The sequence below is a fragment of the Ursus americanus genome, chromosome 16 (genome assembly GCF_024610735.1).
Source record: "Ursus americanus isolate L20-20 chromosome 16, mUrsAme1.1.p, whole genome shotgun sequence".
NCBI lineage: Eukaryota > Metazoa > Chordata > Mammalia > Carnivora > Ursidae > Ursus > Ursus americanus.
The window spans coordinates 49,685,290-49,807,185 of record NC_142142.1 but is presented as its reverse complement, the minus strand read 5'-3'; the positions used below and the strand labels follow the sequence as shown (position 1 = coordinate 49,807,185).

General features: G+C 52.6%; 5 protein-coding genes across 28 annotated transcripts; 3 read left to right on the top strand and 2 right to left on the bottom strand.

Annotated features, from left to right (window-relative positions):
* The first annotated feature begins 3,660 nt into the window (after positions 1 to 3,660).
* ARCN1 (archain 1 coat protein complex I subunit delta) lies at positions 3,661 to 30,498 on the top strand. The gene is made up of 10 exons (XM_045797913.2): positions 3,661 to 3,812; positions 13,527 to 13,790; positions 14,597 to 14,776; positions 14,905 to 15,110; positions 16,170 to 16,334; positions 19,923 to 20,088; positions 23,015 to 23,162; positions 23,495 to 23,603; positions 26,209 to 26,413; positions 28,702 to 30,498. Exons 1-10 carry the CDS (start codon positions 3,810 to 3,812, stop codon positions 28,789 to 28,791), a joined length of 1,536 nt encoding a protein of 511 aa, XP_045653869.1. The 5' UTR covers positions 3,661 to 3,809; the 3' UTR covers positions 28,792 to 30,498.
* A 3,432-nt stretch (positions 30,499 to 33,930) lies between these two features.
* Positions 33,931 to 78,360, top strand: PHLDB1 (pleckstrin homology like domain family B member 1). 23 transcript variants are annotated; one of them, XM_087868382.1, is made up of 28 exons: positions 33,931 to 34,139; positions 34,980 to 35,075; positions 39,085 to 39,227; positions 40,495 to 40,575; positions 41,243 to 41,366; positions 42,324 to 42,494; positions 49,628 to 49,753; positions 51,306 to 52,654; positions 54,957 to 55,238; positions 55,649 to 55,789; positions 55,904 to 56,041; positions 58,641 to 58,769; positions 59,132 to 59,287; positions 62,609 to 62,719; positions 62,848 to 62,937; positions 63,531 to 63,674; positions 65,291 to 65,464; positions 65,881 to 66,021; positions 67,381 to 67,521; positions 67,676 to 67,778; positions 68,229 to 68,273; positions 68,864 to 69,158; positions 69,238 to 69,328; positions 70,611 to 70,757; positions 72,351 to 72,467; positions 72,727 to 72,829; positions 76,103 to 76,188; positions 77,061 to 78,360. In XM_087868382.1, exons 4-28 carry the CDS (start codon positions 40,516 to 40,518, stop codon positions 77,199 to 77,201), a joined length of 4,605 nt encoding a protein of 1,534 aa, XP_087724508.1. In that variant the 5' UTR covers positions 33,931 to 34,139; positions 34,980 to 35,075; positions 39,085 to 39,227; positions 40,495 to 40,515; the 3' UTR covers positions 77,202 to 78,360. The 23 variants fall into 23 exon arrangements, with proteins under 23 accessions (XP_087724508.1, XP_087724507.1, XP_087724505.1 ...); XM_087868381.1 differs by lacking the exon at positions 39,085 to 39,227 and adding an exon at positions 34,551 to 34,617; XM_087868379.1 differs by lacking the exon at positions 39,085 to 39,227 and adding an exon at positions 34,548 to 34,617.
* A 186-nt stretch (positions 78,361 to 78,546) lies between these two features.
* Positions 78,547 to 93,125, bottom strand: LOC123792631 (trehalase). 2 transcript variants are annotated; one of them, XM_087868396.1, is made up of 15 exons: positions 92,956 to 93,125; positions 83,451 to 83,551; positions 83,174 to 83,318; positions 83,001 to 83,088; positions 82,172 to 82,272; positions 81,938 to 82,022; positions 81,699 to 81,772; positions 81,469 to 81,591; positions 81,209 to 81,258; positions 80,917 to 81,111; positions 80,137 to 80,354; positions 79,754 to 79,865; positions 79,291 to 79,403; positions 78,992 to 79,045; positions 78,547 to 78,744 (listed from the first exon to the last, which is right to left on the bottom strand). In XM_087868396.1, the coding sequence occupies exons 1-15, from the start codon at positions 93,036 to 93,038 to the stop codon at positions 78,592 to 78,594; spliced, it is 1,695 nt and encodes a 564-aa protein (XP_087724522.1). In that variant the 5' UTR covers positions 93,039 to 93,125; the 3' UTR covers positions 78,547 to 78,591. The 2 variants fall into 2 exon arrangements, with proteins under 2 accessions (XP_087724522.1, XP_045653889.2); XM_045797933.2 differs by having other exon boundaries at positions 81,699 to 81,815; positions 81,930 to 82,022; positions 92,956 to 93,124.
* A 6,596-nt stretch (positions 93,126 to 99,721) lies between these two features.
* Positions 99,722 to 102,084, bottom strand: LOC123792374 (trehalase-like). The gene is made up of 6 exons (XM_087868028.1): positions 102,072 to 102,084; positions 101,272 to 101,399; positions 100,891 to 101,002; positions 100,441 to 100,537; positions 100,142 to 100,195; positions 99,722 to 99,895 (listed from the first exon to the last, which is right to left on the bottom strand). The coding sequence occupies exons 1-6, from the start codon at positions 102,082 to 102,084 to the stop codon at positions 99,862 to 99,864; spliced, it is 438 nt and encodes a 145-aa protein (XP_087724154.1). The 3' UTR covers positions 99,722 to 99,861.
* Positions 102,085 to 102,133: 49 nt separating this feature from the next.
* Positions 102,134 to 104,355, top strand: LOC123792375 (trehalase-like). The gene is made up of 6 exons (XM_045797530.2): positions 102,134 to 102,160; positions 102,742 to 103,013; positions 103,163 to 103,255; positions 103,370 to 103,486; positions 103,594 to 103,717; positions 103,910 to 104,355. Exons 1-6 carry the CDS (start codon positions 102,134 to 102,136, stop codon positions 104,072 to 104,074), a joined length of 798 nt encoding a protein of 265 aa, XP_045653486.2. The 3' UTR covers positions 104,075 to 104,355.
* The last annotated feature ends 17,541 nt before the right edge of the window (positions 104,356 to 121,896 follow it).

Sequence of the window (121,896 nt, the reverse complement as noted above, 5' to 3'; positions counted from 1 at the left end):
GAAGACAACAAGCTCCGTGGGATCCACATCATATGCAACCATTACCAGCTGAGACTTCTTGTTTTCCACCAAGGTGGTGACAGTGTTAACCCCAGCTCAAAGGACAGCAGCCTTTTAGTGGGGACATTCCCTTTGCTGACAGCTTTCTTCTCAGCCCCGGCTAACAATCTCTGCTTCTTCCCTTGTTTTGTCTCTGGTCCGCATTTGTGGGCCAGTGTAAGCAGTTGAGTAGCTGCAGGTCTAAGGCCTGGGTGAACTGGTTAATTGCAGGAGGCGCTTGTAGACATGTATAGAGAATAGCCCTCTGCCGTGGCAGCCAGATGTAGCGAGGCCATCTGACAAGGCGGGTGAGGTCCTTTTGGACTGGATGTCCTGTCTGATGCCAAAATTCTTGGGCCTTTTCTCAAACAGGGGATTGACCACCTTCTTGGCCTCCTGCTTCTTCACAACAGTAGGGGCCGGGGCCACCTTGTTCCCCTTCACCTCCTTTTCTTTTGTCATCTGGAATGGCTGCAGGAGAGAGAGTTTTGTGGGGAATAAATGAGATAATCTGTGTGAAGAATTTAGAGTAATGCCTGGCTCATTGTAAGTGTTCAGTAAGCATTAAGGAATATACAAGAGATAAAAAGAGTGTCATCATGAGAAAAGCTAGCTTTGAATCCTGGCTCTACCATTTATAGGCTCTTTCAGTTTGGAGAAGTGTTTAACTTCTTTGATCCTCTGTGTCCTTATCTGGATTGTTGTAAAGGATTAGAGATAACGTGTAAAGTACCTGACACAAAATAAACACTCAATAAAAGAATGCTATTTATCCATTTCGGCCCTGGATGAGTGCTGTAGAGTTGAGCCAGTGATATGGGATAAAATTATATAGGATGTAGGGAAGAAATGCTTAATCAGGTCTACTCAAAGTCTGACTTTTGGCATGGGAGAACTGCCAACAGAATCAGAAGACTGGATTTGAGGGGTGCCTGGGTGGCTCAGTCATTAAGTGTCTGCCTTTGGCTCAGGGCGTGATCCCAGAGTCCTGGGATCGAGCCCCGCATCAGGCTGTCTGCTCCGCTATGAGCCTGCTTCTTCCTCTCCCATTCCCCCTGCTTGTGTTCCCTCTCTCGCTGGCTCTCTCTCTCTCTGTCAAATAAATAAATAAAATCTTTAAAAAAAAAAAGGCTGGATTTGAGTTTTATTTCCATTATACACTGGCTTAGAACTTTGTGTGAATTTCTGGTTTTTTTTAAAGATTTTATTTATTTGAGAGAGAGAGAGAGAGTGAGGGAGAGAGAGAGAGCCTGAGCAGGACAGAGGGAAAGGGAGAAGCAGCCTCCCCACTGAGCAGGGAGTACATTTCTTAAACTTGTCATCATTTTCTTCATCTATAAAATAGGCATAAGCCCTGCTTCCTGCACACTTTTTTTAAGTAGGTTCCAGGGCCACCTGGATGGCTTAGTTGGTTAAGCATCTGCCTTTGGCTTAGGTCATGATCCCAGGGTCCTGAGATTGAGCGCCATGAGGTTCCTGCTCAGCGGGGAGTCTGCTTCTCCCTTTCCCTCTGCCGCTCCCCCTGCTTGTGCTCTCTCACTCTCTCTCTGTCAAATAAATAAAATCATAAAAAAAAAAAAATAAAGTAGTCTCCACACCCAGTGTGGAGGCCAACAGGGACCTTGAACTCAGGGCCCTGAGATCAAGACTCGAGCTGAAATCGAGTCAGACACTTAACCGACTGAGCCACCTGGGGGCCCCTCCTGCACACTTTTTAAAAGGATATAATTTTGGAGCACCTAGCTGGCTCAGTCAGTAGAGCATATGACTCTTGATTTCGGGATTGTGAGTTCAAGCCCCACGTTTATTTAAAAATAAAATCTTAAAAAAAAAAGATACAGACCATAAAAATGTACCCTTTTAAAGTGTACAATCTGTGGTTTTTGGTATAGTCACAAAGTTGTGCAACCACCACCTCTAATTCCAGAACATTTTCATCACTTCAAAAAACAAACCTCACTCCCCATTCCTTCCCTCTCCCAGTCCCTTGCAGCCCTACTTCCTGTCTCTATGGATTTGCCTACTCTGGACATTTCATATAAATGAAATGAACAGGTTCAGAGCAAGTATTCCCATATAAGATACAGTCTTTCATGACTGGCTTCCTTCACTTAATATTTTCAAGGATCATCCATGTTGTATCACGTATCAGTATCTTTTCATGACTGATATTCCGCTGTACAGCTATACCACGTTTTGTCTTCCATTGATCTATTGATGAACATTTGCATTGTTTTCACTTTTTGGCTATTATGAATAATGTTTCTAGGAACATCATTTTAAACATTTTGCATGAACATATGTTTTTTAAAGTTTATTTATTTATAAGTCATCTCTACACAAAACATGGGCTCAAACTCGCCACCCGGAGATCAAGAGTCACATACTTTTCTGACTGAGTCAGCCAGGCGCCCCTGTATGAACATATGTTTTTAATTCTCTTGGATATATACCAAGGAGCGAAATTGATAGGTCATATGGAAACAATGTTTAATTTTTGAGAAACTGCCCAACTGTTTTTCCAAAGCATCTGCAGTACTTTACATTTCCACCAGCGCTGTGAGAGGGTTTTAATTTCCCTGAATTCTCACCAACACTTATTATTATAGCCATCCTATTGGGTGTAATGTGGTATCTCATTGTGGTTTTGATTTGCAATTCCCAAAGAACTAAGGATGTTGAGCATCTTTCTATATGCTTTTTGGTTATTTGTATACTTGCTTTGAAGACACGTCTACTTTGCCCATTTATTCATTTATTTATTTAATATGTATATATGTGTGTATGTATGTAATGTCCACACCCACATGGGGCTTGTACTCATGACCATGAGATCAAGAGTCACATGCACCACAGACTCAGCCAGCCAGGCACTCCTATTTTACCCATTTTCAAATTAAAAAAAAAATTTTTTTTAAGATGTTACTTATTTATTTGAGACAGAGAATGTGCAGGGGAAGGGCAGAGGGAGAGAGACAAGCAGATACCCTGCTCAGTGGGGACCCCACACTGGGCTCTCATTATGGCCTGAGCCGGAGTCAGACGCTTAACCCCTTAACTGACTGAGCCACCTAGTCACCCTAAAATTACCTTATCTTTTTATTGTTGAGTTCTTTTTTTTTTTTTTAGGATTTTATTTATTTATTCAACAGAGATAGAGACAGCCAGCCAGTGAGAGAGGGAACACAAGCAGGGGGAGTGGGAGAGGAAGAAGCAGGCTCATAGCAGAGGAGCCTGATGTGGGGCTCGATCCCATAACGCCGGGATCACGCCCTTAGCCGAAGGCAGACGCTTAACCGCTGTGCCACCCAGGCGCCCCTTTATTGTTGAGTTCTAAGAGTTCTTTATATATTCTGGATACTAGTCCTTATGCACATCAGTTAGTTTGTATATTAAATGATATAGTGGCTATGAGAGCTTTATAAACTGTAAGAGGTGTCGCTAATTAAACGAAGGTGCTGACAATCAGTGAAAGGACAGAAACAGTAGGTTCCACGGCTATAGAGCGAACCCCCATGCCTCCTTGGCGAAAACCTGTCCGGCAGCCGGGTACCAGCACATTCCCCACCCCACGGCGCCCCGCCTTCCGCCCTTTGACCCGCGCCATTTCCGGTTGGAGACGTGGCTCGAGGCCGCCATCTTGGCAAGAGGCAAAGCGGTAGCGGCTCCTGACAGGGGGGCAGCAGGTCCAGAGCGGCCGGTGCTCCCCTTCCCCTGACCCCAGTCCCAGTGGAGCGGGAAGCGCGGGTGAACCCCCCACCGTCCTCACCATGGTAAGATTCGAGCTGGGCCGAATGCCCAGGGTCCGGCTTCGGTCGGCCGTTCTGCCTGCGGACGGCCTGCTGCTGGGGTCGAGGAGTCCCGCCCCGAGGGCCCGGAGCCGGGCGCTTCCCTCGGGGCTCCGCAGCAGTGTGGCCTTCCCCGCCCTGTGCCCGGCCTCCCGGGAGATCCGAGGGACCTGCCGGCAGTCCCTCTCCCGTTGCGCCCACACCCCATCCCCCCACCCAGCTGGGCACCCACCTCTTCTGGGCCCGGGGTGTTTGCTGTTCGAGAACCTCGTAGTGGTGTGGCTTGGACCCTCGCGCTGCAGACGTCGCACCTCGGCGCTAGTGCCCGGCGGGTTTCATGGGCGCCGGTTCGGCCGGTTGGGCTTCTGTTGGGGGGCTCCCTTTCATAGGGAATCAGCTCTCCTCTCATCCCCGGTGTTTGGTAGCCCGTGATACTCGAAATCCAAATCCATTGGTGTTCAGGGCTTCTTTTGTTTGTTCGGAAGGGGGAAATAGAGGAAAGTTCGAAAGGAGGCATAGAACAGGAAGGAGTAACTTCTAACACTAATTTGTAGGACCCAAGTGTCCCTGAAACCTTCCACGACTTCTACAGAATTTAGGTGTGTCCATTTGTCAGTGTTAGTATATGCGGTGTACGGAGCATTGGGAAAAGGTGAGCGAGTAATAGAGAACACAGGCTTTGTGTTTTCAAGGAACTTACTGTTTGGGTGAAGTCAGATGTGTTGGTGGCATATCGTAATCAGAAGTCTCACAAGAGGAGGAGTAAGAAGGGGTTATATCCGGGGACCTGTTACTTGCCTTCAGATGCGTTATCTTTGTGTTTTCATCTGTGGTAGAGATGGAGAAAATTAATCTGTATAAGGATGGGACAGACTAAACAACAGTGCTGATTCCACTAAATCTTGCTTTATCACTACAGTTTGGATATTTATGAACGAGGAGAAATTCTTTGGTTCCAAATGAGCTAGTAATTTATTTTTAGTGTACTTTCTGCCTTTCCGTTTTTTGAAGTTTTTTTTTTAATTCTGTAGTTAATAGATTACTAGTTGGTTTAAAGCATCTTCCTGCACACTTGAGATGACAGTATAATTTGGTGCCAATCATACTAAGTTCTGACAACCTTTTTCGATAAGAACTTGGATGGTGGGGGGGGGTGGGGGGGTTCATGCTTGGTCTTTAAACCACTGAAAGCTTTTGTTTTCCGCTTCAGGCAAATAAATTGCATCCAGACTGTTTGCTCACAAAACTTTACTTTGGTCATAAACTTTCCAAAAACTTCTTTGTTCATTTCCACTAGGAGGCTCAGTATTTGGATAGTGATTTTTTAACTCCTTTTCCGTTTACATCCTGGTTGTATTTGTAGTGCATTTTGGAGTGTATTATGATTTTAATAGCAAAATTAAAGCCTTGTATTATATAAACCAAATATAGGGAATTACAAAAATCTTGTTTGTTGAAAGTTCTTGGAACTTAATGTTTTCAATTCTTTGATAACCGAGAGATGGTAAAGCCCTAGGCATTGAGTGATAAGCGTAAAGTATGTTTTGCTTGTCATTTGGACATGTATGCATATTTATATATACAGTTGTGTCATGTATAAATATGTATGTTTTTTAAATTATATGGGACTTGGCATGATCCAGATACCCAGATTGGTGTACTCTGGAGAAAAATTCAGTACATTCTGATCTGTTTAGTCTGTTTTATTCCTTTACAAAGAGATCCCTGGACAGTAGAATTGTCCAAATAGGGGACATTTTGTAAGATTTCTTGGATCTAAAAGTTGTATGAAAACTTCTGAAAGTTGGGGTGCCTGCCTAGCTCAGTTGGTAGAGCATGTGACTCTTGATCTCGGGGTAGTGAATTTAAGCCCCACATTGGGCGTGGAGCCTACCTAAAACAATATAATAAAAAAAATAATAAAATAAAACTTCTGAATGTTGATTTTTCCTGAACATTTTATTATAAACTTCTCAAACATCTAAAAAAGTTGGAACAACTTCACAGTGAATACCCATATGAACAGTAGCTAAATTCTGTTAACATTTCACTATAGTGTTTTATCACTCATTTAATCGGCCAGCCAGCCTTCTCTTCAGCTTTTTTTTAATGCATTTCAGAGTAAATTGCACATATCAGTACATAAATGCTATTTATTTTTTTGTAGGTATATCATTTTCCTTTATTTCAAAATTTTAAAGTTGGCACACAATGTTAACATTAGTATCAGGTAGGGGGCACCTAGGTGGTGCAGTCAGTTAAGTGTCCAACCCTTGGTTTCTGCTTGGGTCGTGATTTCGGTGTCCTGAGATTGAGCCCTGAGTCAGGCTCTGTGCTCAGTGTGGAGTCCGCTTGGGACTCTCTCCCTCTCCCTCTGCTCCTCCCCACCATGTGCACGTGCTCTTTCTCTCAAATAAATAAATCTTTTTTTTTTTTAAAGATTTAATTTATTTATTCGACAGAGATAGAGACAGCCAGCGAGAGAGGGAACACAAGCAGGGGGAGTGGGAGAGGAAGAAGCAGGCTTATAGCGGAGGAGCCTGATGTGGGGCTCGATCCCATAACGCCGGGATCACGCCCTGAGCCGAAGGCAGACGCCCAACCTCTGTGCCACCCAGGCGCCCCTCAAATAAATAAATCTTAAAAAAAACAAAACAAAAACATTAGTTTCAGGTGTAATAAATGTTGATTTTTGAAAAATAAATTTCCTTTGGCTTTAGCTACTGAAGTTAGCACAAAATGTCCTATATTAGGAAGTCCTAGTAGAGGAAGTAAATGAACAAATGCAAAAACAAATGGCTTAAAATGAAGGACAAAAAAGGGCATCTTTAGATTTGACCTTTTTCTGGTTTTCTGCAAATTAATGACTTTTTTCTTTTTCTAATTTCTTTCTTTCTTTATTTTTAATTTTTAAAGGTTTTATTTTTAAGCAATCTCTACACACAGTGTGGGGCTCGAACCCACAACCCTGAGATCAAGAGTCACACATTCCACCAACTGAGCCAGCCAGGTTTCCCCATGTTCTTAGTTTCTTAACATTTGTTAGGTATTATAATCGGTTCTCTGTCTTAATAAATTTAAATGTGTGTGTGTTTTAAGATTTATTTATTTGAGGGGGGGGAGGGGAGGGGCAGAGGTAGAGAAAGAATCTGAAGTAGGCACCATGCCCAGCACAGAGCTGGACATGAGGCTGGATCTCACAACCCTGAGATCACGACCTGAGCCGAAATCAAGAGTCAGACACTTAACCGACTGAGCCACCCAGGTGCCCCAATAAATTTCAACTTGAATAAACAATATGAAGTCTCATGGTAGCAACAATCTATAAGATCTTTGCTTACCTACAGAATGCTGTTCTTATTCACTCAGTATAGCAATGAATAAACTAGAGCGGACACATTCAATATAAATGATGATATTCAGTTCCAGAAGTCATTAGTTATTAGAAAGCTAGGTTTGGGTTTGTGTGGATGAGCTATACATACAGAGAGAGAAAACTGAAATCCTGCACAGTAATGTCAGTCCCCAGCTAGGGGGTTATTATTGCTTTTATTTTCTTTTGTATATAATGCAGCAGCTGCACAGCTTTTGTTTTCTTTATGTATCTTTTTGATTGTTGTTTGAGAGAACAGCAAAGAATGAAAATGATTTTCTTGAGTTTTCATTGACTTGCCATCTATTTGTTCTCCGAATAGAAAGTTTACTGCAGAAACCAAGAACAAGGTCCTTTTATTTTTATTCTCTACAAGAAGCTTGTGATGAGCTTAAAACTCTCACTAACTTTCCAAGTTTTAGGTTTTGTATGTGATCTAGATTTTATTGTAATCTTCCCTCTGATTCTCATGCAAACAGGAAAGACAAAATGGTCCTCTATGACAGTTGTAGAAACTACCCTTAATATGATCATGAATCATGTATATATGAATATACGTATATATGACAATGTATATCTTCATTACAGTAAATTACAAAGGAGAAAGTACTGCCTAGATCTGGAAGTGAGAAACATGAAAGCATTTTAGAGGTTCGAGGAAATCTTTGGCTTTTTTTCTTTAGAGAATTATGCATGTTTATACTGAATTACTACCTGTTATTCTTGGACCTCTGTCACTAGTGGGGATGAAGGGATGGTACAGCAGCTTATCTCACACACATACCGTGTGCACACGTGATTTGTTTTGATAAGTAAGGTACTTGCCTTTTAGCAGCTCAGTGTTAATGTAAGATACTGTTCTGAAGTAGTTGCTACTGGAGCAGTGGGTGTAAAGTGGAGGTACTGTACATTTTTAGTTGCTGTAAAGTTTTCAAATGCTTAACTTGTAGAATCATAAAGATGCAAAGGCACTTTAGATTTCATATAAACTAACCTCTATTTTGGGGAAGCAGTTAAGTGACTTATGCAATACATAATTAGTGACAGAGACAGAACAGAAACCTAATTCTTTAGGTTTCTTTACTCAAAGAACTTTCTGACTCATGTAGTTAAATCTGGGTAGAAGAGAGTTGTTATTTAATCCATACATATGATGGAATATTCAAACCGTTATAAATGTTATTAAAAGAAGAGTTGTTTGACAAAGCTCAACTTAACGGGGATTTTTTTTTTTTTTTTTTTAACAATCCTGGAGAGATTGTCTAACTTTTGGGCCCTCAGTATCTATGTCTATAAAAACAATCAAGGGCTCTTGAAGGGTCCTGTTAGGTCTAAATGTTCTTTTCCAAAAATGTAAAGAATAAGTAAATAAAACAACTTGTAGAGAATCATACATATTCATTCTTCCCCAAAGAAAATCAAATTACAGTTGGAAAAATTAACTTACCTTTTAGTGTATACTGTATTTTAATAATTGTTAAACATTGGTAAACACTGATGTGAAAGGAAGCTTTATTATTTCAAGGCATTTAAGAAAATGAATATTAATGTAGAATAGGTTAAATTTATCTTGTTTAGAGGTGACCATATGTTCCAGAGGTGACATGAAGAACATAGTGGATAGAAACCTGTGTGAACTTAATGGACCCTCTGATTGTGATGTCTTGGGTATTCCAGAGGTGACATGAATAACATAGTGAATAGAAACCTGTGTGAGCTTAATGGACCCTCTGATTGTGGTGTCTTGGGTATTTCGAGGTTTAGAGCCATACTGAATGTGGGGCACTGTGGTCCTATTTTGGGAGCCTTATTTTGCTTGTACCTGAATGACTCAAACAGAGTCTCAGAGTTTTCCTGCTTGGGTCCTTCTATTTTACCCCACTGTTTCTTCGTCTTTACATACTCAAATCCCCCAGTTGATCAAAGCATAATTTTTTTTTATAGGAGGGGCAGAGGGAGAGGGAGAAGCAGACTTCCCACTGAGCAGGGAGCCCAGCACAGGGCTCGATCCCAGGACCCTGAGATCATTACCTGAGCCAAAGACAGACACTCAACCGACTGAGCTACCCATGCGCCCCAGTCTTGTGACCAAGAGTCATAAGCTTTACCGAATGAGCCAGCCAGGTGCCCCTGCCCTCCTTTTTATTTTTAATTGAGATATAATTCACATACCATAAAATTTAGCCTTTTAAATTATATGATTCAGTAGATGTTTTAGTATATTCACAAAGTTTTATGACCATCACCACTATCTAAGCTTAGAACATTTTCATAACCCCCAAAGAGATACCCCATACTCAAGCAGGCACGCCTCATTTCCCCTTTTTGCAGCCTCTGGCAACCACTAATGTACTTTCTTTTCTGGGTTTGCCTATTTTGGATATTTCATATAAATGGAATCATGTGAGATGTGGCCTTTTGTGTCTCGTTTCTTTCACTTAGCACAATATTTTCAAAGTTCATCCATGTTCTTCATTTATTTTTATGACTGAATAATATTCCATTGTATGGGTAGACCACATTTTGTTTACCCATTCATCAGTCAGTGGACTTTGGGTTTTTACTTTTTAGCTTATTTTCATTATGGTGAATAATGCTGCTATGAACAAGTTTTTATGCAGTACAGCTGTTTTCTGAGGGATAATTTTGGGGCAGAAATCTTACTTATTTGGACATATGTGGCATGTAAGCCTTCATTGACCAGTACAGAGACTTACCTGCTTGGCATGAGTAAGCTGAAACAGTGGTGACATTTTTATTTAAAAAAATTTTTTTGCCAGAAATATGTAGATGGTTGAAACATGAATCTCCTATGATAAAAATTAATGTGAAATTGAATTTCTTGAGTACATTTCGTTTTAGCCTTCTTTTTTTTGTTTTTTTTTTTTTTTAAGATTTTATTTATTTATTTGACAGAGAGCCAGCCAGCAAGAGAGGGAACACAAGCAGGGGGAGTGGGAGAGGAGGAAGCAGGCTCCCAACAGAGGAGCCTGATGTGGGGCTCGATCCCAGGACTCCGGGATCACGCCCTGAGCCGAAGGCAGACGCTTAACGACTGTGCCACCCAGGCTCCCCGTGGTTTTAGCCTTCTGAACAAATAACTCAGCGTGGTAATAATTTTAGGTCAATTTCATCTCCTTAGTGATTAAAATATTACCATTATTTATGTATCAGAAATTACCCTTCCCTTATTTGAAGAAACTTGATTTCATATTATTAATTTAAAGACAGGGAATTGCCACATTGTATGCTTTAAATATCTTAACAATTATATATGTCATTTATGTCTTAATAAAACCAAATTAAAAAATAAAAATCTATAGCCAAGATAAAAATAAGTTAAAGACATGGAATGGAGGATTTCTTTTGAGAGATATGTGTTATAACCATTTCGTATTTTTTTTCTTTTTCTGGTATCCTTTACCATCCTCAGTATATCCTCTTGCCTCATACGTAGGTGATGACAAAAACCTCCCAAGTAGTCAGTGATGGCAGAAGTACATTTCTTGAGTACAAAACTATTTATTTTAAATATATATAAATATCTGGGGGAAAGTGACTGGTTTTGGACCTTCAAACTAGCTTATTTGCTATCCTTAAAGTAATCAACTGGTAATTTTTATACTCTGTACCTCTCTAAATGCCTAAAATATTTTCTGCTCTTTTTAAAAGTAACTAATTTACAAAACAAGATTCTCCCTAAGAGTATTTATGATTTAGGACATTTTTTAAAAAGATTTTATTTATTGGGGCACCTGGGTGGCTCAGCCATTAAGCGTCTGCCTTCGGCTCAGGTCATGATCTCAGGGTCCTGGGATCGAGACCCACATTGGGCTCCCTGCTTGGCGGGAAGCCTGCTTCTCCCTCTCCCACTCCCCTTGCTTGTGTTCCCTCTCTTGCTGTCTCTCGCTGTCTCTCTCTGTCAAATAAATAAATAAAATCCTTAAAGATTTTATTTATTTATTTGACAGAGAGAGCACAGGCAGGGGGGAGTGGCGGGGAGAGGGAGAAGCAGACTCCCTGCTGGGCAGGTCTCCATCCCGGGACTGTGGGATCATGACCTGAGCCAAAGGCAGATGCTTAACCAACGGAGTCACCCAGGCGACCCTGATTTAAGACATTTTTTAAAAACTTTTCCCTGCTTTTAATTTTTTTCTCCCTGCTTTTAGTTTTATTTGCATTTATTTTATGCAGAATTTAGTCCCAGGCCATAAGTCTTTGTTTCTTCAGTTTCTTCTGGGATATCTTTTTCTTCTGTGAAACCTCCTCTTCTGGTTTAGGAACAGTCTCCTCTTTTTCAGTACGGATCCTCTCAGTGGGGCAGAGAGAGCTCATGTCTGGGTAAATCTGACCACGAGCTCTGTACGTTCTTGTTGCATCTTGAGGGCTTCATTCACCTGGATGTGCTCAGTGACCAGAGAATCTACGTCTAAACCCCTAAGTTCAGCATTACTCTCTGCATTTTTAAGCATTTGCAGTAAAAATTCAGCAGTCCTTTGGGTCACCGAACTTGTGTCCAGCCCCACTTCTTGGCTTGGGCACACCTACCACCTCCACCATTATAGTGGCAGGATGGCACATATTGCTTCTGTGAAGTGACATCCTTCAGATACGTGGTGGCTTTCACATATACATACCCTTGATGGCCTGGAAGGTTTCACGTGTGTTCTTAAAGTGAACATGAAGATTTGAACCTCTTAATTTGCATGATTTTGTAGGGTTGTATGGGTCAAGTGAATAGTGAACCATTTTCAGAGATCACCTCAGGCTGCTTATGGGAACAGCTAAAAACTTTTTAATTCTGTGCAGCATAAAAGTAACTTTAAGCTGGGATAATTAAATTTCAGTGTAGAGTTGATAGTAGTAAAAATAAAAATCCATTTGAGAGGGAAATTATCTGTACAAGATACAGATCACTTTTCCAATATAAATTGTTTTTACCTAGCTGCTTGGAAATAAACATGATGGTAATTATCTCCCAAATACCTAATTACCAATTCTTGATGGATAAGGACATTGTGTTCTATAATTATTATAGAACTCTTCTGATGTACTTAGACTGTAAGAATATTTGAATTGACTAACTTGTTTTTTCTTCAAGTTGTTCACTTGTAGAGGACAGGTTTCTATAAAGCTGAGAAGCCTGACCCGTGGGATGTTGGTAATTCAGAGGTTGTATTGAAGCTTTGAGGCTTCCAAAATATTACTAGTATTTGTGAATTCTTGGGATCCTGCGCTTCAGAGACAATGAACACTGTACTTAATTTTCTTACTCCCCTGCTAATAGCATTTGAGGCCTCTTGTTCTTCCTTTGGTCCTTGGTTGTTTTTTTTTGTTTTGTTTTGTTTTTTTTAAGATTTTATTTATTTGACAGAGAGACACCACGAGAGAGGGAACACAAGCAGGGGGAGTGGGGGAGGAGAAGCAGGCCTCCCGCTGAGCGGGGAGCCCAATGCAGGGGCTCGATCCCAGGACCCCAGGATCATGACCTGAAGTGAAGGCAGATGCTTAACGACTGAGCCACCCAGGCGCCCCTTAAGATTTTATTTCTTTACTTAAGAGAGAGAGTGCACAAGCAGGGGGAGCAACAGAGGGAGAGACAGGTTCCCTGTCAAACAGGGAGCCCAAATCAGGGCTAGGGGATCATGACCTGAGCCAAGGGCAGATGCTTAACTGACTGAGCCACCCCGGCACCCCTGGTGCTTGGTTTTGTTTAAAGAATGCCAGACTAGGAAAAAAGGGCTGTTGCTCTTGATCATTGACGGGTGTCAAAACCTGTGTGAAACATTGAGTCATTTAGTTTTTCATTTTACAGATTGTTTACTTATGTAGAGGTGTGGGATGGGGTTATTAGTCAAAGAACAAAAGATAAAAGAAAGGAAAGATCAGGGGCTTCTTCTATATAAACCTTTAATCTGCCGGGTCAGACCTCTCTTTTCTCTGTGGAGATTTCTGTTCTTAGAAAAAGTTTGACCTATTCTTTATGGGTCTGCCAAAGCAGAAAGCAACCCATTTCTGAGTCATAGGAAATCTTCTAACAAATGTATTTGTAGACTTGGCAAAAGTTTTTTTTTTCCTTAACTAAGCTATTCTTAAGGTAGGTTATTGAAAAATAGGACTGATAGGTCCATTTTGCTCCACTGTAGCTGTATTTTATGAATTATGTACTAGAATTAAAAGAGCAATGAAGTAGAGTTTGAAAGTCAGCATTCTAATAGTCACGTCACTGAGTAACTGAGTGTGTCATTCTGTGGAAGATCTGCGGATGCTAAGAAAACAGATGTGAAGAGGTAATTAGTACTTACTTATGTGTATGTTCCTGGCAGGTGCTGTTGGCAGCAGCAGTCTGCACGAAAGCAGGAAAGGCTATTGTTTCCCGACAATTTGTGGAGATGACCCGCACTCGAATTGAGGGCTTGTTAGCAGCTTTTCCAAAGCTCATGAACACTGGAAAACAACATACGTTTGTTGAAACAGAGAGTGTAAGATATGTCTACCAGCCTATGGAGAAGCTGTACATGGTGCTGATCACTACCAAAAACAGTAACATCTTAGAAGATCTGGAGACCCTGAGGCTTTTCTCAAGAGTGGTAAGAGTCCTTTTGTAATAGTGGGTCATAGTTGTCTGCTTTAAATTTTCACTGTGAAACTATTTTTTCCCCAAAGCAGCCGATGCTTGTCAGTTTGCGTGCTGCATGCCCCCCAACCCAGCAGTTCATTGTTAACAGCCCCTTATTCATTCAGCAGACACTGTGTGTCCTCCTAGACTATAAGTATCCCACAAGAGAATGTGCAAACTGACCTTCTGTTTCCTAGTTCTTCAGTGGTTGCTTCAGTCTGTTTTTGTGGTTCTGACACTTGTTTGTCCATATTTTTAGATAATATTCGTTAGATAAGGCTTACTGATATAGACACCACACACACACACACACACACACACACACACACACACACACACACACAGACTTTATGCCAAAGTCTTACTTAAAAAAAAGAGTAGAGGGGCTACAAAGGGATTCAGGTTTTGTTGAAAAAAAATTTTTTTTTAAGATTTTATTTATTTAGTTGACAGAGATAGAGACAGCCAGCGAGAGAGGGAACACAAGCAGGAGGAGTGGGAGAGGAAGAAGCAGGCTCATAGCAAAGGAGCCTGATGTGGGGCTCGATCCCATAACGCTGGGATCACGGCCTGAGCCGAAGGCAGACGCTTAACAACTGCACCACCCACGCGCCCCTGTTGAAATTATTTTATTTTATTTTATTTTATATTTATTTTATTTATTTTATTTTATTTTATTTTATATTTTGAAATGTGTGTATTTTAAAGCATAAGACTTGGGAAACATAAATGCTGATAAATTTTAAATCTTTCTTTTCCATTGCTGCCCACGATTAGATCCCTGAGTATTGCCGAGCCTTAGAGGAGAATGAGATATCAGAGCACTGTTTTGATTTAATTTTTGCTTTTGATGAAATTGTTGCCCTGGGATACCGGGAGAATGTGAACCTGGCACAAATCAGAACCTTCACGGAAATGGATTCTCATGAGGAAAAGGTGTTCAGAGCAGTTAGAGAGGTAAATAAATAGGGTCGTCTTCGGGACTTCTTGTTTGTTTGTCTTTCTTTTAGGCTTTACTGTTTTCCCGTTCTCATTTGCTAGTATAGACTGTACTCAGCCACATCCACGGATGTCTCTTTTTGTAGACTCAAGAACGTGAAGCCAAGGCTGAGATGCGGCGTAAAGCAAAGGAATTACAACAGGCCCGAAGAGATGCAGAGAGACAGGGCAAAAAAGCCCCAGGATTTGGAGGATTTGGAAGCTCTGCAGTATCTGGAGGCGGCACAGCTGCCATGATCACAGAGACCATCATCGAAACCGATAAACCAAAAGTGGCACCTGCACCAGCCAGGTATGACTCAGTGTATCACCACCAACCCTAGAATGGCAGATGAAGGCTGAATGTGTATATTTTGGAGTGATATCTGATTTCTGGGCAAGTTGAAAATAATGAGTGACTTGATGAAGTAAGAGGTAATATTAAATTTGGCTACATAATAATAAAGGAGAAATCCGAATGTGGTGGGGGATTCTTTGTGTAAAAGAGGTTTCTTTTACAAATTATACCATGAGAGTTGCCTTATTTTGGGAGAAGAGGGGATATTTAACTGTTTATGAAGCATGGATTTTTTAATCTTGGTGTGAATGGATTTCTGGGAGAATCTGTGAACTACCTGAAAGTATATGCAAGAGTTTGTTTATGCACGGGTATATTTATCAGGATGCAAAGTACAAAGTTTTTATCTGATCATGCATGGATATGTAAATGTACCTTTGGTCTTTAGGTCCTTGAAGCTTATGTATTGTTTTAAAATTTTATTTATTTATTAGAAGGAGAGAGAGAGGGGCGCCTGGGTGGTGCAGTCGTTAAGTGTCTGCCTTCGGCTCAGGGCGTGATCCCAGGGTTCTGGGATCGAGCCCCACATTAGGCTCCTCCGCTAGGAGCCTGCTTCTTCCTCTCCCACTCCCCCTGCTTGTGCTCCCTCTCTCGCTGGCTGTCTCTGTCAAATAAATAAATAAAATCTTTAAAAAAAAGAGAGAGAGAGAGAGGAAGAGAGAGAACAAGCAGGGGGAGGCGGAGAGGGAGAAGCAGACTTCCCCCTGAGCAGGGAGCCCAATGCGGGACTCGATCCCAGGCCCCTGGGATCATGATCTGAGCTGAAGGCAGATGCTTAACTGACTGAGCCACCCAGGCACCTGAAACTTACATATTAATAGTGACTCAGCTGCCAGTTTCCACGGGAAATAGTCTAGTGCTCCACTGAACCCTAGGATGCTTGGGTTTTTCCCTTGAGATCTTCACATTCTTCTTAAAGAACAGTTTCAGGGAAAGCTTGGATGCTATGGGGTTATTAATGTTTTTCAGTCGTGATGTTTTTCTTATTTTGTTATTTCTTATTCTTCCACTTAGGCCTTCAGGCCCCAGCAAGGCTTTGAAACTTGGAGCCAAAGGGAAGGAAGTAGATAATTTTGTGGACAAATTGAAATCTGAAGGTGAAACTATCATGTCCTCAAATATGGGCAAACGTACTTCTGAAGCAACCAAAGTGCATGCTCCACCCATTAATATGGAAAGGTAAGCAGTAACTTTTTCAGTAAGAACAGATCACGTAATGTGTAAAAATGTTACAAATCACATAATGTGTAAAAATGTTTATTTCAATGCATTACAGTTTTTTTGTGTATCTTTTAATTTTTCCAGATTTAAAAGAGTTACAGTATATCCTAGATTTTAACATGGGGTCTTTTTATTTCCCTGTTACCCATGATTGGGGCTCTCAACTATTTATTTTCTGTGGAGTTTAGAACTTACCTTTTATTAACTCTGCTAGGTTTATGTTTTTGTTTTTAGAGCGTGTATGCGTGGAGGGGTGCTAAGGGAGAGGGATTTTTTTTTCCCCCAAGATTTTATGAGCGAGAGAGTGCATGCGCACAAGCATGGGGAAGGGCAGAGGGAGAAGGAGAGATTTTCAAGCAGATTCCCAGCTTAGTGCAGAGTCCCACATGGGGTCACTTGGGGCTCTGTCTCATGACCCTGAGATCATGCCCTGAGCTGAAATCAAGAGTCAGATACTTAGCCATTTGAGCCACCCAGGCAGTGTGCTGGCTAGATTTAAAAGTAACTTGTCTTGGGGCACCTGGCTGGCTCAGTTGGTGGAGCAGCGACTCTTGATCTCGGGGTTGTGAGTTCGAGCCCCATGTGGGATGTAGAGAGTACTTAAATAAAACTTTATTTAAATAAAAATTTGAAATAAAAAAATAATAAAACTTAAAAAAAATGAAAGTAACTTGTCTTTATGCCTAGTGTGTGCCTGTTCTCTTAAACTGAACTTGAATTAGAGGGTTAGAGCTGTGGTGGCCCCTGTGCTGTATTTTGGCAAGTCTTCTTTTAATTAAACTTTAGGGGGACCCAATCTTTAATACAAAATTTATAACATAAATATCTATAACAGCAAATTAACATAATATCTTTTGCCTTTTCATTACTCGAACCCAGTATAGATTTTTTTTTTAAGATTTTATTTATTTGTCAGAGAGAGAGAGAGAAAGCACAAGCAGGAGGAGCGGCAGACAGAGGGAGAAGCAGGATCCCTGCTGAACAAGGAGCCCAATGTGAGCCTCGATCCCAGGACCCTGGGATTATGACCTGAGTCGAAGGCAGGTGCTTAACTGACTGAGCCACCCAGGCGTCCCGAGTATATAGAATATTTTAATTTGTCTCTTATCTCAGAACTGGTTTGTAATATTTTTAGTTACCAAGTTCACATATTCATGACTCAGATTTCTTGTCTTGCAGCCCAGACTTCCACTGTTTTTGATAGTTTTGGGGTCAAGTGAAAGATGAGTCTGAGAGGATACTTTTATCAGGTGTGCATAGCAGTATTTTGTATGTGCTGTTCTGTATGAGATGAGCAGGGTTACATTGAGATAAATCTCTGAAATCACTGAAGCCCCTGTGCTATTCCTAGTGGTTGCTTTCAGTGAGACAGAGTCTTAGCACTATTTTAAAAAGATGTTGGAAACCATTATGTATTAGGGAGGGCTTGAGACTCTTTTCTAAATGATGAAATACTTCTTGAGCATGGAGCAAACGTGTGAAAGTAAATGGGACCCTGTGTGGGCATGACCAGGAGAGGGGACAGAGGCAGAGGGGGAGAATCCTAAGCAGACATTCCCTGCTCAGTGTGGAGCCCAGTGTGGGGCTCGATCTCACGACCTTGAGATCATGACCTGAGCCAAAGCCAAGAGTTGGAGGCTCAATGGACTGAACCACTCAGGTGCCCCAACCGTGCGTTGTTTTAAGATACACTCCTTTCTGGTCTTGTGTATCATGCCTTTGTTTCTGGGTAGACTTACATGTTGGAACAAAGTAGGATGCCAGAATATTCTTTTAGTGTCTGCAGTTCACCCATTTAAAAATAGTTTTAGTAAAAAAATATGGATAGATTGTACTTAGTAATTGCCCAGAGCAGTAGCACTTTTTATTTTACTTATTTTTTTATTAGGTTATACATTCATGTAGTTCAAAATTTTAAAGGTTCAAAAAGTATTACAGGGGCCCCTGGGTGGCTGAGTCCGTTAAGTGTCCAACTCTTGATTTTGGCTCAGGTTGTGATCTCAGGGTCGTGAGATTGAGTGCCGTGTCAGGCTTGTGCTCAGTTGTGGAGTCTGCTTGTCCCTCTCCCTCTGCTCCTCACCTGTCCCTACTTAAATAAATAAATTAATTTAATTAAATCTAAGGGGAAAAAAGTATTAAAATAAGAAGTCTTTCTACCACTCAGCCAGGCAAGTTTCTCTTTTTGGAGGCAACTAGTATTAACTAGTTTTTTGGTGTGTATTCTTCTGAGAAGTATAGTCCATATGTAGGTGAATAAAAACATACATGTCTAATTTTTCATTTTTTAATACATAAGTGGTAGCATGCTAGACACATTTTCCAATTACTTTTTTCACTCTTATTTTGGAGATGAGAACATCCCTATTTGAAGCTATAAAGACATGACATCTAAATGTAATACTTTATCCTAGACTGGATCTTGTACTACTTTATTTTTTTCTGTTTTAAAGATTTTATTCATTTATTTATTTCATAGAGACACTGAATGTGCGTGAGTTGGGGGAGGAGCAGAGGGAGAGAGAGAATCCCAAGCAGACTCTGCACTGAGCACGGAGCCCAACCCAGGGCTCGATTCCAGGACCCAGATCATGGATCTGAAGTTCAGATCATGACCTGAACTGAAATCAAGAGTCTGAGCCGCCCAGGCACCCTGGGATCTTGTACCACTTTAAAGGACATTACTAGGTCAACTGACAGAATTGGCATATGGATGGTAGAGTAGAGAAAGTATCGGTGTCAGTTTGCAAAGTTAATAACAGTACTGTGGTTATGTTATGTAAGAGAATATCCCTGTTCTCATAAGACATACTCTGAAGTGTTTAGGGGTAAAGGGCCATGATGTGTATAATCTGCCTCTAAGTGGATCAGGAAAAAAAAAATCAAATAATAGTTGTAGGGAGTATGCAAATGATGGATAAAATGTTAACAGTGTTTTAAAAAGGTATAAATGTATTCCTGGTATAATTTTAATTTTTTTATTTTTGAAATTATTTTCTTTTTTTTTTTTTTTTTTTTAAAGATTTTATTTATTTATTTGACAGAGAGAGACAGCCAGCGAGAGAGGGAACACAAGCAGGGGGAGTGGGAGAGGAAGAAGCAGGCTCATAGCGGAGGAGCCTGATGTGGGGCTCGATCCCAGAACGCCGGGATCACGCCCTGAGCCGAAGGCAGACGCTTAACCGCTGTGCCACCCAGGCGCCCCTGAAATTATTTTCAAATGAAAAGCATTTTCAGTTTTACCTCTTGTTTCACAACTGCTTAGTATTAATTTTTGTGGATATACTTTTATGTTTTTAAGCAGTTCCCTACTGATGGACATGTAAGTTATTTCCAAACTGCTGTTGTAAACAGTTCTTCAGTGAATAATTACTATACTGTTTGCACAGGTGGGAACTTGTCTGTAGGATAAAAGGGTATAATGCTTTATCTGTACATACAGCAACAGCACCTTAAAATAAGTCGTTGATGGCTAATCACCATTAAACCCTGGAGAAAGGAATTCTGGTTTCTACCTTTATGAACAAATTGATTACTTTTTCTCTACAGTGTGCACATGAAGATTGAGGAAAAGATCACACTGACTTGTGGACGGGATGGAGGATTGCAGAATATGGAATTACATGGCATGATCATGCTTAGGATCTCAGATGATAAATTTGGCCGAATTCGTCTTCATGTGGAAAATGAAGATAAGAAAGGGGTGCAGCTACAGGTGTGTAAAGGCTTCGGATAAGGGAGTATTAGGACTTCGGTTTGTTTGGGGCTCCTGGGTGGCTCAGGCTGTTAAGTGTTTACCTTCAGCTCAGGTCATGATCTCAGAGTCCTGGGATCGAGCCCAGTGTCAGGTTTCCTGCTCAGCAGGGAGTCTGCCTCCCCTTCTCCCTCTGCCCCTCCCACCTGCTTGTGGTCTCTCTTGCTGTCTCTCTCTCTCTCAAATAAATAAATAAAATCTTTAAAAAAACGACTTCGGTTTGTCTGCCTAGCATAGTCTTTCTCAGCTGAAGTTTCTCACGTGAAACACAGAACATAGAAAGTTAAAACTAGTGCCATTCTAGATGCCTAGGAAAGAAGTTAATTTATTACATACAGTGGATACCTTGAGGCAGTAGATCTCTTACCAGGTGGGTTGAGAGCAACTGACAGCAGTTGTATTATAATAGACTTTTTTTTTTTTTTTTTAAGATTTTATTTATTTATTCAACAGAGACAGCCAGCGAGAGAGGGAACACAAGCAGGGGGAGTGGGAGAGGAAGAAGCAGGTTCATAGCGGAGGAGCCTGATGTGGGACTCGATCCCAGAAGGCCGGGATCACGCCCTGAGCCGAAGGCAGACGCTTAACCGCTGTGCCACCCAGGCGCCCCATAATAGACTTTTAATAGTGGAATTGAATGAAAGGTCATTTTGAAATCGAATTATGACTTCATACTCATTAACAAAGATAGAGATAGATGCTTACTTGTTTCTGTTATGCAAAGAGTGATTCAGGATATCGCTTAAAATACAGTTTTTTCAAAATGGCAAAGATTTTTTTAAAGATTTATTTATTTTGGGGCACCTGGGTGGCTCAATCGGTTGGGCATCTGCCTTCGTCTCGGCTCATGATCCCAGGGTCCTGGGATTGAGTCCCATGTTGGGCTCCCTGCTCAGTGAGGAGCCTGCTTCTCCCTCTCCCCCTGCTTGTGCGCGCGCTCTCTGTCAAATAAATAAAATCTTAAAAAAAAAAAAAACTTTAAAAAGATTTATTTATTTACTGAGTGAGAGAGAGAGCAGGAGTGTGCGTGAGAGTGGGGGTGGGGGGCAGAGGAAGAGGGAGAGAAACAGACTCCCCACTGAGTGCAGAGCCAGCCATGGGTCTCAAGCTTGGGAACCTGAGATCATGCCCTGAGCTGACGTCAGAAACTTAATCAACTGAGCCACCCAGGTGCCCCTGAAGGGCAATATCTGGTGGTATTTTTGAAAAGTTAGTAACACTAAATCTGTATGTTACCCCTACCTGGATATGTATGAAACTTCTTTGTATTATTATAATTGTTTTCTCACATTTTATTTAAATGGTTGATCTTGTATTTCTTGTCACAAGAACAAAGCATTTTCAGGGAAGAATGTGGTTTTTTTGGTCCGTTTTTGCCCCATAATCAGCACAGAGTTGTCTTTTGGAAGTAGTGCTTACAGTTTGTTTTGTTTTTTAAAATATTTTATTTATTTATTTGACAGACAGCCAGTGAGGGAGAGAGAGAGGAGGGAGCCCAATGCGGGGCTCGATCCCAGGACCCCGGGATCACACCCTGAGCCACCCAGGCACCCCAGTGCTTACACTTTTGAGACAACAGCTTTGCTGGCTCTTAAGTATATGTAGGCTACTGTTCAGGAGTTCTTTCTTTTCTCTTTTCTCTCTCTCTCTCTTTTTTTAAAGATTTTATTTATGTGAGAGAACGAGTGGGGTGAGGGGCAGAGGAAGAGTGGGACCCCATCACTGGGCTTGATTCTGGGACTCCAGGATCATAACCTGAGCCGAAGGCAGATGCTTAACCGACTGAGCCACCCAGGCGCTCCCTCCCTTTTCTCTCTTAATATTACTTCTTTTTAAAGATTAGTCCATCTTAGTTGGCCTGAGTTTGAACAACTTTAGTGTTCTGGGCAAAATTGCAACTTAACTTTCCACAAAGCTCTTCCCTCTCCTGCCTTCTGACTGTAAGGCCAGGACTGCTACATGACCCAGGCGTCTGATCAGTAGTCTTCTACTTGGCTTGCTTGGCCCTACCATGATGTTTCCTGTGAAGTATTTTTAGAAAGAACTTGGTTAAAGGTCTTCAGCTTTTTCAGTTAAAAAATTATTAACTTATTCAATTACAAACAAAATGCCTTAGAATTGAAGTTACTTTTTTCGATTACTATTTTTTAAAAAGCTTTATATATTTATTTAGTTTATTTTTTAAAAGATTTTATTTATTTGAGATAGTGAGAGAGAGCACGAGTTAGGGGGCAGTGGGAGAGGGAGAAGCAGGCTCCCCACTAATGTGGGGCTTGATCCCAGGACCCTGGGATCATGACCTGAGCCAAAGGCAAACGCTTAACCAACTGAGCCACCCAGATGCCCCAAAAGATTTATTTATTTATTTTAGAGAGATCTCACGTGCACAAGTGTGGGGCGGGCGAGGGACAGAGGGAGACAGAGAATCTCAAGCAGACTCCCTGTCGAACACAGAGCCCCATGTGGGGCCTGATCCCATGACCCCAAGATGATGACCAGAGCTGAAATCAAGAGTCAGCCACTCAACAAACTGAACCACTCTGGTGCCCCCATTTCCTATTTTTAAAATGTCTTAAGTCTTTTTAAAAGTCTTTAAAGAAGGGACATCATTCTTCAAATCAAAAGGAATTGGCATTCTTTTAGGTACTCTATTTCATTTTTATTTTTTTAAGGATTTTATTTTTATGTAATCTCCACCCAACATGGACCTTGAACTCAGAGCCCCGAGATCAACAGTTGCCTGCTCCACCGCCAGCAGAGCCAGCCAGGCACCCCATGGTACTCTATCTCAGATGTTTAGAATATGGACCATGTAAGACCAAAGGGAATTTATTTCCTATCTTACCATGCCTGAACCTCAGAAGTTTTCTTTTGCTTTTCATTTCAGACCCATCCAAATGTGGATAAAAAACTTTTCACGGCAGAATCTCTCATTGGCCTGAAGAATCCAGAGAAGTCATTTCCAGTGAACAGTGACGTAGGGGTGCTAAAGTGGAGACTCCAAACCACAGAAGAGTCTTTTATTCCACTGACAAGTAAGTGCTTCTGGCCAGTCCCGCTAAGCTAGTGTGCACTGAGAACTAGAACCAGCCCTGCCTTGTACGTGCTTGTCTTCAGTGCCAGAGCAAAATTCTTTTTGACAAAATGACTTTCTTTCAAAATGGGCTCGGTGCTGCGTTTTGTGTATTTTAATCACGAGCTTTCATTTTTTTAATAGCTTTAATTTTGAAACAGTTAGTTAGAATAGTTTAATTATATTAGGATGTTTAAGGCCTGCGGCTAGCTGTCAGCTTTGATTTGCGGTCTAAACTTTTCTCTACTCGTTTTCTAATATTTAAGAGTATTCCCGCTTTGCTTTGCTTCTCAGTTAATTGCTGGCCCTCAGAGAGTGGACATGGCTGTGATGTGAACATAGAATACGAGCTACAAGAGGAGAATTTAGAACTGAGTGATGTGATTATCACCATCCCGCTCCCGTAAGTGGTGTCCCCCACGTCGTCATTTTTTTTTTTACTGGGCTTATAGCAGTAGTCTTTTGGAACTTGTTTTGGAGGCAGCACTTAGGTGGCCATCCATTCTAAGATACTCTGCTTCTTAAAAAGGCCAGTTGTAAACGAAACCAGTTATAAAAGTCCACAATACTGTATGCACGTACGACATTGGGGAAACGTAATACTCTTGGAACAGAAATCAGGAGATGGAGAAGAAGGCAGTTGACTGCAACGGGGCACCAGAGAACTTTCGAGGACAGTGGAAATGTTCTGTGACTTGACTGGTGGTGTTTACAAGATTACATACGTTTGTCAAAGGGTGGTGAGCTGTACACGCTAAAAGGAATGGATTTTACTGTTTTTAAAACCAACTCAAAGCCTGTTGTAGTTCTAGAGCTGTGTTTCCAGATGTTGGGCCTGTGTGTGTTCTTGTAGTAATGAAGACTTCCAGAAGGAGGAGCCACTTCTCAGTCAAAAAAAAAAAGGTCTTGGTTTTGTTTTGCAACTCAGAAATTTAATCTGTCAGACTGAATTTTTTCTTTCACTTGGCTCTCTAAACTTTCAGCTAAAGATGAGAGTATGTTTTCAAGGGAACTAGTGATTCTTGCCGGAGCACGTTTACATTAGTTTTCATAAATTTTCTAACAGTTTTATTGAGTATAACTGACATACAGTAAACTACACATATTTAAGTAGTACAGTTTGATACATCTTGACACGTATATACCTGTGAAACTGTCACCGCAATTAAGATAATGAAAATGTCCAACACCCCCAGAAGATTAGTTCCAGTAAGGTACTTATTTAGTTCGTTCGTTCCAGTAAGTTTTTAATGTGTGCTTAAATGGTCTATTTTCTGGGATCATCTGGAAATACTCTTTCCCTTAACTTTATTTCACTAGCACTTCCAGTGAGTGTGCCCTATTATTATTATCACCAATGAATCCAGCTCCTCTCCTCTACCTCTCAGTACCTGCCCCCCATGATTAAGTATAGGGTGTAATTATGAACACCCAATAAGTGTATTCTTAGTGTATCTTTACTGTCATATCACTCAGTTAATTGTAGTTTTGTTTCCTTTGTGATAATTCAGATGTTTACATGGCCAGGTCTGGTTTTTTGTCTTTCCCATTTTTCCATTTTAAAAAAGAAGCTTTATTATCAATCTCTGCTTTATTGGAGTAACTGTCTTATTCTTCACAGCTTAGTTATTCTTTCAGAACAATAGACGGCTGCCTTGAACCATTGTAGGAACCTGGGTGTTGGTGACAGGTGTGGGTATTATTTTGTCAAGATTTATTTTACTAGGCTATTTTTAGGATGCCACAATTTTTAGGCCTCTCCATCTACCCTATAATTGTGGTTATGTTGGTTTCCTGTGTCTTAGTTCACTTTTGCAAGAGTCTCCAGAAGAGACCCTTCCTTACACAACATTTTACCCTATTGTCTAGAACTGATCAAATTTGAGAGATCAGAATTGGAAGAAGAGCAGAGAGAAGAAACATATATACAACTGGGACCATAGAATTGATAGGGAAGAGCTGATCATGTTTATCACCATTAAATTCTTTTCTTTGTCTGCCTTATTTACTCTGCCCCTAATGCAAGCATTGAATGGCACTGGTGAATGAAAAGATGGTAAATTTGCAGTGCATAGGAGTGGGTGACTCCGCCTATCAGCCATGTGTGGGGGTGCAAAGTTCATCCTAACTCTAGCCCTGGTTCTCTGGCAGATTAAGGACAGCTATGTGTCTCTTTCTCCCATCATGTTCACATTCTGGGCAGGGGTGATTGTGTTTTCACTTATCATAAAAGTCCACTTACTGGGACACTGGGTGGCTTAGTCGATGAAGCATCTGCCTCTGGCTCAGGTCACAATCCCCAGGGTCCTGGGATTGAGCTCTGAGTTGGGCTCCCTGATCAGCGGGGAGCCTGCTTCTGAACCCTCTCCTCCCAGCTCCTCTCTCTCGCTATCTCTGTCTCTCTCTCAGATAAATAAATAAAATCTTTAAAAAGAAGTCCACTTACTGGATTGTAAATCAGACCCACCAGCATCAGGTACAGGTTTTGAAACATTCTAAAATCTTCTGAAGACATCTTCTCAAAGGCCCAAATTCATCTCCATTCTAAATAACCACATAATGGTGTATAAGGTTTTGCACCACTACAGTCAACCTGTTTCCCCCCATTGTCACCTATAAAGAGAGCTGCAGTTTGTTCAAATTCCTTCTTGACACGGCAACAAACCCTTGGTGCAGAATTTTTGGAAATATATCCTACTTCACATATTTGTCAGTCTCAGTCCCCTGCTAGGTCCAGATCTAATCCGTAAGCTGGAGCAGCCCATGGATATCTCTGCCAGTTACCTGTGGTTGCATGTAATCTGTATCTATAAAGGCAGTGAGTGAGACCCTTGGCCAAGGTGCTAGGACTTTGATCCTTGAAGTTACTAGAAAGGCTCATTTTTTTTCTAGGACCATAAAAAAGTGGGCAGAATTTGAGGAGCATAATCAAATTTGGGACTGGTTTTCCTTGGCAGAGTTCTTCCAGCTCTGGACTGCTAAGGTGACATAGGTGTTTGTCATGACAGATCTGGCGTGGGTGCACCGGTGATTGGGGAGATCGATGGCGAGTATCGACATGACAGCCGACGAAATACCTTGGAGTGGTGCCTGCCAGTGATTGATGCCAAAAATAAGAGTGGCAGCCTCGAGTTCAGCATTGCTGGGCAGCCCAACGACTTCTTCCCTGTTCAAGTCTCCTTCGTCTCCAAAAGAAACTACTGTAACATACAGGTATCCCCTTTTAATCGAGAGCACATATGGAGAAAGTGGTAGGATGGATGCCAGATAAACAGCATGGCATCAAAAGTCAGAAAAGCTGGGAGGCTTGGCTGGCTCAGTCCATAGAGCATGTGACTCTTGGTCTTTGGGGTCATGTGTTCAAGTCCTGTGTTGGGCCTAGAGCTTACTTTGAAAAGAAAAAATCAGAAAAGCTGGTATTCCCTGTGGATTCCGTTATTAACTCTAAGCATATGATCTTGGTCAAATTCCTCTCCTCTCTAACTCAGTTTTCCTCTATAGATCAGACAAGGTAAAGAAATTGAATATGAATACATATAAAAGTACGTATGAATTGTGCAAGATTTATATCTTTTAGTTGCCTAATTTTTTAAAATAATCTCATACATTTTAAAAGCCATTTACCAAAACAGCCAACCCATGGTTTTATAATGCCTTTTATTTTTTAATGTTTGAAGTTTTTTAGTTTTTTTGTGTGTGTATGTTTGTTTTGTAATGCATTTTATATGTCACTTGGTTTGAACCCAAGGATGGAAAGTTTTGTTTTTATTTTTATTTATTTATTTTTATATTTTAAAGATTTATTTATTTATTTGAGAGAGAGGAAAAGGGAGAGAAAGAGCACGAGTGGGGGTGAGGGGCAAAGGGAGAGGGAGAAGAAGACTTCCCACTGAGCAGGGAGCCTGATCTGGGCCTCGATCCCAGGACCCTGACATCACGACCTGAGCTGAAGGCAGAAGCTCAACCACCTGAGCCACCAGGCGCCCCAGGAGAGTTTTTTATTTGGAAAGCAAGACTTCCCTGCAGAAGTGATTCTAATACAAACGGATACAATATTTGGATTATTCAGGGCGCCTGGGTGGCTTAGTTGGTTAAGTACTGACTCTCGATTTCAGCTCATGTCATGGTGTCGGTCCTGGGATTGAGCCCCAAGTCAGGCTCCATGATCAGCATGAAGTCTGCTTGTCCCTCTCCCTCTGCTCCTCCCCCCGCTCGTGTGCACGCATAGTCTCTCTCAGATAAATAAGTAAATAAATAAATAAATAAAATCTTCTTAAAAACCCCACAATATTTGGATTATGTTACAGCTTCCCTTCATTAATACAGGTCATCACGAGCCAGTTCTTTTACAGACCTTGTCCTTTAGATAAAATAATAGATATTTGTGAACTATTTCTTTAGATCATTATTTTTAACTCATTGTTCCTCTTGTTTTTGAAGTTGCATTATAAGGACCCAGTTTATATTGTCGTTTTCCCCTTTGGCTTGTTGATTTGCTTGTTATTGTGGCACTATCTTATCTTCCCAGATGGTCTCTATCTCTCCTATAAGTGCTGGGGAGGTTACAGTTTCCTCCCTCTGTAGGATAATTCCAAAAAGCACTCTCTCTCCACTCTCAGTTATTGGCATTAAGCCCAACAATATTGGAGTACAGGCTTGAAACCAAGACATGAGATAGAAATGGGTACATGTTCCTGTTCGGGACAATTCGAAGAGTAGGACTGTCTGAAAACCTCATTAGAAAATATAACCAGTGGTGGGATGCCTGGGTGGCTCAGTCGGTTGGGCGTCTGCCTTCTGCTTGGGTCATGATCTCAGGGTCCTGGGATCGAGTCCCGCATCGGGCTCCTTGCTCAGCGGGGAGTCTGCTTCTCCCTCTGCCTGCCGCTCCCCCTGCTTGTGCCCCGCCCCACAAATACATAAATAAAATCTTTTTAAAAAAAGAAAAAGAAAAAATATAACCAGTGGTTCAAGCATTGTATTGATGCCATTAGAGGCACTAGTGTTATAGGTAATTCATTAAACTAGACATTTATAATTAAAAAGATCAGATCTCATAGAAGGCCCCAGCCATATCTAGAGAATAAATGGGGTAGAGCAGCTTAATGAGACTTGGAGAGCAAATCAGGCAAATGAAGTTGAAGAGTTAGAATATTGCATTTTGGGTCGATATTAATTGATCAGCCTAATAAAATGTCTGTGAACTTCATAGTTTTTATGGGACAGGATCTGGGTAGTGGCCACTCATTCTAGATCTTTTACTTGATACCACTGTACGTCTCATGCCAACAGTTGTCTTTTCTATCTAGAAAGCAAGTTAATCGTGTTGGTGGGGAAGAGCGATGCTGTAAGCCACAGTTGTGAATTGAACTTTTTTAGTGTTTTTTTGAGTTATTTTTAATACTGCTTTAAGGTAATTTGATCTGTTCTGTCCTGAGAATTTAGTCAGCACCTTGGAGACTCACTCTCTGCTTTACCTCACTCTTTGTTTGTTTCCCTAGGTTACCAAAGTGACCCAGGTAGATGGAAACAGTCCCGTACGGTTTTCCACAGAGACCACTTTCCTAGTGGATAAGTATGAAATCCTGTAATACCAAGAAGAGGGAACCAGAAAGGAAATTTTTCAAATTAATAAAGAAGAAGCCAACAGTGGCTGAAGAGTTTTTTCCAAATCTACAAGCCATTGGAGACCCATTTTTTCTGGTACAATGCACGATTCTCTGCGCGCAAGGACCCTCAACTCACCCTCAGTGTTCAAGTGTCACAGAGACATTATTTGGCAAAGAAAGACACAAACACAAAGGGAAAGGCTGCTGATTTCTTTGGCAGATTTTACTGGCCAGCAGGAAAGCACGCTCTCCAGAGAATGCCCCCCAGTTAAACAGCTTCTCTGCCTTTGCCTCATTGTTGCTTCTTTGTTTTAATCCCTAAATATGGTTACATTTCATACTTCGTTTTTTAAGTTTTCTGTGCAAATTTTCTTTTTTTCTTTTCTCTTTTTCTCTGCAAATTTCAATCATTTGTACTCCTTTCCTTTACCTTTAGTTTTTCTCTTTCTGTACCTTCAGTCAAGTGCCGGGATCTTCCGTATACAGGCGTTGTATCTGTTCGGCACTCCTGGGACCTGGTTGATGTTATCCATCCTCGATCTTTGGACTGTACAGATGAACTGCTTAAGGGGTATGAGGTCTAGAAGTTAACAGATAAGGATGTACTTTGTCCTTTTCCTGTGTCCCCTCATCCCTCCATTCCTTTGCATGTTGTTTTCCTTCAGTTGTGCCCTCCTGGTTTCAAACAGTACTGTGAATCCCACTTGTGCCAGTAGTAAGACCACTGAGAAGCAGCTTTCAGATGGCACAGCCCCCACTTGCAAGATGCCTGAGAGGCGAATGGTTATGTCCAGCGAGGGCTTTCACATCCACAGGTAATCCTGTCTGCTGCTGGTGCTACCCAGGCTTCTCGTTCCCTGCACTTTGGGTACTTCAGCTAAAGCATAAGAGCTCATGGTCGTTGTGGTCCATTCACATGTCCTTGAATTCACCACCTCCTTCTTCCTGGCTCTTCTCTGTGTTCTCAGTCCTTTCCTGTCTTTCCTGTCTCTGAAGTCCTTCCTTTTTGTCCCTTAAGCCCTTTTTGTCGAGTGTCCTCATGCCCCCTCTCATCCACTACTTGTGCAATGGAGGAGGCTACATCAGCCAGCCCAGCGTTGGCTTTCTAACTCAGTGTTGCACTTGGTAGGGTTGTGGGGCTGCTGCTGCTAGGCCGCAGCCGCGGGGAGGTGGGGGGGGAGAGGCAGATGTCGACGTGACCTGCTGCACTTCCAGCTGGCTCAAGAGGACCACTCCCCCTTGGGACAACATCAGGCCTCCCCTGCAAAGAGTGTACTGTCCTTGAGGCAAAGCAGTCACACACAGATGGCCATGGATGGAATTGTTTGCCAAAGAAATTTCTGGCCTTTCCCTTTCCCTTAACTGCATCAGGGAAGAATCCTTATCTCTGGCTTGGGTTCCACATGAGGTTTTTTTTGAGGAAGGGGACTGGGACAAGAAATCTGTCATGTAGTTAAGTAGGCAAGAAATCTTATTAATCCAGTTTTGTTTGAAAGTTGCTTGTCCATATGATTTTTTTAAAGTTGTTTAGGTTCACAACTTTTTTTTTTTTTTTCTGAAATTACTTTTGGGGTAATATTTAAAATGAGAGACGTTTTGTAACCCTGTAAAATACATAGGGAATATAACATTCCAGTGTACACAAAGAAGGAAAATTCTTTAATCAAATAAAGAGTATTATAAAATGAATGTTTATATTAGACTCTTGACTCTCATACTTTGGTGTCTCCTTGCTGATTCGAGATAATGTAACAGGATCTAAGTTTAAAAATTAATGATATGTTTTTTTTAAGAGAAAACAATCTCTATCCGAGAGTACTGTTGCCTTCCCCCACATTACAGGTGCCGTGCCTCCGTGTGTATTCTCTGTCAGTGTGCGCGCGCGTGCACGCACACACACACGTGTACTCCGGTCGGTGGAGCTTTTGAATCTGATGCTACTTAAGGATTTTTGGTCTTAATTTTGTCAGAGGCAGTTGGAGAGTCAGAAACATGGGGCTGTATCTGTAAAGAATAACAGCGATTGGTGGTATCTCAGAGCATTCCCTTCCCCATTAGAGCAACGGTGGGCGGTAAGAAGTAAGTGATGACGGGGTGAAGGATGGGTGCGTGGGGAGTTCTGATAATTCCCTCAGAAAAGGTTTCCTCCCTAGTTTCTTTTTTCTTTTTCTTTTTTTTTTTTTTTTAAGATTTTATTTATTTATTTGACAGAGAGACAGCTAGTGAGAGAGGGAACACAAGCAGGGGGAGTGGGAGAGGAAGAAGCAGGCTCATAGCGGAGGAGCCTGATGCGGTGCTCGATCCCATAACGCCGGGATCACGCCCTGAGCCGAAGGCAGACGCTTAACCGCTGTGCCACCCAGGCGCCCCCTTAGTTCCTTTTTATTTAACTTAAACAGCTATTGGCTGTCGTCAAATTGTTTGGAAGACAAACGACTCTCTGTATTGAATAATGAGTGAGAATGATAAAGTTTTTATCTTCATGGCGAAAGCTAAGAAGATAACCCCTGTTGGGGTTTTTTTTTCTCCTTAAGAGAAACACAGCGTCTGGTCGGGGCGCTGGAGTGTGGCCTGGCGCTCAGACCGTCACCTAGTCCCGCGGAGCGCACAGCGCCAGGCCCCGCCCCCGCCTGCCGCCGGCCGCCGCCTCAGGTGGGCTTTTTGTTGGCCTCATGAGGGAGACTAACAAAATAATTAGATCTGACTGAGCATTCTGTTTAATGTAGGAGGTTTGTGGTTCCTGCCTTGAATTAATTAATTCCACACAGAGGAGGTAGGGAACACACCTCGTGGTCAGGAATTCCTTTCTAAAAAGATCTGTAATTCATCCACTCACAGTAGTTTCAAACCCCCAGATCTATCAACCCATGCATCTCTGACTCAGGAAGCTTTGCCCTCCAATTAATGTGAAGCTGTTCACGCCGAGTCGTGTCTGAGAGATTTCCAGGCTCAATACAGAGTAGCTTTTTTAAAAAGTTCACATCTGGTCGGGCTCATTGGAGGAAGACAGAAAAACAAAAAGCCCCCATCCTCAAGAAGATGAAAGTCTAACTAGAAGCAATGGCTGTACCTACTTATAAAGCCTTTTCCTCTAAGGTAGACAAGTGTGAACTACAGCTGGTGATATGCAGTGAGGGTGAGAAATAGGTAGGGGTCCTGCTTGTAGGCTGCAGAGGAATCTCTCAAAGCAAAAACTGACTTAACCCCCTTTACTATACATGTCTCATTGCAACCGTTCTCTCCCTCCATTCCCTCTTCTTGCCCCCTTTGGTAAATCTATTTGCAGCTATAGAGCTTTGAAACCCCTAGAGGCCCCACAAGTAATTGGGTGCTGTACATTGCTCTTACCCAAGGTTAGAAAGCCTCCCCACAAGTGTCAGTCTCCCATCTTACCCTCGGCAGTTGGGGGTTTACGGGAGCCAGACCTTTAGGAAGGCTATACCTTTCCAAATTAAGCTGTTGCCCACTCTCGAACACAAGAGATCAAGCGACCAAGCAGTTTGCAGAAGCAGGGGTCACTTCCCACTCCCCCACCCCTTACAGACAGGTTTTTTTGCTTTGCTGTTCATAGGACAGGGGCTAAATGGTTATTGAGGGCTTAGTCCAATTCTGGAAAGCTCCCATAAGCGTACCCTGTGTGATCAGGTTGACAACCAAACGGGCCAGTTGAAAAAGAGGCGTTACAATTTCAAGGCAATGAGGGAGGTGGAAATAGGTTTTGTTTCCCATTCTTTTGCCCAAATCAGTGCTTGTTCTTTTCAGCTCATAGGAAGGTCCTGAGCCTACACGGATGTAGACGAGACCAATCTTCCCCCACTTCCCAAACTGCCCACTCAGCTTCGGTGTCTCTTAGCTTCGGGTCTAAGCGTGGATTGTGCAATTTCTAGGACAAGCTGAGGAGAGCCCTCCTGCTGAAGAAAGGTTTGAACTTCTTCCCAAGTTGGATGCAGGGAGGAGTTACTTGGCGTCATTGCTGTCACCACACCTACACTAATGATGCCTGAGCTCAGGATCCACAGAGGGCCAGAAGGGATAGCTTTAGAAGATGTGACTCTCTGGGGTTCGCTTGCTGTGGTAAGCAGTAATCACCCCCTTCTGGGGCTGGAGGGAGCACAGTTGGAGAGGAGGGACAGGGGTGGGAAGAGGACCTAGGCAAAGGCAGGAGGGATGTGGAAATAGACTCCTGACATTCATAGCCAAGTGCAGAGGGCCTTCAAAAAGCCACTCTTCCTTCCACACCCAGCCTTTGCCCTCTCCCCCCTGCTTCCACTTCGGAAAGTCTGAAGCATGCTTGGAAAGCTGTTTTCTGCTTTCTTCTCTCTTCCTCCCCCTTTCCTGAGCTCCCAGCTGCTCGACCTCTTGCGTAATTGTGAGAGAGCACTGAGTTTTTTGATGGGCTCCAGATGTGCAGCGGGTGGGGGTGGAGGGTGGGGGTGGTAGGTCTGTAGTCCCCCGAGTGCTTTAACTGTGGGAACATAGGAACAGCAGGAGTGAGGACACATTGCACAGAGCCTTTATCATGGGGTCAGCTGGTCCCTGGGTGGGAGGACGGAGAGAAGTTGGGTGCTGTTTCAATCCCCTGCCTCAGCATCAGCTGCCTTGTGGCAGGCTCGATTATTCCCTGAAATTCCTCCTGACCAGGACGGTAAAGAAGATCTGGGAGTCGTGAAACAGTTATGTGAAAAGACTCTGAGGTACCCCAATCAGAGCCCCTTCCCTCAAATGCTAGGTCTTGGCACGGAGGATACCATGGCTTGGGTTTTGTTTCTTTTTCTTTTACCAGAATAGTCTGAAAATTACTGTTGTGATCTGCCTCATGAAAGGTGGCCAGAGTCAAAATACTTTCATGAGCCTCAAACAGTATGAAGAGAGGAAGAATAAGAGGCTTCCTCCCCATCCCCCAAATCCTGAGGCTTCCTGGTACCCCCATGCCTGGCTGGAGCCTTGCTTGTTTGACCTCTCTTAGCCACAGCTGGTAACTGCAAAGTGTCTTTCCCCTCCCCCCTCTTGTCCACTGCCTGGCTCCAGTCAGCCCCAGCCTCCAGCCGTGGGGGGCCCCCCTGCTAATGCTGGCCCTGTCAATGAGTGACCAAAGATTGCTACAGTTCAGCCTCCTGCTGTTCCAGGGTTAGGGAAAGAGAGCACAAACTAAAGCCACTGACTCAGAACAAGATATGTTCATCCCAAAGAAGGCAAATCGGTTTCTCTCTGCCCCAGCTGGAAGCCCTCAGGGATCCCTCTAGGACAGGTTAAAGAGGTCCAGCCTGGCTGAGGTCAGCTCCCTAGGGCCTCCCCTGTCAGTCTCCTGGGGCAAGAGCTGGCTTTGCAAGGTAAGGATCCACTGTCCGCGTTGGATTTCGGGGTGGGGTTGAGATGAAGAAAGACTTTACCCAGGCTCAGTTTCTAGACTCCTCTTAGGTTTTTAGTCCCTCCTTTTCTTCATTAACCCCCTACTCCTACAGAGATCCAAACTGCTCTAGGATGGTGTGCTCAATTGTCTTGTCTGTAGCTCGCAGGTGGTGGGAGGGCAGAGCTACCTGGATGGGGGCGAGATGATTCAGTTCAGGTTTCTGTGCTTTACACTTTGCCTGGCACTTTATGCCCCTTCTACCTCTCCTTAGAAAAGTCTGTGAAGCCTGATATGCAGGGTTATCAACCCTGTTTACAGCTCTTCATGGTAGGGCTTGGAATTGGCTGAGGAGGAGGAGGGGTGATGGGGTAAACCTGGGTCCCTTCAGCAGATATTTTCTGGAGGGCTCTGTGACCAAGAGATTTCACTGGGAGCCACGGAGGACTCAGGCACCTCAGGTTTTAAAAGAGCGGGCGGGGGGAGAGAGTGAGAAATTATCAAAAACACCCTTTCAGAAGAGCCTTAAGGCCTAGGGGTGGAGGGTGGTCTAGGGGAGTCCGGAGGGGAGGGGAGGAGGGGAGGGGGGTGTGCGTGTGTTGATGGTAGCGGAGAGCCCAGCTGCAGAGAGGAACAAAGCGGGCGCTGTGCAGTCGGGGTGGGGGTGGGGGTGGGGGGGAGGTGCTGCTATGGGAAAGGGTGGGTGGGGGGACCTTGGGCTCCAGCTTCACAAGGGCGTCTTCTCTGGCTGGCCTGGCAGGACAGGACGGGGGACGGGGGCGGGGACTGGGGGGCGGGACCTTCTCGCTCTCCTCCCACTCAGCGGGCTCCCAGGGAAAAGCAACAGTGTCCTCCAGAGCCTGAGGCCGCGGCGGCCGAGCGGGGCGAAGGAACCGGTGACCCACTCTCTCCGCGCGAGGTAAGGACGCTCTCTCCCACTAGGTCCGTGGGTCTTGCTGGCTGCGCGGCTGGGACTGGATAAGGGGAAGTCCCAGGGCCTGGCGGGAGCCCTCAGATCAGCTCTGGGCTGGGGGGCCCAGAAGAAACCGTGGGGGAGGTGGGGGCGCCCCAGGTGAGTGCAGTGGGGTGGGGGGCGGCCGAAAGGGGCTTTATGGGGGACCAGCTCCGCTGCTTTTCTGCCAGCTGCTTGCTGTTGCCCTCCCGAGCCTCTGTCCGCGCAGCCGCCAGAGGGGGCCCTCGCGCTCCTCCCCGGGAGGGACGCCGGTCCTTGCCCCATCCAGACTCTCCCGCGGGCCCCCAGACGGACTGCCGGGCGGACACTTGCGGGGGCTCGGCCGCCCGCGCCGCACTCCTCCCACTCTCCGGCCGAACGCAGGACTGAGAGCCCTGCCCTGGGCGAGGGGGCTTCCCCGCGCCATCTCCGCTCCTGTCCCCGGCCGGGCCGCCTGGATGGACGAGGAGTGTGTGCGGAGTCCAGCCCGGAGGCAGTGGGAATCCGGGAGGGACTCTGGGGTGTGTTCAGGAGATGGGAGGCGCGTCAGGGGCCTCCCGAGCCCTCCTCCGAGGCCCCGCGTGTTTAGGGGTCCGGGAGGCCGGATGGGGCACCCTTAGAGGAGTGAGTCCCAGGCTCTTGCCACGCCCGCCGGGTCTGGATTCGTATCCCTAACGGAGTTCCCCGAGGCGGGGGCTGAGCCAGCCATCCGGGTTCCTCCGGGATGGGGAAGTGCGGGCGGGCGGGGGCGGTGGGGCCTGGGAGGGGCCGCTGGGCGCGGGGTTGCCGAGGCGCCCGCGGACGCTTCCGCCGGGGCTGGGGCGAGCGGGGGCCTGGCCGGGTGACCGCGCGGCCCGGCGGGGGACCCAGGGAGCGAGGGCGGGGCTGCATTCTGGGCCCGTTAGCTCAGCCGTCCCGGAGGCTCCCGGGCTGACTCATCGGACCGCTCGCACACAAACACAAGCTCCCCACCACGTCAGGCATCCCACGCAGCAGACACGCACCGCGCCCCAGGCCGCGTCACCCACGCGCCCGCCCGGCGCGGTGCAGCCCGAGTCTCGGCAGCCGTCGCACGTGGGGCAGCCTTCCGCACGCCTGGACCCGCGGTCCGCACGCGCTGCGCTCGCTGCACTCCTGGACCCGCCGTTCACCCGCGCGGCCCGCCGCGCTCACGCGGTTCCCGCCCGCACAGCCCGCCGCTGACACCCGCAGCCCTGCGCTCACACTCGCATCTCCCGTGCACCCTCGGCCCCCCTTCCCGCAGCGGCCCCGCGGGGAGCGGGCGGTGTCGCTGCGGCCGCCCCTTTCCCGGGCTGCGCAAACAAGCGGCTCCTTCTCCCTGCCCGGCCAAAGAAAGGCCGCTTGTCCGGCGTCCGCGGCGGGCGGGGCGGCCCAACACTGCGGCCTTGTCCCACCTGGGGGCCCCGGGCAGCATAGGCCCAGGGCCAGCGAGGAGCCGCGCCCTGGCGGCAGTCCCACCCCGCCCGCAACCTCGGAGAGGGGCGCTTTCCAGCTCCCCCACAGCTCCCCCATGAGAACCAGAGCCCCACTCTGCACTCCCGCCTCTCGCCGGCTCTGCCCCTCGAGCCTCCGCCGCCTGCCTGCGGTCCTGTCCTAACTTCTGGGCCGCGGCCTGCCCTCAGTCTCCCCTTTTCTTCCTTTGCCCTGGCTCCCCGCCCCTCGGTTTCCCCCCTCCATTTCCCTCTGAGCCTTCTAGGGCTGCCCCTGGCTGTCGTCCCCTTTACTCGACGACCTCTCTGTCCTCAGTCTCCCCAACTCCTTGTCCCCAGGCCCTCCACCTCGCTGTCCCTCCGTCTCCTCCCAGCTCTGCGTCCCCGGGACTGTTTCCCCGTCTTCTTCCCCCTCCTGTCCATCTCCCCAGCTCTCATTTTCCCTCATCCCTCCGTCTCCGTCTTTCATCCCACCCCGGCATCCCTGCGTCTCCCCTTCCCCACCCGGCCCCGCCGCTGACCCCTCATTCCCCCCCTTCTCAAGTTCTCTCCGCCCTGGCCTTTCCACACCCCTCCCCGGCCCCCGCCCTCCGGGCTCCCAGCCTCAGTTTCCTTCCCGTCCCGACTCCTTCCCCTGCCGGCGGCCCTTCCTTGAGGGCGGATGTGCGTCGAGAAAGCGAAGGCGGCGGCGGGCGGAGAGGGTCTCAGCTCGGCCCCGCAGGCCTCGGCCGGCGGCCATGCGACGCCCTGGGCGAGGCCTCGGCTGGCCCCCCCGGCCACAGGTGAGGGCTGGAGCGGCCCGCGGGACCCCGGGGAGCGCCGGAGCAGGGCGCGGCGGAGGGCCGGGCTGGCGCTGGGGGGACTCGCCTGGGACCTTTGGCCGGGGGCCCGGTTTGGAGCCTGGACTTCCTCCAGTGCCTGTTGGTTGCAGCCCTTGTCGGCCCTCCCCGGGCCTCCCTTCACCCTAATTCGGTGCCAAGACCCCCAAGCGGTGACTCTGGACACCCACTCGGCGTAGAGGGCTGGGGACGGGCTGATCCCGCGTGGCCTGGATGCCCGCGCGTCCCCGCTGGGCGAGGGGGCCGGAGGGGCCTGGCCTGAGCGGGGTCACCCGCGGGAGCCGCAGCCTCGCCCACCACGGGGTCCCCTCCCGGCTCCCAGGCCTCTGCCGCGCTGCGCCCCAGGAGGTGCGCGAGGGCTACGGAGAGCGGAGGCTGAGCGCGGTGCGCCCTCGCCTCCCTCCTTCCCGGGAGCCGGCCCCGCACCGCAGGGGCCTTTTTTTGGCAGCGGGACCGGGCGGGGCGCTGGGAGTGGGTAATTACTGCCTGGGGTAGTGGGTAGCCGTGTCCACGGAAGCGGGTTGGCGGGGGAGGGCGCCCCGGCGCAGCGCCGCTTGGCCACCCGGGCCCGGGGAGGGGTCCGAGGAGCGCGCGCCCCCAGGCGGCCGCGGGGCAGCCCCTTAGTCGAAGCGCCGCCTGAGGGCCGCGGGGACGCGTCGGTCTCGTGTGGCTTCCACTTCCCCCGGGTTAGGTTTCTGAGCTGGGGCCACAGCCTCGAACCTGCTGATTGCTACCTCTTCTCTTTCTTCTCTTCTCGGTCTCTCCCCACACCTCCCTCCTCATCTCCCCTGTCCTTTCACGTTCTCCTCTCCTCACTCTTGCTCCCCATCAGCCTTTTTCCTTTACAATCTTTACCTGCACTTGAAGTTCTTCGGTGTAAATAAACGAACGCGCCCAAAATCGGCCTAACGGGGATGGTGACGAATTTGACGGATAAAGGTGAAGCGACTGAATCGTTCTCATCTTGACGCGCATACTAACCACTGGCAGGTTTATGGTGCTTTGCGCGTCACAGAGTGTCATTTACTGTGATACCTGACTCTCCAGTCTTTTTTAAAAAACCGTTTTGTCGGGGCACCTGGGTGGCTCAGTGGGTGAGCTGTCTGCCTTCCGCTGGGGTTGTGATCCGGAGTTGGGCTCCCTGCTTGGGGGGGGGGGGTCTGCTTCTCCCTCTGCCCCCCCCACCCCACTCATGCTCTCTTTCGCTTGCATGCTTTCTCTCAAGTAAATAAATACAATCTTTAAAAAAAAAGTTTTATTGAGAATAACATATATATCATAAAATTCACTTAATTGAAGTACGTGTTCACTGATTTTAGAGTATATTTACAGAGCCGTGCCACCGCCACCACAGTTTCGTTTTAGAACAATTCCATCACCCCCAAAAGAAACCTTGTGCCCATTTATAGTCACTCTCCATCCTACCCTTAGCCACGGGCAAGCACTAATCCAGACAATCTTTTGTGAAAAAGTCATTATTCCACTTTTATAGGGAATGACTTGACACTCAGAGAATTTGAGTAACTTGTCCAAGATCTCACAGCTAATAAATAATAAAGTCAGGGTGAGAATTTAAGGCCCTTGCCTCCCAGTCTAAAGCTCTTTCCACTAAACGATGATGCCTTTCCTTCACCGTTATTGTTTTATTTTCTTACTCCCTCTTTCGTGTAAACTCCCCATTCCCAGCCCGCTGTCTCACCTCTCTTCCCTCGGAGAAGGCTGCGGGATTTCCCTGAGTGGAAGGAAACAGTATTGCCGGCTCTGACCCTGGAAATTCTTCCTCATGGCCAGATCTCCTGGGGAGGTGCCAGGCCAGCTTGGAGCTTGGTGTAGGTTAACGGCCTGTCCCTTCCCTCTTCCCAGGCAGAGTTGGGGTGGGCCGCAGGCCCTATTCCGGTTTCTCTTCCGCCAGCTTGGGTGGACACAGTGACGGACGTGATGCCGTCCAGGTCCGGAAGGGTGGAAGCTGGGAGAGTAAAATTAGTAACTCTCTATGGCTGAGGCCCTTGGGCCCCACTGCCAGGGTTAGACACTCCTTGGAATGCTGGCTTCTGCCCCCACTTCCTCTCCAAGTCACCCAGCCCTGTGGCCCTGTTCGAGGGCAGGAAGAGAAAGCAGAGGGAAACCCTGCCTTCCCAGGTCTCCCTCCTACCTTGAGCCACACTTTCTTGGCTGTCCCCAGCCCCATGTCAGCAGCAAATGGGAAGCTTCTCACCTTAGCAAGATGGTCAAGGGATGGGCATGCAGGCACATGTTAGTTCCCAAAGGTCCCTCGCATTTCTCAGGTACCAAAACTGTGAGCCAGGGAGAACGGGATGGGTGGGAAGAGTTCAAGTTCTGGCTCTGGGATCTACTTTACCCTTAGTTCTGAAGCCCTAAGCTTCCTACAATACCAGATCAGATAAAGAACCCTAGAAAGCTGTATTCCTGTTATTAGTCACCACTGAGGGATTTTTCCCGATTGTCCGGGGGTGAGACTGCTTTCTGGGGAAGAGAGGGTGTAGGAGTTGAGACATATAGAAAGCAGGAATGGTTGAGTTTTTCCCGTGGTGTCTCCTTTAAGCAGACACCCTGTTGAGACCCCGGGGAAAAGAGACAAAGGGAGAGGTGGAGAGGGGAAGGGTGCAGGAGGGCGCTTCTCCTCAGCCCTGCCACCCACCTGGGGGGGGGGTGTCTCTGGCTACCAGTGTCCCTGAGGGAGTTCCTCAGACCCCCGGCTTCCCTCACGGAGGCAGATTTTCCCCACACTACATCTGGCTCCAGGTGTCTGGGGGTCCTCTGCCTCCGAAGCCTGGCTCCTGGGTGTTGGAGGCAAGAAAGCCTAGAAGTGCAGGCTGGGCCTCTAGGGGTCCTTGGGCTTATGGTGGCAGGGGTCAGGGCGGGTGTGCGTGGTGTCTGTGTGTGGCCGTAGACAAGGCACTGCCTTCCCCCCCAGAAGCTCCTGAGCTGCCTCCACTTTCTCTTCTGCATGAGCCTGCTGGGAATGAGGGTGACTGGTACCGCCCCCCCACCCTGAGAGCCTGGCCACAGAGCCTACTCCTTTCCCTTTCTTCCCCTGGCCTCCCCACCAACACCTGCCTTCTGCTGTGCCCCCAGGCCCTCTGGAACCCCAGGACCATGGACGCTCTCAATAGGAACCAGGTCGGCGCGGGATGCAAGACCCAAGCAATGGTAAAGGTGAGTGGGGTCAAGGCCAAGGGGCAAGAGGGCTGTCGGAGAGGGTGGGTTTGGCTCCTCTCCCCACCCGTGGCCCCAGCCCTGGGATGAGAGCAGCAGCTCCTGTCTGCCCTTCCCCAGGTCCCAAGCCTATTAACAGCTAAGTCTTTATCTGAATCAGGTTAATTGGTTCACCCAGAATATACCCTTTGGAAGTCAGGAAGCGGTTTACAGATTGACCCTGGGCTGTGTCCCTCTCCTCGATCTGGGATCCTGTCCTCCATTGTGATTTAGTTTCACGGAGGCAAGCCATGGCCAAGGGGATGGCCACGGACAAGTCTGCAGGGACAAGTCTGCACCGGCCCTCCTCTGCAGCACCCCCTTCTGTCCCCAGCGCCCGCCTGCTCCCCTCGCTTTCTCCTTGTTTCTGTCTTCATAGACAAAGGGGCAGTTAAGCCAAGACTTGAGATAAATCCAGGGGGACGAGTTAGTGCCCTAGATTCAGATCTCATTACAATTTAGTGTAATACTGCTCCGTGCAAGGTTTTGTGCTGAGCCTTTCGACACCCTCAGAGCCCTTTGGAGAGGGCAAGCGCTGGAGAGGGTGCCGGTGTGACTGGGACGCGAGTGCTCAGGTTCTGGCCTGGAGGCTCTCACCATGCTCATCCCCCACCCCCACTACCTGCAGAAAGGGCCCTTGGACCTGATCGAGACAGGCAAAGGGCTGAAGGTGCAGACGGACAAACCGCATCTGGTGAGCCTGGGCAGTGGGCGGCTCAGCACGGCCATCACCCTTCTGCCTCTGGAGGAAGGTAGGTCCTGGGGGGCCCCCTGCCATCCCTCCGTCCTTACAGACATTCCTGCCCCGGATTCCAGGCACATGGTGGGGACCTTCTGCCCTTTGTCCGCCACGTTCGCCTCCCCCAGATGTGGGGCCGTGCCACCCCACTCCACCAGCTTGCTTGCCTTGTCTCGGCCTCCCTGGACTGCCTGGCCCTCTTCGGTAGATAATCTAGCTCCGTGATTGGGATTAAAGATCAGTTTAGAAACAAGGAGGAGAGCACGGAAACAGGAGAGCCCACTGCTCTTAGCAACCAGTGTGGCCAAGAAGAAAGGGGCCCCACTACCGGGCGATGCCTAGCATGGGAGCAGGGACCTGTGGAGCTTGGAGGGACGGAGGGACGGGAGTAGGGGAGGCCTCCCAAGATAAGGCCCTGGCACGGCCCCCCTCCTGCTCGCTTTTGCCTGGCCTCGCTTCTCCCCTGGCTGCACTTGTTGCCCTGGCGATTCCACATTCCCCACATTCTCCAAATACCAGTCCCGGGGGCTCTGCCAGGGGGAGCTGTGCGAGCTGCAGCACGGAGGGGAGCGAGGGAGGGCAAGGGTTGCAGGTGCAGAAGGTGGGGGGAGAGAAGAAGGAGAGATGGCAGATTTGGAGGAACAGAGTGGGGAGCGGGATGGAGGAAGAGGACTTGGGGACAAGGAGCTGGAGGTACTAAAGGAAGGTCTGCAGAAAAGAAGTGCCCCTTCTCTGCCTGAGCAGCCTGGACCCTCTGTGCCCTCTGGGTCTCCCCATCTGTGAGCCAGAGTTTTCTCTGCCTGCCCCGAGCTTCTACCACGGACTATCTCCACCAGGCTCGGGGACCCAAAAGGGGCGGCCAGTGGTAGGCAGCGATCCTTCGTGAAGGAGGAGGTGGACTTCCATTTCCTTTGCCGTCCTCCCTGCCCTGCCGCCTCAGCCTCTGACTCAGTTTGCCTTCTGTCTTCAGGGAAGACAGTGATTGGCTCGGCGGCCAGGGACATCTCACTGCAGGGTCCGGGCCTGGCTCCAGAGCACTGCTACATCGAGAACGTGCGGGGCACCCTCACTCTCTACCCTTGTGGCAACGTCTGCAGTATCGATGGGCTCCCTGTCCGGCAACCCACCCGGCTCACTCAGGGTAAGGTTTGCCACCCCTCAGCCAGAGGCGTGGGTCTCTGTTTAAAAGCCTAGGCTAGGGGCGGGGGAAGCCTGCTGCCGCGGTTGCCATGGTAACCGCCTGCCGGCCACAGAGCCGGTGGGGTGCTAAGCTGCCTCTGGATGTGCCTCAGGAACATCCCAGACTCCTTTAGCATCCAGATGTGTCTTCAACCTGCTTCTCTGGTCACCTCCCCGGTGGGGGCGGGGGGGGGAGGTTCTGATGACCGCATTCAAAGGGCAGGGGGAACGGTGGGGTGGCCATTAGTGATGGCTAAGGGGCGGCGGCGGAAGCAACAGTGAGGACAACTGTAGCTGGCGTGTTGTTTCAGGGTGCCAAGAGGGAGTCGCTGTGAAAAGACGCAGGGGTGGGGAGGGAGGCCGGTACCCCCTGATGGGGCCGGAGCAGAGGGGAGATCTGAGGACATGCTCCCTCCTGTTAAAATACCGTCCACAGTAGCTTTGGGGTCATGAATATGGTTACCATCCTGTTCCCCAAAGCAACAGGCCCTTCTGTTGTGTCAGGTGGCTCTGAAAACCGGGCCCCTAGTTCCTATGGTGACCGGGCAGTTCAGTGGTCGGCCCGGGCGGCACTTTGACAGACCAGGTGCGTCTGCCCTGGGCATCCATTTATACAATGAATCGTCACATCAAGGGAGTGAGGAAAGCAGACTTGGGGTGGGGGGTAGGGATGGCATGACGCAAGGATGGGAGCTGTAGGCCAAGCCTGGCTCTGAGCAGGAGGACTGATGTCCTGCCATTGTTTTCTGGAGACCCTTGCCTCTTAAAGGCTGGAAACTCCTTGGCAGTGGAAATCCCAGTCATTCCTGTTTCCCTCTGTCCTTCTGTTCACATCCCTTAGGCTCTCCTTAGATGCTATGCCCTTCCCAGCTGACCCAGGAGACCCAACCTTGCCCTACTCCTTTCTTCCTGCCCTTGGGAGTGTGAGGGGGACACCTGGCTTCAGGGACACAGGTCCGCCAGCGGCAGAAGCAGGCAGGCCCTGGCCTCTTCTGGGGCTTCGAGTTCTCTGACTCCAGATGAGAGGCGGAACCCCCATAAACTGGGGCTTTGGCTGTGATGCCGTCTGGTTCCTGACAGCCCTGTTCAACCTCCAAGAGATCATCTTCCCCAAGATTTGGGTGTGTGGAGGCTCGCTAGTAGAGTAGCAAGGAGAGGGAGGGGCAGAGTTCAAAGAAGGCTAGAGAAGGAGCCCAGCCCTGCCTCGCCAGCCCCAGATCCCTCGTGTTGTGTGCTGTGAGCAGGGTGGAGGGACGGGTGCTCTCTATGGCCGCCTTGCTCATCTTCCCAGAGCATCACTAGCTCCCTGAGAAGAGGGCGGGCCTGGGTCAAGATGGGAATTCTTAGGCATTTCCTGTGGCCCCAGTGACCCCTAACTCTTCCCCAGCCAAGGGCCCACCCTGCCAAATATGTACCTCCCACTCTCTTCTGACCCTAAACCCCCTTCCCTTTGGCTCCCTCCCACTCCCATAGCCTCCTTGTCTGGGCTTGCCTGTCTCAGGAGCTTGGCAGCCTGGGGAGGGGTAGGCAGAGGCACAAAGGAACGGGTGTTCTTCTCCCTAGCACTCCCCCTCCCCTGGGCTCCCGGGAGCTGAGGCTTTCCTTGTCTCATCTCTGGAGCACAGCACCAAGCCCAGCCCTGCCTGGCCCCACTCCGGACATTCTTGGGAGTGCGTTTCCCTGGAAACTGGGTGGCTCGGGGGTGCATGTGCTATCTCTGTGTGTCTGTGTAACTGGAGTGTGTTTATATCTCTCCGGATGTGTTTGTGACTCTGGGCTTGTGTATCGCTGTTTGTGTCTTTCCTCGTGTTTATGGACCAGCGTGTTCACGTGGGGGATGGGGGTGCACGGAGGACTGACGGTGCCAGATTGTCCATGTGCGCAGTCCCGGGTGGATCTGAGAACTCGCCACGTGCCTATCTGTGGGCACAGGTACAAGAGAATCGTGTTCCCTGTCTTGTTCCCCTGACCCAGCCTTAGAGGAGGACCTCCTCTTTGAAAACAGAGGGCTACCCTACAGAGAACAAGGAGCCCGTTCTGGCTGGGCCGGGCCGTCCATAGATGCAACACGCTGGGCACTGCGCCCAGCCAGAGGCAACTTGGACAGGCGCATGTCATGAGGAGTAGAGATGGCAGTGACAGGCTCTTCCAGGAGGACCGTGCCTGGGCCGGGGGTGGGGGTGGGGGGCAGGCAGAAAGCAGATGCCAGCCTTTAGCTTTTGCTAAAGCTGTGGACACGGCAGCGTGCCATGAGGGAGCCGAGGGCGAGCCCGATTCCACCTCCATAGCCCGGTGTCCTGGCACATCTCACGCTGCCCTCTTCTCTACGGAGCAAGAGGTGGAGCTGGGAATGTGACCAAGGAAGTAAGAAGGAATCTCAGTCCAGCCGAGGCTGCCCCACCCTGGGACCACAGCACCAGACCACATGAAAGCTCTGGGAGGGGACGGACCAGGGGAGGACCCAGAAAGCCACACAGCTCAGGGCCCAGGCTGTCTAGACAGTAGGTCCCCATCCACTCCCAGCATTTGCTGCCAGCCCAGTCTCCACGTCTCCTTCACTCTCTGAGCCCCTCATTGGTTGGTAGGGGCTTGTGTGAAGGCCAGAAGAGGGGGGCTCCCTGGAATGTGGCCGGGAAGCTGGGATTCCTGGGTAATCCAGCTGTCTCCCTCTGGGATCCAGGACACTGAGCCTCTTCCTTGCCCGCCCAATTATCAGTTGTTCCTTCTGTAAAATGGGAGTGAAGCTTCCAACTGTCCTCTGGTATAAGATAAAGATCAAAAGAAGGAGAGAAAAAGCAAAGGCTCCTAGCTGCTCCCTTCTTTGTGCCTGCCTCCTGCCCTATTTCTCACTGGCGGGCATCCTCCGTGTCTGTCTGGGTCTGTCCAGCTGGCTGTCACAGTTTCCAGACCGATGAATCATTCTTCCTGAGGAGATTTTTTTTTTTTAAGCTTCCCCCTAGTTTGCATTTAACCCTAAATGGTTCTTCCATTTTCCTTCAGAAGGGGAGTGAGGTACAAGTGTGCGTGTGAGAGCGTGTGTGGAGTATGGCAGTGTGGGTAGGTGTTTAGCAAGGGTGGAGAAATCCTTTCTTTCTCTAAGGAGGTTGGCTTTTGATTTCAGAGTCTCTCCAGGGACTGAGTGGAAGGATGTCTGTGCCTGAATGAGTGTGTAACTAAGAGGGGTATTATGTGGGTGAGAATAAGCATGTGTGAGAGACAGGGTGTGTTCAGCCAGGGTGTTCGTGTGACTCAGTGTGCACGGCCAAGGTGGTGGCTGTGTGACTGGGGAAGTGTTGGTGTGTACCAGAGAGCGTGTGTGGGGCCTGTGAGCTCTGAGCAGATAGAATGCGTCTGAGAGAACACAGTGTGTCCCTTAAGGTTCTGGTGTCCAGAGGGTAGGTCTCTTCTGGAACAAGAGGAACTGTCTGGGGCCTGGGCTGGGTGGTAGGTACTCGCCTGGCCCAGAAGCCCAGCTGGCCCCTGGGGGCTCCAGAGACGGGTAGCACTGTGTGTTGCAGATGGGAAGGTGCCTCAGTGGGGTGGGAGAGGTCTGCACGAGGCCAGTGAGGCACAACTGGCCCTGGTGGTTGGGAGGAGGTGGGGTTGGCTTCCGGAGCCCCAGGGGAGTGGGCCGGCTTGGAAGGGGCGGTGCCTTGGTCCAGCCTGGGTGGTGGGGGAGCTGAGCTGAGCGGCTGGAGGTGTGGGGGAGCAGGGTGGTGTTTAGGATGGAGACCCGAGCTGGGCTCAGTGCTCCTCACATTACACAGAGTACCACCTAGACCTGAACTCCCAGCCCAGGAGTGACCTTGTCACAGTGGCACAGGGAGGGCTGGAACTGGACCTAGTGACCCAGCTAGAGCCCTGGGAGCCATGGAATGTCAGAGCTTAACCTTTGCTGTCAACGGGGACAACCTCCTCATTCTGTAGATAAGGGATCTGAGGCCAGAGGGTGTGACTGGCCCAAGGTGACCAGCCAGCCGGTTAGGGGCTGGCCCCTTCCCGGGCCTCGTGGGAGGCCAGCCACAGAGGGCTCTCAGTGAGACCCTGCTTCTCCTCTCTCCTGCCTCCCGACGCCTCACCCTCTGGCCTCTACTTACCTCTTACCTTTCCTTCCATCGCCTCCCCCGCACCTTTCCTCCGGGTCTCGCTTCTCCTCCTGCGCCCCCGACTCGGAGTCCCCGGTCCGCCCGCATCCTCCCGCCCCGCCCTCTCCATCCCGCTCCCCTCTCCTCTCCTCCATCACTTCCTCTTCCCCTCCTCCTCTCCTTTGTCCCTCCCTCCCTGGCTCCCTTCCCCCCGCCGGTGGCCGGCCCGCCCCTCCCCGGGCCCTGGCGGCTGCTGGCTGCCTGGCGGCTAGCTGCTCCGAGCCCGGAGCCCGCGGCGCGGGAGGTCGGCCCGCCCCCTCGCCGGCCCGGGGCGGGCGGGGAGCCTGCGGGGCCCGAGCGAGCGGGGGCCGGCGCTGCGGAGGTCCGGGCTCGGCGGTGAGTCCCCCGCCCGGCCGGCCGCCGCTCCCGGGCAGCGGGCGCCGAGGGGCTGGGGCGGGGGGCTGGGAGGGGCGTCTGGGGGGTGCGGTGGGGAGTGGGGGCTCGACCGCGGGGGGTAGGGGGGGAGCTGGGGGCTGTGAGACTCGGTGGTGTGCGTGCCCTGAACACGTGTGAGTGGGAGGTCGGGGCGCGGGGCCACTCCTCGGCCGGCCAGACCTCATCTTCCCCCCGCGCTCGGAAGTCCCCTACGTGGACCCGCCTCCGGAAGGGGTTGAGGGGTGCTGATGAGGAGGGGGGAAGCCCGTGCTGGGTTGGAGAGGGGTCTCTGATGGAAGGGCGGGGGCCCTTCCTCGCATCTTGCCCTCACCGCGGCCTCCCTTTGGCCAGTCCATTCTGTTTGTGTGGCCCCTGAGCAGGGACTGTCCGGCGGCGAGCGTGGGAGCAGGTACGCCTCTGTGTGTTTCTAGGAGCGGGTGTGTGTGTGTGAGCTTGCAGGAGAGTGTGTTTGTGTGCGGTGTTTCCCCTCTGTGTCTCTCAGAGATAGGATCCGCCCTCTCCTTTGCCCTGTTTTTCCCCTCCAGATGTGCTTCTCCACCCACCTGCTCGCACACAGCTGGGCCCTGGGCCCCTTTGGGGATGGGGGGCACGGACCACAACTTTGCCTGGACGAGAAGAGGTTTTGGATTTTCTGAGTGGGCTGACCTATGGAGGTGTGGGGCAGGACTGGACCGAGAGGAGGTTTCCTCCCAGAAATAGGGTAGCCAGGCCCTTGGGGGAGTAGGGACCGGAGTTGGGGCAATGCCTGGGGCCCCTGAGTGCAAATAGAAAGTTAATTTGGGCAGGACTGAGCTGCTCCGAGTCCTGTTGCCCTCCTGCCCGCTCTATTAATACAGACCCAGCTCTGCTGCCCGGCATCACCTATTTATAGCCCAGAGGCAGCAAGGCCACACCCCCCTGTGGAGGAGGCTGAGGGGCAGAAGAGGGGGCGGGGAGCTCTCAGCTCTAGAAGCCAGGGCTGAGGGTCCTTGGGTGGGCCTGGCACGATGGGCTGGAATCCACTCAGACTCCCCACCTCCGACCCAGACTGGGCTGTGTGATCAGGCTCCCCCCGACCCCCATCAATCTAGAATTGAGTGGGTCTGTCTAGACCCTGCGAACTCATCATTAATTAGCTTGTTAAAGGGCTGGAAGGAGGGGGAGGGGCCAGCAGGGCTCTTTCTGAAACAGCTGTGGTTGTAATTAGGTGGAAGTGTGGTTGGCTATTATTTATTCCGGTTATGATTACTCTGGGATCAGCTCCTCTGATTGGCGGCTTGGCGGGGAAGGCTCACCGCTCTCCTAACCACCCATCAGTCTTTAGAATTGTTGGTGCCCATCCACTGGGGAGGGCCTCTGGGTGTGGCTTTGTCCACCCTGGTTATCTGCTATGGGCTGCTCGGTTCGTTAGCCCCTTCCCCGCCAGCCACGGCGACGCCTAAGGTCCCAGCAACGGGCTCCTGAGCTGCTCAGTGGGGGGCCTGCCACGGTATCCACATGGCCTGGATGCCCCTTGCCCTTGTGGCTTGCCTGAGCTGAACTGTCTCAGCGTCCAGGAATGTAGACTTCCCTGCCAGTCTGAGCTTAGACTGGCATGAAGCTTAGGGGTGCCAAGTGGTACCAGATTGGGTCAATGGGCTGGGGGCAGGGTCGTGGACAAATTGGGAGGGTGGTTCTAGGGCGCACCAGTGCTCCGGCGTCTGAGGCGTGTAGTGTGGCCAGGCGGGGCAGTGCTGTGAGCCGGGCTCAGGCGCACGTGGGCACTCCTGCGGCTCTGCACACTCCTGGTGCCCCTGGCTACATTTCTGGCTCCCACATACCCTGCCCTCTCCATGTAGTCATGCTTACTGGGCAGGACTGGGCTTGCGCCTACTGCCTGGGAATGTGCTTGGCTGAGTAGGGCCCATTGGCCCTAGGCTTGGCTGGATTCCAGAGAAGACCAAGGAGCAGGAGGATGTCAGGCCAGAGGGTGCTTTGTCAGAAAAGGGTGATGGCTCTCCCTAGCCCACACAATGATAAGGAGGATGATAAGGAGCCGGAGCCAGGAAGCAAAATCTGATTCCTCCGGGGGCATCTAACTGATTCCTGGTTTTCCCCTGTCCCCTCTCTCAGAGCTTTTTTTGATCCTGGAAATTGCTGCCTCTCAAACTGACTTTTCCACCCAGGGGGCAGATAGATGGATCATTGGTACGGGTTGAAGGGACATGGGTGTCCGTGTTCTCTGAAGAACCTCCCTTCACAGGAAGCCCTCACATACGTCGTCTTATTCCCTCTGCAAGGTCCGTGGTATTGTCCTCATTTCTCTCCTGAGAGAACTGAGCTCAGAGGGGAAGTGATCGCACCTGGAGATCTCACTACTAGTAACAAGAGTCGGGACGGGGAGTCGGGTCTTGGGACTCACAAACCAGTGCTCTTTCCACGCTGCCCTGTCTCAAGCGCAGGCAGCGTCAGGCGGGGTCCGCGTAGACACTGAGTGCGGGGTGGGGGGTGCAGGGCTCTTTGGAGCCCGCTAGCGCTTTGGGGTGAGGGCTGCCTCAGTGGCACCTGCCCTTCTCAGCGTTCGCTTTCTCCGTAGGCTGTATGTTGTGCCTGGGCCAGTCCACCTTCCTCCGCTTTAACCACCCCGCCGAAGCCAAGTGGATGAAGAGCATGATCCCGGCAGGAGGCCGGGCCCCAGGGCCCCCCTACAGTCCTGGCTCAGGTAGATGCCCAGCTGGGGCCGGGGGTTGGGTTGGTGGTCCTCCTGGACAGTCCTCCTCCCTGCCCATCCCAGCCATGCTTGCCATGTCAGGGCAGGACAATACCCATGATCTGGGCTTGCTGCCACCTGCCATTGGGCCACTGGTGGAGAATGCCAGGCAGTCTGGCTCCTGGGAGAGTTCCAAGAAGTGCTGCTTGGCTGGAATTGGGGAATCATGTGCCCAAGGGACAGAGAGGGCTCTGCCAGCCCCACTGCCCTGGAAGATGCCACCCCAGTGTCTGGGACCCTAACCACTAGGTGCCTCTTGTGTCACCTCCAGCAAACCTTACCCTTGATGGTGGCCTAAGGGGGCAGAAGGAAGCCTTAGGTTGAACCCCTGCAGGCGCTGGTGAGTCCCACCTGCTGGTGATTAGGTCCTCGGGCCCTGCCCCTCCCCCCAGACCATGCCCGCCGATTCCGCAGCGGAACAGCTGCAGTTTGTGTGTGAATTGTTGAACCCCAGAGGAGAGTTGGTGATTGTTGTAGGGAACCAGCACAGCCCCCCTCAACCCAGCTGCCTAGGGGGTGGGGAAGGTGGAGACCGCAAGGCTGCCAGGGAGCCCACCACCCGAGACTCTGCACGGCATTCGGAGGGCTGTGGGATGACAGGTGTCAGTGTGGTACTGGGACAGGTGGATGTGGATGTCAGGTGAGCCTCTCAGGAGCCTGGGTGCCCAACCCACTCCCTGGCTGGCTTCACCCTGCTCTCACCCTCGCCTCATCATGCCATTCCCAAAGCTGTCCAGGGCAGTGGTTCCAGGGACTTCTGGTTGGTTGGCGAAGCCCTGGGGTAGGGCAAGGGCAGGCTCTTGCTGGCGTGGCTTAATGGGCTAATAATTGGAGGCACTGAGCTGCACTGAGTTGCCGGCCAGCCTGGCTTCCGGGGGCAACCCGACAGCGCCCGGCCCTCCCTGCCTCCGGCCGCACGGAGTGGCGCGGGCATGCCTCTTGGCCAGCGCTAGAGGTTTGGTTTGTGCTTTTTCCCGGGTTTCCGTGGCTGTGCTGGGAGGCCCTCATGTCCTATTAGACTGGACCCCCCCACCCCAAACTTCTGGCCAGCTCCACAGCATGCCCCCGGCCCCTTTACAGAATGTCCATCTGTCCTTCCTGAAGGAGAGGGATAGGAGGTTGGGGAAACCAAGGCAGGGAGGAACCTCGTCTTGGGGTGAGCCCACAACCACTAGGCCTAGAAGTGCCTGGCATCGTTAGCAACCCTGCCCTAAGTCCGAAAACGTCAGAGCCAGCAGAGTAGCACCCGTCCCCTTCCTTTATAGAAAGGGGAACCGAGGGCAAGTGATTTAAGGTTGCCCAGCGGGTCAGTGGCAGAGCTGGCACTGGAACCCAGATCACCTGGCTGCTTCAGAGCCTTCTCCTAGCCTCTGCTAGCCTCAGCTAGTCCTAGCGTCTGCTAGCCTCTGCTAGGAGAAGGTCGGAGAGTGCCCTCATTCTTGTGCATATCCAGCTCCCCAGAGTTGAAGACCAGGGCCTGAGGCATCTTTGCATTTCCCACCAGCAGAGTCAGAAAGCCTGGTGAATGGGAACCACACCCCGCAGCCTGCAACGCGGGGACCCCCCGCCTGCGCCAGCCACAGTTCCCTTGTGAGCTCTATTGAGAAGGACCTGCAGGAAATCATGGATTCACTGGTGCTAGAGGAGCCTGGTGCTGCCAGCAAGAAGCCTGCCGCGACTTCCCCGCTGTCGCCCATGGCTAATGGTGGGCGCTACTTGCTGTCCCCCCCGACCAGCCCTGGTGCCATGTCTGTGGGCTCCAGCTATGAGAACACCTCTCCAGCCTTCTCGCCGCTCTCCTCACCAGCCAGCAGTGGAAGCTGTGCCAGCCACTCACCCGGCGGGCAGGAGCCAGCGCCTTCCATGCCCCCGCTGGTGCCTGCCCGCTCCTCTAGCTACCATCTGGCCCTGCAGCCCCCACAGTCCCGACCGAGCGGTGCCCGCGCCTCTGAGAGCCCCCGCTTGGGCAGGAAAGGGGGTCATGAGAGGCCTCCCAGTCCTGGCCTCCGAGGTCTGCTGACAGACAGCCCTGCAGCCACTGTCTTGGCGGAGGCCCGCAGAGCCACTGAGAGCCCCCGGCTGGGTGGACAGCTGCCCGTGGTGGCTATCAGCCTGAGCGAGTACCCAGCTTCCGGGGCCCGGAGCCAACCCACCAACATTCCTGGCAGCCCCAAGTTCCAGCCGCCAGTCCCTGCTCCCCGAAACAAGATCAGCACGCTCCAGGACCGGCCCCCCAGCCCTTTCCGTGAGCTGCCGGGCACCGAGCGCGTGTTGACAACCAGCCCCTCACGCCAGCTGGTGGGCCGAACATTTTCAGATGGGTCAGCCACCCGCACCCTGCAGCGTCCCGAGAGTCCCCGCCTGGGCCGGCGGGGCCCGGACAGTATGCGGGAGCTCCCTCCACTGAGCCCGTCTCTGTCCCGGCGGGCGCTCTCCCCCATGCCCACCAGGACTGCGCCAGACCCCAAGCTCGCCAGAGAAGTGGCAGAGAGCCCCCGGCCCCGGCGCTGGGCCGCCCACGGGGCCTCAGCAGAGGACTTCTCACTGACCCTGGGGGCTCGGGGCCGGAGGACACGGAGCCCCTCACCCACGCTTGGGGAGTCCCTGGCGCCCCGCAAGGGCAGCTTCAGTGGCAGGCTGAGCCCGGCCTACAGTCTGGGCTCTCTGACTGGGGCTTCGCCGCGCCAGAGCCCCCGCGCCCAGAGGAAGCTGTCCAGTGGGGACTTGCGGGTGCCCATCACTCGGGAGCGGAAAAATAGCATCACGGAGATCAGTGACAATGAGGACGACCTCCTGGAGTACCACCGGCGGCAGCGCCAAGAACGGCTCTGGGAGCAGGAGATGGAAAGGCTGGTGAGCGCAGGCCGGGAGGGCGTGGGCAGGCCAGCTGGCCGAGTGGGACGGGCCCTCGGAAGGGCCTGGGCGTCTCAAGCTTTTCTGCTTCCAGGAGGCACCTTAGTGACCTGTGTCTCACGGGTCTGGTGCCCTGAGGAACTTTGCTTGAAATCTCTAAGGTTTTATTTTAAGTTCATGTTAATTTTGCTTTTCTTCTATAACATGGCATTTGTTTTAATGTATAGATTAAATTTTGTGTTATTTACCTGAATATAACATAGCTCTAGGGAAACACACCACGTTTCCGGTGAGGCCTCGCACCTCTCTGTTTGGGAAGCGGGTCTGAATGCTGAGGAGGCTGAGGCCCAGAGAGGGGAATGGGCGTGTCCAAGGTCACACAGCAAGTTCTGGCAGAGCTGGAATTGGAATCCAAGTCTCCTGTCTTTCCAAGTCTTGTTTTTTAGAAAAGCCTCTTGTTCTTTAGAAAAGTTGCTTCCTTCTTTCTTCTTTTTGGTCTTTTGTGCATGGGCGGGAGCTGGGAAGGTGGGTGGCAGGGAACCCGACCCTGGGCCGGATCGTCTGATGGGGATTGGGTGCAGCAGCGTGTGCATGCGTGCATGTGGCTGCATTTGGGAGCCGGGTGTGGCTCTGGGCAGCTGTCCTGGAGATGGCATCTGAGCTGGGTGGGGGCCAGGATTCCCCAGATAACGCAGGGAGCTCGTGGGGCTCCGGCTGGCGTGCGGACCCTCGAGCACACGGACAGGAGAATGGATTGTGAGCAGCGCGGGGTTGCTGGGGCGCCCAGGGACTGTGGGATTGGTTCAAGGAGGAGAACCAGAAATGAGGACGTTTGTCTGGAGAGCTTTTGAGAAGAGGTTGGGACAGCTTTGGGTGAGGTGAGGGTGCGGGCCAGTGTGTTTGTGTCCTGTAGGGGGAGAGATAAGGCAGGATCCTCGGTGTTTTCTGTCGCTGCATTCTCTCTTCACTGTTGCTGCCTTGGCCTCCAGGAGCATGCTCGGACCACCCTGGGGGCTCACCCTGGAAAGGGAGCAGTGAGGCGGGCTCAGGCAGAGTGGTGGCCCAGCCTCCCCACCCCCAGGCACGAGCACGCACCTCCCCGCCAGCCCTGACCTGCCCCACCTGCCACTTTAAATCTTGGAGGCTGCCCGCCCTGCCCCTCCCACCTCCAGCAGGCTGCTTATCTGGGTCCTGGGGCAGGGGCGGGGGCACTGGCCCAGCCTCCTGGGTGCTGAGGCTCGGTTCCTGGTTTTGTTTTTGACGTGGAACTGGGCAGGCAGCAGGAGGGAAGCTGGGTACGTGTCTGTGCAGTGAGAGACACCCGAGGTCGAGGTCCCCTGCAGAGCCGTGGGTGCCTGGGGAGGGGGCGGTGCTTCAAGGCTGGGGTGCTGTGGATGAGAGGGGGGCCACGATTGCACCATCCCTCCTTCACCTCATGGGCCCCTGAGCGGTATCTGGCTGGGGCTATTTGTGGGGAGGGGGTGGATGAAGTGGCAGTCACTGGGAGCGCTCACAGCGGGGCCTGGGGGTGCAAGGGCCGGCAGCAGCTCACCTGCCAGGAAAGACGCGGGGCGGGCGGGGGTGGCTGCCTGAGAGCGCCCGGAGCTGGGGCGGGCCTCGAGGAGGACCGTGTCCCAGGTCCGTCTGGCCTGGTGTACAGACACAGGCCAAGTGCAGCTTTGCGGGAACCTGGGATCCCTAGCTGCCTGTGGGTCTGCTTTCCAGCCCCGTCTAGGTCAGGGCCCACCTGTCTGCACGCTAGGCTGTGTTTATCTGTGCGAGTGTGTGCCCGCGTGCATCCGTGCATGCCAGGGCCGGTGTCTGTGTGCACCTGCCTGTTAATGTAAGCGCAGAGCACGGGTTGTGTCCTTGTGGGTCAGGGCTGGTGGGGGGGGGGTCTGTGTACCCTTATGTGTAGATCGCTGTGGGTCCGGGTCCGCATGAGCACCCGAGTGTTACCTGTGTCTCATCGTGGTCTTTAGCCTGCTCACCAGTTTGTGTCGCTGGGTGTCCACAAGGAAGCCCCTGGGGACAGAAGGAGAGGGAAAGGAAACAGGAAGATGGGAGGGGCCAGCCATGTGGGCAGGTGGCACAGTGGCCTGGTTCCTCCCGCCTACTCCTGGGACACCCTCCTTCCCTTTGCTTCCTCAGGCCTTGGGTTTGGGGCTCTCCTGACTTCCTTCTGAACCCCTAGTACCTAGTGTCCTAGTTCTCTCATCCTGATAGTGTGCCGTGCCTGGCTCCAGCCCCGCTAGGGCCCGGCCTCCCTCCCTCTCATGCCCTGCTCTGTGCCCGTCCCCAGGAACGCCAGCGCCTGGAGACCATCCTGAACTTGTGTGCTGAGTACAGCCGGGCCGACGGGGGGCCCGAGGCCGGGGAGCTGCCCAGCATTGGGGAAGCCACCGCAGCGTTGGCCCTGGCAGGCCGGAGGCCCTCACGGGGCCTTTCAGGCACCGCTGGGGCCTCTGGGCGGAGCACTGAGGAGCCTGGAGGTGCCCCCCAACGCCTGTGGGAGTGTATGGAACGCTCGGACGAGGAGAATCTCAAGGAGGAGTGCAGCAGCACGGAGAGCACGCAGCAGGAGGTGAGGCGGAGGGGTGTCTGGTGAGAGGGGCTGGGTCTGACCCCAGGGGGGCGGGTGCAGAGGAGGCCGTGGTGGAGGTCAAGGTGGGGGGGGGGGGAGTCAGCGAAGGGGCAGGTTTGGGAAGGGCCTGGGGCTGAGAGGTGTGGAAGTGAGGAGGTGTTGATGAGTGTCCAGGGCTATAGATCCGCTTTCTGACCGGCCTTCCCTCGGGCCTCCTCCCAGCCTGGCGCTGGGGTGACCTCCATCGCCTTTCGCTGAGCTGATCTCGCTTCCCTTGTGGGAAGGGCAGTTGGCCTCTTCTCTCAGTGTAGCCCCCCCCTTCTGAGCGCTCTGAGGAAGGGGCTCCCTTCTCCGAGTCTGGGCGTGGAGGGCTCCAGGCTGCCCCGGCTGACTGTGTCTCTGCCCTGCAGCATGAGGACACACCTGGCGCCAAGCTGCAGGGGGAGGTGCTGGCCCTGGAAGAGGAGCGCGCTCAGGTGCTGGGGCGCGTGGAGCAGCTCAAGGTCCGCGTGAAGGAGCTGGAGCAGCAGCTGCAGGAGTCGGCCCGAGAGGTGAGCTGGCAGGGCCCCGGCGGTGCTCTTCGCCCCGCGGAGGGAAGGCCCCCAGAGCGGCCTGCGTCCACCTGCCTTGACCGGCTCTGACGTGGACCTGGGTGTCGCCCGCAGGCTGAAATGGAGCGGGCGTTGCTGCAGGGGGAGAGGGAGGCAGAGCGGGCGCTGCTGCAGAAGGAGCAGAAGGCGGTGGACCAGCTGCAGGAGAAGTTGGTGGCCTTGGAGACCGGCATCCAGAAGGAGAGGGACAAGGTAACGCACAGCTGGCCTGGCCCAGGGCTGGCTACCGGTGGCCTGGGAAAGGGGCAGTGCCGCCTCTAGGCCTCTGACCCCTTCCTTCATCAGCCATCCTGCAGACCTGGTGGTCTCTGTGTCCCCCAGGGGCAGGAGGCCTTGTCTTCTGTGGAAGGTACCAGCGTGAAGGGCACTGTCAGGGGCCGGGCTGGAGTCTGGGATCTCCTCTGGGTCTCTGTGCTGCCTCTGGGTGCCTGCTGTTCCCGGTCATTCATGGCCCTTGTAGGCAGTGCCAAAGACGCTTCTTGGGCAGTGAGCACAGCCTGAGGGATTGGTGCTAGGAAGTGGTTCATGACTGGGGCCCTCCATCGAGAGAACGGTTCCCTCCCGGCATGCCTCAGGTGCTCAGGACGTGACCTCTGGGAGATGGCCCTCACCGTCTCTGCTTCCCCTGAGCCTTCAGGATCTGCAGCCTCCCCTCCCAGGTGGTCCCAGCTCCCACCCCCGCCCCTTTCAGATCCCGTGCCAGCCTGCAGGGGTCGCTCCGTCCCGCAGGGGCCGTGCCAGCCAGGCCCGAGATGCCCAACAGCGTGCCAAAAGCTCTGGAGTGTGGAGAGGGGCCACCTCTTTCTGGACTTGACAGTATTTTTTCCAAGAATTAATTTTCCTTCTGAGTTTTTTGAGAGCGTCTTCCTCCTGTCCCAATTTTGAGAGTATGGACATCCCCCCCCTTTTTTTTTTCTTTTGGAGCTTTGGCTCTGGCCCCCAAAACCACACTCCCGAATTCTGTGCCAAATTAACTCCATGCTTACCAACCAGGCCTGCACTAACGCCCCCTCTAATCACTGTCCTGGGCTCTCCGCATGCCCCTAACTGCCAGTGCCACCCAGGCAGGGCTGAGCCACGCCTGCTTTTTTACTAACTCCCGGGGCACTTCCATGCCCTTGACCTCTCCCCGTCTCATTCTGCCTCCTTCCTTTCTTGGTGTGGGACTCCAGGGTTTTGATCAGGAAAGACCGGACAGGGGGCACAGCTCAACTTTACTCAGTGTTGCAGTGGCAGGTCAAGGTTGGGGTAAATGCCTAGCTGAGGGGCTTCTCGGCCTGAAGAGTGTCCCGCATTTGGAAAAGCCCTGGGCTCTGCCTCCATAGGCTGTTGGCCGTTTCCTACACAGCAGGGAGAAGCTGCTATCCTCCAGCCATCCGCCTCCCTTCCCTCTCTTCCTGCTAGAGCGGGGGGTCTGGAGGTGCAGCTGGGCTGGCGTATGGCCTGTGGGGGGCTCGGACAGTATCTCTCTGCCACACGGTGGCTGCCCTTCCTAGCTTCCCCCCTGGGGTTTCCCAAATTCAGATACCCCAGCCAGAGGGTGGGAATGAGTAGGCCTCTGCCCTTCTCCCACCCCTGAGCCATCTGGAATAGGGTGCTGTAAGGGCTGAGTCCAAGGAGGGGGAAGTGCTTGGACCCCAGGAACCGGCCTGATTGGGTCCTCCTCTCCCTAGATGGGGAAGGGGGGAGGGTGGGTTGGGGAGGGCGGGCAGGATTCAGCACAGGGACTGACTTCAAGTAAGCTCAGCATTTCAGAGGGAATTGCCTGACTTCATTTCTCACTGACCTGGCATCGCCTGGAGGCCAGGATTTTGCCTTTTCTCTGGGCCCAGTTATTTGAGGTGGCGGTGGGCGGCAGGGGGGAGGTGGTGGCCGTGGGGAAGGTTCACTCGGCTTTCTTCCCCAGCCCATGGCCCCACTCTGGTTTTGGAATCAGTAATCATAGTTTCTCCTCTGCTGTCCTTCGGAGGGGTGACTCACCAGCTCCTCCCCTCGTCCCCCTTCCCGCCCTCAGGGGTGTCATCTCGCCCCAGACGGCGCTATCCACCTCCTCTCTGTACCCACTCCTGGGGCTCCTGTTGCCATGGCAACGGCCGAACTAATTGCAACCCTCATCCTGCTGGAGTTCAGCCTGCAGCACCAGCCCCCCCACCTCCACCCTGGGCAGGAGGGAGGGAGGCCCAGGGAGTGGGGCTGGGGTCCCCTCCGCTGCACTGCCCGAGCTTTAACATCTCCAGCCTTGAGTCACGCCCAGCCCTTGGACTTAACCCTCGCCAGCTCTACCCTCTGCCCCAGGGTGAAATTTTGGTCTCCAGGCAACGGAAGGGGGGGGAGAAGCCGGATCCAGAAGCACCATGTTGGGGATGGGGAAACAGCTTTGGCCTTGACTGTTGGGAGAGAAAACAGAGGGCTTTTCTTAGGACCTCCCCAAACAGTTTCTAGTCCTGGGGACTCCAAGAGACCAAAATTTCTGCCTGAGACCTGCCCCTCTGGCTGTCTCACACTGCCCCCTGCACTTGCGAGTGTCCTGTCTTACACGGCAGCTCCTAGCCTCTCCCGCTCTTCACCTCTTCCACGTGCCTTCCCTCTGTCTCTTCCTCTCTTCTCTCCCGCTTATCTGCTTCTGTGCTTCCTCGGCTTCTTCCCCCCACTCCCCTCCCGCTCCCTGGCTCTCTCTCTCCTGCCCTGGCCGCGCCCCCCCACGGCCGCCGCTGCCCGCGGGCCCGGAGTTGAGGAGTGTGTGTTCTGTTTCTCCCCTGTGCCCGCCCTCCCCCCCCCTCCCGCCGACCAGGAGAGGGCGGAGCTGGCCGCGGGACGGAGGCACCTGGAGGCCCGCCAGGCGCTCTACGCCGAGCTCCAGACGCAGCTCGATAACTGCCCCGAGTCAGTGCGGGAACAGTTACAGGAGCAGCTGAGAAGGGTCAGTTTCACCAGCCCCCCTTCCCTGGCCCCCGAGGGCCACCCACCCAGAAGAGAGGAGAGCGGTGGGACGGGACCACCTGGGCCCTGCAGTACCTGCCGGACACCAGGGTCGGTGCTATGACTTGGAGGGGACTGGGAAGGATGGGGGGAGCGATTTTCTGCTACTTTCTGCTATTCCAGGCGCTGATGCCCCGTGCAATGGGTAAAGCCAAGCAGAGGAAAGGGGGTTGGGTGGGGGCAGGTCCCTTCCCCGATTTCCCTGGGGCCGGCCCTCAGAACGCCCACCTCTGTGGCCTGGCCTTCCAGGCCCGGAGTGGTATCCCGAGCACCACCCGACCCTCTCTGTCACTGTCGTTCAAGGAGGCCGAGGCCCTGGAGACGGAGACAAAGCTGTTTGAGGACTTGGAGTTCCAGCAGCTGGAGAGGGAGAGCCGCGTGGAGGAGGAGCGGGAGCTGGCGGGCCAGGGGCTGCTCCGGAGCCAGGCCGAGCTGCTCCGAAGCATCACCAAGAGGAAGGTGTGGCCCCCTCCTCCCCGCCTCCCACGGGGGCTCAGGGCCAGGTGGGGGTCGGAGGCCACTGAATTGGATCCTAGCTGGGTTTAGATCCCAGCTGATGACCCCATAAAAGCTAACTTGACCTTTCTGAGCCTCAGTTTCCCTCTCTGTGAAACAAGAACAGGTGTCGAGCGAATGCAGCAGGACGGTGTGTGTGAGGACAGCATGGGCTCTGAGGGTGGTCAGCGCTGGGCAGACAGCAGCGGCCGCTAGCGAGCGCGGGCTCCCAGTGGAGAGTGGACGGGGCTCCCGTCCAGATTGGCCCTGGCCAGGCAGAGAAAGGGGAAGATGGGGGAGGAGGCGCTGGGGAGGCTTGCTGCTGCCCTTGTAGAGCTCTCTGTCTGGTGGGCGTGCCAGGAAACATATAGGGCCCTGAGATGTGGATATTTGAGCCAGGCACAGGTCCTAGAAAGGGCATCCCCTAGGTTCCAGCTGGGGTCAGCCTTAGCTCAGCTGAGCCCGAACACAAGGTCATTGTGTATGGTGTCCTCACTGGTTCTGGGGCTCCAAGGGCTGTGATCCTCTGCTCCTGATCTCAGCCAGACCAGGACAGGGTGATGGGGCAGGCGTGTGTGTGTGTGTGTGTGTGTGTGTGTGTATAGTACATTTGGGAGGAGGCTTGTGTTAAGGCGGGGAGGAGAATGGGGAGGATGGGCAGCAGCTCCCATGCCTGTCACCAAGGCTGGCGTGCCGTCTGCCTGGCTGGAATGAGCGGGTGGGAGATGAGGGCAGTGAGATCAGGGGAGGGGTGTCAGAAAGTGGTGGCTGGGGTCTCGAGGGCTAGCCTGAGTCTAGTGGGATGTGGGGAGCTGCTGGACCTCCCCCTGTGTCTGGATCCCTTGCCTCTCTCCCTGAGTTTCTCTGCCTTACAAATACATCCGCTTCCCGACGCGAGACAGGTGGAAGAAAGGGAGCAAGCTAGCATTTCCCAAGCACGTGGGTATGGGTGTGTGCCGGGAGGCTTTCTTGGGTTATCTTACGCCAGCCTTACAATGGTCTCACAGGCCAGTGCTCTTATCCTCATTTTATAGACAAGGAAACGGGGCTCAGAGAAACTACGTATCTGCCCCACATCTCTCAGCTTCAGAGTCAGCCCTGGACCCCAGGCCTCCCTGGCCCCAAAGTATCTGGTCCTTATACTGTACTGCCCTGGGGCCAGAGGCTGGCACTTCTCCAGCCTCTTCCTCTTCCCTTTGGAGAGAATGCATCGGGGAGCCCTAGATCGGCTAATCCCATCCCTTTGAGGTCCGGGTGGGTGTAAGCGCCAGGGAGTTTGGGAGAGGTCAGCAGGATCGGACTCCTGTTCTCTCTTCCCCAACCCCACCCTGGCTCCTAGGAACCGAGCTCAGCTACTGGGACCCTGGGGGGTCACATTCTTCCCCTTGCCTTCTCCTGAGTCTTGCTCAGCCTCCCTTCCTCCCTCAGCTCCCAGTGTCCCACCCATCCCAGGCTCCATCTGCCCCAGTACTGGCTTTGGCGTCCCAACAGATTTGGTTCTAATCCCAGCTCTAGCATTTAACTCTGAATATGTCAGTGTTTTTTTTTTGTTTTGTTTTGTTTTTTTAAGATTTTGAGAGCGCCTGTGCGTGCACAAGTGGGGGGAGGGGCAGAGGGAGAGGGAGAAGCAGGCTCCACACTAAGCAGGGAGCCCCACACGGGGCTCGATCCCAGGACCCTGAGATCATGACCTGAGCCGAAGTCAGATGCTTAACCCACTGAGCCACACAGGTGCCCCTATGTCAACGTTCTTATCTGTAAAATGGGCATAAAGGCACCTGCCTCAAAAGAGGTTTAATTGAGGTAACCAGGGGCGCCTGGGTGGCTCAGTCGTTAAGTGTCTGCCTTTGGCTCAGGTCATGGTCTCAGGGTCCTGGGATCAAGGCCTCATTGGGCTCCCTGCTCAGCAGGAAGCCTGCTTCTCCCTCTCCCACTCCCCCTGCTTGTGCTCTCTCTTTCACTGTGTGTCTCTGTCAAATAAATAGAATCTTTAAAAAAATAATAAAATTAAAATCAATGCATTTAAACAAAAAAAATAATGAGGTAACAAATGCAAAGCGTTTAGCAGAGTTCTTGGGTTCTAACAGGTTCTCAATAACCAGCAGATCTTGCTGTGGGGATTACCCTTTGGGCTGACCCCAGATTTAGGACAGCTCCCTTCTTCCCTCCCTCCTTGCTCATGTCTTACTCTTAATGGTGGTGGTTTAAGGCCCCTTCTTTCAGGAAGCCCTCCTGGCATTAACCCAGCCCATTTTTCCCCCCATCTCCCGTTCTTCTCTCTCACGTTATTCTCTTTTCATTTCCTTTTAGCACATGGTTGTTGAGCCAGGCATTGTGCTAATAAGCCCTACTGGGCATATGGAGACAGAAAAGACACTGACCCTGCCCTTGGATCGGACAGCCTGGGCAGGGTGGTGATGGAGAAACGTGTTCACAAGTACCAGTAGTATGAGACAGAGGGCGCTCCAGAGTCATCTGAGCACAGAGGAAGGAGCAGGGAGATTGAGTGGTGATTGAGGAAGGTGTTGGGAGAGAAGGTGGTGCTTGGTCTGGTCTTGGAGAAGTGAGCTCTCGCTGGTGGAAACGGGGCGCTCTCCCGGGCTAAGGGGAGCAATGTCAGGCCTGAGAGCATGCAGCTGCACAGCTTACTGTACCCCGTGGCCAGGCTGGGGGGTTCGGGGGCGGGGGAGGGAGGGGGGCTGCAGAGTGTAGGCCCAGTTCCAGGAGCCCTCGAATGGTGGCTTGGGAGTCCCCGCTGTCACCTGTGAGTGGTGAGGCATCACTCGGAGATTTTGAGGAGAGGAGTGATCTAACCTTACTGGTGGATTTTTTTAAAAATTATGTAATACGTATATGTTTTTAGAAGTTTGAAAATTCAGATAAGCAAACACAAAGCTCCAAGGCCATTTTGAGAAGGCATCTGTGGCAGCGTGGGGCGCAGCAGACAGTTGCGAGAGTGGGAGCAGGAGGCTGGGGCAGAGGTCCGGGCCGGGAGGTGGCGGGCCTGGACTTGGGGGTGGCAGTGGGGGTGGGGTAGGTGGCGAACTCTTCAGCACGGCCGGGGTTCTGGACTCGCTGAAGGCGGGGCGGGGGCGTCTGATGGCACGGGCGTCGCTGGGTGAGGGAGGGCTGGGGGGACGAGCCGACCGTAGTTGCCTGTTTGCCGGGCGTGAGTCGAAGCCGAGCAGAAGGGCTGGTTGAGTCCTTCCACCCAAGCCAAGAGTCTCACCGTGGGCTCAGCCCTGTTGTCTCCCAGGCCTGACCGACCACCCCCTTCTCCTCCAGGAGCGCCTGGCAGTGCTGGACAGCCAGGCGGGGCAGATCCGGGCGCAGGCCGTGCAGGAGTCCGAGCGCCTGGCGCGGGACAAGAACGCGTCCCTGCAGCTGCTGCAGAAGGTAGGTCGGCCGGGCGGGCTGGGGGTCCGGCTCGGGGCAGGCCGGTGGCAGACGGGTGCAGAGGGGCCGGCCGGGCCAGCGCTCTGGTCTCCCCCGCCCCGTGGTGACCCTGCCGCTGGGGCTTGCAGGAGAAGGAGAGACTGGCCGCGCTGGAGGGGAGGCACCGCGCGCTCACAGGAGGCAGACCCTTCCCGAAGACCACATCCACCCTCAAAGAGGTAACGTGCTGGGCTCAGCCCTAGCTTCAGCTGCAGTGGGTCTCAGGAGGCTGTAGAGCCCCATGGGGCACCTCGCCCCGGTAGCTGAGGTTGACTCTGGGGACATTGGCCCCGAACTGGAGAGGTTTGTGTGGCAGTGGCCCTGACGTCTGGGGTTTGATCCTCTGTGGCTACCAGCTGCTGCTCTCCAGATACCTTCCTGGCTCGGAGGAGCTTGCCGATGTTGCCATTTGGGGTGATTGAATACATCTGGGGGATTCAGGTGGCACGAGTGGGGAGGGTGGGCAGCTCAGAGGTTCGGTAAGGGCCAGGGCTGGGCAGACGTCCCTCGAAGGGGGCAGTACAGGAATCTAGGGGTCCTGAGCTTGGAGCTCCTCGGGCTTCAGTCTAGAGCTGGGCTCTTGTCTGAGAAGTGGGCATGGACGTCCCTTAAGCCGTTCTTTCTCGAGTCCTGGCAGGGGTGTAAGGTCCAACCAGGGTGCACCCCGGTTCCTGAGCTCTTTCCCTGCCTCGCTGCACAAGCAACTGAGGCCCGGGGTGGGGTGGCGGGCTGCGTGAGGGGTGGGGCCCCTCACCGTGTACCCTCTCTGTAGGCTGAGCTGCTCATCTCCGAGTCCTCAGAGATGGGGCTGGGGTCTGCGACTCTGGTCCCTTTCCCAGGGTCTTCTGAGCCTGGGGCCTCTTCTGTCCCCCTAACCCCACCTGCTTCCACTCAGCTCTGCCCCAAAGCACAAGAGGTAATCACAGCTAACGGCCTGCTCTGCTGTGCCCACTGCCTGTCTGCCTGCTTGCCGAGCTCCTGCCGACAGCTTCTCCCCCGGGCCCAGTTGAAGGGCGTGTGCCCATGACCCTTTGGCCAGAGTTTGTGAGGGTCTGAGTGAGTGTGCCATCCCGCTGTTCTGGAGAGGGCCGGCGCAGCCCATGAAAACCAGAGCACCGATTTGCATATTAATTTGCACGTATGCTGCATGCCATTCATCAGTTCTCACAACCCACTGGATCCTCCAGCTCATTTTCCTTCTCCCTGACCCCCGGAGGACAGCGGCGCTCTGGAGCTAGGCCAGGCTGGGGCTCCCTCTGGGTAGGGCAGGCTGGGCTCCTGTGCCCTCGGCGTGCATTTCGGATGCCTGCCGTGCCCGCAACACCTGGATAAGCTCGGGGGCCTAAGGGTGTGCTCAGGGACTAGCCGGGCCCTGTCCTCCCCCCACAAAGCTAGTGTGCCAGTATCTCTCTAAGTACTAACCCATGGGCACTGGGCCTGTTTTTTTACTTGGGCTTTGAGCTGTTCCCTGCTAAGCTCGCTGTCTCTGAGCCCGTCTAGCCAGCCACCACCACCCCCCCCCCCCACCGCCGGAGTGTCTCCATCCCACCCCTTCCAGCTTCTGTCCCAGCAGATGGGGTATGAGGAGACACTCGGGGACGGTGGCTGGTGCTCCGTGCTGTGTGCGCCCCACTGGGGATGCCCAAGGTGTCAGAGACAGAAGGGTTCTCTGGGAGCTCGGTCCCGATCCTCAGTGGGCTCTCGGAAGGCCTTTCCTCGGCTTCTCCTGTCCCCAGTCCAGAGCAAACCCAGGGGTGGGCCTTCAGGGTCTACCTGGGGCAGGGCCTGGGTGCTAAACCAGCTTCAAAAGGTAGAGGTCAAGAAGAGTCTTCGGACTATTCTGCCTGCCCTTTTCTGGTTCCCCCTCCTCCCCCCACCCCCCCCCACAGCTGTCTCCGGCCACAGGAGGCAGCCGAGCTCCCCACCCCTGCCCTGGATCTTGTATTGAATGGAGTGACGGCCCTTGTATTGAATGGAGTGACCCCCAGTTGGGTACCTGGTTGTACCCTGTTAACCTCTTCTCTGCCCATCCCTCCCCCTCCCACCGGGCGCCCTAGGAGTATGTGAGCCTGGCTGAGGTTCTCCAGCTGTGCTTCCGCTCGGACCCCCATGCTTCTGCCACCTCCCCCAGCGTGCTCGCCCAGCCCCTGCCTGACAGTGAGGTACCAGCCACGGAGGGAGCCCACCTGTGCCTCCTGGCGGACGGCCAGATGGTGCCCTAGGCCTGGGTGGGGCTGGGGGGAGCAACAGGTCTGTCTTCGCCAGAAAGGGAGAAGGGCAGCTGGCCTAAGGGGGGTTGGGAGTGGTTCCCTCTCTTCCCCGGGACCTCGGGAGCTTCAGCTCCTGAGGGCTCAAGGAAGGGCAGGCCTTCTGCCTGGGGTGAGGGCGCCCCACTGCAAGGACTCGCCTTCCCGGGCTGCTGCTCTGTGCTCCCTGTGATTACCCTTCCCTTGCCCATGGGCAGGGCCGTCTCTTGCGTAGCAGTTCCATTAACCTCTTGTATTCCCTCCCGCATCCTGGCCTTCCCCCAAGTACGTGACGCTTGAGCAGCTAAAGGCGATGTGGGGCACCTCGCCCATGCCCACAGCCCCTGCGCCAGGCCTGCCCTTCTGGGCCTCTGCCTCCCGGGACCTGGTTCCCACCACCTGCCTTCCTCCCGCGCTGCCCTCTTCCTCCTCCTTCGCTTCTCTCACGCCTTCACCCAAGGTTGGTGGTCTGTGTGTTCCTGCAGCCCCCAGCGTGCTGCTGGTGTGGCTGTGTGTGTGTGTGTGTGTGTGTGTGTGTTCTGCCCCGGCTTCCCAGCTTCGGAGCTCCAGGCCAGCCCCCGGGGAGTGCTCAGTGCCTGTGGGCGCTGGCCGGCTAGCATCGCGGTTGGCATAGCACGAGTCTCTGGTCTGGGAGTTGTGTCCTGACTGTTCCTCTTTGCCCTTGGTGTGTTCACAGCGACTGTTCTCTCACTGTTTTTCTCCTCCTCTTCATGCTGTCCTTTCTCCCTTCCTCCCTTCCCTTCTCCCTCGCCTTCCTGTTTCCCGATCGTGGCCTTCCTTTGCTCTTCCTCCAACCTTCCCCTTCCTTCCCCTCCTCGCCTGTTCTCCGCGCCCCATCCCCACGTCCCACTCCAGATGGAGGAGCTGCTGCTCCCTGCCGTAGACTTAGAGCAGTGGTACCAGGAGCTGATGGCCGGGCTGGGGACCGGCCCCGCTGCAGCCTCCCCGCGCTCCTCTCCCCCGCCTCTGCCCGCCAAAGCTTCCCGGCAGCTGCAGGTAACCCCCTCTTGCCCTGCCCATCCCTCCCCCGAGCCCTGCTTCTCTGTGCTCTGGGTACCTCCTGCTGGTCCAGCAGCCCCATGGTGGCACCTTAGATGGGGGGCGGGGGGCAGTCGAGTCAGGGCAGCAAGGGGCCCCTGGGCCCTTTGGGCAGCAGGAGGGCCAGCCTCGGGGTCCAGGGATGGCATACAGGCTTGCCGGTCCAGCTGAAGCGCCCTCAGGAGCAGCGGTCAGGTTGGGGTGGGTTGGGTGCCTCGTGCTACGGCAGACTGCGGCTCTGCTCTGTGCCCGGCAGCCCTCAGGCCCGGACTCTCTCACTCGGTCTGGGGGGCCTGACGCCCTCTTGGGCGTCTTGCAGCTGGAACTCGTGGGGCTGGCACTTTGCTCTCCGGGTCTCCCCGGGGGTGACACTCGGGGGCAGGACTGGTGGGACAGAGACTTTGAAGTAACAGCCCTGAGGACGTGCAAGGTACAGGCCTGCCCGTAGCCAGCTGCTGACCGTGGCGTGGGGAAGGGGGTCAGGGCGCACTCCACTGACCTGCGGTTGTGCCCAGGACCCCAGTGCTCAAGATCACCTCCTGGGGTGCAGGCCCCACGCCTCTACGTTTGCGGTCTCCTCTCGGATTCCGTGTTCCCTTTGGGAGGAGTCCGATTCTTCTAGCACGTGAGGCAGCTCTACTTCGTGTCCAGCTGCTTAGAGATTCGTACGTGTTTTGAGTCATGTGATCAGCAGTTCACTCTCTGCCTTTGCAGAGCAAACACTGGGGCCCAGAGAAGATAAGTCATCTCCCCAAAGCCCCACGACTAGGAAGAAGTAGAGCCTATGCCAGGAGTCGGGGTTCTTGACTCCAGACCCCGTATTCAGCAAACGTGAGGCCTGGGAGGGAGGTGACAGTTCCTTCTTCTAGTCCCGCTCCCTCCTTCTGCAGATAAGGAAGCGGGGGCCCAGAGCTGGGAGGTCCACGGCCCCGAGGTCGCACAGCCTGTTAGTGGCCAAGGCGGGACCAGAAGGAAGCCCGGCTTCCCTCCCCTTGGTCTCCCACACCGCTCTGCCCGACCGATGTGAACGCTGCCTCGCATGGGCTGATTTACAGGTCTTTTTCTGAGACCTTTTCTGGGATCTGGGACCAGGGATTGGCCCAGAGGGGAGCTGCCTGGAAAAGAGGCTTGGTGGCTGCCAGGAACACACGTCCATTGGGCTGGTGGCCCAGGAAGTTCAAAGCTGTTGTCCGCTAGAAACGACCAGGGAGGCCTGGTACCAGGGCAGGACCTGGATCACAGGCAGCCTAGGTGACATGGGGGTTGTGGCCAGCGGGGGAGCCGGACCTCTCACCAGGCAGCATCTCTTCCCTCCAGGTTTACCGCTCCAAGATGGATGGTGAGGCTACCAGCCCCCTGCCCCGGACCCGCAGTGGCCCTCTCCCCTCTTCCTCTGGTTCTTCTTCCTCTTCCTCCCAGCTCAGCGTGGCTACCCTGGGCCGGAGCCCCTCCCCAAAGGTCTGAGGACAGGGAGTGGCCTGTGTGTGTGGCATGGCGGGGGTAGGGACGCGGAGGCTGTGCCGCTGGAGAGAGGTCAAAGCTGCCCAGGAAAGCCTTGGGAGGGGGGTCTTCTGAGCCCTGGGTCCCAGTGTTCCATTCTCCCCCTCCCCAGAGCGCTCTACTCACCCAGAACGGGACAGGCAGCCTTCCTCGCAACCTGGCGGCCATGCTGCAGGACATCGAGACCAAGCGCCAGCTGGCCCTGCAGCAGAAGGGTGAGTGGCTGCAGGACCAGCCCCCCTGCTCTCCCTGGGGGGCCCTGGATATCTGCCCCCCCCCCACGCCACCCCTTTCGCAGGGTGTCTTTGCTTTAATGGAGTTCTAGGCAAGCACAGAAAGCGTTCAGATTCAATATCTGAAGAAGAGCTTGCTGGAAATTTATCAAGAGACTAAGGGTTGGGGCCCATGCAGTCCTTCCCAGAGAGCCCAGCAAAGAAGGGAGTGCTTGTTGGCCTGAGCCGGGATGGCCATTGCCCTGTCTGGAGGCAGGGGGATGCACTTGATGGCCTCTGGAGGTGGTTCCCTGAGACAGCGGCTCTGGGGCCCAGGAGTCCTTGTTGCCTGTGTGCATTTTGGTTGTTTTGAAGCCCATGTCTGTGCCTCTCCCGCGTCTCATCCCCTCTGTGTCTCTCTACCCTACCCTCTGCCCGGGGCCCCCACACCAGGCGAGTCGCTTCCTGCCGAGCCCCCCCCAGCCGACAACCCAGCAGGTAGAGCGTTGGTCACTGGGGCATTGCTTTGGTCAGGCAGCCCCGCCTGGGCCTCTGCATGACTATCCTGCGCAGGTCCTCGCGCCCCCCCCACCCCCGCTGGCTCCCCGGCTGAGCTGGGATGGCCTGTACGGCTGGCTCCTGCCCCAGCTGTGCTCTGCCTCGTCTCTCCGTCTTCCCTGCTGGTGTTGCTCTTGCTTCTGTGTCACTGCTGGGGCTGCATGGACACCTGCTTGCGGACCTCGCCGCCCCTTCCCCTCCCCAGCAGGCGGGGTGGTGCGTGCGCCCTGCCCTGCCCTTCAGGCTACGGTTGTGAGCCAGAGGCACCGCCGGGCAGGGTCAGTGCCCCGTGGGGCGCAGGATGCTGAGGGAGCGCTGAAGCCAGACGACGTGGCGGTGGCCAGGCCTGCAGGCGCCCGCAGCGCTGGCAGGGCGGCTGGACCTGGGGCTGGCGGGGGGTGGCTTTAGGGGAGCTGGTGGGGGGCTGAGGGGTGGGCCCTGTGCTGACCTCTCCCTGCTCTCCTCTTGCCTCTGTGATGCTGCCCGTGTCCCCCAGAGGCCCCGCCGTGACTGCTCGGTCCCTCCCGCAGGACAGCAGGTGATCGAGGAGCAACGGCGGCGCCTGGCTGAGCTGAAGCAGAAGGCTGCGGCCGAGGCGCAGTGCCAGTGGGATGCCCTGCACGGGGCGGCCCCCTTCCCGCCGGGCCCCTCCGGCTTCCCCCCGCTCGTGCACCACTCCATCCTGCACCACCTGCCGGTCGGCCGGGAGCGCGGGGAGGATGGCGAGCACGCCTACGACACACTGAGCCTGGAGAGCTCGGACAGCATGGAGACCAGCATCTCCACGGGCGGCACCTCGGCCTGCTCGCCGGACAACATGTCCAGGTACGCGCCCCGGGGGCCGGCCCTGCCTCTGCCCGCTGCCCGCCGGGCCCTTGATGCGCCCACTCTCCCCCTCCCCCAGCGCCAGCGGCCTGGACGTGGGCAAGATCGAGGAGATGGAGAAGCTGCTGAAAGAAGCGCACGCGGAGAAGAGCCGGCTCATGGAGTCCCGGGTGAGGCGGCCGCCCCCGCCCCGGGAGCCTCGACAGCTTCCCTTGAGGAAAAGAGCGTTCTGCGGTCTGCCTTCCTCGAGGGGAGGGGGCCTGGCCACGTGGCAGGTGTCACGGCAGTAACCGCCATCCAGCAAGAATCCCCCGAAGGGCGAAGGGCGGCTTCCGGCCTTGTGTGTTTGCCTCTGCGGGTGTTCTGGCCCCGGGGAGCTCTGATTCTGGTCGCCCCCAGTGGCAGTTCCTTCCCCGGGGATGGGGCGGAAAGGCGGGAACGGGGGGCTCAAGGGGGTAGGGCTAGAAGAGCAGGCAGGTGTCCAGGCCAGAGCAGGGGTGTTGGCGGAGGGTCCGCAGGGAGCGCTGGGGGTGGAGGGAGGCACGCGGGCCTGCAGGTGGGACCGGGGGCGTCCCGGGCACAGCCTGGGGAGGTGGAAGGGGGTCCGGTTGCACCCTCCGGGCGCGCTGCGTCTCTGGAGGGGAGAGTGGGAGCTGAGGAGGCAGCCGCTAGGCCAGCCAGAGAAGAAGGCCCCCTAGTCGTCATCGAAGGAGGGCGCATTGACCAGCAGCTCTTGGCGAAGGGACAGAAAGGAGACTCTGCTCAGTTTTGAGCTGGGAAGAAGCGGCAAACAGTTGTTACTGTTGATGAGGACATAAAACGTCACTGACGTGCCTTGTGTTTGATGATTTGTTTTAATGGCTTTAAACTCTTTAAAGGATGGCTTTTGTAAGTTCATGTTTTTCCCCGTAAAATCGGAAGTTCAGCCACGCGTGTTTGGTATTCGGTTTCCAAGGGCCTTAGTGATGAGGGAAGGACTGCTGAACATTCAGTGCAGGGGAGGTCACTTCGGTGATGCGTGTGGTAGGAATTCACGGAAAAGTGTTAAGAACCCTGTTTATTTATTCGGTGCTTCCGTGCTGCTGCCGTCCGTGCGGGGCGTTTCTGTACATGACCTCGTTTAATTTTCACTATCATCCCTGAAGGCCGGTGCTCTCAGCCCCATTTTACAGAGGAGACGGTGGGGTGGGGTGGGGTGTGTGTGAATGATTTTGTCAGGCTCACAGTCCTGGCGGCAGAGCCCGGATCCGACGCCGGGATGGCTTCACTTCAGAGCATGTGCCCGTCCCCGCAAGGTGCTTGCAGAGGGTGGGTTTTGGGGCTGAAGCTCGTGCCAGACCGCCCCCCCCGAGGTGGGTGCCTCCTGCAGCTCCGCCCCAGCCTGAGGAGGGGCGGCAGGGGAAGGGGCGGAAGAGGGCAGCGGCGGGCGCTGACCCCTGGCTTTGGGGGCAGGAGCGGGAGATGGAGCTCCGGCGGCAGGCCCTGGAGGAAGAGCGGAGGCGGCGCGAGCAGGTGGAACGGAGGCTGCAGAGCGAGAGCGCCAGGAGGCAGCAGCTGGTGGAGAAGGAGGTCAAGATGCGAGAGAAACAGTTTTCCCAGGTAAGTGGGCTCTGGGGTGTGCTGGGCAGTTGGCTTGTGGGGAGGGCTATGGAGGGCTAGGGGTACCCCAGGGTAGCCCTGTGGGGCTGTAGAGCCTCTTCTCCAGAAAAGACTGCTATTGGCTCAGGACAAGCAGGATTCTGTTTGGGACTCGTTCAACCCCCAGGAACAGAGAGCTGGGTGTATGTGCGTGCGTGTGTTTCGTGGCTGTCCTGGCCCTCACTGCACCAGGCGTGGCAGCTCTAGGCCCCCCTCCAGCAGATGGTGTCACGCTGACGTTTGGTTTACATCTCCAAGAGAGAACTGTACTCGTGCTGGGATGGGAACCCTGAGCGTTTTCTTTACGCAGAAGATTTGAGCAGAACGGTTGAAGGTGGAAGGAGAAGCTAGGTTGTATAGGGCGCTCTATCCATGTCTCCGGTCTCAGATCCTGGCCCCCCGCCGTGAGAGCCTGTGGGACTCCGGCTAGTCCTTCCTCCTGAGTCTTAGAGCAACCCCCCCCCCCCCAAGCTGGGGGTCCTGTGGGATCTTCCCCAGCAGTGACCACAGCTCCCTGACGTCCTGGGAGGTAACAACATGAATTTTAAGGGGTAGGCCACCTGGATTGGGTTTGGGGATTAAGAAATAACCAGGGGGCGCCGGGGTGGCTCCATCAGTTGAGTGTCTCTCGATTTCAGCTCAGGTCATGATCTCGGGGTCATGAGATCGAGCCCCACGTCGGGCTCCTCACTGAGTGTGGAGCCTGCTTGGGATTCTCCCTCTGCCCCTGCACGCTTACTCTCTCGTTCTCTTTCTAAAAAATACGAAGAAAAACATAATCAGAAACTCATGAGTTTTACCTCTGAGCTTGGGACCTCTGTCAGGCGTCCAGTCCCCCTTTCCTGCCTCAGTCAGTGGCCACTTTGCGTCTGGCCCCCCGTAGCCCCCTGCCCTGGAGCTCAGGCATTGCTGCTGTGACTCCGCTGTCTGCTGTGGGAGTGGGTGCAGCCAGCCCATCTGGGCACCTCCTGGAAGCTGCGCGTTTTGTTTTTCTCTAAATAATTTATGATGTTTCCTTTTCTGGCTATTCTAATGTAGAGGTTGCAGGAGAAACATTGCAGTTGACTGAGAGTTCTAGTTGGTATCAGAATTTTTGAGATGGGACAGACCTTAGTGATTATCTTGTTTTACATAGGAGGAAACGGAGGCCCAGAGGGCACGTGATCCAAAAGATCCCATGAGAAGTCAGAGGCCGGATTGCTTAGTGGGCTTTGCTCCCCAGAGCGTGCTTACCTGTGGCCTCTTGCTTTATTCCGTTCAGCCCAGGAGGGAGACGAGGGGCAGGGACAAGACAGGGATGGCTGTGTCTTGGTCCTAGGTGGGGAAATGGAGGCATGGAGCCACTCAGCCCTTTGCCCAGGCCGGGGTTGCATCGATGCAGGCCTGCTAGGTCTCTGCTTTTGCCACAAGCGCTGTGGAACCAGAGCGACAGCCCCAGGGGGCAGGAGGGAGTGATGGCAGCAGTGGGAGTTCGGGCCTGAAGCCAAGGGACCTGGACAGGGGAGTGAGGCGGGGAAGAGAGGAGACTCTGCTGACACTGTCCTCTGCTCCCAGGCACGACCTCTGACCCGCTACCTGCCAATCCGGAAGGAGGACTTTGACTTGAAGACCCACATTGAGTCGTCGGGCCACGGCGTCGATACCTGCCTGCACGTGGTTCTCAGCAGCAAGGTGCGAGGCCTGTGCGGCCCCGGGGCGCTGGGGTGAGGACCCCGTCGCCTGGGCACCTCCTGGGCCCTCGGAATAGTGGCCCCAGTTCCTGCACTAACACCAGAGGTCTCCGTCCCGGGACCTGGGGTGCGGGCCTGAAGAGGTCTGGGGCACAGCCCCCCGAAGCCCGGGCATAGGCGATGGCTTTGATCGTGCGGCTCCAGGGAGCACGTCTGGGGGCTACGCCTGTGGGTCCTTCCTCACTCCTGCTTCTCGCCAGGTCTGCCGCGGCTACTTGGTCAAGATGGGCGGCAAGATCAAATCGTGGAAGAAGCGCTGGTTTGTCTTCGACCGGCTCAAGCGCACCCTTTCCTATTACGTGGGTGAGTTCCTGTGACACCGTCTCGGAGCCTGGCCCCTTGGGCTGTCACCTAGGACGGCTGGCCTTCTGGAAGGAGGCCGGGCTTGCCAGTGGGGGGCCGGGGGCTTGAGCTGGGGCTTGTCTGCCCCTCCCTGACGGCGTGCAGGCCGTACTTGGGCCGCCTTCGGTTTTTGTTCGTTCACGTACGTGGCAACATCAGCGAGCCTGGGGTGAGTTCTGGGCACTGTTCGAGGCCTTGGTGACGAGCAGGGTGGCTGCAGCTCTGTCCCTGTGGAGCTTGCCGTCGGGGAGGCAGACGGTGGGAATCCAGGCAGCATGGCTGTGCTGTAGGGACGCCCGGGCTCCGTGGGCGTGTGGAGTCCCGTGGATTCTGCCTTGGGCGCGTTCCCCCAAAGACTCTGAGACAAGCGGCTGAGCAGTGCCGGGGAGTGCTCGGGACAGCCCTGGGGACAGGCCCCCTGGCGCATCGTGCTCCCTCTGTGCTCTCCATCCTGCCTCCGGCGTAGTTGCCCGTCCCTGCAGTTCCCTCGGGACGGTTCCCACGCTGAGCACAGCATGCTGTGTGGCGCACAGGTCGGGAGAGGCCAGGGTGTGCCGCGGGACAACCAGGCCTGAGATGCCAGTGTCTCAAAACCGCAAGGTTTCCTTTCTTACCCGAGACGGGGCTGTGTACCTTTGGGTTGGTGGGGGCTCTGCTCCCCTCTGCATCAGTGTGCCCTTTGTTGGAGAGCATGCGTTTTTAGAACCTTGCTGGCCACAGTGGCAGAGGGTAAAGAGAAGCCTGGTGACGCCTTGCGTGGGCATTAAATGCCCTGGCTGAGGTCTGTCCTCAGGTTACTAGTGGGGCTGCTCAGCCAGTCACCCAGCCCTACCCAACCGTAAAGCCGGGAAGAGCAATCTTGGTCAGAGCCTGGTAGGAGAGTGCTTAAGTGTCTGGTGCCAGAGACACCGAGGCCTGGAGTGCCTGCCTTCCCTCTAATCTGGTCCCTAACCAAGTGCCACCCTCTCCAAGAAGCCTTCCTTGATTGCCTGGGCCCTGGCTGTGGGAGGCAGGAGAGGCAGAGGCACACGTGTCTCCCTGTTTCCACCCGGGCTGGGAACGGAGTCTGTGGGCATTTGAGAGAAACAGGCCTGGGATAGAAGAGCTCCATGTTAGGCATGTTGAGGTCGAAGTGCCCCGAAGTTTGGGAGAAAGGTCAGGGTTAAAGTTGAATGTGCTGGAGTGAGAGTAATAGCAGGTCATACTGAGCGCTGCACGAACCGGGGGCTGTGCTGAGCACTCTGCACATACCATCTCGTTGACTTTTCTTCATCATCTTGTGTGGGAAGCACCGTTTTATACCCATTTTACAGATGAGGAACATAGGTTCAGAGAGGTTAAGTAAATTGCCCAAAGTCTCACAGCTCCTAAGCTGTGGAGCTAAAACTGAACCCAGGCATTTGGACTACAGAGAAGAGGGAAGGGCTGTACCCTAGGAAGGAGGAAGAGGAAGGAGGCAAAGAGGGAGAGGCAGGAAAGCGGGAAGCCACAGGCCAGGTGCTGGGCTGGCGCTGGCCATTCATGACCTTCCTGAATGTCTGTGAAGTGAAGGAAGATCCCGTTCTGATGAGGGGCGGAAACGGGGAGGGAAGCCAGCCAAAGGAGCAGACATTCGCAGGCAGGGAGTGTGGCCAGCGATGAGGGACACTGCAGAAAGGCCAAGAATAACGTGTACCCAGAGGCCCTTCCATTTAGGGCGGGAGCCAGATTGCACAAGATGAGGAGAGGTGGGTGGTAAGGAAGGGGGGGCGCCGGAGCTCATACTGTTTCCCATGAAGGAAGAGGTGGAAAGGTGCTGCTGTTGGGGGGATGGCCAGGCTTGGAGGCCAGGGAGGGGCTGCATCCTCGTCCCAAGGGGAAGTGTCTGATGGAGATGGGCCTGGGCCTGATCAGGGCCCTGGGTGTGACTTGCCTGCTCCTGCCTTGAACTTGCCCTTCTCCCTACCTGGCTCCTCCTCCCACTAACTCGGTGGACTCCCTCTATTCTATGGGGTCCAGATCAGATACAGCCTCCGTGGAGCCTTCCCTGGCCCCGCCTTACCGGGAGCAGGCCCCGCCCTCCGCTATGTGGAACCCTTGCCTTACACAGGCTCCATCTGCCCTGTGATCAGAGAGGCCACGGCCCGTGCCAGACACGGTGCCGACCACCTAGGACTCAGGACGGCCTCCGACGTGTAGATGCGCTCTCGCTGTTCCCAGCCAAGCCCAAGGTCGCGTAGCTCATAAATGCCCACATGTCTGTGCTTTCCTCCCCACTAGAGTATAGGTTCCCAAAAGAAGGTTCTCTGATTTCTGGTGATGCCAGTGCCTGGGACTCATTTATTCCACACTGAGCACCTACTGTGTGCTAGGCACATAGTCGTTGGTGTTGGAGGAGGCAGACCTGGGCACAGGTAGAGGAGGGTGGGTTCAGCAGGGCAAGTGCTGGGGAGGAATGTCCGTGCTATGGGAGCACCGGGTACCGGAGCGGTCACATTTGCAGTGGGTCTCGAAGACCACTTAGGGGTCTGCCAAGGGAATGGGCTGCAGACCATTCCAGTGTACCCAGAGCCTACGGTGAAGGGCCCGGGAGCAGCTCTGGCAGGCCGGATGGAACTCGCAGTCGGTGCAGGGGACGGGGGTGTGGGCAGAGCCAAGGCGGCGGCGGGTCCCAGCGAGGGAAGCAGCAGAGAGGCTGGCGGGCTGAGGCAGCAGCATGCGATTTGCTTGAGAACACTGCTGGCCACGAGATGTTTCTGTATCATTTAACAGAGGTCCAGGATCCCGTGAATCCCATCATGTGCTAAACTCTAATGTACTGACCAGTCTCTACCCGATGGACACTCGGGTTGTTTCCGGACTACACATACTGTTGTGGTGAACAGTCACGTTTGCTTTTGTAAGGTCAGTGGTCGTAAGCGTAGTCATTGGCTCGGAGGGCAAACCGTCGGCATCCTGGTATTTGGCCACGTCCGCCCAGAGGGGTCACCACTGTGTGCTCCGCCTGTCGTCTGTTAGGCCACCTGTTTCTCCACAAACTTGCCCGAGTGTGCTGTTTGTTGTGTGTTTTTGCCCTTCTGATAGGTGCGAGGTGGTATCTCGGTGAAGTTCTAACGTGCATTCTCTAATTCTGAGCAAGGCTGAGCGAGCACTGTCGGGCTGTTTGGGAGTCCTGGGAATCCACCCGTCTCCCAGGCGGGAAGCTTCGCCTGAGGCATGGCAGGCCGCCTCAGCCCGGCCCTGTTTTCTTGGCAGACAAGCATGAGACGAAGCTGAAGGGGGTCATCTACTTCCAGGCCATCGAGGAAGTGTACTATGACCACCTGCGCAGCGCGGCCAAGGTGAGAGTGGGCTGCAGGGCAGGGGTGGGCCCAGCCGCCTCCGGCCTGTGTTCTCGAGTCCCGGACCCACTCCTGTCTCTCTGTAAACTCTCTCTTCCTCTCTCCCTCTCCCCTTCCCAGAAGAGGTTTTTCAGCTTCACTGTGGTGACTGAGGTACCCCTCCCCACCTACCTGTAACCACAACTACTGCCCATTAATGCCTCCTGTCCCCTACTGGTCCCTGACCTTTTACTCTCCCCTCCAGCCCCCCCTTCCCCGGGCCAGAGGGAGGACCAGCGGGGGCTGCAGGGAGCCCCTGTGGGCCCAAGGTGCTTGCTGCCCCCTCCTCTGAGATGACAACAGGCCCTGCCCCTGGGGGGAGGCAGGCGGTGGCTCCGAAGGGATGGCTGAGAGGGAAGGAAGGGGTTCTCAGGGACGGGGTTGGGCTGAGGGGACTAATAAAGGGGACATGTTTGAGGCCTGGGCCCTCTGCCCTCATGCAAATCAGCCTCCCCGCAAGCCTCTGGTGCTGCCTCAGCCCTGACGTCTGCTCCTCTGGGGGTCCTGGGCCCAGCATCCCACTCGCAGCTTTTTCCCTCTGCCCCTCTGGTGCCGAGAGGAGGCTCGGGTCCTCATGGGAACAGCCCTCTGGTGCTGTTGCTACTCCCTTTTCTGCCCACGGGTGCCCAGAAACAGGGCCCCTGTGTGGCCGCGTATGGCCCTGCCAGGTTCCAAGGACAGCCCAGGTGTGAGGAGGGGAACATCGTGGCCCGGGGCCCCCGTGACTGGTGGGGACTAGGTCTGGGGCCTATTTGGGACTCCGTCTCGAGTTCCAGGGCAGATGGAACGTCAGAGGTGAGCCCTGCCTTAGCCCGTCCTCTCTCCCTGGGCAGAGCCCGAACCCAGCCCTCACCTTCTGTGTGAAGACCCACGACCGGCTGTACTACATGGTGGCCCCGTCCGCGGAGGCCATGCGCATCTGGATGGACGTCATTGTCACCGGAGCGGAGGGCTACACTCAGTTCATGAACTGAGCGCCTGCTGCGCTGCTCTGCCCCTGGAGACGGCGGCACTCTCGGCCCCGAGCCCCGCAGGAGCGCTCCCAGAGGCCCTGGAGGGCGGCGCGCCACCGGGGCTTTTGTACAAGACTTCATACTGTTCTGTAAGGAGCCAGTCCTGTGAACGTGAGCTCAGGCCCCCTAAAGAACCAGCCAGCAGAGAGAAAGTGGGGCGGCTCCTGGGAACTCAGACTTTGCAATAACCCTTCAGGGTCCCGCCCCAGGGCCGCCGGGGCCACGGAGCTAGCACAGAGTGGGCCTCGGGCTCAGACCGGGCACCTGTGCTCCCCAGCCTGTGTTCTCTTTCGCAAAGGACAAATTATGGTACCAGAATCTGCCAAAGATCCCCTCTTGCCTCAGCCCCCCCGTTGCAGGGGCCTTGGGGGCTGAGGAGAGCCACATCCAGAGTGGGGTGACAGCTCAGGCGCTGTACTTCTCAAACCCCGCTCTACCCTGCTCTCCTGCAGTTTTATTACTTTGTTCAAGGGCCAGAGACCTCAAGTGCCATCCTTGAGGTCCCAACCCCATCCCCTTTTTGCAGACCCCAAACCCTGATCTCCATAGTGACTGCTTCATCGTCACGGTCACACACTCATGGCCGTGGCTCTGTGGCTCCGCCCATGCTTCAACCCTAGGCCCGTCTGAGGGTACGTACCGCCATCTCTCCAGGCCAAGACCCTGTACATCTCTGGGGGGGAAGGGACCAAACACCCCCCACCTGCCCGCCCCCCAGTCCAGCCCTCTCCCTTCCACTCGTGCCTTGCTTAGAGCCAGAAGGGACGAAGCTCGGACATCCAGAGACTGGAGGAGGAGGGAAGCAGAGGGGAGAGGCAGCTAGACGGGTTCTGACAGAGATGGAGGACTGCTCAGAGGCCCCAGGGGAGGAATCCGAGTAGGAGAGGAGGCGGCAGAGGGAGATGACCCTGAGGTCAGGCTGCCCTCCCTTCAGCCTCGGAAGGGGGGCAGAAATGGAGAGCAGAGGACCAGGCCACCAGCTGTCTGGCCTCGGCCCTTCACGCCTTAACACTAAGCCCACCTCCCTGCCCACCACTGGGCCACGGCTGCTGGGCCCTGGGCGGGGGGATTTGCAGTATTTGTAAGCATCTCAACAGAACAATAAAGCATTTGGAGTATGTGTTTGGGAAGCCAGGTTACGGGGGGTATGAGGGTGGGAGGACTAAGTGTCCCCACAAAACAGGATTTCCTCTTACTGATGTTCCAGGAGGGACAAGGGCCCAACCCATGACTTCTAGGTCCCTACCCTGACCCCACTCCAAGGACTGGCTGGGGCATGGAGGATGAAGAGGCAGGAGAAGGCAGGGACTCACGCAGAAGTTTAATGAGGCAGATGGGGCAGGGAGGCCCATCACTGTGGCAGGAGGCTGGGGAGGAGGCTGAGCAGAAGGGCAGCGGAGAGGCAGTGGGGCTCCAGGAAAGCTGTCTGGGTCCCCGAGCTCAGCCGGTCACCATAGCGGTCTAAGAGCATCAGGACCACTCCATTGGTCCAGCCAAAGCCCTCCTGGAGAGGGACAGGACCAGTGAGGCAAGATCTCTGGGGAAGGCCCCACATCCTTTCAGGGGCTGTGGGATCCCCACACAGAGACTCTAGAACTGCCTAACCCCAGGGGTACAAAGAAGCTCCAGTCAGCCTCCTCCCTGTGGACCCACATACATGGGAGGAGATAGAGGCCCAGACAGGGGAGGTCCTAGCCGGTTGTGGGGACAACAGAACCCTGCAGCTCCCAGTAGGATGTGGGCTCACTCACCTGAACTTCATACTCCCCTCCACCACCTGGCTGACCACCATTGCTGATGTCATACTGGAAACAAAAGAATAGGCTCTAAGGGTGGGCACTACCCCAAGGCTCCCCACCTCAGCTCTCCAGGGGGAGCAAGAAATGGGAGCCCCTTTGGGAGAAGCTGCTCTGGCCTGCAGCTCTGACCCCTGCAGTGCCCAACAATGGCCACTGGGCGTCACCACTGTCCCTGGGCTTGGCAAAGCCTGGCAACCCCCATCCCCACCCACCCAGCTCACCAGGAGGCTCGGGGCTCAGAAGCAGCTCACCTTCTCAAACATGGCTGACTTTTGGGAGTAGACCTCAAAGTTGGTTCGGATCCAATTCTGAGCTAGCTGGAAAGCCACTTCCTGGGCCCGAGGTGAAGGAGACTTGGCCAGACCTAGACCCCACCCCAGGTAGGACCCTGAATCTCCTGAGTCCCCGTCCCAGGGGGAGCAGAGGCCTGAGCCTCACTCTCCTCAAGGAGGGAGAGAGGCCCGGGCCCTAAGACCTCCATCGTGAGCCACGTGAAAAGCCAATGTGCTCCTTCCCCAGGGTCCAGGTTTGGAGGGAGAAAGGAGGGCTGGTTCCATCAAAGGTCTGCCGAGTGGGAAGCCAAGAGAACAGAAGAGCCAGAGAAAGACCCCACGTGCTTTGTTCACACCTTCCCAGCCCCAGAAGGCTGGCCCTTCAGATGCAAGGGGGGGAAGGCCCTGGGATATGCCCCATCCCTGCCTCCCTACTCCCTACCTCTGATGACCAGGTCCTGAAGGGGGGCCCAGGCATTGGGGAAGTCCCACTGCTGGCCTGTGTTCTGGAGAGAGGTCGGGATCCCGTACTGGTAGGTCAAGATCTGGCTGTCCTAGAAGGTTCCAGACATTTCTAGGACTGTGGACGGGGGCTGGATGAGGCGCCAAGAGGCTGGGCCCTCCTCAAGCCAGATGTCCCCCTTCCTGGGCTTTCTCTTCTTGGCTCACAGCTGCCCCCTGGTGGCTGCAGCAGGACCTGCAGGCTCAGGCCCAGGGTTGGAACAGGAGGGGGTGGCTGCCAGTTGCCAGAGGTCCCTAGCTCAGACTCAGGGAGAGGGCAGGTAGTGCTACCCCAATATACCAGCCCTGCTGCCCCCCCCTCACCTCCAGATATTTCAGGGCCTTGTCCACGGCGTCTAGGTCAGAGAAACAGCCGGACCAGAGAGGAGTGAGGTTGGATGGGTAAAACTCTAGGTTCTTCTTTCCTTTCTCAAGGTCATAGTCAAACCAGGCACCTTTCTCTTCATCCCACAGGATGGCTCTCATGGCAGCTATGCGCTGTTGCCGCAGATCTCTGTACTTTGCGGCTTGGATGTCGTTCCCTAGGGTGACACTATCTTTAGGTTGAGCACCCAGGGTACCTGACCTTGGGTCCCATGCCTTCAAGAAAGAGGTCTACTTCGGCCTCCTGTTGTTGTCCCCCTCCCCAAGGGCTAGAAGTCCTGACATCAGGGGACATGCAGACCTGGAGCCCACACTTCTGGCCTCCAGGAGCTAGGAGTTCCTGAGCCACAGCCCTTGTAGGGCCCTCAGGACCTGCACTGGCCCGCTCCCGGGTCTGTCCTGGGAGGGCACTGGCCGTGCATATTTCCCTAGCTCCAACAGGTCCATGGGCAATTGTTTGGGGAGAGAGAATGGAGGGAGTTGGAATGTGTGGACACAGGTGTCCTCTCACAGACCCTAGTAGTCCCTCCCAGTAAGAAAGCGAGGGCGAGAGGAGAGTGGGCTCCATCTGTACTCCTGCCCTAGCGGTGAGGTATGGAGCCGGCCAGGAGGCTGGAGGCCCTTCACTCGGGGTCCTACTTCCAGCTCCACAGCCAAGGCTGAGGTAGGACGCAAGCTGGGCGAGCACCCCTTCCCCACCCCTCCCGCTGGTGCACTCACCCAGTCTGGAGTAGAAGTTGCTCATCAGCTCCTCTGCCTGGCATAGGAAAGCATTGAGGTCAACAGGCACGAATTTGCTGGTCCGGATGCTGCTGAGCAATGTGGGGTCTGGGCCTCCGACGAGCCACCGTGAAGAGAAGTCCCAGCCAGACTCAGCCCCAGCCTTGAGCTCAGCCCACAGAGCCTCCCGGTCCCCTGTGAGGACAAGGCAGCAGGGGATGGGGGACCAGGGCCTGACACCCAACACCAGGCTCCCAGCCCCACCCCAATCCCTAACCTTGCTGCCGCTCACCTTCCGGCAATGTGTCTGCCAGCTCGGCATCTTTGCTGTAGGACTCCGGCCTGGAAGAGGAAAGTGGGCATCCCGGCACTAGGAGGGTCTAAGCCCAAGCTGGAGGCTGAGCCATGTTGCTTCAACCGCCCTTGGATTGACCTTCGTGGGCCCTGGATTGCCCAGGGCTTTCGGTATCAGCATCCAAGAGGCAGGGCTAAGTCATGGCCCTCAGAGCAGAGTGAGTAACAAGAGACAGAGGCTGGCAGGCGGCTCCTTACCTGGGTCCCCCATAAGGGACAGCATAGTGATTCAGGACGTAGCTCTTTCCCCCCGAGCTCACAGAGATGGTCCTGTTCTCCGTCCAGAAGTCCAATTCCAAGGCTAGGGTCCCGATGTTGTCCCTGGGGTGGAGCCAGGCACCGCTTCAGCCCAGGCACGGCCCCTCATTCCCGCCCTGGGAGGTCCCAGGCAGGGGGCCTGCGGGGCAGCAGGGGGACCGGGTGCCCACCGGAGGAAGGCGGTGTCGTTGGTGTGGGTCAGGTAGCGGTCCATCATGAGCGTCAGGAGCGGGGGCTGGCTCCGCTGCAGGTAGTACACACGGGCCCCGTTGGGGACGTGGCCGTAGCTGCCGAGAAGGACACCGGCTGAGGTGCATCCGCCCAGCGGCTAAGGCCAAGGCCAATCTAGCGCCAAGCCCATGGCTTCTCCGCCCCAGCCTTGAGGGGCCCGCCCCCCTTACATCCGCACCAGGTCCAGGAAGTTCTGCAGCATGCCCTTCACCGTCCCGGGCATCTCAGAGAGCAGCAGCCCCTCCATCACCCAGTAGGAGTCCCTGGGGACAAGGACAGCTCAGGCACCCCCCACGCCGCACTCCCCCCCTCGCCCTGCACACCCGGGGCCAGTCAGGGTGCCCCCCTCTGCTCGGGACAGCCCGCTGGCCCCAGGCTCCCCGACCCCCGCCCTGCAGCCCTGGCCGCTCACCAGTAGTAGAATTCGACGAAGCGCCCGCCAGGCACGATGAAGGGGTGGGCCGAGTAGATCAGCGAGAACTGCTCCGGGTGGCTGAGGACCTCTGGCTTCACCTGCAGTCGGGACAGAGGGCACAGAGAGCCCGCGGGCCCCGCCGTGTGGAGGCCCTGGCGGCCGGTGCAGGAGTGCTGGCTCTGCTGCAGGTCAGCCGTGTGGCTTTGGGCAAGGCCGGAGCCGCCGGAAGTCGGGTCTGCTCGGCCCCCACATGCCGGCCTCTGGAGTCCCTGCTAACTCAGCCCGGCCCTGGCAGGTGCTCACCAGGCAGCGACTAGTATTAGGACCAGGACCGTTTCCTCCACTCCCCTTCCCCTGTCTCTGCTGCCACCGCCAAGCCAGGCCCAGAGACCCAGGGCTCCCATCCTCTGGGACAGGTGCTGTGCAGCCTTGAGCAAACCACTGCCCTCTCTGAGCCTCGAGGAAGAGAAAGCATCTAAGAATATGCTGACCACAGCCCACAGTCAGCAGTGGCAACTGTTCCTAAGCACAGTCCTGACCTGATTAGTTTGGGAAAGAGAGAGCCTAGGTGGCAGCCTGGAAGTGGCAGGACAGGCTAGTTTTGCTGGGGGTGGGGGGAGGATGGTGAGGGCTTCAGGGAGGAGGTGAGAAGTTAGAAATAGATGTTCCCTTCTCCCCCTCTAGAAATTCCTTCTAGAGAGCTCCATTCAAGGGCTCAGTGGCTGGGGGACTGTCTTAGTCTGTGCTCTAAGGGCAGTGTGGGCCCCAAGCTGGCAGCCCCCTCTCCCAGCTCCATCCCCCTGGCCGAGACCCAGGACATGGATACCTTCTTTCCTAGTTTCTTCCAGAGCTGGTGGAGCTGTTCTCCCCAGGCTCGCAGCTTGGGGTCAGAGATCTTCTGCAGGAACCGGGGGCTGGAAGAACACCAACCCCACAGGGTTCAGATAGGCAGGCAGGCCTGTCCAAAGGGCCTCCTCCCGTCTTCTGTCCAGGCGGTACCTGTCCTTCCAGTCCTCAGGAGTCCAGGACTGCAGTTCCTGCCCCACGGACTGGAAGTGCTCTTGGATGAATGCCTGCAGCTGCTGCTGGGGAATGCTGTGGTTGTAGGCGGCGGCCAGCTCACCGAAGCGCTGCAGGACCTGGTCTGGGGTCCAGGCGGCAAAGAGGGGTCAGGTGGGCCCCAGGAGCCCCTCCCGGATGGAGGCCCCTCTCTGCCTGGTCTTGCCCTCTGTCATCTTTGGTGTCGAAGCTTCAGGAGGTGGCCCCGGTACCTCACCTGGAGCCGAGGACAGCGGCATGTCCACGAACTGCTTGTCATCCTGGTAGAGCTTGGCCATCTGCACGTGGTGCAGGAGCTCCCCGTGGCAGTAAATCTGGCTGCGGACAGTGTCGGGGAGGGGGGGAGGTCAGGTCACCACCATTAGGGGAGAAGGAAGGCTCGACTCTGGGCATGTTCCCTGGATTGGCCCGGGGCTCTGTGTGAGTGTGCCCGGGGCGGGGGGGGGGGGGAACGTGTGTGCACCACGTGTGGTGGGGGTTTGTGGGTGGTGGGGACAGAGCCCGCTGAGAGAATGAGGAGCGCCCTCTGCAGTAAAGGACCTAAACAAGGGCCCAGGCCCACACTGGTTGGTAATTTGGCCCACTGCACACACAGTGGACAAAAGGAGATGACCACTTGACTCAGTGACATGTCAGAAGGCGCGGGACCGACTCTGTACAGCGGCCCTGGGTGACACTGACCAGAGGGCTTAAGGCAAAAGCCTGTAAGTTACACGCAGTGGCAACTGCTGAGACCTCGGGCCAGAAAATTTGCGGATGTGGTGTTTGCTATACATCATTAGGGAGACAGTTACTAGCCTGTGTTGGGTGTTTATGGAAACCATCTCTGCGCCTGGAGGAGAGCAGCTATTCCTGTGACCAGAAGTACCCACGGTGTCCTGGGTGATGTCCTTCATACGTGGAAGGGGTTTACACAGGAACGTGCTTCACGGGGACCGCACGGGCAGGTGGCCTCTTTCCCACGGGGCTGCAGGAAGCAGCGGGGGAGCCGCGGGAGGAGCCCTGCGGCGGCTCCTCTCTCCCCGACCCGCAGAATGCTGCTTGGCTGCCGATGGCAGCGCCAAGACCGACAGGCTACCTCGTTAGGAAGGCTACTGCACTCTGACCGACTGATGGGAATCTTTGAAGTAAGAACAAATCAGCTCAGTGGGCGAAACTGCATGCTCTTTCCCTTGCAGTGATGGAAAAAGTGAATGTGAAAAGCTCCTGTGTTAAGTAGACTGCATGCCCAGCCTGGAATCCAACACGGGGCTTAAACCCACGACCCTGAGAGCATGACCGGAGCTGAGATCAAGAGTCGGATGCTTAACCGACTGAGCCACCCAGCCACCCCTATGCTGGGTTTTGATGGACTCGGGGCTGCGAAGACTGGACTAGGAAAGGGGATGCTCGCACAGGGCTGGAGCCTCGGGAAAGCACTTCGGAAACTCCAGGGGCCCACTCAGCTCTGCGTTCCTGACTGTAGACGAGTATGCTTAAAATACTGTGTTGGAACAGAAGATACTGTGCCAATTGGGTCGATGGGCCAAGAGACGTGTCAAATGGACCCAGCGTGTTACATGCCACCTCAGAGCACAGGCTTGACAGGGAACCCCAACAGGCAACTGACCCACCTGTGGCCTGAAATGGGGAGAGAGGAGAGCATGAAGGGTGGGCTTACACAGCGTCAAAAGTGTGTGCTCATACCCAGTATGGGGCGGGGGCCAAAGGAGGGTCCCCATTGGATTGACTGGTCTGCTTTTCTGGGGGATATGAGGAGAGGCTGATGGCAGGACTATGCAATCCTTTCCCACATCATCTCCACTTACCTTGAGCCTATAGGACCTGACCTGCCACTACGGTGTCAGAAGCATGAATGACCCCTAAGCAAGAGACTGTAGCTCTCTTTCCAAAGCTTGATGCTAGAGTTCCCAAGGGCCGGATGGGGTGGGCTGTGCCCACGCCCCATGGGGCTAAGTGCGGGCTCATAGTGAACGCGGCTGTGTTGCCCAGGGGCAGGAACAGCCCCTCATTCCGGGCCATGTAGCTCCACCCTCTATGGCTTTGCAAGACTGGCCAGGCTGTCGGCGATCTGGATGAGAACAGTGGCTGAACCCGACACCCCTTCCAAAGGGGGAAGGGTGGAGTGAAAATCAATGCCACATGGAGAGGAGAAATGGCAGCTGAGGGCAAAGAGATGAATACGTGGGTATTCAAGGAAAATGGGAAATCTGGCGCGCCACGAGTGCCTGGAGAGAGACGTTACGGCGGTCCTTAGCACGGCCGTATGGGATGCCTGAAACGGTCAGGCCCTGTGCCTGCCATGCCCAGCCTGACTTTGGAACCTGACAACGTTGATGGAAGCCTGCAAACAGGGCTGCCGTCGCTCTGGGAGACATTCTGGTCTCAGGATATGCTGAGCTGCGCTGCTGACGACTGAAGGAGACCTAGTGACAGGCCAGTGTCTTCCAATGTCAAGTTTTTAGATTACACCTACTACGGAGGGTGTCACTTGGGAAGGCATTTCCTCGAACTACTCCCCACTGGGTGGTCTACAACTCTTGGCAGATTTATTGCCCTGTAACTACAAACCTTGAAAATCAAATACTTAGGCCCCTCATTTTGGGCTGCCTGGGTGGCTCAGCCAGCTGAACATCTGACTATTTTTTGAGAGAGAGAGAGAATGTGAGTGTAGGGAGGGGGCGGAGGGAGAGGGAGAAAGAACCTCAAGCAGACTCCACGCTGAGCACGGAGCCCGACGGGGGGCTCAATCTCATGATCACCCAATTGAGCCACCCAGGTACCCCAAGCATCTGACTCTTGATCTCAGCTCAGGTCTTGATCTCAGGGTCGTGAGATAGAGCCCTGCATTGGGCTCTGCACTGAGCCTGGAGCCCACTTAAGATTCTCTCTTCCTCTGCCTCTGCCTTTCCCCCCATGTGCTCTCTCAAAAAAAAAAGGGGGGGGGGCTTTGGGGGCAATAGGTCCCTCATTGTGGAGCAAACTGAATTTGCTTTTAATGAGGAGAGGCATTCAGAGGAAAAATATTTATTAGCTAGAATAAGCAGATTAGGAGTTCTCTTCCAGGAAGAAAGCAAAGGCTGGGAATCAGGCTGGATAGACGATGAGGCTCTAGTGAAAGGGGAGAGGCCAAGGCAACAGATAAGGCTGGGTAATGCCAGGTCCAGCACTGGGAGAGAGCCTGAGCCCTCAGCCAACAGAGCCTCTTGACTATTTTACTGCTGACTGAAGCCAAAGTAGCCATGAGGCAATGGCCTTCCATACTAGCTAGTGAGACTCAAGAGCCGTGCCTGTGGAATCTTCTAGACCTGCAAACCTAGTTCTGCGGACACGTGTACTTGAGCCTGATGTGCTACGACTGCCCTTGCTCCAGGGACAGATCAGAAGAAGACACTCCCTGTCTACAATCAGCGGGGACAGGAACTATTCTGAATAGCACCTGTGTCCTCCCCTAGGAAGGAGGTGGGCCCTGCTATGTAACAGCACACAATGACACAATGGAGACCAGTCTCAGTGCCAGCCTGTGAGCTGAGACAGGGTGACTAGCTTTGCCTCCAACAGACTCAGAACCCGGAAATAACTAATAATTTGTTATAATAAATAATAAAATCATGGCTACTTTTAATGATGCCCGTCCATAATAATATTTGGTACAAGGGCAAGGTCCACGGAGAAGGCACAAAGGATACCTCTGTAACTCTCTGTTTGCTCTGTAATGGAACCCCAATGTACTATGACCACACCAGGATCTGGTCTAATACTGGTATTATCGATATGATTCTAGCACTTTATGTAAATAAGCCACGTGATAATACTGATACTGATGCCTGCATATGTTCCGAGATGGAGTTAAAGTCTCCTAAACATAATACCAATGGGAAAGGACTGGCCCGAGGAAGAACTGGATTTAGCTCATTTCTGTGCTAAGCAGTTCTGCACAAGTTTATCATTAAGATACAAACAGTGGGGGCACCTCGGTGGCTCAGTCGGTTGAGTGTCCGACTCTTGATTTTGGCTCAGGTCATGATCTCGGGGCCCTGGGATCAAGTCCTGCATCCGGCTCCTTGACCAGCGGGGACCCTGCTTCTCCCTCTGCCTCCCACTCCCCCAGCTTGTGCGCTCTCTGACAAATAAATAAAATCTTTAAAAAACAATGACTACCTAAGAAATAGTGCCAGTGTATTACCACCTCGCACTACGGCAGACATAACGTGCAAAAGGAGAGTCAGAACTACTAGAGTCTCACACAGTCACGATTAGTCTAGTCCAGCATCACAGGACCAGAACGTCTCCTGACGAGGCCACTCAGGTTTGCAGGCTTCTGTTTGCTCTTGTCAGGTTCCAAAGCAGGAGAGGGCTTGGAAATACATACATTCACCCTTTCAGGCATCTGAAACCAAGAGGCAGCACCCCTTCTCCCACTATATTATTATCACTCCATGTATTCATTCCTTTACCTTCAGCTACTAGTTCTCCTTCTCTCCATTGATATCCAAACTCCTCTAGTTTTGGAAAGGACGCTGGGTTCGGCCGCTGGTCCAGACCGCAGGCAGCGATGCTGGTCCAGGGAGTGCCTCCCCGCGGCCCCCTCCCGCTCACATGGAGTGGTGTCATGTGGGTTCACTTCGAGTGGCCCATTCCTACCCCTAGGCCTGAGTGAGGCCTGAAAACAGCCGCTTTCAGTGGCCCCCATTTAGCCAGATGGGGTGAAGACACAACACACCGCATTAGGCTCTCAGGAATTCACACATAGTGGCTTAAGGGTAGGGGTCCATCTTCTTACCAAGGAACCATCCCTGCTTCTGACGCGTGTGGCTGCTGCCTCGGGCCTGGCACCTCTGCATCGGGGAGAAAAGGAAGGTTGAAGTGATGCGGGGGAGAAAGAAAAAAGTGCAGTCGGACCATCGTCTTCCTCCCACGTGGGAAGGATCGCATGGGCACACCAGCCTCTTCTCCACCCCCTCCTGCCTGGATTCCCCCAGAAAAGTGGAGCGATCGATCCCGGGAGTCCCTCACGGCAAGTGTGAGCGCACGGCCCTTCATATCTGTATCTCCGTGTATCAGACAGCCAACGTTCTAATGGTCCCTCCCAGCTCTCTCTCGAACCATTGCTCGGAGGATGAAAGTGTGTTCCCTGGTCTGAAAAAATGTAACTCAGTGGTCCAAACTGGCGTGGCATCTTCTGGTCTGGTCCTTTGACGGTATTCTGAGCATTTACAGCGACACCTAGTGCAGTGCGTCTGCTCCGGCCGGTGAGACTGCCGGGGTCTCACCGGCCAGCTCCATGCGTGTCCTTTCCCCAGGGAACCTGTCCGGTAGCCCGTCTCTTCTGTTGACAGAACAGATCTTACTGGCATTTTGTGCCTCAGGGGGTGCAGGGGCCATGCATGTAGACCCGGCCCACCTCTGCATGGCTGCAACCTCCCAACGTCCCATCGGGTCACGACCCCACATGGCACCTCACGTGAACACACTGGGATACCCACTTGCTGGCTCTAATCACCTTCCGGTCTAGAACGGGGGTTCTTCTGACGGCACCAAGGTGTTCTACTCTAATGAGCTCCTCCCATTCCCAGCGACTTCAACAGGACCGTGCCACACACGGGCGAGCTTTCTATAGACCACTTTCCCATTGCCCTTCTGCCTGACCATATGGCCAGGATGGTGGCCACTAAGAGTACATAAAAACCCAAACACAGTGGCAAATAGTATGCAGTTCAGACCACCAAGATGATTTGGTAGTTTTGTTTTTGTTTTTTTTTAGATTTTATTTATTTATTTGAGAGAGAAAGTGTGAGTGAGCACGAGCAGGGGGAGAAGTAGAGGGAGGAACAAGCCAACTCCAGCTGAGCCTGACTCGGGGCTCGATCTCCGGGCCCTGAGATCATGACCTGGGCCGAAATCAAGAGTTGGACGCTTAACCTACTGAGCCACCCAGGCTCCCCTGGTATTAGCATCTCTGGTCACAGCAGCAGCCTTTCAGGGCTGTCTGTTCACCTTGGAACGACCATCCATGAACCAAGCAGCCCTTTGTTGGTCCATCAAGAGGTGTTTGGCCCCGTCCAAGGGGCAACAGAATCCAGCGCTCCTGAGGTGGTTCTGAAGTCAGTTCTAGGGGAAAAGAGTCCACCTGCTCTCGAACTCATGCAGTAAACTCTACGTTCCCCCAGCAGCGTGCTCCTGCATAAACCATGCATCATGGAACTCTCCCGGGCACTGCCCTACCTCTTAGATCATCACTTCTCCACCCAAGATAATACTGGTGTTTCAGGTTTTAGGATTATCTTATGTCTGGGGGCGCCTGGGTGGCTCAGTCGGTTAAGCATGTGACTTCGGCTCAGGTTCTGATCTCAGGGTCATGGGATTGAGCCCCGAGTAGGGCTCCTTACTCAGCGCAGAGCCTGCTTCTCCCTCTCCTTCTGCCCCTCCCAACCCCCCAGCTTGTGCTCTCTCAAATAAATAAAATCTTTAAAAAAAAAAGGTTATCTTATGTCCTTCAGAAGGGCAGTCTCAATATCTGACAAGCTACTAATGGCCTCCCAATGGACATTTTTCTAGTCCAAAGTCTGGCAGGCGTGCTGGGAGGGGCCCCAAGGCTTCTGCCGTAAGCCGCCCTCCTTGCCCCACGGAAGGACGTGATCTGTGTGACCTCGGGCAATCTTACCGGCGCCCACTTGGCATGCCCAATACAAGAAGCAACAGTGTGACGGGCGGGTGCACAGCCTCTTGTTTTGTTAATACCAGAGACTGGAAACGTTCCTCGCTCAGACACAATGTCCACTCCTGTAACGCGTTCAGGCACAACAGAGGCAATCACTTCATATGAAAAGTGTTCAAACACCAAAGAAACTTTCACCTTAGTCCCTTTGATCCTGGTTCCCACCCGCGGCTTCGCGGACAGGTTTGGTTTTACAATACTGGGTATTACGGGTAAGCGTTCCCACCAGCCACCAGCCGTGACAGCCACTCCCAAAACACGTTCGGGGGAAGGGGAAACCAGCCCTCGACAGCAGGTCTGTCTAAACATTCCAACTTCCATCCCAACATTCACCTTAATCCCACCCACTCTTGCATTTCTCCGTCCTCTCATCCGACTAGCCCCTTTTAGGGCTTCACACGTGCTTCTTGCACCACAGTGCATGGGACCCCACGGCACAGAGTCCAGAATCTTCTCTACCCTCTGACCATTTTGCCCACTCATATGCGTAACACTTTGAGTCCCCAGCAGGGGACAGAGCTAAGGGACCCTAAGCTTTTCACCAATCTTTATCTTGATTAAATTGTGGGACCTCTGCCTCAAGAGATGGGAGGTCAGGTTTCTCCTCATTACCATCTTTGCCTTGCAAAGTTTTTTTCCTAATTCCTCCAAAGTAGGGTGAACAAAACAGATTTGTTTAGGTCCCTTGCATTTTGGGGGGCCTACAGGCGCTCCCATTGGTCCACTCAATTTCTAAGAAGTGCTGCATGAACACCTTTGTTTTGACCCTACCCGCAGCTGCTTTATTCACCCCATTTCTCAATGACTGTTTAAAAATTCCACATGCTGGGATGGGTCCATTGGCTCACTCCCTGTCCATTCTATTCTCCTGGAAATCAGTCTAGCCCGCTTCATTATTTGTTGTTTTAGAATCATTTTTTTTCCTTTGGAAATGGCTCTGAGGCTAGTGGCCACACCTCAGGCCAGCCAGAAATGGGATCCCGCCCCCCACATTCCTTAGGCAGGGGCCCTGGTTTGGACTGGCCAGAACCGAAGCTCGGCCCATCTCTCACTTCCATTTTTGCTATTATAGGATAATAATGACCCACGGATTGCATTTTTAAATTTTTTCTTATTATTCCGCATTTTCTTAGACGCTCTGGGCGTTAGACCTGTCATCTCCATGCTTCATTGGTAACTTTCACCTCCAGGAACCGATCACAACACAGCTGCTGTTCCAAACCACGGGTGACCCTGCAGCCATCCAGGAACCAAAGGGTGCTCATTCCCTGTCCTTTCATCCTGCTTTCCCTGAGCCCCACGACCCAGCCAGGCAAGGTCCTTCCAGCAAATCACACATTTTCTGACACCAACTGCAGTACTACAGTCCAATCTTGGTACTAACCAATGAGCTCAGGCCAGAGGCACAGTCCCCCACAAGACAGCCCTTGCTCCAGCTAACAAGGGGCCCCAAGCTACATCCACTTCCGACCAACTGGCTACAAATTGGAGGCTCCCCCAAACCCATCGAGTTCAATAATGTGCTGACTCACAGAAGGGCCAAGGGCCGCCCAGTATCACTTGGACTTAGAAACCTGGAGATGGAGTAATTAAGATTGGCCATGCAGATACTCCACGCCTCTGTCCCCAGCCCCAGCGAAAACCCTGAACGTGAGGCTCAGGTGAGCCTCCTGGTTGGCCATATTTCATGCGTGTTGTCACACATGTTGCTGGAAAAGGTGAGTGCTATTCATACAAATCCACGGGAAGAGGACAACTGGAGCTTGTGTTTCTTCTCTCCTAGACCCTGTCCTATGTGCCATTTACCTTTCCTGATTTTAATCCGCATCCCTTCACCAGAATACATGTAACCACGGACAGAACTATTTGGTGAGCAGTCAATCACCGCAGCTGTAGGCGGTCTTACCAACCCTGGACACAGTCTTCTTTCCATACTTTTGGCAACCCACCTCATGCTCGACAAAACTCGATCACACAGCCTCTCTGAAACCCTTATTACAATCGCTCAGAACAAAATCTATGAATCATCCCAGGTAGTCCCCTTTCCTTTACAGTCCACCATCATCAGCGAGTCCTATCAGCTCCCCCTACAAGATATATCCCATCCTGAGCCACTTCTCACCTTTCTGGTCCTACCACTGGCACCCGAGCCCTGGTCTTCCTCTCTCCCCTGGCCTGTTCCCACCTCTGTCCTGGCCACAGAGGCCTTCTTGAGTCATGACCTCAGAGTCTTTGCACGGCCGTTTCCCTGCCTGGACGGTCTTCCAGATCTGCACAGAGACGGTTGCTTCCACGGTTCCGCTCGCACGTCTCCGCCGCAGACACCGTCCACTCCAGCCCACCTGAGACACCCTCTGTGCACCCCGAGCGGCTCCCTCACTGCAGCTGACGTTTAGCTGCGCTTCTATCAGTACTCTCCTTGCTAATTACGTCAGGTCCACGAAGACGGGGACCTTGTTTCTCTTGTTTGCTGCTGCAGCCCAAGAGACACAGCGAGAGCTCAAGAAACCCATTTAAATGAGAAATGGATGCCCTGTGAGCCTAGGAGGCAGGACAGGGTCACTTATCGGTCTTATTTGGGGATGGGAACTATGGCTCTGGAAAGAGGTTTGACTTGGCTCTTGGTCACCGAGGTCAGAGGTTAAACTTAGGAGCGCTTTTTGGGCCCTGACGTTGCCTCTCACCTCCAGGCTGGGGAAACCGGAAAATCGGCAGAAACTTGTTCCCCAGAACAACCCGAGGAGAGCCCTGCACAGTCTGAGGAGGAGCTTGGAGCCAGGGGCAGAGGGCGGGAGGACACTGGGCAGCTGGCGCCCGCATCAGGAGGCAGCCCCTGTCCCCAGCACTGGAGGTCTGGTGGCGGCCGGCACAGAGCCTGCTGCACCGGGGAAGCTGATTTCCTTCCTCCCCTTCCCTCCCGAGGGCTGACCCCCCCAGCGCCTGAGATCTCACCCCAACCTCCTGACCCTGGCCTTCCTGCCCCAGCTGCCTTCTCCACTCCTACCTGTCACAGGGTGGGGGCAGGGCGCCCTGGGACCCCAGTCCCAACAAAAGCAAGAGACACAGCTCCCGGGTCTTCGCCTGCATGGTGGCTGTGGCCGTGGGCCCGGAGTCAGCCCTGGCACCTCTCACTCGCTGGGGTGCGTTCGCCTGCCTACCTGGGGCAGCCAAAGTCCACGTTTGGGGCGTGGCCTCCTGAAGGGCTGGATGCCAGGTCTGTGCACTGCAGCTTGCCACGGAGGCCAACCCCTGACCCCCACCTGGTACTTGTTCTCCTCTTGTCTCCGTCTCCGCAGGGGCTGCCTGCATGGCCCCTTCCCTGAGTCATGTGGTGGGGTGGCAGTGGGGCAGTGGGTACAGAGTGTCAGGGGTACAATTAGGTCACACATCTGTGACCCAGATGCCCAGTGGCTCGGGTGGCCCCAAGGCGACCACGGCAGAGAGTTACCTTTTCCTTTAACATTTCAAACAGAATGGCTCAAGCTTCTGTCCCAGGTGTGGCGTGAGGCCGGGGCATGCGAGGAGGCCGCAGCAGTGCTCTCCGATTGATGGCTCAGGCCTGAAATGACACAGGGGTGGGGGTTGGGGGAGTGTGCACGGCAAGGTATGTGCTGTGACCTGGTCACCACCTGAGATTAGTGACTGTGTGACATTTCCTTTAGGACTCAGGCTTGCTGTCCACACCCGAGCAGCGTCTGCCATGAACTGGCCCTGTCCCTCCCCACCAGAAGGGTCACCTCTGCCCTGTTAGCTTGCCCCGCTCCTTCTGGCCACCCCTGTCTCCAGAGGTTACACACTTCCTTCTTTTCTTTTCCTTTGGGTATTTTTTTAAATTTAAATCCAATTAATTAACATATATTCAGGGACAGAGTTCAGTGATTCACCAGTTGCACGTAACACCCAGTGCTCATTACATCACGTGCCCTCCTGCATGTCCATCACCCAGTTACCCCATTCCTCCCACCAACCTCCCCTCCAGCAACCCTGTTTCCTAGAGTTAAGAATCTCTAATCGTTTACCTCCCTATTTTCATCTTATTTTTCCCTCTCTTCCATGATCCTGTTTTGTTTCTTAAAATCCACAAATGGGTGAAATCATATAATTGTCTTTCTGTGATTGACTTATTTTGTTTAGAATACCCTCTAGTTCCATCCACATTGTTGCAAATGGTAAGATTTCATTTTTTTTGATGGCTGCAAAATATTCAAAAGTGTATGTATGTATATTGTGTATGTGTGTGTGTACATATATCACACCTTCTTTATCCATCATCTGTGGATAGACATCTGGGTTCTTGCCACAGTTTGGCTATTGCGGACATTGCTGCTACAAACGTTGGGGTGCAGGTGCCCCTTTGAGCCACTATGTTTGTATCCCTTGGGTAAATACCCAGTAGTGCAATCACAGGGTCAAAGGGTAGCTCTGTTTTTACTTTCTGAGGACCCTCCATACTGTTTTCCAGAGCAGCTGTACCAGCTTGCGTTCCCACCAAGAGTGTAAGAGGTTCCCCTTTCTCCTCATCCTCGCCAACATCTGTCGTTTCCTGACTTGTTAATGTGAGCCATTCTGACCGGTGTGAGGTAGCTCGTTGTGGGTTTGATTCGTATTTCCCGGAGGCCGAGTGACGTGGAGCATTTTTCCGTGTGTCTGTTGGCCATTTGGATGTCGTCTTTCGAGAAATGTCTGTCCACGTCTTCTGCCCACTTCTTGACTGGACTTATTTTGTGGGTGTTGAGTTTGATAAGTTCTTCATAGATCTTGGACACTAACCCTTTATCTAATATGTCATTTGAAAATACTTCTCCCATTCTGTAGGTTGTCTTTCGGTTTTGTCAACTGTTTCCTTTGCTGTGCAAAAGCTTTTTATCTTGATGAAGTCCCACTAGTTCATTTTTATTTTTGTTTCCCTTGCCTTTGGAGACGTGTCTAGCCAGAAGTTGCTGTGGCCAAGGTCACAGAGTTGCTGCCTGTGTTCTCCTCAAGGATTTTGGTGGAGTCCTCTCTCACATTTAGGTCTTTCATCCATTTTGAGTCTATTTTTGTGTATGAAGGAAGTGGTCCAGTTTCATTCTTCTGCACACAGCTGTCCAATTTTCCCAACACTGTTTGTTGAAGAGACGGTCTTTTTCCATTGGATATTCTTTCCTGCTTTGTCAAAGATTAGTTGACCGTAGAGTTGAGGGTCCATTTCTGGGTTCTCTATTCTGTTCCATTGATCTATGTGTCTGTTTTTGTGCCAGTACCATGCTGTCTTAATGATTACGGCTTTGTAACAGAGCTTGAAGTCTGGAATTGTGATGCCACCAGCCTTGGTTTTCTTTTTCAGCATTCCGCTGGCTATTCGGGGTCTTTTCTGATCCCATACAAATTTTAGGATTATTTGTTCCAGCTCTGTGAAAACTGTTGGTGGTGTTCTGATAGGGCTTGCATTGAACGTGCAGATCGCTCTGGGTAATACAGACACTTCAACAATATTTGTTCTTCTAAGACATGAGGAGCGCCCTTCTTTTCTTTTTAAAAATATTTTTCTTGTGGTTAAATAGATATCACATAACATCTGCCAATTCAACCATTTAAAGTATTATATTCACAGTATTTCCCAACTATCACCACTATTTATTTTCAAAACCTTTTTTTTTTTAAGATTTATTTTAGAGGGAGGGAGGGAGGGAGAGAGAGAGAGAGAGCAAGCACACACAAGCAGGAGGGGCAGAGGGAGGAGAGAGAATCCCAAGAAGGCTCTGCTGAACACGGAGCCTGATGAGGGGCTCAATCTTCTTACCCTGAGATCATGACCTGAGCCAAAACCAAGAGTCAGATGGACGCTTAACCAACTGCAGCATCCAGGCACCCCATCAAAACTTTTATGTCATCCCAAAGACACATTCTATAACATCAAGCAGCAAGTCCTCAGTCCTCTCTCCCCATGGCCCCTGGAAACCACTATTTTATCTTCTGTGTCTATGAATTTACCTGTCTAGACACTTCATGTAAGTGGAATCATACAATTCGCGTCCTCCTGTGACTTCTGCAGTATTCCTTGTAGAAGTCTTTCATCTCCTTGGGTAAGTTTATTCCTAGGTATTTTTTTTAGATGTTTGCACATGTGATGGCTTCTTAAATTTCCTTTTCAGATTGTTCTTGGCAGATGTATAGAAATACAACTGATTTTTGAGTATTAATCTTTTTTTTTAAAGATTTTATTTATTTATTTGACAGAGAGACAGCCAGCGAGAGATGGAACACAAGCAGGGGGAGTGGGAGAGGAAGAAGCAGGCTCCCAGCGGAGGAGCCTGATGTGGGGCTCAATCCCAGAATGCCGGGATCACGCCCTGAGCCGAAGGCAGACGCTTAACGACTGCACCACCCAGGCGCCCCTGAGTATTAATCTTCTGCCTGTGGCATTGCTGAATCTGTTTATCAGACCCAGCAACCTTCCTGCGGATCTTCTGGGATTTTCTATATAATCACGTCATCTGTGGAAAAACTCTTCCTTTCCAATTTGAACACCTTTTCTTTTTCTTGTCCTGTTGCTTTGGCTAGAACTTCTGGTACAGTGTTGTATAGCAGAGGTGAAAGTAGACATCTTGTCTCAATCCTGATTTTAAGGAGACTTCCAGTCTTTGACCATTGAGTGTGACACTACGTGTGAGTTTTTCATGAATTCCCTATATTGTTCTGTAGAACTTCCCTTTTATTCCTAGTTTTTAGAATGTTTTTATCATGGAAGCGTGTTGGGTTTAGTCGAATAACTTTTACGCATCGATAATCATGTAGAGTTTTTTTCCTTTGTTCTATTAATGCAGTACATTACATTGATTTTCTTACGTTGAATGATCCTTGCATTCTTAGGATAAATCTCACTTGCATGGCATATAATCCTTTTAATATACTATTGGATTTGGTTTGTTAGTATTCTGTTGAGGATTTTCGCATCCCATACATAAAAGGTACAGGCTGTAATTTTCTTGCGAGATCTTTATATAGCATAAGCATCAGGTATTGCCGGCCTCGTAGGAATTAGGAAGTGTTTCATCCTATTTCGGAAGAGTTTGAGAAGGGTTGGTGTTAACGCTTCTTTGTTTTTGTTACTTTTTATCTTATTTGAGAAAGAGAACAAATGGAGGGGAGAGGCAGAGTGAAAGGGAGAAACAGGCTCCCCACTGAGCAGGGAGCCTGATGTGGGGCTTGATCCCAGGGCCCTGAGCCGAAGGCAGATGCTAAACCAACTGAGCCACCCAGGCGCCCCTTGACTCTTATTTAGATGTATGGTAGAGTTGGCCAATGAAAACCTTGGTCTTGGAATGTATTAGGATTCTCCAGAGAAACAGAAACAATAGAATGTGTGGAATGTGTGTGTGTGGAAAGAGAGACAGAGTTTTCTTTAAATTTTTGCTTACATGATTGTGGAGGCTCGCCAAGTCCAAAATCTGCAAGCTAGGTCAGCAGGCTGGAGACCCAGAGAAGTCTAAAGGCAGTCTGGTGGGCAGAATTCCCTTGTCTTCCGGGGAAGTCAGTGTTTTTCTATTAAGGCCTTCAAGTGATCGGATGAGGTTCATTCATAATATGGAGGGTATGAAACGAATAAAGGAAAATCTCATTTCAAAATATAGTTGGGAAGTCCTGAAGGGGGCATACTTACAGAGGTGCCACTCTTCAAAGCTAACTTTCTATATTCCAGCAGGAAGAAAGGTTTTTTTCTTTGCCCAGCAACCCAGCCAATGAGAACCACCACAGCTCAGCCAATGAAGTCACTACAACTATGAATTCTTGCTCTTTGGAATGGAGTTTCACTCCAAACTGCCCCTCCCAACTTCCTTCTTTCCTCTGTTAAAGAACACCCCTCCTTTCCTTTGTTGTCTGGACTTGCCTGTGGTTTGCAAGCCCTGAATTGCAATTCCTCTATTTCCAAATAAACTCATTTTCCTGTAAGCTAATTGGCTATTTTATTAAGGTTGACAAGGCTAATTTACTCAAGCCTCCTGATTTAAAGGTTAATCTCATCTAAAAATACCTTTTTAGAAACATCTAGAATAATTTTTAACTCAATACTGTGGTACCTTGGCTTAGACAAGCTGATACATAAAATTAACCATCACGTGGAGTGTTCATTGTCAGGGTTTTATTATAATCTCTTTACTTTTATAAATCTGTGGAGATTTTCTATTTCTTCTTGCATCGGTTTGGATAATTTGTGTGTTTCTAGGAATTTGTCCATTTTGTAGTGGTTATCCAATTGTTGGCAGACAATGTTCACAGTTTTCTCCATTTTTGTAAGATCCATAGTGGTGTCTCCATTTTCATTTCTGATTTTAGTTATTTGTATCTTCTTTTTGTCTTTGTCACTTTTTTCCATAGCTAAAGATCTATTTTCTTGGGGCGCCTGGTGGCTCAGTTGGTTTAGCATCTGCCTTCCACTCAGGTCATGATACCAGGGTCCTGGTATTGAGCCCCGCATCCGGCTCCCTGCTCAGTGCGGAGTCTGCTTCTCCCTCTCTCTCTGCTTGTGCTCTCTTTCAGTCAGATAAGTAAATAAAATCTAAAAAAAAAAAACAAAAAAACAAAAAACAACAAACCACACAACTTAAAAAAGATCTATTTTCTTGATTCTTTTTTTTTTTTTTCAAAGAAACAACTTCAGGTTTGATTTTCTCTCTTGATTTTCTATTCTCTGTATTATTTCCTTACATTCAATCTTTATTTACTCTTGATAGCTTTGGGTTTAGCTTGCTTCTAATTCCTCAAGGTATAAGACAGGTTATTGATTTAACATCTTTTGTAATGTAGACACTTGCTCCCGTAAATTTCCCTCGGAGAACTGCCTTTGCAGCATCCCATAAATTTTGGTATGTTGTCTCCTTGTTTCGTTCATCTCTAAGTCTTTTCTAATTTCCCCTCTTTGTGATTTCTTCTTTGACTTTTTGGTTGTTTAAAAGTGCGTCAATTTCCACATTTTCCAGTTTTCCTTCTGTTACTCACTACCAGCTTCATTCCATTATGGTCGGAGAAGATACTAGCTATAATGTCCATCTTCTAAAATTTACTGGGGCTTGTTTTGTGGCCTAACATATGATCTATCCTAGAGAATGTTCCATGTACACTTGAAAAGAATGTGTATCCTACTGTTGTTGGGTACGGAGTTCTGTCTACACTAGGTCTATGTTTTACAGTGCTGCTCTTCAATTTCCTTTATGATCCTCTCTCTAGATGTTCTACCCATTAAAGTGGCACTGACGGCTTCAACTATTAACATAGAACTCCTAATCCCTCAATTCTGTCAACTTTTACACTCTCACCCTGGGATGACAGTGGTCTTGGCAGGGCTCCCTTCCTCTCTGAGCACACAAAGCTTACAAAATAAGTGTCAGTATTCCTGTACTGTTTTCAAAAGTGCCCAGGGGCATAAACTGATCTAGACTAATACATTCAAATTTGGACTCTTTTAAAAGGATAGTTCAGGGAGGCAGTGTTTGAACCCACCTCCCTGCCTTCCTTCACAGCACTTTGGGCCCACTGTATCTGAGAAACCAGGGCTGGGTGATTTTCAGTATTTGTATGCCATTGAATAGAACAATAAAGCATTTGGAGTACATGTTTGGGAGGCCAGGTTGCATGGGGTATGGGACTGTGTCCTCACAAAAGAGGATTTCCTCCTTACTGATGTTCCAGGAGGGACAAGGGCCCAACCCATGACTTCTGGGTCCTTACCCTGACCCCACTCCAAGGACTGGCTGGGGCATGGAGGATGAAGAGGCAGGAGAACGCAGGGACTCACGCAGAAGTTTAATGAGGCAGATGGGGCAGGGAGGCCCATCACTGTGGCAGGAGGCTGGGGAGAAGGGCAGCTGCGAGGCAGTGGGGCTCCAGGAAAGCTGTCTGGGTCCCCGAGCTCAGCCAGTCACCAGGAGCATCAGGACCACTCCATTGGTCCAGCCAAAGCCCTCCTAGAGAGGGACAGGACCAGTGAGGCAAGATCTCTGGGGAAGGCCCCACATCCTTTTAGGGGCTGTGGGATCCCCACACAGAGACTCTAGAACTGCCTAGCCCCAGGGGTACAAAGGAGCTCCAGTCAACCTCCTCCCTGTGGACCCTATACATGGGAGGAGACAGAGGCCCAGAGAGGGGAGGTCATAACCAGTTGTGGGGACAACAGAACCCTGCAGCTCCCAGTAGGATGTGGGCTCACTCACCTGAACTTCATACTCCCCTCCACCACCTGGCTGACCACCATTGCTGATGTCATACTGGAAACAAAAGAACAGGCTCTAAGGGTGGGCACTACCCCAAGGCTCCCCACCTCAGCTCTCCAGGGGGAGCAAGAAATGGGAGCCCCTTTGGGAGAAGCTGCTCTGGCCTGCAGCTCTGACCCCTGCAGTGCCCAACAATGGCCACTGGGCGTCACCACTGTCCCTGGGCTTGGCAAAGCCTGGCAACCCCCATCCCCACCCGCCCAGCTCACCAGGAGGCTCGGGGCTCAGAAGCAGCTCACCTTCTCAAACATGGCTGACTTTTGGGAGTAGACCTCAAATTCTGAGCCAGCTGGAAAGCCACTTCCTGGGCCCGAGGTGAAGGAGACTTGGCCAGACCTAGACCCCACCCCAGGTAGGACCCTGAATCTCCCGAGTCCGCATCCCAGGGGGAGCAGAGGCCTGAGCCTCACTCTCCTCAAGGAGGGAGAGAGGCCCGGGCCCTAAGACCTCCATCGTGAGCCACGTGAAAAGCCAATGTGCTCCTTCCCCAGGGTCCAGGTTTGGAGGGAGAAAGGAGGGCTGGTTTCCTCTATCAAAGTTCTGCCGAGTGGGAAGCCAAGAGAACAGAAGAGCCAGAGAAAGACCCCACGTGCTTTGTTCACACCTCCCCAGCCCCAGGAGGCTGGCCCTTCAGATGCAAGGGGGGAAGGCCCTGGGATATGCCCCATCCCTGCCTCCCTACTCCTTACCTCTGATGACCAAGTCCTGCAGGGGGGCCCAAGCATTGGGGAAGTCCCACTGCTGGCCTGTGTTCTGGAGAGAAGTCGGGATCCCGTACTGGTAGGTCAAGATCTGGCTGTCCTAGAAGGTTCCAGACATTTCTAGGACTGTGGACGGGGGCTGGATGAGGAGCCAAGAGGCTGGGCCCTCCTCAAGCCAGATGTCCCCCTTCCTGGGCTTTCTCTTCTTGGCTCACAGCTGCCCCCTGGTGGCTGCAGCAGGACCTGCAGGCTCAGACCCAGGGGTGGAGCAGGATGGGGTGGCTGCCAGTTGCCAGAGGTCCCTAGCTCAGACTCAGGGAGAGGGCAGGTAGTGCCACCCCAATATACCAGCCCTGCTGCCCCCGTCACCTCCAGATATTTCAGGGCCTTGTCCACAACACCCAGAACAGAGTAGCAGCTGTCTCCAAAAGAGGTGTGGCTGAATGGGTCAAAGTCCCAGGTCTTCCCATGTTCAAGGTGATAGTCAAACCAGGCACCTTTCTCATTTCATAGGATACCTTCAAAACAGCCCAGTGCTATTTCTGCAAATTTCAGTAATTCATGGCTTTGGAGGCATAGTCTGGGGTGAAACTAGTTTTAGACACAAGTCCCCAACTCAGTACCCTCCTGCAGCTCTCTAGAAAGAAATTCAGGGGGGTGGGGGCAGGAGGATTAAAAGGGGAGAGTACTTATAATTCTTCACCTCTTCCCTGAAGCCTCTCCCCAGGACCCAGGACCAGCCTCTCCCCAGGCAAACCTAGCCCGTCCTGCCACCTGTAGGCTACCCAGACCTGCCTCTTACACCAGTGGTAACTGTTCACTCCCCAGGTGGGCTCTCCCTTCCCTGGGCTATCCGGGCCAAGCTTCCGCTTGGGAATAACTGCCACTGCTGATTACGGCCTGTGGTCAGCACAGTCTGTTAGACACTTTCTCTCCTTTGTCTGAGGCTCAGCGAGGTCAGTGGTTTGCCCAAGGCTGCACAGCATCTGTCCTCCCAGCCAGGCCCCAGGGCCCTGGTACCGGCTGGCATAGAGTGGTGCTCCAGGCTCCTTCCTCACCCAGCCCCACAGGAATAAACACAGGCTCTGTTCCACTACTCCTCAAAATAACTGACAGCTGACCCCTCTCCCACCTGTACAGAACCAGGAGGCAACAAACAGAGAAAGTACCTGGCAGAAGCATCCAGCGAGCTCCACTCGGGTCCTACAGTCGCTCTCCCGACACCACGATCATGCACATCCGTCTCACTGGGGAAACGGTTCGGGGTTTCCTCCTCTCGAATAAAACTGCCAGTTATTTCGCCAGCAAAAACAGGTTAACTTAGGAACAGCAAAGATCTACAATACGGGAAAACGACGCTACAGCAAAACCACGGACAACACTGCAGAGTCGCGCCCTTTTATGGAGGTAAAAGGGTCTGTCGGGAAGGCTGTTATAAAGAAAAAGTCCATTGGAGTAAACTGGGAGATCTGAGTATAGCAGCTTTTCATTGGCTGAGCTGTGGCTGTCTCTCATTGGCTGGGCTGTTGCTGGGGAGGAAGAAACCTCCCCCTCTTGCTGGGACGGTAAGGTAACCTCCACCTGCAAGTTCCGGTCTGCAACTGACAGAGCGGTGGGGCGGGAGAGTTTCACCTGCGGGCTCCCGACTCCATTCTAAATGAGGGTTCCTTTCATTCATTCTCACACTCCACACCTGGGCTGGAGGATGGGGCTCTGCGTCTCTGGACCTGGCTTGGCGGTGGCAGCAGAGACAGGGGAAGGGGAGTGGAGGAAACGGTCCTGGTCCTAATACTAGTCGCTGCCTGGTGAGCACCTGCCAGGGCCGGGCTGAGTTAGCAGGGACTCCAGAGGCCGGCATGTGGGGGCCGAGCAGACCCGACTTCCGGCGGCTCCGGCCTTGCCCAAAGCCACACGGCTGACCTGCAGCAGAGCCAGCACTCCTGCACCGGCCGCCAGGGCCTCCACACGGCGGGGCCCGCGGGCTCTCTGTGCCCTCTGTCCCGACTGCAGGTGAAGCCAGAGGTCCTCAGCCACCCGGAGCAGTTCTCGCTGATCTACTCGGCCCACCCCTTCATCGTGCCTGGTGGGCGCTTCGTCGAATTCTACTACTGGTGAGCGGCCAGGGCTGCAGGGCGGGGGTCGGGGAGCCTGGGGCCAGCGGGCTGTCCCGAGCAGAGGGGGGCACCCTGACTGGCCCCGGGTGTGCAGGGCGAGGGGGGAAGTGCGGCGTGGGGGGTGCCTGAGCTGTCTTTGTCCCCAGGGACTCCTACTGGGTGATGGAGGGGCTGCTGCTCTCTGAGATGCCCAGGACGGTGAAGGGCATGCTGCAGAACTTCCTGGACCTGGTGCGGATGTAAGGGGGGCAGGCCCCTCAAGGCTGGGGCGGAGAAGCCATGGGCTTGGCGCTAGATTGGCCTTGGCCTTAGCCGCTGGGCGGATGCACCTCAGCCGGTGTCCTTCTCGGCAGCTACGGCCACGTCCCCAAGGGGGCCCGCGTGTACTACCTGCAGCGGAGCCAGCCCCCGCTCCTGACGCTCATGGTGGACCGCTACCTGACCCACACCAACGACACCGCCTTCCTCCGGTGGGCACCCGGTCCCCCTGCTGCCCCGCAGGCCCCCTGCCTGGGACCTCCCAGGGCGGGAATGAGGGGCCATGCCTGGGCTGAAGCGGTGCCTGGCTCCACCCCAGGGACAACATCGGGACCCTAGCCTTGGAATTGGACTTCTGGACGGAGAACAGGACCATCTCTGTGAGCTCGGGGGGGAAAGAGCTACGTCCTGAATCACTATGCTGTCCCTTATGGGGGACCCAGGTAAGGAGCCGCCTGCCAGCCTCTGTCTCTTGTTACTCACTCTGCTCTGAGGGCCATGACAGCCCCACCTCTCGGATGCTGACACTGAGGGGGTGGGTGCCTGTGTTGTCAGAAAAGGGGTGCCAGTGGGAGCCAGGAGGGCAATGTGGCCCCACGCTGGCACAGGTGTCTCCCTGCTCCCTCCTCCCCTAGGCTGCTTACCAACCACAGGAAGGCTGCAGAGGAAACCTGCCCCAACGTATTGGGGACACAGTGGCTGCATCCCTACTCTCTTGGGCCATCCCTGGGGCAGCAGAGGCCCCAGAGGACGAAGACAGCAGGCAGAACCCCCCCAGGACTGCAGGCTGGGGCCTGTAGAGAGGGCCGCTGTGGGAGAGCTCTGTCCTGGCAAGAGGAGAGGGGGAGCTGGCAGAGTGAGGACACGGAGGAGGCTTTGCTTCTTTACAGCTTGGCCACCAGCCTGCACCGCAGCGCCCCCCTGGCCTCCCAAGGTGAGACCCACGTGCTGGCCAAGGCCTGGAGCAAGATCAGGAGCCTCAAGGCTCCTCCCCCTCCTCCCGCTCAAACCACAGCCATCTGGGGATCAAAAACACCTCTCTCTCTCTGTCTCTCTCTCTTTTTTTTTTTTTAAGCCCTGAGTTGCCTGAGAGATGTGCATGGTTGGGCTGGGGCTGAGTCACGAGGGCTGCCTGCATACCCGGGAGGGTGGGGCCGACTCCTGAGCGCTGGCTCTCAGACTTTGCACGTTTCTCTATTTCCGCACAGGGCAGCAGTTTTTGCAGAAGGGGTTAAGAGGGTGCATGTGGGCCAGGCACCAGCCCGCTGCAGCTGCCTGTGGCTGCCTCTGCCCACCCAGGGCAGCCTCACGTTCTCACCTCAACCGCTGGGGCTTCCGCTCCCCGTGGGAACAGGGCACAGGGTCAGGGGCTCCCGCTGCACCCAGCCGACTGGGCATCTCCCTGCCCGGCCAGGAGTTCCACAGACACAGCCCGGTGTTGGCAACATTCAGATGCTCCCAGGTGGCCCCAACTCACGGCCCTGTGAGCAATGGAGTTGGCAATGTTTGTACATGTCCATGAGAGAGGTTTTAAGTCAGAACTGGGTCCCAGGAGATCCTGACTGCAGACTCGACTATTCCATGACAGGCTCTGTGTTCTGGACAACTCTTTCATCCGAGGCCGCTGGTATAGAAATTGAAGGCTCTGTTCTCCATTAGGGGTTGCAAACTCAAACTCTAGTAACACAAACGTGCAGAAACATGTGGGGCTAAGGGAACAACAGTACAAGAGCACTATCTTGGGGAGTGAGGAGGGCTAGGGTGTGTTGGACGCACTTTCCTGTGTGAATGAGGTCGCCATCCACTGTACAAGATGGTTGACCCAAGGCTATGCAGGCTCCTTATTTGCTAGACCTCCTGATTTTTCCAAAGGTGGAAACCCACATTTTGATGCGAAATATCCCAATTTTTAAATGCCTCAGTGTCCCAAATTCTGCCTGGGAGTGGTTCCTTGTGGGAGTGAGGAGTTGTGAGGAGAAGACCTGACCCCACTACAGGGGGGCCCCCCTGTTCTCCCTGAAGCATTCAGGGCCCTTCCCTCCCGTCAGACCTCTCAGCCTGCATTGTTGACTCTGGACCATCGGTGCCCCTTTACCTTGAGGTACTCTGTACATATTGAACCCTCTGTATCTCTTAGAAATCAAAAAGTAAAAAATAATACTGTCACACTCAGAAAAAAGCTATAGAATAACTATGGATGGTAGATAAACACAACGCTCTGATTGTTCTTCTCTGGATCTGGATTGGGCCTCAGCCCACGAGCATGCAACTCCTGGCTGACCTTGGGGAGTCTGTGCCTTAACCTTCTTGGGTGCCCTCACTCAAGTCTTACCACTCAGCTTGTCTTTTTTTTTTTTTTAAGATTTTATTTATTTGACAGCGAGAAAGAGCACAAGCAGGGGGAGGGGCAGAGGGAGAGGGAGACACAGGCTCCCCACTGAGCAGCGAGCCCCATGTGGGGCTTGACCCCAGGACCCTGGGATCATGACCTGAACCGAAGGCAGACGCCCCGCCGCTTAGCTCGTCTTAACGCGTTTATAAGCTGGTGCGTCACTGGTAGGGAAACAACACTTTAAAATATTTATTCGGCTTTGATTTTGCAGTGAGGTTGCAGGCTGTGTGTGAGAAGGGGCCCTGGGAGACTGCTTAGCCTTTCTTAGTCCTCTGTAATCCAGCTCTGTGCCCAGACTCACAGCGCCACTGAACAGAAGCCCTGTTGCCTCTTACTGGACCCACCAAACTTGGGAGCCAGCTGGCCGAGGGGGGCGGGTGGTTCTCACTGCCCCAACTCCAAAATATTTCTTTGAGGAAGAACACTCCGAGTTCCCCTCTCTGTATCTATCCTCGGGTCAGTGGTGTGACCAGCTCTCTTTTTAAAAAGTTGCTTTCCCAGGCTCTTCTACAGTTAGGGGTGGCCAGGGATGCGGTTCTGACAAGTAAGAGGCGCGTGGAGGTCACTGGAAGACGCCCCTCGAAAGGGGAAAGACTCAGCGGGCTTTGCCCTTTGCCCTTCCCCTTCCTGCCCGCCTGCCTTGAGCACAGACGAAGTCCTAGGAACGGGAGAAGCCTCCTTGCAACGATGAGGCCATGAACCTGAGGCTGAAAACCACATGCTTGAGATGGCAGAGCAGAAATTTGGAGACAGACTGGGTTGTCAGTGGCACCTTTGAGTCATGACAGCCCCGGGCCCCCGTTATATGAGGAAAACAAACCCCTTCGTGGTTTAAGCCACTGGTTTTCAGTTTTGTGTCACTTCTGGCTGGATAAAGTCTCAACCAGGTCCTTCTGCTGAGGCCTTCCGGTCAGGACACATTCCTTCATTCCCATCACATGTCCAGCCTTGTCCTAATGGCCCAACAGTCTTGTGGGGCTCTGTCTGCCTGGCCACAATCCAGGTGTGAGGAGCAGACAGATCCATCCATCCGTCTGTCTGTCTGTCTCCCTGCCTGCCTACCTGGATCCATATAGCCATACATATCAGGTGATGCTGAACAGACGCAATGACCCCCTTCCTCCCAGCCTTGTCTCCTGGAAATCAGCTCCAGACCCCTGGACTTCTCATCAGCCTGCGTGCAAATGATTCCTGGAGTTTCCGAGAATGGGGAGGCCAGCATGGGTGTGACTGCTGGCTGGAAACTAACACATCCAGGGGCTGGGGTGCTGGTGAGGTTCCATTTCATGACCCGATGACCAGCCGTTTGCTCTACAATGACCTGTACGCTGCCGGAGGCATTTTAGGCACTTTCCTCTATTGTGTGTTAGTTCATAATAAAATCGTTTGGAAGCTTAAACAAGAGGCCATCAGCCTGCTTAGTGTGGCCCACTGGGTTACAGGAGGGGAAAGGGCCTGTGGTGACCGGTGCTGGGACCGTGGCAGCGGCAATGGGGCCTCGGGCCAGCGCAGGCGGACGGGTGGCAGCGGGGCTGACTGATCCGCCGCCGGGACTCGCAGCCGCCCCGCGTCCGAGCTCCCAGAATAGCGGCCCACCTGCACATGAGCAGTTTCTGTTGTGGCGAGGAGTTAAGAAAACAAAAGCGCAGGCGAGGCGCACGCTGGTGTGTAACACGACAGCCCTTCCCAGCTGTGCACCACTCCGCCGCCTCGAACACCGCCCACTCCCGGGCTCGCTGGCCGCCACTGCCAGCCGGGGCCTCGGGCACCTGCGCCCCAGGCACCGAGCCCGGTGCTGAGGGGGAGCCCCCACCCCCGCCCCCGGCCTCCCGGCCCGCCTGGGTCCACAGACTCTGAGCCTGGTTCTGCCACACCTGGTGTCCAGGAGTGCAGGCGACTCATGTCAACTCTTTGAGCCCCGTTTTCTTCGTTTGTCAAGTGGGGATGGTATCTTGGAGAGGCTGCTGTAAGAATTAGGATGTGTTTGAGGCATGCAGGTGGACAGCCGAGGATCCTGCCTGTTTTGTTCACGGGTGGAGATGCCCCCAGTTAACCCCATCCCAGCAGCTCAAGGCCAGGAGGATGACCGCTCCCTTCACTCCACCCTGCAGGCCTGATGGGGCAGAGTCCACAGACATTCCCCAGCGCTCCAGAGAAGGTGGTTCAAGGCCAGGCCTCCCCTGCAGGAGCTGCCTGTCGCCAGTCACCCCTGCTGGAACCCTGTGTGACACCCATCTGTGGCCTGAGGTAGGACAGCCGGCAACCACCTGAGCCTTGCTTCCAAGGATAACGGGGGGTCAGAGAAGCCAAGATCAGCGTCAAGGCAGGCCTCCCAGCCACAGAGTAGGACTGTGGTTGGGTTGGAGTCCGGCTGAGCCTCCTGGCTCTGCCATCTGCATGGCAGTGAAGAGGGACAAGAAGGACTGCTCAGCACACACCCCCATCCGCAGAGGCCTTCAGCTCAGCACAGCCGCGAGACCCTTGTCAGAAACCTGGGGGTTCAGCAGAGTCTCCATGTGTGTCTCAGGCTCCCAGCCTTCCTCATGGGGCAGGAGTGGTCTTTGGCAGGCGATGTTGAATAGCCTTGTCAGTGTGGAAATCAACTGCAGACCCCCTGACTTGCTCCCCACCAGCCCCTCACGCAGTGAGGCTGCCCTGACGTGAGACGGCCCGCTGGAGAGTATCACTTCCCCACTTCCCCAGCAAGGCGGCCTCTCGCGCCCTTAGCTCACACACAAGGCTTGGCTGTAGCTCGATTCCTCAGGTGGTTTCTCTGTCCTCCCACTCCTGGGGCTTCTTGCAAGAAGGATGTGCTTTGGTCAGCCTGAAGCGGGGGGCCTGGAACTTCCAGGCTCTGCTCGAGACTCGGCAAATAGGTGGAGGCTGCTCAGGGGACGTGAGGAGGGTGGGTGCTTATTCTCAGGGTCGGGTCTTCCAAGAGGCCACTGCCGCACGTGGTGTGGACAGGGCTGCGGTGTGACTCCACTTGCCAGGCGTACATGGTATCTTGCTCCTTCAGATTATGAAAAACTCAAAGCATATTAAAAATTTTAGAGTAGGGGGCGCCTGGGTGGCTCAGACAGTTAAGTGTCTGCCTTCGGCTCAGGTCATGATTCCAGGGTCCTGGGATCGAGTCCCACATCCTGCTGCCTGATCAGTGGGGAGCCTGCTTCTCCCTGTCCTCCCCACTCGTGCTTTCTCTCGCTGTCTCCCTCTCTCTCAAATAAATAAACAAAATCTTGGGACGCCTGGGTGGCACAGCTGGTTAAGCAACTGCCCTCGGTTCAGGTCACGATTCCAGGGTCCTGGGATCAAGCCCCACGTCGGGCTCCCTGCTCTGTGGGGAGTCTGCTTCTCCCTCTCCCTCTGCCTGCCGCTCCCCCTGCTCGTGCTCGCTCTCTGTCAAATAAATAAAATCGTTAAAAAAATAAAATTAAAAAAATTTAGAGTATATTGGGGTGCCTGGGTGGCTTCATCAGTTGATGTCTGACTCTTGGTTTCGGCTCAGGTCATGATCTCAGGGTCGTGGGACTGAGCTCCAGGCAGGGCGTGGCGCTCAGCGGGGAGTCAGCTTGATGATTCTCTCTCTCCCCCTGCTCCTCCCCCCACCTCTCAAAAATAAATAAAATAAACCTTTAAAATATTTTAGAGTATAATGATGAGAAACACATATGCCTACCACCTAGCTTTGTCCTATTTTCTTCATAATTTGTTTTCAGAATGGAAACACCCAGGTGCAAGTACAGCACCCTGCCTACTCGTGCCAGCATTCCTGCCCCCCTCGGGGTAACTGCTCTCCTGATGGGGCAGTTTACCATTCTCGTGCCTGTCTGTATGCTTTTGCTGTATACACCTACGAACTATGTATAGGATTGCTTTGCATGCTATTTTTATTGTGGTAAAAGATACATAACACAAAGTTTAGCATTTTCACCATTTTTTTTAAAGATTTTATTTATTTATTAGACACAGAGAGACAGCCAGCAAGAGAGAGAACACAAGCAGGGGAGTGGGAGAGGAAGAAGCAGGCTCCCAGCAGAGGAGCCCGATGTGGGACTCGATCCCGGAACGCCGGGATCACACCCTGAGCCGAAGGCAGACGCCTAATGACTGCGCTACCCAGGCGCCCCCATTTTCACCATTTTTAAGCACACGGTTCAGTGGTATCGAGTTACATTCAGTGTGGTGCAACCATCGCCACCATCCATCCATAGGACTTTCTCATCTTCCGAAACTGAAACTCTGTGCCCATTAATAACTCCACTCCTCCTCCCCACAGCCCCTCACAACCATCATTCTATTCTACTTTCTGTTTCTGGGAATTCATGGTTCTTTTTTTTTTTTTTTTAATGACTTATTTATTAGAGACAGAGAGAGAGAGAATGCAAGTGGGGGTTGGGGGAGAGGAAGAGAGAGAATCTCAAGCAGACTCCACGCCGAGCTTTGAGACCAACGTGGGGCTCGATCTCACAACCCTGAGATCATGACCTGAGCCAAAACCAAGAGTAACTGACTGAGCCACCCATGTGCCCCTATGGTCCTTCATACAAATGGAATTACACGATATTTGTCTTTTTGTGTCTGGCTTATTTCATTGAGCAAAATACCCTCTAGGTCCATCCAGGTTGTCACAAATGGCAAGATTTCATTCATTCTTTCTTTTTTTTTTTTAAGATTTTATTTTATTTATTTGACAGAGATAGAGACAGCCAGCGAGAGAGGGAACACAAGCAGGGGGAATGGGAGAGGAAGAAGCAGGCTCATAGCGGAGGAGCCTGATGTGGGGCTCCATCCCATAACGCCAGGATCACGCCCTGAGCCGAAGGCAGACGCTTAACGACTGCGCCACCCAGGCGCCCCAGATTTCATTCTTTCTTATGGCTAAGATTCCTAGGCATGGAATCACAAGGTCAGAGGATTCACAGATATTAGGCTTTTGATACAAATTAGATGACAGTCTTTTGAATAACAAAGGGTGGAGGCCTTTGGCCTTGGCAATGTGTAGCTGAGGACAATTCTCCTGCCGAAAAGTAAAGCAGCAGTGGCCAGAGGTCATGGGTAATGGTTGTCGTGATGGACCGAGTGCTCCCGGGGAGATCAGGTCACAGCAGGTGCTCTGGGAGGTGTGTGCCTGAGGCCCCCGGAGCTGCCCCTGGACACAAGTCTGCGTCTGTAATCCCACACGTTCTGGATTGTGGGGGAAGCGGAGAGGCAGTGGGTGCTTGTGTGCCTGGCTGCGGCCTTGCCCGTCACACGGCATGGCGCACATCTGCCGGAAGCCCCTATTTTGTTTGGATTCCTGCAGAACACACGTGACTTCTATTGGCGTGAGCTGGCAGACAAGAAGGCCTCTAGTGTGTCCCAACAGCATTTCACTGTGCCCTGGAGAGGCCACCGAATATAATAACTTCCCCGCAGGGCGGATCGCCAGGTTTTGTGGGGCCTGAAGCTTAAACAATTGGGGGGGGCTCTCTTTAAGAAAAAGAAGCAAATTAAGAATGTGAAGTTAGGTATGGGACTGTCGAGGGGCCTTGCATGCAAGAGGGGCCCTGGGGCTGAAGTGCCATTAACTTTGTGGGCAATCTGCCCCTGCTCCCCTGCCGGGACTGGGTCTGCCCTGCCTAGGAGTCTACTTTTGTTTGTTTCCAAATGCTTTAAATTATGTATTTTCCCTTCTTGCCTTTTGCATGTGTATGAAAATTTAAGAATTGAGCAATAAAATAGTTATTTGATAAAATAGTCATTTTGGGCCAAATTTCTCTAGTTTAACCCTTCCTACCCAAATTGCTAAGATGTATGACAGGTCACAAAAGATGTCTGCAGTGTGGAGCCTGGTACACTGAGGATGGTGATGGGGCAGTGGGAGGTGGGGGGATCCTTCTAGCATTTACTGAGACTGTACAGGCCCTGTGCTGGGGGCTTACATAGTCTTAGTTCACCCTTTTGCCTGGCATGGGGTAGACCCTCCTAGGGGGCTCAAACAGCTTCCATGTAAGGGGGCAGGGGGAAATGCCAGGACACCACAAATTGAAGTTTAAATATGAAACTGTTAGCAGAGTAATTTTGGCATCAAACCCACTGCCTCAGTCAGTCTCCCAACAGGAAACAGATGGCACATTCAAAATAGGATAATGAGGAGGGTTTATTTACAAAAACGATGTGGGTGTCAGGGAACCACAAGGGATAGGGCAGCCACCCAAGTTCAGTAGCGGCCAAGCATTGCCACCGCGAGGCTGGAAGGAATGAGGGAGGGAATGGCCACTGGCCTCCACAGGGAGAGAACTGCACCATAAGGCCCGTGAGAGAAGAGGTGACCTTGGTTGAGGGACACAGCCTGTCCATGGGGAGGAAGCAAATGACCTGACCTCTCCCCTCTCTCTCCCATCTCCTGTGGGGCTCTCCCAGGACACAGGAGACATTAGATGTGGCCCACATGGGTTGGCCTCCTGGGGCAGAGGGCAGAGTGGAAAAGGTGACAGGGGTCAGGATGTATCTGAAGGGCAAAGAAAAGGTCAATGGCACAGTCTACCCCTTTGGCTCCTCAGCATCCACCCTAGACCCCTTTCCAGGTGAAAATCTCGTCTCTCCAACACAGGGGACCCACAAGGTCCCACCAGCTATCATATCATCATGGGGTAGTTAACTGGTCATACTCCCGGCTGAAATCACTGGTGTTCCTCAGACAAAGTAACAGGTGAAAGGGAGAAAAAGAAATATGGCCGCGACAATCCACCTACGGCTGGCCCCAAGGCCACGGTAATCCTAGATGCCTTCTTACAGCTCCCATTCTTTGTTCTCTTTCACCTCTGCGGGCACTTTTTTGGACAGGATTCGTAACCAACTAGAGTGACTTGAACCTTCATTCTTGCAGGATCTGAATCCTTGGTTGCCTTATTTTTGGGGTTACCCCAGTTTTCCATTGACTAGGACTATTGGATGCAGGGGTGCTCCAGCAATGCCAATGCCCCTCATTTCAGACACTGTCCTCCCTGCCCCCATTCAGTAGCAGCAACCCTGTTTCACCCTGGTGGCCCGGGCCAATCACTCCACCCAGTACTGTGAACCCCTTTTTTGCCTGTTGGTTCAGTGGCATGTGGAACCCCAAATGAGCTAGGGCCATCTCAGATTTTGATTCATCAGAATCATGACCGTGTTCCCTGGTAACAAGTTTTCTTCTTTGGGTACCAGGACCTCCAACTCATCAAACTTAAGGTTGTGGGGAGACAGGAGGTGAACATTTTTCTAGTGGGTTGTTAGGAATAGTGAAAGAGGCCATTCTTACTTCCACCTCATGGTCCTTGGACCTATGTAGGGCACCATATATTGGCCACTGGTTTAAGGCACATCCTGTGGCTCATAGGACAGCACCCCAATCTTGCAGAAGGTTGTCTCTCAGCAGATAATTCCACCACCCCATCCAGTTAGAGTGTCTCAGGGGTCTCAATGAGATCAAGTGCAAATAATGAATCTCACTGTAATCAAAAAGCAATGCTAACCACCAGTAGAAACCTCCCTGAAAGTCATGAGCGCCATGGTTATAAAGCAACACTATTAATCATTTTTCATGCCACGACCAAGGGCGGTGCCCTGCAAATACTTTAGCTGAACAAACAGCTCAGGCCAATTCCAGGCCTCCTCCATTACCTGGTCACAAGGAACACCCTGAGGCCATAGGTGTCTTAGTAGAGACCGTGTTGTCATCTAGCCACGGTCACAGATCCATATGTTTCAAAACACTCCATGGCCATTGTTGACCTCAATAAAGAGGTAAACAGAGGTAAGCCGGAAAAACAAGTTTATTCGGGACGAGCAGAGGAACTGTAATTCAGCACAAGCAAACTGTAGCAAGCTACTGATGAGTTTGTTGAGGTTTTGGGGTAGGTTGTCTTTATGGGCAGGGAATGTAAAGAGGGGCGAGCTCAGTTTGAGCCAGTTCAAATAAAAAACAAATGGGGACCGGCCTTGAAAATTTTCCTAAGCAGACAGAATCGGTCAGTCACATAACCAAACCTCAATTCAGCCCACTTGGTAAGACCAGCCCAACCTGGATCATCTCCTGTTCGTGCCTCTGGCAACACGTCCCAAGATTGAAATGAAACAACCTCTAATCAACCTGCCATCACCCAAGAAAATTCCAACACTATCTACTTTCTTCAAATCAGACATTTACTGGGGCGCCTGGATGGCTCAATGGGTTAGGCGGCCGACTCTTGATCTCAGTTCAGGTCTTGATCTCAGGGTCATGGGTTCAAGGCACCCCCCCTCCCTCCACCCAAAAAAAGCAGACATTTACAGGAAATCAATCCTTTAGTCCCTAAGTTTTGTCTTTCTGAGGGCATGTGAGATTCTCCATATTACACCCTCTAGTTTTATTGTATTTTTATTTAGTTTTATTTTTTTAAAGATTTTGTTTTATTTATTTGTCAGAGAGAGAGCACGTGCACAAGCAGGGAGCAGCAGGCAGAGGGAGAAGCAGGCTCCCCACTGAGCAAGGAGACCAACGCAGGGCTCAATCCCAGGACCCCAGGATCATGACCTGAGCCAAAGGCAGACGCTTCACTGACAGAGCCACCCAGGTGTCCCTGTTTACTTAGTTTTAAAGACAACCTGCTAATGTATTCAAATTGTTTAACCTGGTGGTTATGGGCTTAAGATAAAGTTGTATGTTGGTTTGAGAGTGATGGGTGGTGATAAAAATTACCCAAAATAATGAGTCACGAGATACTTGAGCTTTAAAAAGATACTACGCTCCTAAAAATAACCAATTTTTATCTTTTGGGAATTGATCAAGTCTTAATACAAGTTTTACATTATATGTTTCAGTCTATCTAGTCTATTGCTCATAATAGTTTTTGAAAAACTATCACCATTACAGGGCTTCCTTCACAGAGGGACTTACCCAGTGGAACCACAGCCATCAAACATCACACACAGAAGTCATCGCGCTGGACCTTACACGGGCTCTCTGTCGCCCCATCTGATTGCCACACTCTCCACCCTTAAGAAGATTGTCATTTTCATAACCACTCCCCAGACTATGGGGTCTGTCAAACATCAGCACTCTTCCTGCTCCATCCACAGCTCCCCACCACACACACCCTTCATTACAAATTGGCACCTGCATCAAGCAACCTCAAGGAACTTTAATCTGTCCTTCTAAGATCGAGTAGCTCTTTAAGAACTTTAGTAAGCGTAAAGTCACACCAGAGAACTTGGTGCTGAAGGCAGATTTCCATGCCTACTTTCAGAGCTTTTAATTTCCTAGTTCTAGGTGAGGAACCAGCATATTTATCTTGAATCTTTGACATTTTAATTATTATGCGTCATGGTGGGGACCTCCTTGGCTTCACCTTGTTTGGGACTCTCCGTGCTTCCTGGACCTGGATGTCCGTTTCCTTCCCCAGGTTAGGCAAGTTCTCAGCTATTGTTTCTTCAGACAAGTTTTCTTTCTTTCTTTCTTTCTTTCTTTCTTTCTTTCTTTCTTTCTTTCTTTCTTTCTTTCTTTCTTTCTCTCTCTCTTTCTTCCTCTCTCTCTTTCTTCCTCTCTCTCTCTCTCTCTCTCTCTCTCTCTCTCTCTCTCCCCCTTCTGGGACCCCTATGAAGCGAATGTTTGTTTGCTTGATGTTGACCAAGACATCCCTTAACCTATCTTCATTTAAAATTTCTTTTTTCTTTTTGCTGTTCAGCTTGGGGTGCTTTCCATGACCGTGTCTTCTGGATCACTCATCTGTACTTTTGCACCCTCTAATCTGTTAATTCCCTCTTGTATATTTTTCATTTTATTGTATTCTTCAGCTCTGGTTGGTTCTTTTTCATATTTTCTATCTTCTTGTTGAAGTTCTCACTGAGTTCATCCACTCTTTTCTCCAGTCTGCTGAGACTCTTTATGACGGGTACTTTGACCCCTTTATCAGGTAGATTGCTTATATCTGTTTCATTTACATCTTTTTCTGAAGTTTTATCTTGTTCCTTTAGAGCATATTCTTCCAAATTTGGCTCGACTCCTCATTTGGTATGACTTTGTGCGTTTGTGTCTATGAATTAGGTGGGTACAGATACTCCTCCTAAACTTGAACGGATAATCTTGTGTATGCTTGCCCCTGTGGAGACCGCATGTGCTTGGTGACTTTGGCTGGTTGGCTAGAGCTGCGGCTGGCATGCACTGGGGGTCCTGGGGGCCATGCTGGTGGGACAGCTGAAGCTGAAGTGGGTGCAAGCTGGGGGACCCTAGGGTCCTCCATGCAGGGGTGCCCTGGCAGGGCAGCTGGAGCCAAGGTGGGTGTAGGCTGGGAGTCCCAGAGTGCTCTGCTCCAGGGGTGCCATGGCAAGACATCTGGAGCTGAAGAGATGTGAGCCTGGAGTGTTCTGGGATGTTTTGCACCTGTGTCACCTTGGGGAGATGGCTGGACCTGCAGTGAGCCCTGACTGGGGGTGGCCCGGTGTACTGAGCTAGGGCCGCCTTGGTGGGATGGTGTGGCCCAGGGGCCCCCTGGGCTCACTGAGAAGGCAAGCGAGCTTTGGTGTCCAAACCCTGCCTCCACATGTGTGATCAAGGTAAACAGTGGCACTCACTTAGCCCCTCCAACCCAGAGAAAGTTCTAGCAGCTCCCCCATCTCTTGACAGGGTCCTAGGGCTAGTTCTTGTATATTCTAGTTGCCCTTTTAAACCAAGGCTTTTATCTATGCCCCAGGGCAGGTCCCTCAGTCCTGTTCCGCCCTGCTGTGGTTCACAGCTCAGTGTAGGGTTCCCTTACCTTGTCTCCTGCTCTCTTGTCCTTCTCTGTGACGTCTCTCTACCTTTTGTTGTGCAGAAGCTGTTCAGTCAACCCTCAGGTCTTCTTTGGGAGGATTTGCTTACTAAGTAAGTGTAAATTGGCCTGTCCGTGAAGGAGGTGAGTTCAGGGCCTGCCTACGTCGCCATCTTGCTCTGGAACTAAGCCCTCCTCCAGTTCTGTTAGACTGAGACTCTCTCATACCATGTAGGCTTTGTGGCTTACTGTGGTAACTACGCTTACCCGTCTGCTGGTTAAGCACCTGGCCTCCATTATTCCCACTGAAATTAGGGAACCAATTCCAGCATCCCGCTGTCACCTCCAGTGGCTATGACAGAGTTCTTCAGGGAGCTGGTCCTCGCCTCACCAGTTGAAATGTTAGTAAAGGGTGAGTCTTTCAGTTCTCCTAGAGAGTAGAGGCAGGGGACGCTTAGCAGGTTGCATATAATGGATCCATTCCAATATACTCATTACCTGGAGCCTTAGGAATTCTTTCTTGATGACCTTATATTGGGGAACACCTGGCATTTTGACCTCACTGATTGTAGGCCGGTGGTTCTCACAACTCAGTGTCTATCACAATCACCTGAAGGGTACTTGTAACCCAGATTGCTGGGCCCTTCCCCCCGCGGTGTCAGATTTGGGAGGTCTGGGTTGGGGTCAGTGAATCTGCATTTCTAACAGCTTCCAAGGTATTGCTGGTACTGCTAGTCCAGGAACCCCACTTCAAAGCTCTTAAGAGCCACGGCTGTAGGCCACTAATTGGTCCAGGCTTTCACTAGCCAGTTGAGCAAATTACAAATGACTCAGGGTTGCTCCAGCCAAACCACTGGAGGTCTGCACCCATATCAGTGAACTGGCTGGATCAAGTCTTATATTCCATCCACTTTAGTCTGATATGCTGAGAAGTTCCTCCCACATGTATCCCCCCAGATTCTTGCTAATACAGATTAGCAAGACCTTGTACCTCTCTGAATGAGTTAGGTTGGGGTCTGACGGTCATCGGTCATCATGGGCCTAGAGGCAATGAGAGGCGGAGCCTGAGGAGAGTCATATCTGCTTGTGAGATAATCAGCTATCGCAACGTGGCCATTTAAAAGCTTTTATGTAGAGAAAAGTTTACTCCTTGGCAGGTGGGGTTCAGGAAGGTTGAGAAAGTGTGTGTGTGTGGGGGGGGGTATTTTAGGGGAATTTGGAGGCCCAGGAATTTGTTTAAGACTTTGAGAGATTTTTATTGGCCTTATACCATTAGAATCTGAAAGCGTCCCCACCCCTACCTAATTCCAAGAGAGAGCCATTTATGAGGTTTTTCAATTAAAAAAAAATACGCTTAATTTGGGGCGTCTGCATGGCCGAGTCAGTTAAGTACCCGACTCTTGGTTTCAGGTCAGGGTCATGACATCAAGCCCAGCATCAGATTCTGTGCGCAGCACAGAGTCTGCTTGAGCTTCTCTCTCTCCCTCGTCCTCCACCCCTCCCCCCTCAAATAAATAATCTTAAAAAGAATTTTTTTTAGAATAGTTTTAGGCTTACAGAGAAGTTGCCAAGATAGTACAGAGACTTTCTAGGTACCTTACACTCAGTTCCCTTGTCACTAACACCTCACATTCATACGACGTATTTGTCACCATTCACGAACCAATATTGAAACATGATTAGTAACTCAAGTCCACACTTTACTCAGATTTCCTCAGTTTTTCACTTATGCCTTGTGCTTAGGTTTTATTGAGATTCTTGGATTTGTGGGTTTATAGTTTTAATCAAATTTTAAAAATTTGGGCCATTATTTCTTCAAAAATTTTTTCAGTCCCTTCTTTCTCCCTTCCTTTGAGGACACATATTACACAGATAGTAGGCCATTTGAAATTGTTCTGTAGCTCACTGATAACTCTGTTCATTAATCAAAAGAATTTTTTTTTTTTCATTTTGGATACTTTCTATTGCTATGTCTTCACGGTTATTCATCTTTTTTCCTGCAGTGTCTAATCTGCTGTCAAAATCTGCTCCAGTATATTTTTCATCTCAGACATTGTAGTTTTCATCTCTAGAAGTCTGAGGGTTGTTTTGTTTTAACATCTTTTCTTTTCTTTTTTTTTTTTTTAAGATTTTATTTATTTATTCGACAGAGAGAGAGACAGCCAGCGAGAGAGGGAACACAAGCAGGGGGAGTGGGAGAGGAAGAAGCAGGCCCATAGCAGAAAAGCCTGATGTGGGGCTCGATCCCGTAATGCCGGGATCACGCCCTGAGCCGAAGGCAGAGGCTTAACCGCTGTGCCACCCAGGCGCCCCTTAACATCTTTTCTTTACTTAACTTTTGGACTATCTGGGACAGTTATAATTGTTTTAATGTCCTTGTCTGGTAATTCTAATATCTGGGTCAGTTCTGAGTGACAGATTATTCGCCTCATTCTGGGTCATACTTTCTGCATGCTTTTTAAAAAAACAGCTGCCAGATATTATGAATTTCATCTTGTTGGGTGCTGCAGTTTTTATACTCCTATCAATATTCTTTTTTTTTTTTTTAAAGATTTTATTTATTTATGTGACAGAGAGACAGCCAGCGAGAGAGGGAACACAGCAGGGGGAGTGGGAGAGGAAGAAGCAGGCTCCCAGCAGAGGAGCCCAATGTGGGGCTCGATCCTGAAACGCTGGGATCACGCCCTGAGCCGAAGGCAGACGCTTAACGACTGCGCTACCCAGGCGCCCCCTCCTATCAATATTCTTGAACTTTGTTTTGGGATAAGTTGTTTGGAAAGTGTTTGATTCTGTCAGGTACTGCTCTTTAAAATTTGATAAATGGGACCATATCCATGCTCACTCGATTTTCCACCACTGAGGCAAGAACTTTCTGAGTACTCTATCCCATGCCCCATAAATCATGAGGTTTTCCAGTCTGCCTGGTGGAAGAGGCCACTATTCCCAACCCCATGTGAGCGCTGAGCACTCTTCCCCCTAATTCTTTTGAGTGGTTCTTTCTTCTGCCTCAAGTAGTTGCTGCACATGCTTGGGCTGGTCAGTACTCAGCCAAATACTCAAGAGGACCCTCTGTACATCTCTGGAGTTCTTTTTCTGTGCACTACTCTCTCCTCTCTGGCACTCTGTCCTGCAAACTCCATCTGCTTCATCTTCTCGGAATCAGCTCTGTTTCCTCAACTCAGTTTGCTGGATGTCACTTGGGTTGCCTTTCCTCCATCATGGCTGGGAAACTCTTCAGGGCAGTAAGCTTGGTAATCATCACCATAGGGCTCATCTCATTTTTCTCATCTTGAGGTTTCACTGCCTTTCATTGGCTGGTGTCCACTGTCTTGAAAACTATTGCTTCATATATTGTTTGTCATTGGTTGTTTCAGGAAAGGAAGTAGATCTGGTCACTGTTACTTCATCCTGGCAGGAAGTGGAAGGCGGTAATCCTCCTCCCCAGCCTCTACTGGCATGTTCCTAATTGTACATTTATAGTTTTAAGATTTTATTCACATTTATAGTTTTTAATTTATTTTCTTCTCCTATATCCTCTAGGGCTCTGTATTGGCCAGAATTAAATCAAGGAAAGAGAACTACAATGGACATTACAAAGAATTTATTACAGGAATTAGATTTTACTTCAATGGTTCTCAAAATGTGGTCCCTAAACCAACAACATCAATTATCAGTATTACCTGAGATTTTTGTTAGAAATGTAAATATCTAGGCCCCAACACAGACCTACTGATCAGAAGCTCTGGAAGGTGAGACTCAGCAAACTGGTGTTAATAAGCCCTCTAGGAGATTCAGATGTATGTTGAAGTTTGAGAGTCACTGCTTTACATAATTGGAGGAGAGACTGGGGAAGTAATGGTCCAAACGAGGGTGTCGGAAAACCAGGGGAAAAATCACTCATCAGCCCTCTTGAACACTACCCTGGGTGAACAAGTTAGTGCTTTCAGGGAAATCTGGGGGTGAGGCACATCAGCTGCTGGAATAGGATCTCAGAGGGGACTGGAGTAGATAATCGAAAGCTGTTGTCTCTTCATAGCTACACTCTGTGAATTTCACAGCCAAGTGGTATGGCAATAGGTCTGGGGTTGTTCAGCAGAACAACAGTAAGGAAAAAGCTGGGAATGGAGCAAGAACAAGGATGCACAACAAGGAAAAAGAGCAAGAGGAAACTGGAAGTTTCTGGCACCTTTCTGTCACCTCTGCCCATGATGATCTTGCTGCTTTAGTCCCACCTCCCAAATCTTGTGCAAATTTTCTTTGGGTCAACTCTGATCCCTACCCAAACAGGGAATGGGATTCTGAGAAATGTAGGTCTAGGTTAGCTCTGTAGACAAATTACAAAACCACAAAGTTCCATCCTATGTTAACCTGACATTTGGTCACACCTCTTTTAACCATATTTAACTTCCAAATGAATAGCAAAGTCATGCTTCTGATTAACACACTTCATGGTTCATCAAAAGAATCAAAACCAGGGGCATCTGGTTGGCTAAGTTGGTAGAGCATGCAACTCTCGATATTGAGGTTGTGAATTCAAGCCCCACGTTGGGCATAGAGCCTACTAAAAAAAAAAAAAAAAAAAAAGATTAAGAACATGCTAACCCTCTCCCCCAAAGAGAATACAAATTCTTAGTTCACATTATCTTCAGGTGACATTCAAGCCTTTTCTAAAGTAGGTCGATATCCCCTCTGATCTCTATTAATACTTGTTAGATGGTAGAATGAGAGGAGAGAAAAAGAATTAGTTGATTGTTTTATAACAAGAGATATTCATAACTATTATACTCATTTCTACAACTGGTCATGTGGTCATAAATGGTATCTGTAACTTCTTCCTTCTTCCACCACCCATTCCGTATTTCCTTTGCCCTGTGCAAGTACCTGGGATAGTCCTGATTCCTTGCCTGGTGGAATGACCCAAACCTTCATTCCTGAAGGGTCTGGGCTCTTACTAGTACGACCTGCACTGAGTTGTAGTTTTCCACTAGCTTTTATCACATTATATGGTAAAAGTAAGAGTAGCCCCAGGAGATCTGCTGCATTCCAGGCATATTCTCCTTTACCCTCTTTGTGTGATCACAACCCAATTTCTCCTTTTCAAATCTGGATCAATCACCAGAAAGCAGCCCGATGGTTCATTACCATAAGCCCAATGTGGCAATCTCAATTTCCAGTTTAATGGAACTTCTGCTGAGTTCTCTGGAGGAGGCATTCCTTTCCTGGGAGCTAAGGCCCCTGGACCAGCAGAACCCAAAGTTGCCTTATGACTTGATGAGTCAGGCAACATCCAATTCATGATGGGCAATTCAGGTAATTTGATAATGCTTAGTGGTCAAGCATTTGGTCCTTTCTAAAGGCCCAATAGCAAGCTAGAAACGTTCTCGAAAGGAGGAATATTTTTTCTTCAGAGGATGAAAAATCCTAAAGGACTCTGCTCTGCTGTCATTCACTGAAAGGGGCCCGCCAAAGGCTCTATACAAGC

Excerpts from the sequence above, each read along its gene's own strand:
- ARCN1 (XM_045797913.2), top strand. Across the intron at positions 23,604-26,208 it reads ATTATCACCATCCCGCTCCC|ATCTGGCGTGGGTGCACCGG; the intron begins GTAAGTGGTGTC and ends TTGTCATGACAG. Across the intron at positions 26,414-28,701 it reads GAAACTACTGTAACATACAG|GTTACCAAAGTGACCCAGGT; the intron begins GTATCCCCTTTT and ends TTGTTTCCCTAG.
- PHLDB1 (XM_087868395.1), top strand. The coding sequence starts at position 37,297 with ATGCGACGCCCTGGGCGAGGCCTCGGCTGGCCCCCCCGGCCACAG. Across the intron at positions 55,790-55,903 it reads TGCAGGAGTCGGCCCGAGAG|GCTGAAATGGAGCGGGCGTT; the intron begins GTGAGCTGGCAG and ends TGTCGCCCGCAG. Across the intron at positions 69,159-69,237 it reads TCGCCGGACAACATGTCCAG|CGCCAGCGGCCTGGACGTGG; the intron begins GTACGCGCCCCG and ends CCCCTCCCCCAG.
- LOC123792631 (XM_045797933.2), bottom strand. The coding sequence starts at position 93,038 with ATGCAGGCGAAGACCCGGGAGCTGTGTCTCTTGCTTTTGTTGGGACTG. Across the intron at positions 83,319-83,450 it reads GCCGCTGTCCTCGGCTCCAG|ACCAGGTCCTGCAGCGCTTC; the intron begins GTGAGGTACCGG and ends CCTGGACCCCAG. Across the intron at positions 79,866-80,136 it reads AGGCCCTGAAATATCTGGAG|GACAGCCAGATCTTGACCTA; the intron begins GTGAGGGGGGGG and ends GGAACCTTCTAG.
- LOC123792374 (XM_087868028.1), bottom strand. Across the intron at positions 101,003-101,271 it reads AGGCCCTGAAATATCTGGAG|GACAGCCAGATCTTGACCTA; the intron begins GTGACGGGGGCA and ends GGAACCTTCTAG. Across the intron at positions 100,538-100,890 it reads GCAGGACTTGGTCATCAGAG|GTCTGGCCAAGTCTCCTTCA; the intron begins GTAAGGAGTAGG and ends GGTGGGGTCTAG.
- LOC123792375 (XM_045797530.2), top strand. The coding sequence starts at position 102,134 with ATGCACATCCGTCTCACTGGGGAAACG. Across the intron at positions 103,487-103,593 it reads AACGACACCGCCTTCCTCCG|GGACAACATCGGGACCCTAG; the intron begins GTGGGCACCCGG and ends GCTCCACCCCAG. Across the intron at positions 103,718-103,909 it reads GTCCCTTATGGGGGACCCAG|GCTGCTTACCAACCACAGGA; the intron begins GTAAGGAGCCGC and ends CTCCTCCCCTAG.